Genomic DNA, 104,252 nt, shown 5'->3' with positions numbered 1-104,252 from the left:
CCTATGTGCCCTGGCCGGGAATCGAACCCGGGTCCCCCGCACGCCAGGCCGACGCTCTACCACTGAGCCAACCGGCCAGGGCCTAAATTTTTTTAATTTTTATTTTTTTATTTATTCATTTTTAGAGAGGAGAGAGAGACAGAGAGGGAGAGGAGAGAGAGACAAAGAGAGAGAGAGAGAAGGGGGGAGGAGCTGGAAGCATCAACTCCCATATGTGCCTTAATCAGGCAAGCCCAGGGTTTCGAACCGGCGACCTCAGCATTTTCAGGTCGACGCTTTATCCACTGTGCCACCACAGGTCAGGCTTTTTTTTTTTAATTTTTGTTATTTTATTTATTGATAGGTTATTTATTTATTTATTTTTTATTATTATTACTATTATTATTTTGTACTTTTCCGAAGTTGGAAACGGGGAGGCAGTCAGACAGACACCTGCATGCACCTGACCAGGATCCACCCGGCTTGCCCACCAGGGGGCTATGCTCTGCCCATCTAGGGCATCACTCTGCTGCAATCAGAGCCATTCTAGCGCCTGAGGCAGAGGCCACAGAGCCATCCTCAGCTCCCGGGCAAACCCTGCTCCAATAGAGCCCTGGCTGCAGGAGGGAAAGAGAGAGACAGAGAGGAAGGAGAGGGGGATGGGTGGAGAAGCAGATGGGCGCTTCTCTTGTGTGCCCTGGCTGGGAATCGAACCCGGGACTCCTGCACGCCAGGCTGACGTTCTACCACTGAGCAAACTGGCCAGGGCCGGTTTTTTTATTTTTTTATTTTTTACAGAGACAGTGAGTCAGAGAGAGGGATAGACAGGGACAGACAGATAGGAACGGAGGGAGATGAGAAGTATCAATCAGTAGTTTTTCGTTGCGTGTTGCAACACCTTAGTTGTTCATTGATTGCCTTCTCATATGTGCCTTGACCGCGGGCCTTCAGCAGACCGAGTAACCCCCTGCTGGAGCCAGTGACCTTGGGTTCAAGCTGGTGAGCTTTGCTCAAACCAGATGAGCCTGTGCTCAAGCTGGTGACCTCGGGGTCTCGAACCTGGGTCCTCAGCATCTTAGTCTGATGCTCTATCCACTGCGCCACCGCCTGGTCAGGCCCTGAAGAATAATCTTAAGTTAAAGTTTGGGGCCTGGATAAAACGTCGACCTGGAAATGCTGAGGTCGCCGGTTCGAAACCTTGGGCTTGCCTGGTCAAGGCACATATGGAAGTTGATGCTTCCAGCTCCTCCCCCCCTTCTCTCTCTCTGTCTCTCTCCCCCCCCTCCTCTAAAATGAATAAATAAAAAATAAATAAATAAATAAAGTTTGGGGCCTGAAGAGAACTAGATGCCTTGGGAGAAATAAATTCTGTGAAAGGGGGATTTGGGTGTGGCCCAGCTGGGACTTTCCTCTGTCAAGGACAGAGGAATTTTCCCAAGGCAGGAGAAACTTCCTCTGGAGATAAAGTTTTCTTTCTGGGGGAGTGGGTAACTCAGAGTGGTGGCTGCTGGACAGGAGGTTAGGGGCACTAATTGGGAATCTGGCTCTGAGCTATCTGCCAGGGATTGGTTTGTGGATGGAGCCAAGTTGAGCTACTGCCCTGCCCAATGTCAGAAGTGTCTTGCCACTGAGCACTGGCTATTGAATTCCATGTTATAGGTGGGTGGGGTCAGCAACCCTGCCTTTGTCATTATCAGCATCTGACTCCTGCCCTTATCACCATTCAGTCCTACACAGATGCTTAGCCTTGAAGTAGTAGCCACAGTATTCTTCAGACCCCATCTTGATGGCCATGTAGCAGATGTTTGAAACATTGTCCAGCTCCAGATGGCCTGGTCAAGGGTGGTTTCCCCTCTGTCCTGTCACAGCATCCCCCACATACCCCTTGGTTGTCCCTCCTACAGTGCGCTCCTCCCCTCTCACAGGTGGGAACATGGTCACTCCTATTTGCAGCCCATTGTCAGGCTCCTGGTAAAATGTCCACTCCCTGAGAGCAGGAACTTTGATATAGTTCCTGCTGTGTCCCTAGCCCCCCACAGGTACCAGATAAATATTTGGCAAATAATGAGGGAATGGTGTACCCTGACTTCTGAACCCTGGAAACTCACATCTCCCACCCCAAAAGTTACAGGTGGGGAACTGAGAGGCCCTAAGTTACAGGTCATCCCACATCCCTGCAGATGAGGACTGCCTGGCCACACTGGGGTCTGGCAATGTCCTGCCCTCCCTCCCTGGTGGGGACACTGCCCAGTTGCCTGCGCCCCCTGGTGGCTGAGCATGGAGCAGGCCAGGTCTGGGACAGCAAATGGAGAAACAAGCAGATGAAGACAGTGGAGATACACTTCCGGTTCCCGATGACACTTCTGAGCAGTTTTGTACTTTTCCCTTTAGGGAAGGCATGGCCAACATACGGCCCGCAGGCCGGATCCAGCCCGCATAATGAGTTTATGGGGCCCGCGATTAAATTTTTAATATTCTCCGCTACTTTAAAATCTCAGCTACTACAATCGCTTCTTAGCCTTTTGGCTAAGATCAAGTGTAGTAAAATCTCAGCTTCTCAGCCTGACCAGGCGGTGGTGCAGTGGATAGAGCGTCGGACTGGGATGCGGAGGACTCAGGTTCGAGACCCCAAAGTCGCCGGCTTGAGCGCGGGCTCATCTGGTTTGAGCAAAGCTCACCAGCTTGGACCCAAGGTCCTTGGCTCAAGCAAGGGGTTACTCGATCTGCTGAAGGCCCATGATCAAGGCACATATGAGAAAGCAATCAATGAACAACTAAGGTGTCCTACGCACAACGAAAAACTAATGACTGATGCTTCTCATCTCTCCATTCCTGTCTGTCTGTCCCTATCTATCCCTCTTTCTGACTCTCTGTTAAAAAAAAAAAATTAAAATCTCAGCTACTCAGAAGTGGAAGCATCTTTGATTATTGGAAATAGAGATATTTAAGAAGATAAGTGATACACGGAAAAGAATTCCGCATGTGATTAATCTAGGGTTAACTTCCAATAATTAGTGGAATGGATTTGCAATACTTCTTTATTTTTTTAAAAATTTTTTATTATAAAGATTTACAACTTTTGTACTTTTCTGCACTCGATATGAACTGTTTGACGTTTAGCGGCGATGTGAAATCCACATTCTTTTAGGCGGAGTTTGCCAGTGTGCACCCAAGGTCAAACAATTCGTTATTTTTGTGGTCAAGTGTACTGAATCAAGTGGCATTGTAGCATAGACAACAGCTGCAGTTGATAACTGAAAACGTATCCAGGCTGTTTGTAAAACGAAATAATTGTTTTATTTGCGATATAACCCCTTCAAGCTCATTCTACTAATTAAATATTGTTTCAACTGATTGCGATACAGTTTGGATATTTATAAGGTATGTAATTATATTTTTATCAAAATAATATTGTATATTAAATTTTTTTCACTCACTTACATTTATTCATAAACAAATTACATAATAAAATTTTGTTTACTTAAACAAATCGTTTTTGTATTTAACATTTTTTAATTTTAATATTTCATCCGGCCCGTGAAAAAAATTCTTTCTAATCTGGTCTGGAGGCAGAAACTGTTGGCCACGCCTGCTCTAGGGAGTGCTCAGAACTCTGTAGTGGCAGAACTTCTTTTTTGTTTTTTGTTTTTTTGTTTTTTTTTTTTTTACGTTTTTCTGAAGCTGGAAACAGGGAGAGACAGTCAGACAGACTCCCGCATGCGCCCGACCGGGATCCACCCGGCACGCCCACCATGGGGCGACGCTCTGCCCACCAGGGGGCGATGCTCTGCCCATCCTGGGCGTCGCCATGTTGCGACCAGAGCCACTCTAGCGCCTGGGGCAGAGGCCACAGAGCCATCCCCAGCGCCCGGGCCATCTTTGCTCCAATGGAGCCTTGGCTGCGGGAGGAGAAGAGAGAGACAGAGAGGAAAGCGCGGCGGAGGGGTGGAGAAGCAAATGGGCGCTTCTCCTATGTGCCCTGGCCGGGAATCGAACCCGGGTCCTCCGCACGCTAGGCCGACGCTCTACCGCTGAGCCAACCGGCCAGGGCCGGCAGAACTTCTTAAGGGCCACACAGACACTCACTTTGAACAGAGCACACTCAACTGCAGATGGAGCCTGAACTCCACATAGTACAGACACTAAGTACTGTACAAGAATAAGGGTTAGAAATGACACTCAGAACAAAGCTAACGCACACTGACAAAGTGGCCCATCTTCAGAGAGCTGTGTTTCAGAGAGCTTTTCAGCATACAGGACAGGAATGGGGCAAATGGACACTGATCTTTTTCTCACAAACTAAGATTGTCATGTTTTTAAAAATGACATTTGTTGTAGCAGCTGTAATGTGTCAAGAGTAACATATTTTTCATGAAGCATCAATGTAACAATCCCTTTATAACTACTTTCTGGTCCTTGAAAAAAGTATCAAAAATATCAAAGTACTAAGAAAATCAAATTTATTAATACATAGAAATGAAGCTTTCTTTCCCTTCCCAGCCAATTGTATTGTAATCTCACCATGTGAGCATGAATTTGAGAAAAAATAAAAATTTAAACTTGCCAGTAATAATACTCCCTCTTGCCTGACCAGGAGGTGGCGCAGTGGATAGAGCGTCAGACTGGGATGCAAAGGATGCAGGTTCGAGACCCCGAGGTTGCGAGCTTGAGCACGAGCTCATCTGGCTTGAGCAAAAAAAAAGCTCACCAGCTTGGACCCAAGGTTGCTGGTTCAAGCAAGGGTCACTCGTCTGCTGAAGGCCCGCGGTCAAGGCACATATGAGAAAGCAATCAATGAACAACTAAAGTGTTGCAACAAAAAACTAATGATTGATGCTTCTCTCTCCGTTCCTGTCTGTCTTTCCCTATCTATCCCTCTCTCTGACTCTGTCTCTGTAAAAAAAAAACCCACAAAAAAACTCCCCCTTCCTGTCGTCCTGGGGACCAACAGCAGCCTCCTCCTAGGGGGTGGGTGGGTGGACAGGTATGCATAGTGGGGTCTCCATGGCCCTCAGGGTCCAGCTCTCCTGTCCCAGGTGGTGTGGGCACCCCACTCTCTGACCCCAGTAGCACCTTTCTTCCTGCATTTCTAGTCCACAGCTTTGAGCTAACTGAGGCTGTACTGGGAGAAGATGCTGATGAGGTTCAAATTGAGGAAGCAATGTCAGGTGCTAAATATAATGGACCAGAGAGGCAGAACTGCCTGCCTCTCCCTGAATAGTTTTCTTTGTGGGTATATGGAAACCCAAAGCTCAAAGAGGCCAAAGGATGAAGCCAATACACAAGGATATTTTCAAGTCCCAGGCCCTGACCCTGGCCAGCTAGTTCAGTTCATTAGAGCATCATCCTGATATACCAAGGTTGCAGGTTTGATCCCCAGTTAGGGTACATACAGGGGTCAACCAATGAATGCATGAATAAGTGGAACAGATCAATCAATCTCTCCCTTCCTTCCTCTCTCTCTAAAATCAATTTAAAAATAATTCCCAGGCCCCCTAGGGCCTATCAGCTCAGGGATGCTAGTGAGGTCCAGGCTCCCCTGCAAGACAGCAGTGTCCTGTTTGTATTTCTGGGAGAAACTGGGCTACAGTGACTGGGCATGCTGATGCCTGTGGCAACTTCAACAGATGTCCACGTGGCATCTGCTAGACCTGCCTGGAGTTGGGCCATATGCTCTTCCCCTAGGCTGCCCCATGGACCCACCAACCATGTGCCAGGCCTGGGCCAGAATGTTCTGGGTGATGTTGAGCAGGGAGAATGCACCTGGTAGAGGGACATGTGGGAGGGAGCACAGAGTTTCCGAACCATTCAGTGAGGGGGTTGGACAACATCCAGGTGGGAGACTTGACTGGGGCTAGGGAAAGTGTGGCAGAGATGGCCAGAAATGGGCAAGGTGACTAGCAGATTTCTGAGGATTGAGTTGTGTGTATGTGTCAGAAATGACTAATGACATCTGTCTGGCCATCTGAGGATGCTCAGGCCAGCTGCTCTGACCATCCAGTGGCCTGTGAGGCCCACTCCTGTTTTCCCCAAGCCCCGTGGCCACCTCCTGTCATCCACTTCCCAAGTGTGTCCTCCAGACATTGAGGATTTCTCCAAACAGTATCCCTTTATGCTGACCAGTTCTTCCAGAAGTAACCTGTTTGGAATTACCAGAGAGGTCCCCAAAACTTGATGATCATAGCAGCTATTCCTTCTTCGCCATCTGGTGTTTTGTGGAAACTTCTCTGGCAACTGCTGGTTTATTAGAAGAGGTTCTGCCTCAACCAGGCATTTCAGGGCACTGTTCTGCTGCCGCCACCTGAGCTCAACTGCTCTGCCTTGGCTACAACATGCAGGTTTCTTAGCATGCAGGACCCTCGTCTGGCTCCTTCTCACCATCCTCTTTCATCTCCTGCCTCAGGACCTTCCTTTCATGTCTGATAGCTCCTGCCTGTGCCCCTCACATGTTTCCCTATGTGCACCTCTTCCATGTCATGAGCAATGGGGGCCCAGACTCAGTAACGCTTGTCAGCAGACCTCACTAGCAACAGGCTCTGTAATATTATCTGCAAGGCCTTCTTGGGGATGGCTACTAGGAGGGTTTTGACCAGAACATCCCCTCAGGTGCTAGGTTCCTGAAGCTGTATGGACAACAGGCGTGAGATGGCTGTAAAGGCTCTCTGATGGGAAAGTCAAGCACTTCTTTGTGTGGGTGGCCAGTGACAAGGTGACTTCGTGTCAACAGACACAACAGCAGCCATCACAGGACCAGCCTGCTGGTTCCACTGTGGGCTTGTGGCAGTGCTCTGGTTGAGTGAGCTCAGGACACACTTCCTACACAGGGGTTGTGAGGCTTACAGTGGGAGGAAATGACATTCAGCCAACAGGCAGAGTCCAACCCCAGTGGAAAAGCTGCCTGAGCCCAGGTTGGCAGAGATGGGGCAGGGGGGAGCCAGATTTAATTGTGGGAGTGGCAGGGCCACTGTACTGGGGTGAATCACCCACACATCCAGAGGCCAGCAGTTCGGCCTCAGGGCCATGTCCCAAAGGAGTCCTGACATGCCCCTAGTAGTAAGCACTGAAGCTACCTGGGCATCATATTGGGGTACAAAAACAAGAACGACCTGAGGGCTTGGGTGCAGCATGGGCAGCAGCCTAGCACCACCCCTGCATGTTAAAACCAAGGCACAACCCAAGAGAACAGAAAACATGTTCAAAAATGTGCAGCACACCAATAGCACTGCTCACATTCGCCACCAGAGGGAAGCAGCCACCCATCAATGGATGAAGGATGAACAAATTGTCCCCCTCACAATAGAGTATTATTCAGCACTGAAGTGTCCTGAGATACACATATGTGGTTAAAACAACTTGCCTCCCCTAGGATCTACTTTTTGAACCTTCCATCCCTATAGCTATCGACTGCCCTAGAAATTAGTATGCTGAGCCAAACCTACTTGATGGCAGTAACTAACTATAGGGCTTGTTTCCAAAGAATATTATTCAGCACTGCAAGTATATACTGAAAACCAGAAAAACAGGCTAAGTGAGGGAAGCTAGACACAAAAGGCCATGCTGTATGATACTATCTATATGAACTGTCCAGAACAGGCAAATCCAGAGACAGAAAGCAGATTAGTGGTTGCCAGGGACTGGTGGAGAGGGAATGAGAATGTCTGCTAATGGGATCAGGATCTCTTTTTGGGTGATGGGAAAGTTCTAGAAATATAAAGAGGTACTGGTTGTACACTGTGACTGTATTTAAAACCATCGAATTGTACATGTTAAACAGTGAATGGTTAATTTTGCATTTTGTTTTTTACTTCAAAAAGAAAAAAAAAACGTGAAGAAAACCCCCTCAGAACTGTGGAGGCTGGCCAAGGTGTGAGAAAGTCTGTATTGGGGGCCAGAAAAGAATAGACAGTGCTTCAGGTCTTCCGGGGGATGTGTTAGGGGTTCCCTTTCCTCCAAACAGGGCTGGGCCAGAGGAACATCAACAGACAGGAAGACTCAGGTTTTTACCAGGTCCTGTCCAGGTATGGGCTCTGCATCCTCATGCCTGATTGATTAGCAGAAGTCCCTGAAGCCCCGCTGGCTGGATGGGGTGAGCAAGAGCTTGTATGGGGTGGCACAGGAGAGGCGCAGAAGGCAGGACAAAGACGCAGCAAGTGATAGCCACTGCAAGTGATTTTACTTTGAATACAAAGAAAAGAAATGCACAAAGAAGAGGTTCTATTCTATATTTATGCCTTTTAAACAATGTTTTGAATTTATAAATTTGTTTTCCTGATTAAAAGCACCAGCTGAAGTTACAGGCTGTGAAAACCATATTACAAACCCGTTAAAAGACATTATGCCAAACATACTTATTAAAAACTCTTTAACAAAACAAAAAGACAATGCAATCACAAGCACATTCACCCTGCCAAGCAGCCCTTACCCAATTTCCTTGCCTGTGCTCTTAGTAAGTAGGATAGGGAGTGCTTGCCCCAGCAAGGAGCCTCACATGCCTGAGGGCACCAGCAGAGGGAGGCAGCTGTTTTTGAGGGAACCCAAGAGCACCTCCTGGGTCAGCACCCCAGGTCTGCAGACCCACTTCTGCTAACAGGAAGAGATGGGAAGAACACACGAGGGTCTGACCAGCTTTTAACAATTGACCTGCCAACAGCAATCCTTCTGCCACTACATGTCCTGTAAGTTGAAGAGTTTGGAATTTATCTGCTTTTTCTAAAGTTAGCTATATGACACTTGTGCAACATATCCTTGGTAGCTTGCTTGCTACCTGTCTTAAATTCTTATGATTGGATGAAAGATTGTGAAGCACTGAATGTGGACTCACAGGAAGGTACGTATGACAGTTTAATGTAATTGGTAGATGCTGTGGTAAAGGGGAGGTTTAAAAACTGTAGTTTGGCTTCCATAAAGCTAGAATGAAATATTAAATAGAGTACTGAAATTTTAATTGTAAACTTAAGAACTTATCCTTAACCTTACATATACATAGATAAGAGTGATCACTAAAAGTATTTTAACATCAAAACAGACATTAAGTTTTGAGGTTCTTGCTTCAACTGCTTTACATACAAAATGCCCTAGAAGCAAAGAAAGGCTTAAATAAATACAAACATAATGTGCAGCGTGAAGTAATGTGGGTCTGGAGAGATCAGTGTGGGATCCAGGCCAGGAGGCGCAGCTTATGGTGAGATGGGGGCTCCATCCCTTGGGTGTAGGCAAAGGCCTGGGGGGCACCCTTGATGGAGGAGGAAGACAGAATGGGGACAGTCTGTGGCTGGGTTTATACCCTCCCCCACAGGCCTCACCAGCAAGGGGTATCAGCAGAGGGGGCAGCCCGGGTAGCACAGGACAGGGCCAGGGTCTCCTGGGTGACACAGAGATGGTGGGTCATCTTAGGACAAGCCCCAGCCAGTCTGTCCCTCTGACTGGTGGCTCACTTGTGCACCTTTCACTGCCCACCAATAGGCAGGAGGGCCCTGCCTCAGGCCTGGTGAGGGCAGTGGCCCAGCACAGAGTCATCTGCTGGCAGTCCTGCTTGTGGCTAAGGCACGCCCAGGCTCAGGGCCCAAGTAGCTACCTGAGTTATCCCAGATCCCAATGTTCCTTCCATCAGACACTAAGGCTTTGAGAAGCAGCCTTCACAGTGCAAGGGTAATGAGACTCAAACCAATAAACCACCCTGACCAGCAAGACCACTTACCACACCTCTTGGTGGGGAGCCACTCCCAAGGCGCCAGAAGCTAGAGGGAGCGGTTGCTTTGACTGCCCATAATCCCACCATCACCATTGGGGCATCTCCTAGACCTACACTATCCAAGAGGAGCACAGAACCGAGCACACTGATCCAGGCAGAATCTCCTGGGAGGTCCAGCTCAGGAAAAAGTTTCAACGCTGTCCTGAGACCCAAAGCAAGTAGGTCTCCTCCTCGTCTTCTGTCCTGAGGGCAGGGTTGGCTGAGCTCCAGACATCTGCAAACAGTCTGCAGAGGAGGCTGCTGCAGATCTGTCCCAGCCCCTTCAATCGGCACCCTGAGTTGGGCAGAGGAGGGTCCTCTCCCCTCACCCCTGCTTCCCACCCCACAATACAGACGCTGACAGGGGAAGGCGGATGGTGCAAACACAGGACTCTCAGCTCTGAGAATCACCACATTCACGCACACACATGCACACCTGTGTCTATAACATGTGCACACACACACCTGTATCTAGAGCACATGCACACACATACACGTGTCTATAGGACACACACACATGCATACCCATGTCTACAGCATGTGCACCCCCATGGCCAGACAGTGATCCAGTCAAGGTGCAGATGTCTGGAAGGTGAGTTCCTGGGTTCTCCAGGGCCCCTGACCAGAGGCCCAAGCTATCAGAAGGATGGACGCTGGAGAGAAAGGCTAGCTGGGAAAAGCACTGTAGCAGGACGTGCATTTTTGTCCCTGCTGTGTGTCATCACTTCTTCCTTCCAATTTTGAGCCAGAAACTGGTGTCTTGCCTGAACTCTGAAAGCTACCATAAGAGCAGAGAAAACGCTCCAGCCTGGCACAGAAGCCTAGGCGATGGAAGCCATGTGGCAATGCCCCAACAGTGCTGCCTACCCCGGCACGCCCTGTCCAGACACGGTCCCAGGAAGGCGTGACCCAGACGTGTAGCAGGACTGGCAGTTCAAGTCTACTTTAAAGGATGGCTCTAAAAAGTCAGCTCCAACATCCCACTTGCAAGGCTCAACAACTGGGGTCCTGGTTCGCAGCAGTAATGCTGACCCGACCTTCCTAGGAGGATGGAAATCGGCCCTGCACACTCCCCCAGGAGTTGGAAGCTCTGGAGACAGCTGGGAAAGAAGCCTGGGGACACCATGCCAGCACGCCTCAGAGGAAAGCGCAAGTGCTGTCAGGGTGGAAGTCACGGACACACGAGGCCCCACGGAGGCCTTGAGAAGCTGGGTGGTGGCCTCACAGGAGGCTGGCCAGGCTGGTGTTGGGTCCATTCTGAGCTTGGAACTGCACAGGCGGCGGGCCATCTGTCCACTGCAGGAGGAAAGAGAGAACACACAGGTAAGGTCCTTCCTAGGGAGGAACTGGGTGCACTGAGCCAAGTGTCTGCACTTACAATGCTGCCCTCCTTAGGCCGGTCACCCAGCCAGGGTCCTCTGAGTTTCATACCAGAGACAGATGGATACTGGGAAGGACCCTGCCTCATTTGCCCAGGTGACTGGTGCCATTTCCCACATCTGAGGGGCTCCTGAGACTAGATTGAGTTAGGGATTGCTGGAGCGGAGAAATGACTGCCAAGTATATACTTCCTTCTTAGGAAGCGTGCCCCACAACTAGAGGACTGCAGACCAGGTGAACCAGCCCTGAGGAGCCAACCAGCATCCCATTCTGTCTCCCCCCACCTCGCGCCTATACCGTGATAAGGTTATGCTCAGGGAGGCTGCAGGCCTCAATATGGTCCTGGAGCAGCTGCTGTGAGAAGTTCTGGTGCATCTGGGCAGCTTCGTGGGCATCTATGGCATTTCCGCAGGCCTTGTTCAAGTCTGAGGGTAAGACACACATGAGGTAAGCCTGTCTTGCCCTGCCATTGCCCCCATGACCTCCCACTGGGTGTAGGTAAAGCCGTAAGGTCAAACCCAGGCTCCACCAGTGGGTTCCTATGCACCTGGAAAGTCACCTGCCTTGAGCCCTGTCTAAGGGTCAGCCAAGCAGCTCTCATGGTACTCGCCTGAGTTCCTGGACAAGCAGTGGACCCATAGGAGCTTACTATAGCAGGGCAAAGGGCAACAACACCCAGTTCTGAAGCAGAAGGACTGAACAAGCCCACAAAGCCCACTACAGATGAGCGCAGCCTGCCCTCCACCTCCGCCTCTGCCTCAGGGCAGGTTTCTGTAAATGAGGGAGCAGCAATAACAGCACTGCCACCTAATGAGCATATGCACACACACACACCTGTATCTAGAGCACATGCACACACACATACACGTGTCTACAGCACACACACACCTGTCCTGTACTTAAGAGCATCCTGGCCAGTCCTGTCTGATAGAATGAGGCTGAACATCAGGGCTCACAGCCCAAGTCTTCACCCAGATGCCAAGAGTCAGCCTCACAGACCCCAGAGAGACTAAATCAGACCCTGTGTTGAGCTAATGCCCTGACCGGGTCCAGTGCCTACTGCCCTCAAATGGCCTCCCGAGAGCCTGAGAATGTGCTAGAATTGAGGTTTTAGCTTGTAAAAGCCAGTCTGAGAAAAGGCCAAAGAGGGCTTACTTTGTATTTCTGATCTCTAGGAGGGGCCAGCTGTCGTACTCACCTCTCAGCAAGGCTGATGACCACAGTTGCACCGACATGTCTGGGATCTTGCTGGCCAACTGCATGGCAGGCACCACCATGTTGTTACTTTCCTGTTGATCAAGGGCAGCCAGGGAGTCGTGGAGGCACCAGGGACAGCTCAGGCCCAACCTGCGATACCTAGTCCAGGCTATACCCTCTTCCTGCTGCCAGGCAAATTCCTACTCCTACTTCAGAGCCCATCTTACACACCCTTCTGAGAAAGTACTCCTCGACCACCTTGGGGAAAAATAAACTACCTCTACTCCTTGGCTCTATGTGGGGCACATCTGCCACAGCAACTTTGCCTTGTCATTCTAACCAGGAAGTAAGTAGGCATTGATAGTAGTCAGCTCCGGACCCAGATCAGGAATCAACTAGAAAGGCACATTCTAGGGTCCCAGAGCCAGGGAGGAGGCAGCAGTCTGCCCAGTGGGAGTGATGAGGGCTGAATGGACAAAGGAGGGAAGAGCCTGTTCCCATGGGAGGCCATGTGGGACTGTGGGATGCCAGGACACTGTGATAACCCTCCAACCCTGACTCTGTGACTGTACAGCCCTGCCTTCCTACCCCAATTCCCAGGATGAGTTGAGAAGCCACCAGAAGCCATAAACACCGATACCCAACACTACGGTGACAGGCAGCACTGCTTTGCCCTCATTCAGCCCATGGACCATGAGCCCTACTGGCGGAATGCTGGGTTCAGGGTGACACTGGGAGAATTCCCTATATAGAAGCCTAGGAAACACTTGTGATATAGTTGAGACTTACAAATCCTCAAAACCAACTTCCAAGGCTTGGTTTCAGCAGCCAGGGCTGTGTGGGAATGCCTCCTTAGAGACACAAAAGACCAATAACTTCACACTCTTGGGACTGGCACCTCAAAGGTGAACTCCAGGTGGATGTCAAAGTTTTTCAAGACTGAACCAAGCTCTTCCAAGACGTCAGGGCTTGGCCTTTGTCTGGAAGCCACCTGAGGGAGCATCTCCTGGGCAGGCTTTCCTATGCCAGCTTAGGACTGCCCCACAGAATCTGGAGTTAAAGATTTGTATGTCCTCAGTGAGGCTGCTTGCAAACTCACAATGCCCACGGACACTCTTTAGCCTAGCTGGCCCAGAGTGGGGTTGGCTATGTCCAATAGTATCTCCCCTAGACCTGGAATTGCTGAGGCCAGGCCTGGGTCTGAGGGCTCTTGGAAGCCAATGTTACCTTATACAGGTTCAGGCATATAGGGAGAGTGCAGGTTCCCAAGCTCTGTAAGATGATCCAGAGCTGTAATTAAAGAGCTTGCCTTGCCCACCCTGCCCTGCTCAAGGCGGCTTCCGGAGACTTCTAGATAAAGAGAGCTGTGTGAACTTAATCTCCTCATTTGGAAATGGGGTAATCACAGCCAACACAATGAGACACAGCCACACAGCTCACACTCAGTGGAGCCTCATGCTATCCCTAGATACACACCAAGGCCACTGTCCTGACTATGCCCCGAGGCTGAGGGGCAGGGTGACAGAATGTTAAAGGGGCAGAACTTCACTCAAAAGGGAGAACCTGGAGCTCATCCTTTTTCTTTGAGGTTGGTGACATCCCTAGCCATGACCACCAGGCCCTGAACAGTAAGGCCTATTTGCCTTGGCAAATGCTTGTCACATAGTTGTGGGGAGATAGGCCTGCCACACATTTAAAAAGCTCATTCTCACAGAGCCCTGGGGTTTGGTCAGGTGAAACTTCACAGGCCAAGACACCTGACCTGTGTCATCTGTCCTGGGTAAACAGCTCAGGTAAGGTTGGTTACACTACAGAATAGATGCTGCTGCAAAATTCTTGCGCCCATTAAAAAAAGTTCTAATATAATGATGTAGGGAAAGATAAAGTATAAAACTATACAACACCCTAAAAAACAAAACCTATGTGTAGGCAGGGGCAGGCAGTGGAAAGAGTCAGAAGACAGAAGACACGAAATGATTTTCAACTTTGCTTCTCAGAACTTCTACAATAAACATGCCATATTTTATAATATGAAAAAACATTTTCTTTAAAAACATTAATGGTGCCTGGCCTGTGGTGGTGCAGTGGATAAAGCATCAATCTGGAATACTGAGGTTGCTGGTTTGAAATCCTGGGCCTGCCCAGTCAAGGTACATAAAACAAGCAATCAATAAACAACTAAGTAGAGCAACTATGAGTTGATACTTCTTGCTCCCCCTCCTCCGTAAAATCAATAAAATCTTCTTTTTTGTGTGTGTGTGTGTGGCAGAGACAGAGTCAGAGAGAGGGACAGATAGGAACAGACAGACAGAAAGGGAGAGAGATGAGAAACATCAATTCTTCGTTGCAGCTCTTTAGTTGTTCATTGATTGATTTCTCGTATGTGCCTTGACCAGAGGACTACAGCAGATCGAGTGACCCCTTGCTCGAGTGAGCGACCTTGGGCTTAGGCTGGTGAGCCTTGCTCAAACCAGATGAGCCCGTGCTCAAGCTGGCGACCTCGGGGTCTCGAACCTGGGTCCTCCACATCCCAGTCTGATGCTCTATCCACTGCACCACCGCCTGGTCAGGCAAATCAATAAAATCTTTAAAAAACAAAAACAAAAAGCATTAAAATACTGTGATGTCAATGGCTGACAACGCACAATGGATGGGAGACTCAGAGCTGGCCACTCTCACTGGGACCAACCACAGAGGCCTCTCTAGGTGAAGGTGGGAACAGTATGACATGAGGAAACCATGTGTGCTGGGCAGAAACAAAACCCAAGGGACTCTGGCTGATAAGATATCTTTCTATCCTAGGTAATAACACACAGAAAAGAAAGGAAACCTGCCTCAGCCCTGCCGGCTCCAAGCAGCCCCACCAAACACTGAGTCGGTCTGCCCCACTGATCTATCCTCCAGGGATCAAGAGTTCCCTGGTCCTGTCCCCCAAGCTGTATGAGCCAGGGCACCCCTGCTTTCCACAAAGCCTCATGAAGCCAAGGGGGCCAGAGGGGGGGGGGTCACTGAGACAAGATCATCCAGGGGCACAGGATGCAAAGTGTTGTTTGGTTCCCCCTACCCCAAACACCACGCTGGCCCCCTGCAATTGGCTCAGCCCTGGGTACTCACCCTGTGGTTCCCCAACACGTAGAAAATGTGGCCTAGAAGCACCAGAGAGCAGGCTGTGAGCCGGTTCAAGTCCTCTGCATTGGACATCTTCAGAGTTTCTCGCAGAAATCGCCTACAAGGGAACAGAGGCCCTGTTGGAGTGCCTTTGTGGGAAGAAGAGACAGCAGTGGCCTCTCAGCCCTGAGCAGAGCCTGCCTGGCAGGGGTACAGAGGGCCTGAGCATATGCTGTCAGGGGAGAAAACCACCTGAAGGGTCAGCCCAGGTTGCCCGCCCTCTTAGCACTCACTTGGCCTCGTTGTAGCGTCCCTGGAAGAAGGAGAAAAGCCCACGCACGTAGAAAGCCGCTGCTCGAAGACAGTGAGAGCTACGAGGAGAGTGAAGTGTCACAACTTGGTGGGGTTTTCATAAATGTAGCAGGCTTATAAAAGGGGAGTGGGTGGTGGCGGTGATAGGTATTGGGGTAACAGGGCAGCCAGGGGCCCCACAGGTGATGGCACCACCATAGAGAGCAGAGAATACATAAGACAGGTAGTAAAGTGGGACCTACCTGACAGGGAAGCTGTGGTCTGGATTGATCCTCTCCAACAAGCTGTATAGCTGCAAAGGAAACATCAGTTGGGATCATTCTGCATTTCTAAACATGAGTTCGGCCCCAAATATGCTAGTAAATTAACCAGGTCTCTGCAACTTCCTGCCTGACAGCATCAAGCCCTCAACCCGAACCCTATGGCTAGGCAACCTGCTGGCAGAGGGGGCAGGATCTTCTAGAGCAGGTGAGGGAACTACAGGACACTGCATGTGCTGCTCACTTCTCACACCCCCATGGGAATCACAGCCTCCAGTGGGAGTCTGGTGCAGGATCCTGTACTCTCAGCCTGCCCTGCCCTGTGCCAGGTGAGGGGTTTGAGATGCAAGGGCAACTAACAAGTCCTGGCCTTTCTATGGTCCAAGTGGTCTGGCCTAGAGGAGCAAGATGAGCCTACATGGGCCTGGGGGCTGGAGGCACAGTAGGGTTTATCTGGAGGTGCAAGAACCTGGGAGACTCTGACAAGAAGCACCACAACTGACATTTTAGGTCTTCTCTGGCTGCTTTTTGGAGATCAGGTTGAAGACAAGGTGGCTCCTGGTGCCCGTAAGGCCCCTCCAGGAGGCAGACCAGGGGTGAGCGTGAGGGGCAAAGACATAGGGAAACTGAGTTCCCCCCAGAATCACCAAGCATGACCCATGGAGCTCACGTGTGGCCCTCAGATGACTCTGCCCTGCTGTTTCCTGACTGCCAAGAGGCCAAGGCTGGGCTTTCTGCTCCCAGTAGCACGAAGCAACCGAACCAACCCAGACTTTGGGAGGTTAGCTAAACCTTTTATAGACAAGAGATGATGGAAGCCTGAACTAAAATGAAGGTTGTGGGAAGAAAGAAGTGGCTGAATCTGATACATTCCAAAATAAGAATGCCAGGACTGAGGTGGGTTGCAGGGGAACCTAGTGTGAGGGCACATGACTTTGAGGACAAGCCCTATGCTCCTCAACCCCATAATCCGTGTCTGGAGAGTCAGGCAGATGACTGCCTGAGTGAGCCGCAAGGCCTCACTCTTATTCTATGACAGACAGCTCAGGGTCAAAGAAACTGAATTTGCTCTGGGAGATTTGACAAAGCTTGGCTTGTTTTCAACAAGGAGAAGTGTTCACTGGCCAGAGAACATTTCTGTCTCAGACATTCTGCTCCAGCCACACTGCACTCTGAGGACAGACACGCTGAGACTGCTCAGATAGCTGCTGCCCAGGACAACCGCCACCCCAGTCCCTGAATAAAAGTTGAAAGAAAGGATACCAAATATGAAGCATGTCACCTACTACCTCTTGGTGTCTATTTCCTTCCCGTATATACACACTCGCCAGGTTGGTCACAATGAAGGCCCACAGCTCCTGGTGATTGGTGAGCTGAAATGGGGACACAGTGTGTTAGGAGCCGCTCATGGCATGGGAGCCACCCAAATGCTCCCTGGTGACTACTATGGAACTTCCTACTCTCTTTATTTCAGAACACTCCCCCACCCCCCAACCCCCTGCCACAAGCCTGTGTCCTAAACTCAAGAACAGTATAGTAATTAGTTCTTTCCAGTATAAAACCATCACCTATTCTAAGAAATTTAGGAAACAGAAAAAAGGAAACCAGCTGCTGACCCTATCTTCAGAATACAATACATTTTGGTCTATTTTCTGCTTTTTTCTCAGGACCGAGACCTGGGCAGCCACTTCCTCCACACCACGATGACCCTGGGACCCTGTGAGCGCTAGTATGGCAGAGCTACATGCTGGTCCTGGAAGGCCAGAAATGCTACTGATGGCCAGTGGTGGACATACTCTTGTCCCCAGTTCTTGGAAACTGAGAATAGCCAAGAGAGGGACTGATCTGAGTGGCCCAAGTATCACCCAGACTCTGGTTCCCAGCAGGGTTGAGCAGGCATAGCTGTGCAAAAGGCTGAAGGTACCAGGAAAATGCAGACCCCACCTGCAGGAGGTCCAGAAGGACTCTGATACAGCAAAAATGCTCCGGTTAGTTTGTTGTGGGACCACAGAGGGATCAGACCCTGTTTGGAGTCAGGGTTGGGTCCAAGTTCTAGCTGCACTCTTCCCTGCCATTCCCTCTTGGCTAATGGGGGATTTTCTGGATCACACAATCAGAATAGGAGCACCTACTTGTGGGAAGTGAGATGAGGAGGAAGGGGCCAAGAGACCCTCACAGGCTCTGTGGGGTGGGTGGGGGTGGGTCCTGGTAGCCTGAGCTGACTGGGGCAGAGTGGACATGGAAGGCCATGGGAATCAACACTGTGTTTGTTCTTCATGCTCTGGTGTGCTGCCTGTACCCCCAGCCATGCAGAACATCCTGGAGGAGCAGCAACGCCACCTGAGCCCAACCCTGGGAGTGAAGAGGTCTAGAGACTGGCACAAGGGGCAGAGTGGAGCTCCTCATTTGACAGTCAGGGCACACAAGACACCCCCAGTGACCTCACCTGAGTCACAGAGCCGCCCCCACACCCCAACATTTCTGCTTGGGGTCTCCCCAGGACCACCAGGAGGAAGGTGTTGCTGAGCTCCTTTTTCTGGGAACACGTCAGGGCCAAGGTGAGGATGTGCTTGTCTGGTCCTGGAGCGATGTGGGCAGAGCTGAGATCTGCTACTGGGCTGTTGACTCCTGGGCCTGTTGACTCCACGATGATGTGGCACCAGTCACATCTGAAGCCAGGACATGCCCTAGCAGAGCTTCCTCAAACCCTGGTAGCACCAGGTGGCCTTTGCCCCAGAGCATCCAGGTCACAGGGCTGGTGCAGGGTCAGGGCACACCCAGCTTCGTGTCCCAGCTCTGTCATGCATGGGGCAGCTTTGGGGAGCTCCTGAACCCCACCGAGTGACTGCGTCTTCAGCTATGAAACGAGCCACCACCAGCCTGGAGGGCTATTGGGAGGGCTGGGAATCAGGAATGAAAAGTGGCTGAACAGGCTGTGGCACCAATGGGTGCCAGATTCTCCCTTGTGGCTGCCCTTCGGTTTAGCAGGGGAAGACCCATCCCAGGCTGTTCTGGAGCCCCCTCAACCACAGCTATCCCTTGTCAGGCTGTGCTGCCAGCACTGGCTTTGTTCCCATCTGAGAAGCACAGGACCTGCTAGAGAAAGCCCTGAATAAACAGTGCATAACTCACAGCTAGCATCAGACTGAATGCTGTGGAGTCAACCCCTGACAAGTTTTATATGGCTGTCATCCTCATTACAGCCCAAGCCTGACTCCTTACTAAGAAACACTGCCTGGCCCTGGCTGGTTGGTTCAGTCGTAGAGTGTCGGCCCGGCGTATAGATGTCCCAGGTTCGATTTCCCAGTCAGGGCACACAGGAGAAGTGACCATCTGCTTCTCCACCCCTCCCCCTCCTCTCTCTCTCTCTCTTCCTCTCTCACAGCCATGGCTTGACTGCTTCGGTGCATCAGCCCTGGGATGCTGAGGATGGCTCTGTGGAGCCTCCATCTCAGGCATTAAAAATAGCTCAGTTGCAAGTATGGCCCCAGATGGGCAGAGCATTGGCTGCAGATGGGGGTTGCCAGGTGGATCCTGGTTGGGACACATGCAGGAGTCTGTCTATCTCCCCTCCTCTCACTTGAAAAGAAGAAAATTAAAAAGAAAAGAAACACTGCCCACCCCACGCAATGAGGAGGCCCGGCACCTTACCCGCAAGGCTGTGGTGAACTGAGCTTCTGCGTTGTCCATGCAGTTAACAGAGACACAGTACAGGCCCTGGAAGGAAGAGGCACTGAGCACTCAAGACCCTGCCACTTGTCTAGGGCGGCATGGCTACACCTGCATGAGCCTGACCAGTGACTCTGAGCCAGCTACACCTGAGCTTTTGCTCTGGTAAGGAGGCAGAAAGATGGCATGCCGAGTTATTCCCTTCTCCTGGGACCTAAGTCAACTTGGACTCAAGGTGCGTTTCAGAATGAAGTCCACTGAGAATGTTCCTGATTCTGCCTGTGGTGACGGTCATGGGGTTACTTAATGGAATGGGGCTGGGGGGTATCCCTGCATACTCACCAGCAGCGTGTGCAGCTGTGCTGCATGGTTGGAGAAGAGCCGAGGCGACTGCTGGCATAGCTGGCAGACCTGGGAGATCTACAGGAAGAGCATATCCAATGTCATGTGACCTATAACTCGGGACCCTGTGCCCACATTCTGCCTACCCTAACTTGGGTACAAATTTCTGGCAGATGTACCCATTGTGGGGGCAAAGGGCAGCCCTGACTTCCCTGAAGATAGTAATCCTTGTCTGTGAGCAGTCTTATCCTCCCTTTCTAATGTGTCTCAGCTATCAGCACTTTTGCCCTGCTTAAAGCCCCATGTCCTTTCAGGAAGGTGGGCAGGAGTTACATGGGGCAGAGAGGGGATTGCCATTAGGGGACCCCAAGTCACCAGGCTTCATATTCCTTGGGCACGTGAGTTTTTAGGGAAAGGCCCATTGATTTCTCTGATCGTCTGATCAACTGTGTACTCATGCAGGGTCACCAACTGCCAAGTTACAATGAAATGACACATACGAATGTCTTGCTGACCTGTACTAGGCAAATTTACTTTCTCCCACGTGGTGACTTCCGAGACCCAGTCAACTCCAAACCTGTTCCCTGACCCACCCACTCCATGTGTGTGCGTTCCCCTGTACCCTCACCTCCTGTAGTGCGGTGGCTTTGTGTCCTGTGACGAGCCTGCACATGATGATGTGCTCAAGCAGGATCACTTGGAAGGAGGATAGGATGGGGCTGCAGTCGAGCACTGGCAGTGAGAGGAAGATGAGCACTTGGGGTGCAGCTGGAGAAGCCGAGAAGCCGAGCCCTGGTCCAGCCTCCCACCACATGGACCTGTCAGCTACCAGGTCTGAGCCTACTTGCTGTGCTAAGCACCAGGCCAGCACCCAGCCTGTCACTTCGCTCATGCCCACTGCACCCATGAGTGAGGGGTTCATCTCCCTGTCCAGGTAGGAAGACAGGATCATAGCAGTTTCTGAGGATGAGTGTTCTAAGAGTAAGAAATCCCCGGAGAGAACTATTTTCCACCCTGTCCCACCACAACCCCATTGCATGCTCAAGAACTGTCCAGACATGGTAGGTTCTAGAAATTGTTGATGTTACCAAGGAGATTGAGACTGTGTGACCACCTCAGGCATCAGTGGGGAGACCTAGTCCTTGGCTTCCCCAAGAGGCTAATCTCATGTTGGAACTAGACAGCATAGACCTTTTCCAACTTGGCCAGAAGGAATGAACTGTAAACCCCAAGGTCTTTGTTTCCCTGGCCGATGGCTCCTCCTACAGTAGTGCTGATGAAGGGCACAGGGACTGGGTGAGGTAACCAGAGCTCTGGGTTTCTGCTAGTCAAAGGTCTCTAGTCCCAAAGGATGGATTAGTCAAGCGTCATGGAAGAACCCACAACCTGCAGGGCATTGGCTGTCAGTCAGCAAGAGATAAATTCAGATCCCATCCTCACACTGAGCACAATCCATGTCAGAATGCTGATAATAGCCGCCAGCCCGTCTCAACTGAGTCTGTTGTCTCAGCAGGCTCAGGTGGGATCTGGCTAACCATTACAGCTGTCTTGTGTAGTTCGGTGGACAGGAGAAAGATGACACAAAACCCCTAGCCAGGGATCAAAGGTCAAGCCCAGGCCTGGCCTGCTTTGCCTTGACCCCAGGTTGCCCTCATTTGCCAATGACAGTCCTAGGGGCAGAGACTCACAGGGGCGCACTTGGCACTGTGGCCCTTCAGGATTCTTTATACCCAGCACAAGGCAGTAGCTGGGCCACTCACCAAGACGTACAGTGGCCATGTGACCCACCCAGCCTGACTTACTCTTGAGCTTCTCCAGCTGCATGAGTGCCTTGTCTGTGTACTTCTGTGCCTTCTCCAGGTAGCCAGCCTGCATGGAGTGCATCACGGTCACCTGGCGACAAGACCAGATGGTGGTGGTCACTGGAGCCCTCTTCTCCCTCACCTGACCCCTAGCCTTAGTGCTGGTGACCTACCAGGTAAACAAGCACACACATGTGCTCCTTAGGCAGCCAGTGGAAGAGGTCAGCAGGGTTGCTGGGCAAGATCTCATCATCATGTAGCGTGGAGATGGTCTGAATGCACTGCTGCAGCTGCTTCAGGCATGGCTTCACGCTCTTCACCTGAAGCGGGGAGGTAGCACTGCACACATGAGCACCTGTCTGCTCCCAATGGGTGCCAGCTCGCCAGCACCCCTCCATCCCAGAAGCTCCCACCACACCCATCACCTGCAAGAAGCCTGCCCCCAATGGGCCAGCAGGCTCTTAGGGTAGGAAGCATAGTCAGGAGGGTCATTTGTGGGACCAAGGCTCAGCCACTGCCGAGTGCAGGGCTCAACACCAAGGACCAGGAAAGGCCTGACTAAAGACCATGCATGAGCTACATTTCCTTCCTCTTGCAGTGATCCTGAAAGGGCAATATAGGGCTAGAACTGCTAGCAGTCATCCTCGGGGGCAGGAATTGGCCTCCTGGACCCAGGAGTCCTATATGTACCATGCCTCATACAAACTGGCCTCGGGAAATTGGGAAGCCCTGTCCCAAGACCCCAGAGGATACGTCCAGAGGACCCCATTAGCCTGCTCTGTGTTCCTTTGCATTGAGTGTGGCACTTGGCCCAACAAGCAAATGTGGGCACAAGTGGGGGAACCGAGGCAGCCCCTTACCAATGAGAGGCCTGTGTAGCACTTTCTAGGGCTCCACCCGTGGCCTCCTGCAACCGAGGCCGATCCTATGGTTAGTCACTGGGATAGGGTGGGGTAGGTGGATGGGACAGCACCCCTAAATGTGAGATATTCACCCATAGGGAGTATAACCTCTCCTCAACTACATGGGGATTATGGAGTCAAGTCTCAGACACAGCTGATTCCATCAGTCCCTACTCAAACCAAACAAAGCTCTCATCAGCTAGGGGTGGTGGACAGACACTGCTTGAATACCTGCTGTGTCAGGCACATTGCCAGAATCCTCACGGTTAATTAGCATGAAAATGTGTGAAGCCATGACTACTTCCACCATGAGGACAGGTCACTCTCAGAGCACCCTCTGTCCTTGGGCACAGCATCCATGCCAGAGCACAAAAGGGTATGTGGGGGAGCTAAGCCCTGAATGAGAAGCACTTTGTGGTGAGGTATAGAAGGCAACAACAGGGTGAGTGTCTCAGCCCGAGTCCCCACCACAGCCTGCCTGCTCTCCAGCAGACCTATTGTGGGCGGCACTACGCACCTGTCCTGCATCTAGGTAGTGTGTCACCTGGAGCACCAGGAAGAAGACGCGTAAAGACTCCTTCTGGATGGGGTTTCCTTGCCAGTTCTCGACAATCTGTCCACAGAGAGTCAGCAGTGGGTGGACTTCCTGCAACTTGCGCTCCATTAGCAGCAGCTGGGAAGGGAGAGGCATAGGCACTGAGGACCCCTCCCAGTGCACAGGGCCACTGTCTGCTTGCCCACCCACTGGGGGACTGCTGGAACCATGCAGGGAGGGAGAAAAGCTGGGCTGAAACCTGCATCCAGGCTGCTCCTTCCTCAGCACAAATCGCACAACCTGGAATCTGAGTTTCACCTCTGAACCCAGCTGGAGCACAGGGGCCTCACTCTTGTGGCAGCCTGCAGTGCTTAAGGGTCTGAGTGCCCAAAGGGCTGTAGCACAGTGAGCAGGAGCCCTGCCTCCTGTCCGCCACACCAGCACCATTCTGCTCAGCCTCAACTTACCATCCCTTTGCTGAGCAGGAACAGCGCCCTGGAAAAGAGAGAGAGGAAGTCAGTCTGTGAGGCCCAGGTGCTTCCGGATAACTGCCACCAAAAAGCAACCTTGGGGGATGGTTAAGCAGATAGCAGTGGCTCCCAGCAGCCCCCAAATGAGGCTGGTTTTATTTATGAGACTGCTCTACTTTGTCCTATTTGATCTTTCCTTATGTTTTTCGCCTAACATAAACACACGTGTGGCTCAAAAGGCAGAAGACAGACAGATGCTTAGAAGCACAGAGAGGCAGCGTACAGGACAGCATGCTTGTCCCAATCTCACTGTCGCTGACATAACATTAGTGGACAGGATAGGGTGTGGGAAAAGTGGGCTGGCCTGGGCATGGGAAAATTCATGCCTCACTGTGGACCCTCCGTGCCTCCCCTTCCTTACCTGTGATTGGCCAAGCCCCCTCTCGTTTTCCTGAGTGTTAAGGGGGCAAACTTGGGAGCCCTGGACATGTCAACAACCTCACCTTCTGCTGTCTCCATGCACAATCATATGCAAGGCTAAATTTCTATTGTCTCTCTTAAACTTTTGGCACTTTCTAAGTGTGTGTGCACTGCTGTTATCACTGACAAAAATAATAAATAAGCATGTTAAAAAGTTGAGGAAATAGCCAAAGCATTGGTGTAGGAAGCTAGGGAGGTGGTCACTGCCTTCAGGAATAGTTATGGTCATGCAGAGCTCACAAGCCTCTGTTAGTTCAATGTTTCAGTCTCTGTACCACCAGCCTCGGTAAAGTCCATATGCTGTGGTTGATACTCCATCAAGTGGGCGCTGTTCTCCATGTTTTACAGGTGAAGAGACTAAGGTGGGGAGGTCAGTCATACAGCCTGCAATATGTCTGTGCTCCAAGCCACCAAGCCACCAAGCCCTTCCCTATTATTACCTCATGGTGTGGATACTTTAAGTCTACCTGCCTGCTGTTCAACCACTGAAACTTAGGGCTTGGAACTTCACATCAACATTCTCATATTGTCACATAGAAAGCACTCATTCGGAGGCCCTACATCAATGGTCAGAGGTTTTGGGCCAGGTAACCTGCAGGTCCTGTGCCTTGGTGGCACCCACCTAAGCCACACATCCATGGTAGCACAAAAGCCTGTCTGGGGGCACTCATGCATGACATGCAGTGTGTGGATGTCCCTGTGCCCTGCAAAGTGTGTCACTGTAGACAAAGTGTCAGCTGCAACAGAAGGGAATTAGGAAGGCCCAGGAATGTGAGATCAGATTGTGACAGCTGCCATCTCAGGACAGGGTAGATGAGGGATGAGGACAGCCTATGAAAAGTTATGTGGTTCCACATGAACACTTACAAGTCAGAGGTCAGAGAACAGAGTAGGGGACCATTCTGTCCCAGTAACTCCATGGGATAAGCTCAGCTATGTGAGACAGAACTTCCCAGAACCCTAATACACACAATGGAGTAAGAACACTGCTGCCTAGAGTCTACCTAGAACATGGATTCTTCTTTTCAGGGGACAAAAGAGACTAAAGGTCTCCACAGAGGATGCACAGTGAGGCTCCTATGACCCCAGCCCCCCAACCCCAGGGCACAAGTCTCCAGATGATCTCAGCAGTTTCATGCATAACATGAACCTATGTCCCTTCTTACACAAACAACTGCTTACTCTGCTTACTGTGTCTTTTGTCATATCTCCGGCGTCCAGAGAGTGACATGAGTTACCTTAGCTGCTGCCAAGTATGCTGGGCATATACTCTGCAGGTACCACTCTCAAATCTACACCACAAAGGAGATCAGCCCAGCAAATTCCATGAGCACTTTTAATTTCAAGATATTAGATATGTGTAAATGCAGATTGTGCTGATAATGCCAGCTGCCCCTACCCTCGCAGTCAACTCTACAACTTCATGAATTGATAGGGCGAACTGATGGGATAAAAAGCATCTCAGTGGTGCTTTAATTTGTACATCTTTTACTTTGTCTGCAAGTGACCACTGTCTCAACTGAAATGCCAATTCTATTTGTTGCCCAGGAACAAATGGCTGAGCTCTTTCTAAATAAGAGGTGAAGGGATGTAGGAAGAAGGTGCCTACCGTGTGTACTCGGATCCCACCACCCGTGCGTACTCTGCTCCCACACCTAGGAGATCACAGGCCGACACCAGGTCCTTTTCAAGAGTGTGAAGTTGCTAAAAAGGAAAGAACAATAATCCTTGCTTCCAAACCTTTTGCTTTATAGTACTTGGTACCTGACCTTAATGTTTCATTGGTGACTTAAGTTTTTTTTTTGTTTTTTTACTTTTTTATTTTTATTTATTTATTTTTACAGTGACAGAGAGAGAGTCAGAGAGATAGACAGGGACAGACAGGAACAGAGAGATGAGAAGCATCAATCATCAGTTTTTCATTGCGCATTGCAACACCTTAATTATTCACTGATTACCTTCTCATACGTGCCTTGACCGCGGGCCTTCAGCAAACCAAGTAACCCCTTGCTCGAGCCAGCGACCTTGGGCTCAAGCTGGTGAGCTTTTGCTCAAACCAGATGAGCCCTTGCTCTAGCTGGTGACCTCGGGGTCTCAAACCTGGGTCTTCCGCGTCCCAATCCGACGCTCTATCCACTGTGCCACCGCCTGGTCAGGCTCATGGCTACTTAAAGGGAACTTTCCCCCATCAACAAAATTGCCCCAGTGTTAGTTTTGAGTTAAATTAACCAAATCATGTTATCAATATTGATTGCCTTGGGCACAAAACCCTACTCTGCCTACAGTTATGTATATCATTTTAATAGTGTATAGAGCCAGCAGTTAACACTCACAGGCATAGACCTCCAAGGCTATACAAGTATGCCTCTGATCTTTGCAGATCACCTTCAGGAGCTGGTCACTAGGGAGGAGCCAGATGCACCCCAAACAAGGAGAGATTCCTTCAGGGGCAAGTGTCTGCAGGAGTTTCAAATCCAGAAACTTTAGCAAGCTAAAAGGAAGGGACACTTATGGGGCCTCAGTTGAACCTGGGCTTCCAAGTGCATGGAACATCCTCCAACACTGTAACCTGAAGCAGGTGCCTCATCGCCTAGCTCAGGCATGGCCAACATACGACTCGCGGGCTGGATCCGGCCTGCGTAATGAGTTTATGGGGTCCACGATTAAATTTTTTTTTTTTTTAAAACAGAGACAGAGAGAGAGAGAGTCAGAGGGAGGGATAGACAGGGACAGAGGTGAGAAGCATCAGTCAGTCATTAGTTTTTCGTTGCGCGTTGTGACACCTTAGTTGTTCATTGATTGCTTTCTCATTTGTGCCTTGACTGCGGGCCTTCAGCAGACCGAGTGACCCCTTGCTCGAGCCAGCGACCTTGGGCTCAAGCTGGTGAGCTTTTTGCTCAAACCAGATAAGCCCGCGCTCAAGCTGGTGATCTCGGGGTCTTGAACCTGGGTCTTCCTCATCCCAGTCCGACGCTCTATCCACTGCGCCACCTCCTGGTTAGGCTGCGATTAAATTTTTAATATTCTCTGCTACTTTAAAATCTCAGCTACTCAGAAGCGGAAGCATCTTTGATTACTGGAAATAGAGATATTTAAGATAGTGATATAAAGAAAAGAATTCCGCGTGTGACTAATCTAGGGTTAACTTCCAATAATTGGTCGAATGGATTCGCGATACTTATTTTTTAAAAGAATTCCATTATAAAGATTTACAACTTTTGTACTCGTCTGAACTGTTTGACGTTTAGCGGCGATGTGAAACCAACATTCTTTTAGGCAGAGTTTGCCAGTGCGCACCCAAGGTCAAACAATTCGTTATTTTTGTGGTCAAGTGTGCTGAATCAAGTGGCATTGTAGCATAGACAACAGCTGCAGCTGATAACTGAAAACGTGTCCAGGCTGTTTGTAAAACGAAATAATTGTTTCATTTGTGATATAACCCCTTCAAGCTCATGCTATTAAATATTGTTTCAACTGATTGCGATAGTTTGGATATTTATACAGTAATTATATTTTTATTATTAGAATATATCTTTATTAAAATAAGTATATTAAATTTTTTTCACTCACATTTATTCATAAACAAATTACATAATAAAAATTTGTTTACTTAAACAAATCGTTTTTGTATTTAATACGGGGGCAAAAACTGTTGGCCGCGCCTGGCCTAGCCCATTTCCTGCCAACGGGCAAAGCACGCACAGGAGGATTAAAGGAGTCAGTGCTGTGTGGGATAGCAGCAGGCTAGGGGGAAGAGCCCAAGGAAGCTGGCTGGATGAACTCTTTCCAGAAGGAACCCCAAACCACATCCTTCTAGGATAAAGGGCTCCTATGGAGGGAGGGCAAGGAGCAATTCCAGCCAAGGGCCCACAGCCTGCACACACAGACAGGTGATGGCAGTGTGTCATGAAAGGTAGGCAAGAGGCCGTATAGAGGGCAGGCTGGGTGGGGGACAGGAGAGGTTGGAGGCTGGCAGTGAGAGGGAGATATGGAGTAGTACCCAGGGCAGAAGAGGCACCCCTCACCGTGGAGCCTACCCACCTCAGAGCCTTTAAGGCCCAGTCCAAAGTGGCCTCTACCTGAGCATCTCAGCACTGAGACCAGGGCACTATTATGTCTGGGGAGCTGAAAGGTTAGAGAGCACCACACCATAGCCCAGGTGAGGTTGCGCCCCAGCAGCCCTGCAAGGGCCTGACTTGGGCAGGCATTCACTGCCCAATAGGCAGCACCCTAGAAATCTCAGCACAGCTCTTAAAAAATATGGTGGGCTTCTGGCAAGAAATGCTTCCCAAATTTAAATGAATACAGGCCAATGGGAGCACCAGGAGGGAGGGGAATGAAAAGATAAGGCTCTCTGAGTCAGCCCCTGGGGAGGTGGGCATTCCCACCAATCACCACTGATGCTGAACAAAAGACCTGTGCTCCCTGTACCACTGAGGACAGAGGATGGAGGGGACTTGCAAGTAGGCTCAAGAATGGTACCTACGTCCCTATTCTCTTGGTGCAACAGCTTGAGAGGGGCCTGTGTGTCCTGGAGTCTGCCTTTATTTGTACTTAGGCCAGTATGCCCTAAGGTCACAGCCCCATTTAGCACTGATGTGTCTTGGTCAGGCCCACAGTACTCACAGCAAGCTGGAAGAGCAGGCGGCAGTGCCAGTATGGGGTCTGCTGTGAGATCTGGATTGCTTTCCGCAGCAGTGGCTTTGCTGCATCGACAGAATTCTGAAAGGAAACAGTCACTTTGGAGAGGAAAAGAAACAAGCTGGCAGGCAGGCTGGATTCCTTATGCAGCAGCTGGGCTGCCAGAAGATCACTCCCATTCACACTCACCAAGGATTTGTATGTTGCATATTTACTTTATTAAAAGAAAAAAAAGACATTTTATTGGACTTATTATTAGCTTTGAGGTTTTTGCACTGATCTTTTTTTTTTTTTTTTAACAGGGTCAGAGAGTCAGAGACAGGGATAGATAGGGACAGAGACAGGAACGGAGAGAGATGAGAAGCATCAAACATCAGTTTTTCATTGTGACACCTTAGTTGTTCATTGACTGCTTTCTTATATGTGCCTTGACCGTGGGTCTTCAGCAGACCAAGTAACCCCTTGCTCGAGCCAGCGACCTTGGGTCCAAGCTGGTGAGCTTTTTCGCTCAAGCTAGATGAACCCACGCTCAAGCTGGCGACCTCGGGGTTTCAAACCTGGGTCCTTCGCATCCCAGTCCAATGCTCTATCCACTCTGCCCCACCTGGTCAGGCCTGCACTGATCTTAAAATAACTCACTCAACTAAATTGAAAGAAGCTTTAGTTCCAAATCCTGACCAGTCAAATTGGATGACAACAGCCACCTTTCTTGTTCTACAAGAGAGACGGGCCAGGGGTGTGAAGCATGTACTCCCTGCTACCCAGGGAGCCTCACAGGCTGCTGCTCAAAGGGGGCAAAGGATTTCAGCTACACCTGAAATCAGGAACCAGATTAAAAAGACAAACTATATGGACTTGTTAAGGAACTAATCATCTTTAACCTAGGAACAAGGCTCTTTTCCAAGTCTCTGGAAAGTCTTAGAAAAATATTCTATTGGCCCTTGTGAGCCACTGATCACTCATAGCTATCCCATGCCAGGGGGCGGGAGGTAGAAAGGTAATGGGAAGCTAAAAGCCAGGAGGAAGTTAGTCTACTCCTAAAAGCAACAATTTGTCACTGTGCCTTTACTACAGAAACAGGGAATTTGCTTTTAAAAAATTTCATAATTCTTACCTTTTTTTTTTTTTTTTTGAGAAAAAGAGAGAGAGAGAAGAAGGGGAGGGAGGAAGAGAAATGAGAAGCATCAACTCGTACTTGTGGCACTTTAGTTGTTCACTGATTGCTTCTCATTCGTGCCTTGATGGGGTGAGTGGGGAAGGACGACTCTAGCCAAGTCAGCAACCCCTTGCTCAAGCCAGCGACCTTGGGCTTTAAGCCAGTAATCTTTGGGCTCAAGCCAGTGACCATGGGATCATGTGAGAGACCTCACACTCAAGCTAGCGACCCCATGCTCAAGCTGGTGAGCCCATGCCCAGGCCAGCGACCTCATCGTTTCGAACCTGTGACCTCAGCATCTCAGGTCGACACCTTATCCACTGCACCACCAGTCAGGCAGATTCTTACCTCTTGACAGTATAATTCAGATAAAAGACTTGCTGCTTCAAATTTAACATCTTCAAACTGTGGGAGCTAGTGAAATCCAGTTAAGGAAGTACAGATGCTGCAAAAAGGTCAGTTTAAAAAAAACAAAATGTGGGGTTCTTACACTGCGGAAGTTTGCCAGTCAGATGCGTTCCCACCTGCTCTGAAACCCCAAGTTCACAATGCCCCCAGCAATCCCTGAGCTTGCTGTTGGCCAGGTGTGCAGATGGATGCTGGGGCTTGAAGAGGAGCATGGTGGCAACCATGGAGAGGCCACTGGTCTGAAGAGGCAGGTACAGCTAAGCAGGGATTCTCTAGGTGGTCTGTGGGGCAAGACCTAAACTCACAGAGTATATCATAGCAGGAATTCAGTTTATAACATACTCTTTGGATTTAAACAGAGCATTTCTTAAAGTAACAGTATCAAGAAAAGGATACTTGTTGTGATATCAACCACTGAAAGAGAAAGAAAAAAGTATTAATGCTCAACCAAATGCATGGCATATGATTATCAGCTCCACTCTGGGGTTTATACAAATTGTCCTATCACAAAGACTGCACGTGTTCAGGTAAGTGGGAAGGTGACCTAGGGATCATTTTCCCTCTAATCCAGCAACCAGAACACGCCTGGGGAAGAGGGAACAAGTATTTGCTCCCTTATTGACAGGAACTTCCTGAATTTGAAAGCTCCTGAGTCTGAATCAGAGCCCCTCCCACTAGGGCCACAATGCTTCAGATGCAGGAGGACAGAGGGGCCCCCTTGTGCCACTCATTGTAGTACCCTGACAACAAATCATGACATGAGGAAATTACAACTGTGAGTGGGTCTGGGGGTGTCAGTCCTTCCTAGATAACTGACATTTAAAAGATATTGGATGGCCCTGGCTGGTTGGCTCAGTGGTAGAGCGTCGGCCTAGTGTGTGGAAGTCCCAGGTTGGATTCCCAGTCAGGGCACACAGGAGAAGCGCCCATCTGCTTCTCCACCCTTCCCCCTCTCCTTCCTCCTAGTCTTTCTCTTCCCCTCCCGCAGCCAAGGCTCCATGGGAGCAAAGTTGGCCTGGGCGCTGAGGACGGCTCCATGGCTACTGTCTCAGGCGCTAGAATGGCTCTGGTTGCAGCAGAGCATCGCCCCATGGTGGGCATGCCAGGTGGATCCTGGTCAGCCACATGCAAGCGTCTATCTGCCGCCCCCCCTTCTCACTTTGGAAAAGTACAAAAAATACACACACACAAAAGTGATCCAGTTTGCAAAAGCAAATGGAAATTATGCTGCTGAACATAAGTTTGATCCTCTTCCAACTGAGAAATCAATCTGAGACTGGCTATAGGAAGAAGAAACCCTACTGAAAACACCACAGCAGAAGGTCATAAGAGGCAAGTCAGCAAAACGGCCTGATTTAGAGAGGGAATTGAAGATATGGATTGAAGAGCAAAGGGCAATTGGAATTCCTGTGTCCATAAAGATGATTCAGCATGAAGCAAGAATTGCCGATGAAAAAGAAGTTACTGATTTCAAAGGAGGACACAATTGGTGCTTCAGGTTCATGAAATGAAATGGACTAAGCATGCGTACATGCACCAGACTTGCCCAAAAGATGCCTGAAAGCTATGAGCAGAAGGTCCATGAATTTCATCACTTTGTCATTCAATGTCGAAAGACACATTAGTTTGAGATGGGACAGATTGCAAATATGGACGAAGTCCCCCTTCAATTTGATATCCCAAGTAACAGAACTGTTGATAAGAATGGGGTGAAAACTGTTAACTGTGAAGACAAGTGGACATAAAAAGAGCCATTATACAGTTGTTCTAGCTTGTTGTGCAGACGGAACCAAGCTGCCTTCTATGCTGATTTTCAAACACAAAACAATGCCAAAAGAAGACGTTCCTCGAGGAGTGATTGTCCACGTTCAGGACAAGAGTTGGATGGATCAGGATGGGATGAAGATCTGGTATGAGAAAGTTTGGAGAAGAAGACCAGGTGGGCTCTTACACAAACTTGTCCTATTGGTGCTTGATCAGTTCAGGGCACACGTAAAAAAAAAAAACACAAAGAAGATTGCTACAGAGCAATAAACCAAACTTGTCAGTCATACTTGGAAGCTTGACATTCCAGCTCCAACCACTTGATGTCAGCATTAACAAACCCTTCCAAGCTGCCATGCTCTCATGCATGGCATGAGAACCAATGAATGAAGTCTTCTGGGGACAATTTGATACCAGCAAGAACAGTGAAGAAACCAACTATAGGAGAAGTTTGTACCTGGGTGAAAAGACCCTGGGATAATATCAAGATTCAGATTGTTGTCAAGTTATTCAAGAAGTGTGGCATTTCGGCCCTGGCCGGTTGGCTCAGCGGTAGAGCGTCGGCCTGGCGTGCGGGGGACCTGGGTTCGATTCCCGGCCAAGGCACATAGGAGAAGCGCCCATTTGCTTCTCCACCCCCCCCCTTCCTCTCTGTCTCTCTCTTCCCCTCCCGCAGCCAAGGCTCCATTGGAGCAAAGATGGCCCAGGCGCTGGGGATGGCTCCTTGGCCTCTGCCCCAGGCGCTGGAGTGGCTCTGGTCGCAGCTGAGCGACACCCCAGAGGGGCAGAGCATCGCCCCCTGGTGGGCAGAGCGTCGCCCCTGGTGGGCGTGCCAGGTGGATCCCGGTCGGGCACATGCGGGAGTCTGTCTGACTGTCTCTCCCCGTTTCCAGCTTCGGAAAAATATATATTAAAAAAAAAAAAAAAAGAAGTGTGGCATTTCAAATGCTATACATGGAACTGAGGACGAGGCAAATATGAAGACAGTGATTTGTCATCAGATACAGATGAGAACAAGCTATTGGATAGGAATTTTGACAGTGATGAAGAGTTGTATGAATTGTATGATGAATAAAACTTGAGCCTGACCAGGCAGTAGTATAGTGGATAGAGCATTGAACTGGGACGCAGAGAACCCAGGTTCAAAATCCCGAGGTCGCCAGCTTGAGTGCGGGCTCATCTGATTTGAGCAAGGCTCACCAGCTTGACCAACCAAGGTCACTGGCTTGAGCAAGGGGTCACTCTGTCTGCTGTAGCCCCCCAGTCAAGGTATATATGAGAAAGCAATCAATGAACAACTAAGGTGCTGCAACAAAGAATTGATTCTTCTCGTCTCTTTCTCCCTTCCTGTCTGTCCTTCTTTGTCCCTCAGTCTCTGTCACAAAAAAACAAAAACAAAAACAACAAATTTGAGTTCAATAACTTTATGTAATGCATTTTTATTCAAATTATCAGCCTCAAAATTAAGGTGCGTCTTATACCTGGGGAAATACAGTAACTCCTAAATAGCATCAGATAGCTCCCTTCAAACATCATTGCTTTGTGTACAGTCATCAGCACCAGTGACATCTTGAACCATCCCCTACAATGTAGCTTCTAGCTACAGAATTGGCCCAGTGTCAGGGCAAGCCAGTCACTTCCTCAGATGTCAGTCAGACACCAAATGACTCTGCTTTGATACCTTTTTAACACTTGCAACATGAAATCACAAATCAGAAATATACAGACCTCAGAAATATGACAATATACATAGTACCAAGAAATATAGTATCAAGGTTGCTAACTTACCCAAACTTGCTACCTCATTTGTAGTTTTTACTTTGTAACATTAAAATATAGCCTGACCAGGTGGTGGTGGCCCAGTGGAAAGAATGTGGACTGGGATGCTGAATGATAGATATGTGTATTCCAAACTGCCCTCTTGATGTTCCGCTTATCTGTCAGACCTCACCTTTACTGGACTATTGCCCCTGAGACAGCGGAATTCCAAAAAGCTGACAAGCCGCCCCAAGGAGGGGCTCCGGACACACCAGGACTTTTGATTCAACACCCACATGCTCGAAGCCCCCCAAGGAGGAGCATTCTGGACATACCAGGACTTTTGCCTCAGTATCCCCTCAGGCTCTCCCAAACACTATATAACTCGCCCCTAGTCTGTAACCAGCGCTCTTCTCCCCAAGAGAAGTGCCCAGCAGGGTTCCTTTCTTCCTTTCAATAAAGCCTGTTACTCTGGTCTTTCGGACTCCCATAGATTCCAACATTTGGTGCCGAAACCCGGGACAGAGTACTAACTGCCTGGACAATCCCTCTTTGCTGTCCAAACTTACAACAGGGAAGCAATGGGCAGCGGCAGCTCGTCCCGGGCTTACTCCCTGATTCTGTTTGGACGTGTGATTGTAGGTCGATTGGCCAGCAGTCTAACTCTGTCCTGAACCCCTGCTGGGCCAGAAAAGTAAGGAGTTTCTCCCTTCTCCTTCCCCAGTTGGCCTCTAAATTTCTAAAAACACCCCTTCCTGGTCGGACGGTTTTCTCTGACATGCCTCACGTTTTGAGGGGTTTGACTTTCAGTCTCAGTGGACTGCACAGAAGACTAGGCGCCTAGCCAAACCTCTCCACTCTCTCAGACTTCTAGTTCTCGGAGCTCCCTGACAGGTGGTGACCACCTCTATCAGGGATGACTCCCCCACATGGAGACTCTCTCCTCTTGGGACAGTGACAAAAGGCGGGGACGCCCCCTCTTGCTCACCTGTCTCCACTATGGGCTCTTCAGAGTCTAAGCCTTTCGACCAGAACCCTCTAGGATGTCTCATAAAAAACCTCACCAAACTCAGTCTCTCAGACCTCAAACCGAAGAAATTAATCTTCTTCTGTAACACAGCATGGCCTCAGTACAGACTAGACAATGACTCCCACTGGCCTGAAAACGGGACATTCGATTACAACATCCTAAGAGATCTTGACAATTTCTGCCACCGGACGGGGAGGGCATCAGAAATTCCTTATGTACAGGGTTTGTTCTCCCTTCTCTCCTGTCCTTAATTTCTGTGCCTTCTGTTCTACATGCAGGTCGTTTTTGGCCAAAGAAACCTCACCTCATTCATCTGCAATACCACACTCTCTCTTTCTCCTCTCCTGCTGGCCAGGGGCCCCTCCCTTCTCCACAGTGTTCTTAAACCCCTCCTCCCTCCTTACAGATGGACAGCTCTGTCCTTTTTTCTTCTTTGACCCATTCCCCCACCCCACCGGCTTCGGCTTTTTTTCTTCTTCAACGCATCCTTACCCCTCCTCAGAGACTGACTATGCCTTCCAATACAACCTCGTCCTCTCCCCTATCCTCAGAACTCTAAATCCTTTTGACTCCGACCACGTGGCGCCACACCAATACTTTAATCTCCTCCTCCTCCTGCTGCAGATTCTGACCCTCCTTCTTTCCATCCAGCTGCTCACACTGTCCATCCGTCTGCTTTCTCTCTTCCTCCCCTCTATGCTGGCAACTCCCTGCCATCTCGAAAAACTTAAAAAGCAGAATTGTATTAAGCTATGTGAATAAGTAATCTGTCTTGTCTCTTTGTTAGAAAATATCTCTAGTATAATTTGAATTGGAACAAGTAAAGCGCGCTAATTTAAATTCCTTAATTCATAACGCGTTCTATCTGAAGTCTTTGTTTAATGTGTAACTGTGTCTGTTTCTAAGGCCTTAAACCAATAATTACCCACCTCTTAAACCAGGTTTACTCATCCCCACAGAATCTCCCTGCAATACCCCCACCCTTCCTGTTCAAAAACCCTCAGGGGCTTATCGTTTTGTACAAGCCTTATACCTAATCTATGAGGCAGTAATTCCCCTCCATCCAGTAGTCCCTAATCTCTATAAATTACTGTCACACATTTTCTCAAACACCATTCACTTCAGGGTTCTAGACCTCAAGAATGCCTTCTTTACCATTCCTCTACAACCTGACTCTTACTGTTTGCCTTTACCTGGACACTAATGTAGCCCAGCACTTATACGGATTGTCTTACCCCAGGGGTTCAGAAACAGCCCACACCTGTTTGGGCAGGCACTAGCTCAGGATTTAACAGCATGCAATCTCAAAACTAGTCTTCTCTTACAATATGTAGATGATCTACTCCTCTGCAGCCCCTCCCTGCCTGCCTCAAGGAGACACACCGCTACCCTTCTTAACTTCCTCACTATGAAGTGATATCGTGTCTTCTCTGCTAAGGCTCAACTTTATTCTCAGTCCCTAGTCTATCTAGGCATCGCCTTAACCCCCACAACCTGAAGTCTCACCCTAGATCAAACTCAGACCCTCCACAGTCTCCAACCACCTACCACCACAGATCAAATCTTTTCTCTCCTCAGTCTAATAGGCTTCTTTAAACACTGAATTCCCAATTTTGCTCTTAGTCAAGTCCCTCAGTGAGATCTTCTGAGCATGGCTTTTAAGGTCTATAATGACCAAGGAAGTAACAGAAAAGGTGAATAAGGCCCAAAAGAAGTCAAGAAATACCAGATTTTGGCTTCAGTGCCCTAAAGGGCTTCATAGAATTCCATCAGGGCCCTACTTCAAGAGTGGAAAAAAGGTCATTGAACTGAAGCCTGCCAGGCTTCCTGGCCCCATCAAGGGACACACCTCTGCTGTGGAAAGAGGGACATGAGAAGGTAAGCTGCCCCCTTGCTCCATGGAGGGAGGGTTCAGTCTCTTCTAGCCCTGCTCCAGCTACCTATGACCTACCTTGCCCAGCATGCTGGGAATTGCCACTGAAGGCCCAAGGACATCGTTCAGGAGCCTAAGGTATTTCTTCCAAATAGCAGATAATCTAATCTCATTTCTTGTAAACACAAGGGCCATCTACTATGCCTCGCTTGAATATTTAAGTTTTATTTATCCCTCAAAGATCTCTACTGTGGGTACTGACAGTCTGAGTTTGTTACTTTATTTAATGTATAGTATCTCCTTTGTTCCTCTTAACTCAATGCCCCATGCCTATTATAGGCTGGGACCTGCTAATTCCAGCTAGAAGCAGTGGTCACTAGGACTTAAACTCTAACTGCAAAGTGTAGAAATGTAACTACCCTTTCCCTAAGTACTTACAGGATTTATAGGTTCCTCAGCAAACTGTTCAAAGACTGTCCAAGAGGCACTTCCAGCATTAAATCACCCAAGGACTTTCACATGGATAGGTCCACACACCGTGATTCTGACAACTCCCACTGCTGCTAAAATAGAAAAACAGCATGCCTTACTCCAACCACAAACCTGAAGCTGGTTGGTCTACGTATGGCAAATATATGAAAAAACTAAGGACTCTTTTAATCAGGCTTTGGGAAAAGGGAAACTAGGATAAAAAGAAAGTCAGCTTGTCACTAGAGGTTAAAAATTTTTAAATCAAAGCCCTGGCCGGTTGGCTCAGCGGTAGAGCGTCGGCCTAGCGTGCGGAGGACCCGGGTTCGATTCCTGGCCAGGGCACACAGGAGAAGCGCCCATTTGCTTCTCCACCCCTCCGCCGCACTTTCCTCTCTGTCTCTCTCTTCCCCTCCCGCAGCCAAGGCTCCATTGGAGCAAAGATGGCCCGGGCGCTGGGGATGGCTCTGTGGCCTCTGCCCCAGGCGCTAGAGTGGCTCTGGTCGCAATATGGCGACGCCCAGGATGGGCAGAGCATCGCCCCCTGGTGGGCAGAGCGTCGCCCCATGGTGGGCGTGCCGGGTGGATCCCGGTCGGGCGCATGCGGGAGTCTGTCTGACTGTCTCTCCCCGTTTCCAGCTTCAGAAAAATGAAAAAAAAAAAAAAAAAAAAAAAAAAAAAATTTTTAAATCAAGAGTTCTGACTAGAAAGGAATTGTATGGTTTTGATAATAGAAGGTATAAGGTATGGAAATACTCTTGAAAGAAAAAGGAAAAGCTAGTTGTTATGAAGGCCAGTTATTTCTGGATAAGAAAGTGCATGAAAGCTGAAGGTTTATGTAAGTTGTAGAAGGTTTGTGCAGGTTGTAGGAGATTTGTACTGAGAAAAAAGAATTTGTACAGTCAGAAAACTGGTTTTCAAAGAATGTTTAATCAGTCATCTTAGCTAACAATCCTCTACTCTCCCCACTTACTGGGACGACTCTTTCCTCCACCCTGACCATCTGGAGCTCAGAAACAGAAAAACACAACCGACCCCTTGTCCTTATTCTTTATTCACCTCTCAGCCTGCCTCACCCAATCAGGTTCTTTCTACTCGTGTGGGACCACGAGTATATGTATCAATATCTCCCTACTAATTGAACAGAAACCTATACCCTAATCTATCTCACCCCAAATATCAACCTAATCACCCCACCCATGAGCCTCTTTCAATTCCTAGTACACTAACCGTCAATCTAAGGACCAAACGAGCTATATAAGTAATTTCTCTTCTTGTTGCTTTAAAAATTTCTATAAAAGTAGGTCTAGGGCAGCAGTTCTCAACCTGTGGTCTCAACCCCACCGGGGTCACGACCCACAGCTTGAGAACCGCTGGTCTAGGGACAGGGGGACCAGCCACTTCCCTGTCTTATTTCTACTCTCTCTCTCTCTCTCTGAAGCCTAGCGAATTTGTATACATGGACTCAGTGGTTTCACACAAACTGGGCGTCTTGACTATTACCTTTCATTGGTCCACTCACTCTCCTATTTATTTTTCTAACTTTTAGACCCTGCCTTTTACGTTTGTTTCCTAGTTTCTTACAGAACCACATGCAGACCTTCGCGAATCAGAAACTTGGAAAAATCTACCTAACCCTACACACCAACCCTGAAACCTGCCCTCGTGAAACAGAAAAATCTGAAACCCTGTATCAGCAAACCTCCTAAATCCTATCTTTCAACCCTTACAGGTGCCCTAACCCTAAAGCTCTCCCATATCCCTGAAGAACTAGGAGAATGAATAGCATTCACCTCTTAATGCTTTTCAGTCTTTTTACCCTTCACATAGTAAGAGGACAAGACCACTGGGTCTTCTTGGCTGAAGAAGAGCCTACAAACGAACATGAAACATTTCTTTTAACTCAAGCTAACTGCTCTCTCCAGGGCTGCCAGGAAAGAATATCTCTAACTTTACCATGGAAGAACTTCCACCCCCGCTATACAACCCTCCTTATCTCTGCATTCCTAATCTCCAAATACTTGCCCCCTTCTTTATCAAGTTCCTACAGGCCCGGATGAGAGAAATCTCTATCTAGGATTACCTACAATCAAATGCTCCTACACTCCTATTCCCCAATACCCCAAGGAGAACTTCACGAGGGAAATATCAAATAGGTAGGGACGACAGCAGGAAGAAGCCGCCCCTCAGTCCGAGAAGTTCCCTCCTGAATGTTCTCCAAACCCGCTTTCCTTTCAATATTCAGTCCTTCTAAAAACTTACACCAACAGGTTCCCCATCTCTACAAATCTCCACATCCTCCCATTCGAGAGGAACCAGACCAGCATGTCTCATGAGGCTAATCCAGGAGACCATGTATCACCATGTCACTCTGTCCACTCAGCTCTCGCAGCAAGCAACAATTATTACCTCGCAAAATTTTTTTTACTTCCTCACTCAGGTTTTCGGAGACATCACCTGGTTCAGACCTTACAGCATGGAAATTGATGACCTCCTTAACTGGATGAGGGACTTGGCTTGGCAAGGTTCCCTTCTTGAGTTCTCTCCAGAAGAAGCAATAATTTTCCAATTTTTTCCCCTCATCACCCCTCACCATATATTATAAAATTAATAACTGCCTTTCTTTTATATGTAACCACAGAGTTGAGAAATGACAGATATGTGTATTCCAAACTGCCCTCTTGATGTTCCGCTTATCTGTCAGACCTCACCCTTACTGGACTATCGCCCCTGAGACAGAAGAATTCCAGAAAGCTGACAAGCCACCCCAAGGAGGGGCTCCGGACACACCAGGACTTTTGATTCAACACCCACATGCTCGAAGCCCCCCAAGGAGGAGCATTCTGGACATACAGGACTTTTGCCTCAGTATCCCCTCAGGCTCTTCCAAACACTATGTAACTTACCCCTTGTCTGTAACTGGTGCTCTTCTCCCCAAGAGAAGTGTCCGCAGGGTTCCTTTCTTCCTTTCAATAAAGCCTGTTACTCTGGTCTTTCGGACTCCTATGGATTCCAACACTGAGGACCCAGTTTTGAGGCTATGAGTTGCCAGCTTGAGCATGGCCTCATCTGGCCTGAGCAAGGGGTCGCTCAGTCTGCTGTAGCCCCCGATTAGGGCACATATGAGAAAGCAATCAATGAACAACTAAGGTGCCACCATGAAGAACTGATGTTTCTCATCTCCTTTCCTGTCTGTCTGTCCATCCCTATCTGTCCCTCTCTCTCTCTGTCTCTGTCACAAAAAATAAAGTTCTATTTAAAATTTTTTTTATATATATATATATATATGGCTATGTTTCCTTCCTCTTGATGGAAAAGTATTCAAAGTGAAAGGCCTTGAAATGGGGGGAGAACTGCAGACACAGGGCAGGATGTGAACAACCCTACCAGAAGTCCCTGGATGCCACGGACCAGCGGGACTCTTAATAACAGTGTGGAATTAAGGAAGCATACTCATCAAGAAAAAATGGGACCGGGAGGCCTCTTCCAATGCTGATGGCAATATCCGAGTGCCTCATAGCCCCAGTTTGCTTTATTATATAGCCATATGCAAATCAAAGAAGTCCTTGATACAAAGTTACACATCCAAGGCTAAGACAGGAACTCTCCCAAGGCATAACCAGGATGCATTAGTGAAATCGACCAACATCTGAAAACAGAGTCAGAGGAAGGGCATTGTAAATCCAGCAACCTAAGGAAGCAAGTGAAGTGGGTGAAAATTCTCAGCATAACAGCCAAATATGGAGATGGAGGGGGGAGAATTTAGCCTTTTGCTAAGCCTCCAATCTACAATGGCTTTCTGCCATTTATGGTCCACAACACCTGGGGTCACCTTGGGGCTCTCAGGAAAAGCATGGGTCACTGTAGGGCCAGCATGCATCCTGAAGGGGGGTAAGGCCTCACTCAGATCAACACGTCTCTCATGCTTGGAGGATTCAATCCAGGGCTAAGAGTATTTCAAGGCTTTGCACCTTGAAACCAAGGTAACTTTTTTGAAAAAGATCATTGTTAAAAAAATGTATTTATTTACTTACTTATTTTAGAGGGAGATGAAAGAAGAGAAATATCAATTTCTTATTCCACTTATTTACGCATTCATTGGTTGTTTCTTATATGCATCCTGACTGAGGATTAAACCTGTTACCTTAGAGTATTGGGACAACAACGCTCTAACCAACAGAGCTATCCAGCCAAGGATAAATAAAGATCATGTTTTAAATGAGCAGAATGTGTAGAAATAGTTATCAACTGCAACTCCTTTGGGATAGGAACATAGCACTTAGAAGCCAGCCTTGCCTCTTTCTGCCTTATGACCGTATCTACGAGCATTCCCCTGTAAGAGGCAAGTCGGAAATGGTCTCTACCTTGTGGGTTATTGAGGATCCAATGAGAAAGTGTCCCAAGAAGCATGAATGCATGGCCTGGCATGTAGAAGGCACCAACAGTATTATGGTAATTCCCAGGCAGGAACCAGACAAATAGGGGTTAGAGAAGAGACAGAGGACGAGTTGGTGGAACTGTGAAGAGATGGTTCCTAAACAGATTTCAAATCCTGAAGTTCGAGGAAACTGAGAATAAGACCAAAGAAAATGGAAATGAAAACAGGAGACAGCACACATCACTCTTCCATGAAAATGCTTAACTCTGTAAATGCAGCTTCTGCACAAGGTTCTGCTCCTGGTTAATGGGGCATGGAATTGAGCAGGAAACAGTCATGATCCCGAAGGACAACAGATCTGCTCCAGCTGTGCCTGATAATGAAAGGTTCACCACCAAGCCCTTTCATGCCTTAAAAAGATAAAGGCATTTAATTACTTCCTGGGAAGGTAAACCAAAAACTGTCAGGCTAAACCTAGAAGCAGAACAACCATCTGGACAACAGAGTTTGGAGTTGCTCTCTAAGGCAGATGAGCAAAACCACCACTAAAAAGAAGCTCTGTTCCAAAAGCAAGGAGAAAATAAATGCAGCTTTGACATGGATACTGCAGTCAAGAGAGATGACTGCACATAAGATGACTGCCTGGATTATGACAAATAACAAAGAATTATTCCAGAGAAGTAGCATTTATCTTTGTGGCCCTTAAATCAGGAAAGTCTAAAATAACGATGTACTTTTTGGGCCAAAGGATAAAGAGAAATGTGATAAAAAGTAAGAAAGTGCTTGACCAGGCGGTGGCGCAGTGGATAGAACGTCGGACTGGGATGCCGAGGACCCAGGTTTGAGACCCCGAGGTCGCCAGTTTGAGCGCGGGCTCATTTGGTTTGAGCAAAAGCTCACCAGCTTGGACCCAAGGTCGCTGGCTCGAGCAAGGGGTTACTCGGTCTGCTGTAGGCCCACGGTCAAGGCATGTATGAGAAAGCAATCAATGAACAACTAAGGTGTCGCAATGCGTAATGAAAAACTAATGATTGATGCTTCTCATCTCTCTGTTCCTGTCTGTCTCTCCCTGTCTATCTCTCTCTTTGACTCTGTCTCTGTTAAAAAAAAAAAAAGTTAAGGGGAATATGCAAATTACTGAAATGGAACTGTCTGCTTGAAAGGCAGTATGCAAATAAGGAAGACTGAAAATTCACACAAGAATAGATGTGTAGCAAGAGAAAAGACAATAATGAGAAAATGAAATGTAAAGGCACACAACCTGACAGAAACTGTAGAAACAGCGTCACAAATTCTCTAGCCAAGAGATATCTGAGTAAAGCGACATCCTTTATAATCATGAACTATTTACTGAAGGACTCTCAGCCCAGCCAAGAATTCTAACAACACATCCACATCGCTGCCAAAACCATAATCAAAGAAGGAAGGCTCTCAGGTAAAGGGTCCTGTCATACAGCATAATAGCTACAGGATCTGCTGACCAGATCCTGGATATGAAGCCGCCAGCAGGGGCTCTAAGGGTATGCAGAGAGGCAGGTGCCACTGACACAATGGTTTCAACCTCAATAAAGCTGCTGAGGAAAGGGAGAAGCGCCCTCCATGCCTCTGACAGGAATGAATCACTTAACAGATGATTCAATCAAAGTTGGCAGAATTAACAAAGCAGATGGGTAAGTATATTATACATTCCTTCTATAATGCTTACAAATGCAGTTGAGGAAGCAGCTAGAAACTGACATTAGCCTGACCTGTGGTGGCGCAGTGGATAAAGCGTCAACCTGGAAATGCTGAGGTTGCCAGTTTGAAACCCTGGGCTTGCCTGGTAAAGGCACATATGGGAGTTGATGCTTCCAGCCCCTCCCCCTTCTCTCTCTCCCTCTCTCTGTCCTCTCTAAAAATGAGTAAAATAAAATAAATTAAAAAAAAAAAAGAAACTGACATTAGCATAAGAGAATAAATAACATTAAAAAATATGATTACTAATGAGGTTAGGGTCTTTCAGAGAAAGCAAAAGATGATGAAAATAACAGGGAAGCTGAATGTAGTACTAAGTTTAAAGGCCAATTAAAAGTTTTATCTAGGCTCTGGCCAGGTGGCTCATAGATAAAATGTCAACCCCGCGCACCAGTGTCACAGGTTCAATCCACAGTCATAAGAGGAACATCAACGAGTGTACAACTAAATGGAACTAAGTGGAAAAACGAGTCAATGCTTCTCTCTCTCTCCCCCATCTCTCTTTCTCAAATCGATGGGCAAAAAATTTTTTTTTAAGTTATAAAAAGTTTTATCTAGGCCCGTGATTGCAAACCTATGACACGCGTAGCCATTTTCAGTGACACACGGCCAGAGAGGTATGGGGCTGCAAGCCGAGAAGGACATTTTATCCAGGTGCAGGAGCCGAGGATAAAACATTTGCTGTAGTAGCCTGACCAGGCAGTGGTGCAGTGGATAGAGCGTCAGACTGGGATGCCGAGGACTCAGGTTCGAGACCCTGAGGTTGCCAGCTTGAACGTGGGCTCATCTGGTTTGAGCAAAAGCTTACCAACTTGGACCCAAGGTTGCTGGCTCGAGCAAGGGGTTACTCGGTCTGCTGAAGGCCCACGGTCAAGGCACATATGAAAAAGCAATCAATGAACAACTAAGGTGTCGCAATGCGCAATGAAAAACTAATGATTGATGCTTCTCATCTCTCCATTCCTGTCTGTCTGTCCCTGTCTATCCCTCTCTCTGTCTGTTAAAAATAAATAAATTAATTAATTTAAAAAACAAACAAACAAACAAAAAAATAACATTTGCTGTAGTGTAGACACACTGTGCCGGAGCTCTGTTGGCCAAAATAACAGACCTCCAGTACAGAGCCTCTAGTTCTAGGATGTAGGGTTAGGCCACTAGAGGATCTTTGACCTCACTTCCGGCAGGCGGTGCAGGGAGCAGCAGAATGCCGCAGGGGGCACATCTCTGGGGGCCCTGTGATCACCATTACCAGCAACCACATAACCACAGCAACCATCATCCAATCTACTGTTCTGGGGTGTCGTGGATTTCTAATTGACCATCATTACTGAGATAAGCAAGGGGGAGGCTGGGAGAGGCGAGGGCCTGTGCTGGGTGCCTTTTCCAGCCATTAGAAATAGTGGCAGCCATCTTAATTTACATAAGATGCAACTTGCAGAATTTCAAGACAGCATCTAGTCTCAGGTGTTTGTCGACTTCAGGTCAAAACTTGAGAATCTGGAAAGGTGCTGCTTGGTGAATCAAGAGGAGTGCCACTACGAACAGGAAATTTGGAGTGCCTGGAACCGATTACCAGACACTTTTAGCACCCTGAAAAATAATAGCAATGGCTTTACTCACAATTTTTCCCTCTATGTACTTTTGTGAGTCCTTATTCTCAGCGTTAAATAGTATCAAAACCAACAAAAGAAACAGATTGACAGATGAAGTTAGTAGCATTTGCTTGGGCTTGAAGTGTACAAAATACCAACCTTCAATGGAAGCTTTAGCCAATGAAATTCAGCAACAAAAAATGTCACTAATAGGCAGGTTAGTTAAAGAATTCCCCTTCCCCCTCACTTATCTTAGTTCACGGCACCCCACACAAGTTAAATAATACCAAGATCAACAAAAGAAACTGACTGACAGATGAACAAAGAAGTCACTAAGCAGGTAAGTTAAATAATTAATTTTTGGTTTATTAAATAGTTATATATTATAATTATTTATTTTTGTTATTTAAACTATAAATATCACAAAATTATGGGTTTTTTTCTCAAAGTGACATACCACCCTAGTTGTGCTCAGTTTTTTGGAGAATTTTGACACACCAAGCTCAAAAGATTCCCATCACTGACCTAGGCCCTGGACCAGGTAGCTAAGTTGGTTGGAGCATCCTCCCAACAAGCCAAGATGTGGGTTCAATCCCTGGTACATATAAGAGGCAACCAAAAATGGCCATGAATAAGTAAAAAAAAATGAGTCTAATAAACTGATGTCTCCTTTCTCTGTTTCTTTCTCTTCCTCTCTAAAAATCAATTAAATAATATATACTGTTCACAAAAATTAGGAGTATTTCAAAAAATGAATATGACGTTATAACATATCCCTTAAAATTTTTGTGAGCAGTATAAATTTTACCTATAGCCTTTATAAATTAGTTCAGAAAAAAACAGCAGGGGTAATGATCAAGAAAAAAATTGGCACAAAATATATTATCTTTTTTTTTTTTTTTTTTTGGCCAGAGAAAAAAGAGAGACAGTAAGGGAAAGAGATGAGAAACATCAACTCATAGTTGCAGCACCTTAGTTACTCACTGATTGCTCTCTCTCTCACATGTGTCTTGACTGGGGGCTCCAGCCAAGCCAGTGGCCCCTCAAGCCAGTGACCTCTGGGCTGAAGCTAGCGACCATAGGTCATGACTACGAGTTCACACTCAAGCCAGTGATCTTGGGGTTTTGAACCTGGGTCCTTAGCATCCCAGGCTGATGTCTATCCACTGCGCCACTACCTGGTCAAACCATTTACCTTACTTAAAACACTCTTTTGTGGCCCTGGCTGGTGGCTTAGTGGATAGAGCATCTCCCTAGTATATGGATGTCCTGGGTTCGATTCCTGGTCAGGGCACAAAAAAGAACTGACCATCGGCTTCTCCTACTTTCCCTCTACTCCTTTTCTCCCTTTTCCCCTCCCACAGCCAGTGGCTTGATTGGTTTGGTTTGAGCATGGCTCTGGGCACAGAGGATAGTTTCGTTGGAATGTATCAGCCTCAGACACTAAAAATAGCTTAGTTGATTAGAGCATAGGCCCATCATGGGGTTGCTGGGTGGATCTTGGTGGGGGAGCTTATGGGAGTCATCTCACCTAAAAAAAGTAAAAATTAAAAAATAGAAAATTTTTCTGTTATTCTGGGTTAACTTTCTGAAAAGAAATTGGAAGTCCTGGCCAGATAGCTCAGTTGATTAAAGCATCATCCCAATATGCAAACGTTGTGGGTTTGATCCCTGGTCAAGACACATATCGTAACAGATCAATGCTCCCGTCTCTCTCTCTCTCTCTCTCTTAAATCAATAAATAAATTTAAATATTAAAAAAAAGAAAAAGAAATTGGAACTTGCTCTTCAGGACTAGAAACTAGCAAACCACTTCTAAAAGAAGAACACAGTATGATTCTTTATTGGTGATGCTGGGAAAGGGAAAAAGAAAAGTTGACAGCTGCCTGATTTGGGGAAAAGGCACAACTGATAAAAAAAAATTAAAGAAAGCATGCTTGCATTGCAACAGAAACAACTACAGAAAAAAAGAAAAACAGAGAACTGCATTTTAATTCAAATCTAAACAAATTCCCAACTGGGGATGCACTGACAGAAAGAAAGGGATTTCCAGGTATAATAACATCAGTGTAAGCTACGGAGGGGAATCTGTGGCTCCCTGGAAGACCCCACAAGATTAAAGTTTTATAAAGTCAAGGAAAGTCACTTCACAAGTGTAAAGGTTTAAAATTATGGGTCCAGAAGCCAAGTGGCTACAAGGAAGTAATATGAGGCATGGCTGCTTCCCTTCCACAGCACCAAAGGGACCAAAATGCAAAGATATACACAGTGACTATGAACCACTACTAGAAACAATGGCTCCTGAGACAAGGAAAGGAAGGTGGCAGAATTTGCTGTTTATTGAAAGGGGAGAACTTCAGAAAAGGGGCATACTCACTGGGCCCAGACCATAGGAGTCACAGCCACCAGCCACCCCATACCCAAGGAAGCCTAGAGCTTCATTTGATCTCAGCCTCATCACTGCCCAAGAGAGACCCTGACACAAACTAGTCATGGACCACTGAGAGCTCTGGCATTCCTTACCCAAGGAATCTGATACCCAAGCAGCTCTCCAAGTTCACTTCTTCCACCCCATATAAGGCACTTTTTAAAAAAAGATTTAATATTTTTAATTTAGAAAGAAGAGAGAAAGGCAAAGAGGGTGGGAGGAGCTTCTCATATGTGCTTTGACTGGGCAAGCCAGGCATTTCTAACCAGTGACCCAGGTCAACGCTTTATTAATTGCACCATTACAGGTCAGACATCATTTAAGCCTTTGCTCAAAAGAAGACTCCCTTGCTACCTCTGGCAAACAAAGCTCCCTGTCAACTCCATCCCTTTTCTCTGGTCTATATTTTTTCATGGTTCTTCTATCACTGCCTAACCTTTTATTACATAGTCATTATTTGTCTCCTTCACTAAAACATAAGCTTACGTGGGTAGGGGCTGTTTTAGTTATTGTGGATCCCCAACACCTAGAAGTGGGTTTGTCCCCTAGCGTAAGCTGAATAAATATGTGCCAAATGACTGAAAGAATAAAACTTCAAGCCTGACCTGTGGTGACACAGTGGGTAAAGTGTCAACCTGGAATGCTGAGGTTGCCGGTTTGTAACCCTCGGCTTGCCTGGTCAAGGCACATGCTAGAACAGCGGTTCTCAACCTGTAGGTCGCAACCCCGGTGGGTCGAAAGACCAAAACACAGGGGTCGCCTAAAGCCATCGGAAAATACATATTTATTATACAATACTAGAAGGAACTACTAGGAGTTGATGCTTCCTGCTCCTCTCCTACCTCCTTTCTCTCTCTCCTCTACTTAAAATCAATAAGTAAAGCCTGACCTGTGGTGGTGCAGTGGAGAAAGCATCGACCTGGAACACTGAGGTCACTGGTTCAAAACCCTGGGCTTGCCTGGTCAAGGCACATATAGGAGTTGATGCTTCCTGCTCTTCCCCCACTTCTCTCTTTCTCTCTCTCCTCTCTCTAAAAATGAATAAAATCTAAAAAAAAAAAAAATGTCAAATCTTTAAAAAGAGAAAAAGAATAAAACTTCACAAAAACAGTAACAACTTACTATCTCAGCATGGAATCTGGGGATCTTGAGCCCCAGATCCCAATTTTGTTAATAAGTTGTTGTGTGGCTTTGGTCAAATCACTTTACCTCTCTGGGCCCTTACTTCCTCACTCCTGAAACAAGAAAGTTTCTCCAGCAAGAACTAAAGTCCTCCTCGGACTCTTTCCAGTATGCAAAACAAAGACTTGGTATCCTCCCAAAGGCAACTTGTAACCAGCCATAGGTGGGTTCAGATTTACCATTTATCAATCAACTTTAAATACTCCCAAGTTGATTCTATTCAATAAGTCTCTCCTTTGATCAGAATACAAATAAATGACAAAGGTATGGTCTGACAGTTCAGTGTTACGGTGAGAAGAAAAACTCCATAGCCACATTCTTGTAAGCACTAATATCTCACAGGTCAAGATGGGGGGCGGGGGAGAGGGGGCGCCTGCCCTCTGAAGGGGATGGACTAACGGATGGTGGGAGGGTGATAAGTCACCAAGTGAATACAGAAAAGGCAAGAGCTGGGAAAGCCCCTCCCTCAACCCCCACCACTGAACAACTAGCCCTAGAATCCAGCCCCCGCCCCCCACTGTTCCGCCTCCCTACAGGACCGCAAAGGACTAATTCTAGACTCTAGGCCTCTGCCTCCCACCTATGACTCCCCGCATCACTTACAGAGACATAGTACCCTCCAGACACTTTATCAGACTTCCAGGTTCAGGGAGGGTAATGCTTTTCTAGGTTTCTGAGAGACCAAACTTCAGATTCCCAAGGGATGTCTAGACTGTCACCTCGACCCTCCAGTATCCCGAGTCACTCGGAGCGTTCAGCCTGCTGTTTCTGGGACTAAGCCCTGAAAGACCCATGGGCGATCTGCGGACGTCTCTACTGGCGCCAAAAGGTCACCTTCTCCTGAAAACCTGAAGAATTTGGGGACCCTGTTCGCTTTTCAGAAGAGCGGGGTCCTGGACCCTGTCTGTCACCAGATACGACGAATAATGACATACGAAGCAAGGCTCTCAGGTCCCCCGAGAGGCTGGCGGCTTCGGGGTCCTGCCGCTCATGCGGAAGTCGCACCCCAGGTCTCTGAGGAGCGGCCCGGGCGGCCCTTGCCCGCCGTAGTAGCGGCCCGTCGGCTCAGGTACCACAAGGAGCCCGTGCTACTCCCTCGCGGCCTGGCCCGGCCCGGCCCGCGCTCACCGCTTTCTCCAGGTGGCTTCGCGCCAGCTCGCTGTTCTTGGTGTGGTGATAGAGCACCGAGCCGAGCTGCAGGTGCGTGCGGGCCTCGATGCGCTGCGGAGGCTTGAAGGGAAACACTGCCTGCAGGCAGTGCACACACAGGCGGATCTTGGGCGGGCTGGACGTGCGGAAATGTTCCGCGAAGCCCAGAAGAGCCAGATACCATGACTCGGCGGCCTCGGCCTGCGCCGCCTGGGCCGCGGCCACCTGAGCCGCTGCCGCCGCCTGAGCCGCCATTTTGGCCTCCACAACAACAAGCCGTCGCCACAGGGAGGCGGAAGTAGATGCACGGGCACTCCTCTCGTCTCTCGCGAGAGCTTCTGTACGAAGCATCCTGGAACATGTAGTTTGTATTTGAAGTGGCTGCAACTCCTGAAAAGTATGAAAAAAGAGGACGCCTTCTGAATCGCTAGACTGAGACCAGAAATTGCCTATAGGCCGATGCTTGCGTTCCTGCGAGAAAGACCCCAAGTGTTGCCGCAGTGGTAGAGCGTCGCTGGCCAACACGGACTACATCTCCCTTTAGGCCATGCGCACTATAACATGCCTTCTCAGGTGGCGCCGGAGCATTGTGGGATTGGATGAGTCTCAAGATGGACAATCGGGATGTTTCAGGTAACAGCCCCCGCCTCCCTTCAAACTCCCGCGTGGGTAAATCAGACTACGTGTCGCCGCTTTGCCCTCCGCCGGGCCTGTCCCAGCCCATTGGTCTCTCGCCTCAGCCTTTGGGCGGCCCAAGCGGCGGGCTCCGCACCTCCCGGTCTACCGAGATCCTAGACCTAGTTACCGCTCCCCACCCTAGGTCTGGTTTGCTGAGTGCGCCTGGCTTCCGTAAAGGTGGACACTGGATCCTCCCTGCGGCCACTTTCCAAAGAAACCACCCTTAGGGCCCCTCCGAGCTCCGCTCCCCGAAACAGCGGCAACCTTGGGCTGCCCTGCGCCTCTCTTTTTGTAGCAGTTGCCGTCTGGTCTGTGTGCTACTTTCTGGGAAAGCTGCTTTTCCGAACTACTCTCAGACACCCCTGGGTCTTTCTGAGTCTTCACTTTACCACAAGCCTTGCCCTTCCCTCTCTTACAACCCTAGCCACTCTACTGGATGCATTCACCCATTGAACACATACTCAACTGTGTTTGTTATCAAGCACTATGCTGGGCGCTGGGGATGCAGTGGTAACCAAAACAGGGCCCTGCCTTCCTGAAGGTTACTTTCTACTTGGGTGTCAGACAATGAACCAAGAGGAAATATTTACAGAGAGAAAGAGTTGTGATGTGAGAGAGTAGAGCTAGAGGCAGCTGATTTGGGGTGTTCAAGAAAGGCCTTTTCGAGCATAAGACATTTGGAATGAGGAGAAGGTCTGGGTGGCAGAACCTTCTATGCAGAGGGGAGGATGGCAAGTGCAAAGGCCTTGGGGTGGGACTGGCTTGCCATTTTGAAGAATGTCACGGATGTGGAAGGGGCCCATCTCTTGAACTTGTCTTTCAGAATTTGTGTTTTATTCAGAATCCCATGGGGAAACTTGGAGGTGTCTTCACCTCCACAGCTATAGCCCATGTCTAACACCACCATCTTTTGCTTGGAGCCAGAGACCTCCTTGTTTGTCTCCTTGCTGCTTCTGTCCTCTTTCCAACCAGTAGCCAGAGTGATCATAATAATTACAATACCTATTTGATATTGTCAGCTTAATACTCCCTGACATCTCCCAAAACCTTAAATTAAAAACCAGCCTTCCTTTCTTGCACCCTCATTTCTGGAACTATTCGCTCAGGCCACACTGGACCCTCACTGGTCCTTGGATGCACTAGGCTTCATCCAGCCTTTGGTTTTTGCATCTCCCCCTTACTCTGCCTAGATTGTTCCCTATGTGGCTTTTCAGGAGGCTGACTGTTTATCTATATGGTTTTAGCTTTATCGTTCCTTCTAGTTGTTACTTTCTGGATTCTCTAGTTATAGGTGCTCCTCTGTTACTCTTCCACACTCTTTTTTGGTTTCTAGCATACAGTTCATAGCACAATTTTTTTTTTTTAAGTTTATACCTTTTTTTTATATACCATTTAATTTATTGACTTTACAGAGCGAGGAGACGTGGGGGAGGGGTGAGAAGCATAAACTCATAGTTGCTTCACTTGAGTTGTTCATTGCTTGCTTGTTGTATGTGCCTTGACCAGGCAAGCCCAGGGTTTCGAACCAGCGACCTCAGCGTTCCAGGTCAAGGCTCTATCCATTGCACCACCACAGGTCAGGCTCATAGCACAATTTTGTAGCTACTTTTTTGTTACAAGTCTATTCTCTGGCATTCCACATGGGCAGAGACCCTCTCTTGTTTTAGCACCTAGCACAGCACCTGATACATAGCTCTGTAAATAAATGAATGCATGTATGTATGTTGCTCTGAATATCAGTTGCTGTGTGCAGTAGCTGCGGGGCATGTTGGTGAAACAAAGGTGATTTCTGATGTGCTTCCTTTCCCTCCGCAGGAAAGGCTAACCGGTGGTTTGGGGTTGCTGCTCCCAAGTCTGGAAAAATGAACATGAACATCCTTCACCAGGAAGAGCTCATTGCCCAGAAGAAACGAGAAATTGAAGCCAGAATGGAGCAGAAAGCCAAGCAGAATCAAGTGGCTAGCCCTCAGCCCCTGCATCTTGGCGAGTAAGTGCCCCTCTGAGGCTGAATTGGGGTCTTAGAGGGTCATGGGCTGAGGGTTTTTTGTTTGTTTATTCTTTTGTTTTTTTAAATGTTTATTTTATTGACTTTAGAGAGAGGAAGGGAGAGAATGAGAGACAGAAACATCCATCTTTTCCTGTATGTGCCCTGACCAGGGATCGAACCGGCAACGTCTGTGCTTCAGGATGATGTTCTTTTTTTTTTTTTTACAGAGAGAGAGAGTCAGAGAGAGGGATAGACAAGAATGGAGAGATGAGAAGCATCAATCATTAGTTTTTCGTTACGCATTGCAACACCTTAGTTGTTCATTGATTGCTTTCTCATACGTGCCTTGACCGCGGGCCTTCAGCAGACTGAGTAACCCCTTGCTCGAGCCAGCGACCTTGGGTCCAAGCTGGTGAGCTTTTACTCAAACCAGATGAACCCGCGCTCAAGCTGGCAACCTCAGGGTTTCGAACCTGGGTCCTCTGCATCCCAGTTCGACACTCTATCCACTGTGCCACCACCTGGTCAGGCTGTTTTGTTTTGTTTTGGAGAGAGAGAGAGAGACAAGAAGAATCAAGTGGTAGTTGCATCACTTTAGTTCATTGATTGCTTCTCATATGTGCCTTGACTGGGCGGTGCCAACTAAGCAAATGACCCCTTGCTCAAGCCAGTGACCTTTGGACTCAAGCCATTGACTATGGGATCATGTCCATGACCCCAGAGTAAGCGGGTGACCCCATGCTCAAGCTGGTGAGTCTGCACTCAAGCCATATGAGCCCACGCTCAAGCCAGCAACCTCAGGGTTTTGAACCTGGGACCTTAGAATACCAGGTCGATGCTCTATCCACTGTACCACTACCGGTCAGGTTAGAGGGTTTTGCTTATAATAGAAGTCATGGTAAATCTGCCCTGGGCCACAGCCTGATGGTGCAAGGAGTAATACAGATTCTCTCTTTCAGGAGGTTTATTGGGGCAGGAGAGACAGAGGAGTAGGTGGGAGCCCAAAGGATGGCCTTCCAAACTCTTTCACTCACCAGTTACTGCTGACAATCTGTAGGCCAGGGGTCAGAGATGTAGCACAGAGCAAAAACCTAGACTTCACCTCTGCCCTTATGAGGCTCATAGTCTACTAGTGAAGGGGGTACCAGATCTATCTCCAGAGCTGCTGGTAGGTAGTATGAGGCAGTGTGTTTCCACTATAGGGGCACAGAAGAGACTGCATCCTAAAGGCCCAAGCAGAGCCCATTGAGGAAACAGGGAAGGAGAAGGCAGGAAGAGAAGAAAGCCCTCTTGTGTATCAGGCAGACAGAGCTGCTACACCAAAAGGAGTATTCCAGAGCCAGATAGAAGGTAGCTCAAGGAAGGTTTATTCCCACCTATCCTGAGAAGCACTGGGTACCCAAGAGTTTTGAGCGGGGGTGGTGTGATCAGGGTGATAAGATCGAAGAATTTCTGGCTAGAGATAATCAGTGGGAACCCTGTCTATCCTATGTGGTCTGAGGTGTGGATCATGTTAACTCTCCACAAAGTTCTGTCCCAACTCACACCTTTTCTAAGAGTCTGTGCCTTCTCCGTGAGGCAGGATTGAGACCCTATTCCTGTTGGAACCCAGGGCCTAGCATTTCCAGGGCACCTAGGAACAAGGGGATTGGATGTTGAGAGATCTGTCAGTGGCTGGGTTCTCATCTGTAGGGTTTTATGGAAAGACTCGAACCTAGATGGGAAAGGCCTTATAGGATTGATTCCAAGAGTGTCTCCTTGAGTCTGCTGGACCAGAGCTCAAGGATCAGGCAACTGAAAGGGAACATCAGGTGGGTCGGTATATAGTATAGGTACTACGCAAACAAGTTGTAAAAGCATAGAACACCGATGTTTAGATTTTCTTGCTGAAGAAAGAAGAAACATTCAAGTTGCCTCAAAACAACTATTTTGGGTTTTTTTCTTTTTAATTTTTTACAGGGACAGAGAGAGAGTCAGAGAGAGGGATAGACAGGGGCAGACAGACAGGAATGGAGAGAGATGAGAAGCATCTATCATCTGTTTTTCGTTGCGACACCTTAGTTGTTCATTGATTGCTTTCTCATATGTGCCATGACCGCGGGCCTTCAGCAGACTGAGTAACCCCTTGCTCGAGCCAGCGACCTTGGTTCCAAGCTGGTGAGCTTTTTGCTCAAGCCAGATGAGCCTGTGCTCAAGCTGGCGACCTCGGGGTCTTGAACCTGGGTCCTCAGCATCCCAGTCCGACCCTCTATCCACTGTGCCACCGCCTGGTCAGGCTCAAAACAACTGTTTTGATAATATTCCCTTCCCACATCTTTGCTTTGTTTTACAAAGTTCTGATCAATTTTGTGTGATGTTCCCCGCCCTTTTTATTTACTTTTTAAAATTATTTTATTTTTATTGATTTTAAAGAGGAAGTAAGGGGGGGAGAGATAAATATGTATTTGTTATTCTACCTATTTACACCTTCTTTGGTTGGTCCTTTTATGTGCCCTGACCAGCGATCAAACCCGCAACCTTGGGGTATCAGAAGGCTGCTCTAACCCACTGATTTTCAACTGCTGGTCCACAGACCGGTGCCTGTCCGCCAGAAATTTGATGACAGTGCACAAAAGAGTTACCGGTCCTGGTGTTACATCTTTTGAGAACCAGCACAATCATACAACACCATGGTGGTTAACTCTTTCACACAATCATACAATATCAGCAGCTCCATTCCTTCAAGCATCAGCCCTGGGCGCTGAGGATAGCTCTGTCAGTCCAAGCTCATTGGTATCAGGTGCTGAGGATAGCTTGGTTGATTCAAGCATTGGCCCCAGACTGGGATTGCTAGGGGGATGCAGGAGTCTGTCTCACTTTCTCTCCTACTCTCACTTAAAAAAACAAATTCTAGCCTGACCAGTGGTTCCCCAGTGGATAGAGCATCAACCTGGGACACTGAGGTCCCATATTTGAAACCCCGAGGTTGCTTGCTTGAGCACAGGCTCATCTAGCTTGAGTGCAGGTTCACCAGCTTAAGCACAGGGTCTCCAGCTTGAGTGTGGGATCATCAACATGATCCTGTGGTCATTGGCTTAAAGCCTAAATTCACTGGCTTGAGCCCAAGGCTGCTGGCTTGAGCAAGAAGTCACTGGTTCGGCTAGAGCCCCCTAGTTAAGACATGTATGAGAAGCAATCAGTGAACAACTTAAGTGCTGAAACTACGAGTTGATGCTTCCCTCTCCCCTCCTATTTGTCTCTCAAAAAAAAAAAATTGCTGGGGGTGGGCTGCATTTTCTCTATTCATCAAGAGCCAGCCTTTTAAACATCTGTATAATACCCCTACCATTTGTTTTGGGTGATTTCCAAATGGTATTTATTTGCTGGCTCACTATTGCCCTGAAAAAAAATTTTTTTTTGACAGAGACAGAGAGAGGACAGATGGGAACAGACAGGAAGAGAGAGAGAGAAAAGCATCAATTCTTTGTTGAGGCACCTTAGTTCATTAATTGCTTTCTCATATGTGCCTTGACTGGGGAGCTACTGCAGAGTGTGACCACTTGCTCAAGCCAGTGATCTTGGCTCAAGCAGGTGACCTCAGGGTTCCCAACCTGGGTCCTCTGCGTCCCAGTCCAGTGCTCTGTCCACTGCGCCACCACCTGGTCAGGCTATAATCTTTTCTTGTCTTTCATTATCCCTTTTTCCTAAGGGAGGTACACACAGTGTGAGGGCATAAACAGGGTCACCAGAAGGCCCTGCTTGTTAAATGCCAAGTCTGAATCTTCTCTCTCATATAAAATAACTTTTTTTTGTATTTTTCTGAAGTTAGAAGCAAAGAAGCAGTCAGACAGACTCCCGCATGTGCTCGACCAGGCTCCACCTGGCGTGCCCACCAGAGGGCGATGCTCTGACCATCTAGAGCATTACTCCATTGCAGCAGGAGCCATTCTAGCACCTAAGGTGAAGGCCATGGAGCTGTCCTCAGCGCCTGGGCCAACTTTGCTCCATTGGAGCCTTGGCTGCAGGAGAGGAAGAGAGAGAGAGAGAGGAAGGAGAGGGGGAAGGGTGGAGAAGCAGATGGGCACTGCTCCTGTGTGCCCTGACCAGGAATCGAACCTGGGACTTCCACACACCGGGTCGATGCTCTGTTGCTGAGCCAACTAGCCAGGGCCTTTAAAAAAAAATCTTTAACACGCCCTGGCCGGTTTGCTCAGTGGTAGAGCGTCAGCCTGGCGTGCAGGAGTCCCGGGTTTGATTCCTGGCCAGGGCACACAGGAGAAGTGCCCATCTGCTTCTCAACCCCTGCCCCTCTCCTTCCTCTCTGTCTCTCTCTTCCCCTCCTGCAGCCAAGGCTCCACTGGAGCAAAGTTGGCCCAGGCGCTGGGGATGGCTCTATGGCCTCTGCCTCAGGCGCTAGAATGGCTCTGGTTGCAACAGAGCATCGCCCCCTGGTGGGCATGCCGGGTGGATCCCGGTCAGGCGCATGCGGGAGTCTGTCTGATTGCCTCCCTGTTTCCAACTTCGGAAAAATACAAAAAAAAAGTCTATCAATATCTTATAAATGTGGTAGAAATTATAGATAATAGAGGAGAGGAAAATGGGGAAAACTCAAAATTAGTCATGACACTGCAACCCAAACAAGTGCTGATTGCATTTTGGTAGATCTTTCTAACAATTTTTAGTTCAATTATATTTTGACATAAGTACAACCACACTGTAAATATTAACATCATGCCTTTTTGTTTTTCATTTAGTGTTGTACTTAACTGCTTTACCTCTAAAAATTTAACTCTTCAGGGCTGCTCTATTTGCCTTATGGATGTCCCATAATTTATTTAACCCATGCCTCTTGTTTTTTTTTTGTTGTTTTTTTTGTTTTTGTTTGTTTTGTTTTTTGTATTTTTCTGAAGCTGGAAATGGGGAGGCAGTCAGACAGACTCCCGCATGCGCCCCACTGGGATCCACCTGGCACGCCCACCAGGGGGCGATGCTCTGCCCATCCAGGGCATGGCTCTGTTGCAACCAGAGCCAGTCTAGCGCCTGAGGCAGAGGCCATGGAGCCACCCCAGCGCCTGGGCCATCTTTGCTCCAATGGAGCCTTGGCTGCGGGAAGGGAAGAGAGAGACAGAGAAGGAGAGGGGGAGGGGTGGAGAAGCAGATGGGCGCTTCTCCTGTGTGCCCTGGCCGGGAATTGAACCCGGGACTTCCGCACGCCAGGCCAACGCTCTACCACTGAGCCAACCGGCCAGGGCCTCCTCTTGTTTTTTTTTTAATGGTTTATTAGAACAGAGTTCTCATAAAACTGAATTCTAAAGGAAAAAAACCAGACCTGTGGCCTCCCTGAGCTTTTACAAACTAAATAGGATGTGTCCATATGCTGGATTGTTATTTGGCTTTGAGAGGCAGTATGTATGAAGACTTTGAGATTGGGACAGGATGGTATGTTGTAATAGAAAATGGAAGAAGTAGGACAATTTTATGATCACAGCTTTATTTCCTTCTACTTATAATTTAGTAGGGCAAACCAAAGAAATCCACCAAAGAGTTAATAGTGGTTATTGTGAGATGGGAAGACTTGGGTTTTTCCCTTTGCTTTCTGTATTTCTCTCTAACCACATTCTCATTTGCTCAGAATGAGCCTCTCTTTTATGATAGGAAAAAATAGATTTGAATTAAATATTCAGGCCTTGGGTTTGCTTTTAAAAAGAGATTTAAAAAAAATTTTAAGTTATTACTTGCAAAAAGTAAAGAAATAATAATTTTAAAAATAATAAAAATAGCCTGAACAGGTAGTGGCATAGTGGATAGAGCGTCGGACTGGGATGCGGAAGGACCCAGGTTCGAGACTCCGAGGTCGCCAGCTTGCGTGCGTGCTCATCTGGCTTAAGCAAAAAGCTCACCAGCTTGGACCCAAGGTCGCTGGCTCCAGCAAGGGGTTACTGAGTCTGCTGAAGGCCCGCGGTCATGGCACATATGAGAAAGCAATCAATGAACAACTAAGGTGTCGCCACGAAAAACTGATGATTTATGTTTCTCATCTCTCTCCATTCCTGTCTGTCCCTATCTATCCCTCTCTTTGACTCTCTCTCTGTCCCTGTAAAAAAAAAAAAAAAAAATTAAAAAAATAAAAATCTCCCACCAAGATATTGCTTCGGGTGTTTTTCTCTGTGTGTGTAATCCTCACAGAAGTGCTGGCCAACCCAGACCCAGAGCTGAAGTCACACGTGGTACAGACACATACACGTGCCCTGCTTTGGAGAATTCTAAAGTCTAGCTGGGAAAACACATGGGAGCCAGTAACAACCCAGATAATTAGTTTACAACCGGACTAGGAGCTGTGTAGGAAGAGAGCCAGAGGAGGCCATTTGGACTGGGAAGATCAGTATTCAGGTAGAGTTGACATCAGTATATGTAGCATTACTAGAACAAGATTATTTCTACCTTACTACTCTGAAGGTTGCTCTTTGCACTCAGTAGTCCCTACACGTCTTTTGAGGGTGGTTTTGGGCTCTACCAGGTAAGAACTCAGATGAGTGTGGAGCCAGGACAGGCAAGACATGCGCTAGCCCCTCCACTCAACATTCACCGTCTCTCTTCTGTCTTGGGTCTAGAATTGCAAATGCACAGAATTCTTCCATTTCCAACAAGTTTGCCAATGACGGCAGCTTCTTGCAGCAGTTTCTGAAGTTGCAGAAGGCGCAGACTAGCACAGGTGAGTGCAGTCTCCCCGTTTCATCTCCTGCACAGGTAGGACATTAGTTCATGCTGTCCACTCTCTCCCGCTGGGGATCTCTGGCTTCCTCAAAATAGCAGGCCCTGCCTCAGACTTGTTCCTTTTATCCTGAGTTCTTTGAGCACCCCCATTCCACTCATCCCTACACTAAACACCCAGGGGAGATCATGGATCCTGATCTCAAGATGCTTACCCTATAGGAGCAGAGACAATTCAGGTTTCAGTTCAGGGTCATGGGAGCTGGGACTAAGCAGGCCCAGAGCTGTGGGACCATGGCTGCGGTCAGAGCAGCAGCTCAGGTGTGAGGGATGGGAGTCCCCATTCATAGGTGGGGAGCTACCTGGCCCACAGGAGCCCAATGAAACATGCCAGATATGAGAATCACTGCCCTTAGGGAGTCCACTGATAACTATGGTGGTGCAATTTACCAGTCAGAGCTCATTTTTCCCTGTAAGAAACATACTAGAGAAACAGCTGACATTTGACCTTTTTCAGGTTTTCTAGAAAACAACTAAAACATGGTGTAACTCAAGGCTAAATTCACCTACAGGGAGGGAGAACAGGCTGCCCTTCATTGTAGGGGCATAGTTCATGAGCTATGTTTGAAAAGCCCTGAATGTGCTTGTTCCAGCCTACCAGTGACAACCAGAGGGAAAGGTTATAAAGTGGGTGTGGGATTCAGTTCTTGTTTGGAAGAAGCTGGTGGGTCCTTGGGCTGTCAATGTAGGTGTTCATGATACCTCTGCTCAGAGCTGCGGCTTGCAGAGCCCTCAGCTGGATAATCAAAAAGTCATGTCTTGCTGAACCTCGATGTCCTCATTTGTAAAATGGGGGTGGTGTCTTCTCTGAGTACCTACCACTTGCCAGGAATGATGCTGGAAACTGAGGACCCAGCCCCCAGAGACTGATGGTTCTCGGGTTAGGTGGAAAGACAGGGAAAGGTACACTGTATAGCTGGAGCATAGGTACCCTTCCTTCTCTCTCAAGATGCCCCCCCCAGCGTGCCCAGTGCTCCACCTCGAGTACTCCCTCGTGCTGGGAAGAGGCCTCCCCTCATCAGCAGCCCGGTGAGCCAGGTGAAGAACTATGTGCACGCCAAGCAGCTGCCCCTAGCCAGCCGCCCAAGTGTCTTCCAGTCTCCCGATGAGGATGAGGAGGAGGACTATGAGCAGTGGCTGGAGATCAAAGGTAAGTTGTGAGGGCTACTGCCCTCCTTCCACCACAGCTCCAGGGTCGATCCATGGTTAGCAGGAAAAGCATGGCTAGGAGTGTGGTGTACTTCAGTCAGGTGAGGCCCTCTGGGGTGGGGTGGGGGTGGGTGAAAAAGGGTGTGGGGAGGGGCTTCATCCTGGGGGCCGTGGGACCTATCAGCCACTCTGGGGGCTGGTCTCCAGCCAGAACAGGGGCATTCTCCCCCCCCCCCCATTTATTTATTTATTTATTTTTACAGAGACAGAGAGAGAGTCAGAGAGGGGGATAGACAGGGACAGACAGACAGGAACGGAGAGATGAGAAGCATCAATCATTAGTTTTTCATTGCGCATTGCGACCCCTTAGTTGTTCATTGATTGCTTTCTCATATGTGCCTTGACTGCGGGCCTTCAGCAGACCAAGTAACCCCTTGCTTGAGCCAGCGACCTTGGGTCCAAGCTGGTGAGCTTTTGCTCAAACCAGATGAACCCGCGCTCAAGCTGGCGACCTCGGGGTCTCAAACCTGGGTCCTCTGCATCCCAGTCCAACGCTCTATCCACTGCGCCACCGCCTGGTCAGGCCAGGGGCATTGTTGGTAAGCATTCATTTGCATCCTCCTCCCAACACAAAAAACGAGGAAGACCTTTAGTGGCTCCCCAGTTTGGGTACATGTCCATTGAGCCCTCTGAGGCCCAGAAGCCTGTTTATTAATATAGTTACCTGTCCCTGCCAGTTGGGCCAGAGGTATGAGCCTGCAGGTTAGAGTTCACTCTTCTACCCAGGGAAGGATGATTATTGTCCTTGGGTGAACCAGTCCAGGCTCTGAGGTGTAGGGGGGCAGAGGGTGGCAGTGGTGGCACTCCTAGTGCTTCTAGCTTTGTCTACGATCAAAACAAGGCCACAGTGCCACCTGAGCCATATGGAGTCTTAGGCCATTTCTGCCAAGGCTGGTGGCACAGCCATGTCACCCTGACTGTGCATATAGACTGAAGTGACTGTATGTTCAGCCATGACAGCCTCTAAACCCCTTGTTCTGGATGAGGGTGCCAGCTTCAGGTCATACATCAACCTTGAGTCCTGGAGCATTAGAACAGAACCGGGAAGGGTGGTTTTGAGGAGTCAGATAGGTACCCTGGCAGCTCCAACCATAATGCTGCCATGAACCACTGCTTTCCAAGGGGCAGTGGGTGTCTCAAGGCCCTTGAGACCTGTTACGGTCTGCTGTTAATGAGATCTCAGAAGAACACCTGTGCTTGTAAATGGCAACCAGGTCAGAGTTATTGTCAGGCACCCAGGAGGAGGGTGAGGTCACATGTTGCACTCCCCTCCCCCCAGCTTCCTGGCAGCCCAAGCAACAAGGGGAATAAGATTAGCCACAGGCTCAGTGTCTGGCTCCATTGCCAAGAAGGGCAAATGTTCCTAGGCACTGAAAGCAAGAACTCTCTCCTAGGAGTTCTCTCTTTTTCTTAAGTGATTTTTCTTTTTATTTTGGGGGGGGGGGGAGTTCTCGTAAAAGGGACATGACTGTATAGTGGCTGACAGATGGCCTCAGAAACAGGCAAGTGAAAGAGACAAGCAAGTTTCACGTGGCTCAAAGGGAAAGCTAATACAAATAAAAAATGTGTTTTTATAGCTCTGTTCACTGAAAGAACCTGAGGTAATGACTAAGCTTGTTGCAGTGAGCATTCCTAGCACCCAGATGGTGGTCTGAAAACACTTTCTTATTCACGGAAACCAGGACTTCTTGGAGAAATGGCTGGCTCTAGGTCTGGGCAGGAAGTATATGAGATGACCTGGAGCACCCTGTTCCAGCAGATAGCAAGGAAGCCATCAAGACACCTAGGGTTATGTCCAAAGGCCTCAGGAGCCAGCTTGAAGAGGCTCCACCAATCATAGAGGGGACAATTGAACCTCTATAATGACATTAATTGCAGTGGATTGAAACCCACCCAATGTGTTTAAATCAGAGTTTGTAATGATATTTTGAAAGAATTTGTCATCTTTGAAGGATGGAAGGGAACCAATTTGTTATACTGGATACTGGTAAATAAAGAAAAGACTTAAACATTCCAAAAAAAAAAAAAAAAAGGGGAGGCTGGCTATATTTTCCGACATCTGCCTTCCAGCCTGTGCATCAGCTTGGCCTCTGGGAGGCTCACATTCTCTCCTGCCCAGTGTGTCTCGTGAAGACTGTTTAGACCAACTCCCCTCTCGTCACGGTGCTTTGTGCGTGGACCCAGGACGCCTGACAGCCTCCTGCATTTCACCCTCTTTTCCCCCTACCCCTCTGTCCTTGTGGTCCATAGAGAGAGTGTGCCTGTTGACTGTGGGGTGTGTGAGTTGAACCCCAGTACTGACAGCCTCCTTAAAGTTTCACCCCCAGAGGGAGTCGAGACTCGGAAAGTGATAGAGAAATTGGCCCGCTTTGTGGCAGAAGGAGGCCCCGAGTTAGAAAAAGTAGCTATGGAGAACTACAAGGATAACCCGGCATTTTCGTAAGTATTTCTGGGAGGGGAAGGCCACTGCTACTTAATGTTGCCACACAGTAGTACATGCAGATATTCTTGTAAAGCCCTCATGTTGACTGGCTGGGACTGGGTGCTTGCTTGCACGGGCCAGACACTGTTCCAAGCACTTTCTAACTCACATCAAAGGTTGCAAGAGGCACCAGTGTGGTGCAAAGACTTACTTTGGGACCCTGTCAAGGTGTCTCCGCTTGTCAGCTTGCTTTTGCATAACATGTCTTCAGAAGCTGCACAAGTTTACCCGTCCTCATCGCTCATCTTCCTTTCTCTGTTTTGCAAAACTCCTCTTCAGGTTTTTGCATGATAAGAATAGCAGGGAATTCCTCTACTACAGAAAGAAGGTGGCTGAGATAAGAAAGGAAGCACAAAAGTTGCAGACAAGCTCTCAGAAAGGTAGGTGGGTGGAGCGGGTGGGAGATTTTGGGCAAATTGTGCCCCGTGTGGAATTGGGGTTTTTGGAGGGTGGTGTGACATGGGGTAGTACTGACACCCTAGGTTTGTGCCCTCCCTGGCAGCCAGGGTCAAGCTGGGGCTGCCGCCACCCTCCCTGCATATGCTCTGAGGAGTGGGGAGGGGAGGGGTCTGTGAGGCAAGGTCAAGGTTGTGTTCAGTCCTGTAACACAAAGGGGGCAGAGGGAAGGTATGCTAGCTTGTTGGTTCATGGTCATTTTAACCAGCATTAATGAGCGCCTACCACCCTTAGAGACAAATGTAGTGCCTGACAGTTGGGGCGGGGGCCCAGGTGGGCTGGGGAACAGAATGATCAGCTGGTAAGATCCTGATGGAATGAGTGTAGGGATGGGGAAGAGGCTGACTGGTCTCCAGCTGTGATAAAAACCCCAGCCAAGTGTTGGCGGGTGGTAGAGATTAATGTTTAGGCCTGAGATGGGCCACAGAGGTTGGTCCATCATGTGTCCTGCAGGCCTTTGCCCTGACCTCCCCAGGAGGAGGGCCACTTTCATCTTCCCATGTGACCTGACGGCAGCCCCCCACAGAAAGACCAAAGTGGGGGCTCCCATCTCCCCTCTGGCGCTGACACAGAATTTCCCTCACTTTCTCCTCCCATGTGCTAGCATGTGTCCAAGGTCTCCCAACATCTCTGGGTGGGAATGGGCAGGGGGCGGGGACTCAAAATATGTTGTAATATTATTCTGTTGTTTTGTCCCAGTGCAATAATCTGATTCCCATTTGCCTGTTTTTCTTTGCATTGTTCCTAAAATAAACCCCTCTTGTTGCCCTTGGGGTTCTTAGCAGAAATTAGGCTGTTGGGTGTGGTGAGTTGAGCTCAGTACTGACAGCCTGCTTAAAGTTTCACCCCCAGAGGATGAAGAGGTTAAGAACCTTGCAGAAAAGTTGGCCAGGTTCATAGCAGATGGGGGTCCTGAGGTGGAAACCATCGCCCTTCAGAACAATCGTGAGAACCAGGCATTCAGGTAAGGGGGGACCCACCAGGGAAGAGACCACTTACCCTGGTCACAAGCCCCTCCACCCCCTGCTAAGGGCTTGGCATAGCCCTGAGACAGTCTAGGGTTCTGTGGTGAAAAGCTGGAGGGCTGGGACTCAACTCGAGGAGTTTCTGACCCCAAAGTCTAGCCTTGCCACTCCCCAAGTGCACGAGTACCCTGAGTCATCTCTGAGGCAGGTGTGCAGGCCTTTGGGGCCTTGTGTTTTTCCAGGTGCCTCATTGAGAAAGTCTCCAGTATTTGCCAAGCTCCATTTGTAGTAGAGACAGTGGCCCCAGCCTGGGGACAGGCCAGACCCTCCAACAGAACCTCACAGAATGTTCTTAGGGTCTCATCTTTTCAACAAGGGGAATAACAAGAAAGCAGGAATGTGGTACCGCATGCTCTGAGGAATGAGAACCTCTAGCCTATGTGCAGGTTCCACAGAGGGGATGAACAAGCAGCCTGGCACCCCTGCTGTCCCCAGCCACAAAGTCACACCCCAGCCTTTCAGGCTAGATTTTTTCACCCACTTATTCTTTCAATGCGATAGGTCTTTAGCACCTGCCTTTTGCTTGGAGAGGCTGGGACGGGGAACGACAGTTGCCATTGCAGGCAGAACTGGCAGAGGCTTTGTGAGGCAGATGCCTAACCAAGTGTGTGGTGATGCACCTGGACATTTTTGGCCATGAGTAACTTAAGTCCCCACTCAGTCAGTGAGGAGATATGTTGGTTACTGTAACAAAAAGTTCAGGAGTGCCCTGGCTCGATAGCTCAGTTGGTTAGAGCATTGTCCCGAAGTGCAGAGGTGGCCAGTTTGATCTCCAGTCAAGGCACGTGTAAGAGCAGATCGATATTCCTGCCTCTGTTTCCCTCTTCATACCTCCCTTTCTCTAAAATCAATACAATAAACATTAAAAAAAACAACAGTGCAGGTGAAGCAGCAACCTGGACTGGTTGATTCAGAAGCTCTAGACACTATCAGGGACTCAGGAAGAAGGAAGGGGAGTGGATGCTGGCCGAGCAGCCAGTTGTGTCTCCTACGTATGAGCCAGCAGGAGCTAGATGTAGCACAGCGGAGGGAGTCCAGAAGGACCGCCACACAGGAGTGAAGCGGCTGAAATGGCAGGCACTGTGCCAGCATAGCTTGGGGTAAAAGGTGAGCACTGGCATGCAGTGCAGACAAGCTGTTGAACCAGGCAGGGCCAGGTCCCAGTAGGCTGAGGTGTTCATTGAGAGCCTTTGGAGGCACTGACTGTGCTTCCAGGATCACTGGCCACAGTTATGGAGAGTAATTGGTCATTCCAGGTTGAAGGTTGTGGCAGAGGAGGGTTGGGAACGGCTGCTAATGAGTTCAGGTGTCACTTGTGGGGACTGTGGCTTCTTTGGGTCAGGAGCTCCAAGGACCTAGGATCTCCTTAGGATGTTGTGATACCAGCCACCACTCCGTACCAAGCAAACCAGTGTCTAGTTACAGGTCTACGTTAAACACTGCACCTTTTAAAAAATTTACCTAAGTTTGTTTAAACAGGAACTTAATTTACTGCTATTTATAAGTGAAACTTTGAACATTTCTCAGGCAAAGCAAGTGAGGTTACGGAATTCTGTGCAAGTCCTCGAGCCCAGGCGGCTATCCCGGGCAAGATGGTCGGTCCAGAGCTCAGCAAATAAGGCTCAGACTTTTCTCAAGGGGTCAAGAAATACTATCAGTGCAGGTGTCCCCAGGCCCTCCATGTGGCTGTCACCCCTAATTGGGCTATCACTGGCGTATGCCCAGCTTATTAGGAATAGCTCTGTGTTTGTGTGTGTGTGTGTGTGGGGGGGGTAGGGTCTCTAGGGTGAGGATGGAGCCTGGGGCACCCAGCAGAGAACTGGCTGAAGGGCTGAAGACAAGCTGCTGAAGGATCACAGTTAGTACTCCACACACCAGGGAGGAACGAATGGGAGATGACTGAGTATCAGACCTGGTCAGGGCATGCAAGTTCATACCAAGGCACTGTTTATTCTTCATGTGGGGTCAGGTGTGGGGCAGTTCCTCTCTTCCCCAAATCAAACAGCCACCTTGTGTACTTGCTGCTCTAGCCCTTCCCTGCCTCCTGATTCCCCATGTAGGCCAGGCACACCCCAGTGACTGTGTTTTGGAAAACAATCTATACCAGTTATCCCACTTTGGAGATGCTGTCCCCAGAAATAATATTAAATACAGCATCATCCACGTGAAACATAGGGCAGACATTCAATGTCCAACCTTGTGGGCTAACCTCCTGTAACTGCATCTCGTCACCTGTGTGAGCCTGTTCTTCACAACAGTCTAGTGTGCTGGCTTCTCACAAGTGAGGAAACTGAGGCAAGGAGGTGGGTCAGTGGAACTGCCTTTGCCAACATATTTCATTGCATTCTAATGAGAAAGCCTTATGTTTTGGGGTTAAAAAGAAAAATCAGGATACAGGCCCTGGCCGGTTGGCTCAGCGGTAGAGCGTCGGCCTGGCGTGCAGGGGACCTGGGTTCGATTCCCGGCCAGGGCACATAGGAGAAGCACCCATTTGCTTCTCCACCCCCCCCCTCCTTCCTCTCTGTCTCTCTCTTCCCCTCCCGCAGCCGAGGCTCCATTGGAGCAAAGATGGCCCGGGTGCTGGGGATGGCTCCTTGGCCTCTGCCCCAGGCGCTGGAGTGGCTCTGGTCTCGGCAGAGCGACGCCCTGGAGGGGCAGAGCGTCGCCCCTGTTGGGCGTGCCGCGTGGATCCCGGTCGGGCGCATGCGGGAGTCTGTCTGACTGTCTCTCCCCGTTTCCAGCTTCAGAAAAATACCAAAAAAAAAAAAAAAAAAAATCAGGATACATAGCCTGGCTTGTGGTGGCACAGTGGATAAAGCATCAACCTGGAATGCTGAGGTCGCCAGTTCAAAACTCTGGGCTTGTGCCTGACCAGATGGTGGTGCAGTGGATAGAGCATTGGACTGGGATGCGGAGGACCCAGATTTAAGACCCTGAGGTCATCAGCTTGAGCGCGGACTCATCTGGTTTGAGCAAGGCTCACCAGCTTGGACCCAAGGTCACTGGCTTGAGCAAGGGGTTACTCGGTCTGCTGTGCCCCCCCCCCCTCGTCAAGGCACATATGAGAAAGCAACCAATGAACAACTAAAGTGCCACAATGAGAAGCTGATAATTGATGCTTCTCATCTCTTTCTGTTCCTGTCTGTCTGTCCCTAATCTATCCCTCTCTCTGACTCTCTCTCTGTCTCTGTAAAAAACAACAACAAAAAACCCTGGGCTTGCCTGGTCAAGGCTCATACAACAATCAATCAATGAACAGCTAAGTAAAGTAACTATGAGTTCATACTTCTCACTCCCCAACCCCTCTCCTCTCTGTAAAATCAGTAAATAAAATATTTTTTAAAAATTAGGAAATAGAAATTAGAACCACAGCTCTGTTCAAATAAATCTGCACTGAAAAAAAAGAGTAGAAGAAAAGATACTGAAGTATTAACTTTGGTTAAAGGGGAAGGAGGAGGATCACTTGTGTCAGAGGAATGATCTCCTAAAATCTATGTTCTGAGTATTCATTCCTACTTCCTCCTTAACCCCTGAGCACCCCTGATCTTTTACTGATTTGGCAGTTATGCCTTTTTCAGAATATCATATAATTGTAATCATAGTATGTAGCCTTTTTAGATTGGCTTTCACTTAGTAATATACATTTAAGTTTCCTCCATGTCTTTTCATGGCTTCATAGCTCATTTCTTTTTAGCACTGAATAATATTCCATTTTCTGGATGTACCACAGTTTATCCATTCACGTAGGACATCTTGGTTGCTTCCAAGTTTGGGCAGTTATGAAGAAAGCTACTATAAACATTCATGGTCAAGGTTTTTGTGTGGGCATACATTTTTATCTCTTTAGAGTAAATACCAAAGAGTGTGATTGCTAGATAGTATGGAATATTTAGTTTTGTAAGAAAGCACCTACCTGACTTCCTAAGTGGCTGTGCCATGTACATTCTCCCAGCAGTGGATGAAAGTTTCTGTTGCTCCATATCCTCACCAGCATTGGTCAGTATTCTAGATTTTGGCCATTGCAATAGGTGTAGAGTATCTTGTTGTTTTAATTTATATTTCCCTGATTGTATATAATGTGGAGCAGCTTTTCTTGTTGGCTTTCTGGTTTGTTTGTTTGTTTGTTTGTTTGTTTTTTTAACTGTGGAGCATCTTTTCATATGTTTATTTGCTATATGTAAATCTTTGGTGAGGTATGGCCCTTTCGGAGCATCAGCCCAGCATATGACATCCCAGGTTTGATCCATAATCAGGGCACAAAGGAGAAGACACCATCTGTTTCTCCCCCCTCCCACTCCTTCTCTTCCTCTCCCTCTCCCACAGCCAAGGGCTCGATTGGTTCAAGCATCAGTCCAGGAACTGAGGATAGCTCCATTGGTCTGAGCACATCAGCCTCAGGCACTAAAAATAGCTTGGTACTCTAGCATCAGCCCCAGACAGCTGGATGGATCCCAGTAGGGGTGCATGCAAGAGTCTATCTCTCCTCTCACCTAAAAAAATAAAAATCTTTGGTGAGGTATATGTTAACGTCATTGTTCATTTTTAAATTGGGTTTGTTATTGTTGAGTTTTAAGAGTTGGCATATTTTGGCCTGACCAGGTGATAGCACAGCAGGTAAAGCATTGGACTGGGATGCTGAGGACCCAGGCTCGAGACCCTGAGGTTGCCAGCTTGAGCACAGGCTCATCTCCTTTGAGCAAGGCTCACCAGCTTGGACCCAAGGTCTCTGGCTCCAGCAAGGGGTCACTTGGTCTGCTATAGTCCCCAGTCAAGGCACATATGAGAAAGCAATCAATGAACAACTAAGGTGCCACAACAAAGAATTGATGCTTCTCATCTCTCTCCTTTCCTGTTTGTCCTTATCTGAACCTCTCTCTGACTATCTCTCTCTGTCACAATAAATAGATAGATAGATAGATAGATAGATAGATAGATAGATAGATAGATAGAGTTGGCATATTTTGGATAACAGTCCTTAACACAGACGTGTCTTCTGAATATTTTCTCCTATTCTGTGGCTTTTATTCTCATTCTCTTGACATTGTCTTTCACAGAGCAGAAGTTGTTTTATTTTGGGGGTTGTTTTGTTTTTTGTGGGGTTTTTTTTGTTTTTTTTGTGTGTGTGTTTTTTTTTTGTGAGAGAGACAAACAGGAAGGGATCACAGAGAAGAAATTTTTAATTTTAATGAAATCTAGCTTATCAGTTTCTTTTTCTTGGATTGTGCCTTTGATACTATATCTAAAAAGTCATTGCCGTACCCAGGTCATCTAGGTGTTCTTCTATGTTATCTTCTAGAAACTTTGTATTTTTGTGTTTTACATGTAGGTCTGTGATCCACTTTTTTTGAGAGAGAGTCAGAGAGAGAGACAGATAGGGACAGACAGACAGGAACGGAGAGAGATGAGAAGTATCAATTCTTTGTTGCAATTCCTTAGTTGTTCATTGATTGCTTTCTCGTATGTGCCTTGACTGGGGGGGCTACAGCAAAGCGAGTGACCCCTTGCTCAAGCCAGTGACCTTGGGCTCAAGCCAGCGACCATGAGTCATGTCTGTGATAACCACGCTCAAGCCAGTAACCCTATGCTCAAGCTGGTGAGCCCACGCTCAAGCCAGTGACCTTGGGGTCTCAAACCTGGATCTTCCACGTCCAGTCTGATGTTCTATTCACTGCACCACCGCCTGGTCAGGTGGTCTGTGATCCACTTTTCTTTTTTTTTTTTTTTTAAATTTTATTTTTAATGGGGCGACATCAATAAATCAGGATACATATATTCAAAGATAACAACTCCAGGTTATCTTGTCGTTCACTTATGTTGCATACCCATCACCCAAAGTCAGATTGTCCTCTGTCACCTTCTATCTAGTGATCCACTTTTAATTAATTTTTGTGTAAAGAGTGTGAGATCTGTGTATAGATTTTTTTTTTTTTGGCATAAGGGTGTCAAGTTCCAGCACCGTTTATTGAAAAAACCGACTTTGCTCCATTGTGTTACCTTTGTTTCTTTGCAAAAGGTCAGTTGACTATGATTATGTGGGGCTATTTCTGGGTCCTTTATTTTGTTCTAGTGATCAGTCTATCTCTTCCTTCATTAATAACATACTGCCTTGATACTGTAGCTTTACAGTGGGCCTTAAAGTCAGACAGTGTCAGTCTTCCATTTGTTCTTCAATATTAGGTTGGCTATTCTGGGTCTTTTTTATCTATATATAAATTTTAGAATTACTTTGTCATTATCTACAAAACTTGCTGGCATTTTGATCAGAATTTGGTTAAATCTAGAAATCAAGTTGGGAAAAATTTACATCTTGACAGTATAGAGTCTTCCTATCCATGAATATGGAACATCTCTCCATTTATTTAGTTCTTTGAATTCTTTTTTTTTTTAATTTTTTAAAGACTTTATTCATTTTAGAGAGGAGAGAGAAAGAGAGAGAAAAAAGGAGGGAGGAGCAGGAAGCATCAACTTCCATATGTGCCTTGACAAGAAAAGCCCAGGGTTTTGAACCGGCAACCTCAGTGTTTCAGGTCAATGCTTTATCCACTGCACCACCATAGGTCAGGCTCTTTTAATTCTTTTATCAGAGTTTTGTAGGTTTATTTATATAGATCTTATACATATTTTGTTAGACTTATGCCTAAATATTTCGTGCGTGCGTGCGTGCGTGTGTGTGTGTGTGTGTGTGTGTGTGTGTATGTATCAGGTGAGAGACAGGTAGGGAGGCAGACAGACTCCCACATGCACCCCAACCGGGATCCACCTGGCAACCCCCCTCTAGGGCTGATGCTCTGCCCATCTGGGGCTTCTGCTCCGTTGCTCAGCAACAAAGCTATTTTAACATCTGAGGCGAGGCCATGGAGCCATCCTCAGCACCCAGGGCCAGTCTGTTCATTTGAGCTATGGCTGCAGGAGGAGACGAGAGAGTAAGAGAGAGAAGGAGAGGGAGATGGGTGGAGAAGCAGCGGATGATCACTTCTCCTGTGTGCCCTGACCAGTCATATTTTTAGATACTGATGTAAATGAAAATGATACTGTGTTTTTAACTTCAAAGTTTACTTATTCATTGCTGGTATACAGGAAGGTGACTGACTTCTGTATATTAACCTTGTACCTTACAACCTTCCTGTGTAATAGCTTACTAGTTTTTAGGATTTTTTTCTGTATGTATGTATGTCTATTTGTGTATTTTTCCCCCTTTTTTCTTTTCTTTAGGTGAGAGGAGGGGAGATAGTGAGGCAGACTCCCGGATGTGCCCTGACCGGGATCCACCTGTCAACTCCGTCTTAGGCTGATGCTTGAGTACCGAGCTATTTTTAGCGCCTGAGGCTGATGAGTTCGGACCAACTAAGCTATCTTCAGGGCCACGCTCAAACCAGTCGAGCCACTGGCTGCGGGAGGGGAAGAGGAAGAGAAGGGAGAGGGGAGGCAGGAGAAGCAGATGATCACTTCTCCTGTGTGCCCTAAGAATTGAACCCGGGACATCTATATGCCAGACCAACTCTCTATTCACTGAGCCATTGGCCAGGGCTGCGTGTATTATTTTCTATGTAGACTATCATGTCATTTGCAAATAAAGACAATTTTATTTCTTCCTTCTCAGTATACCAATTTCTTTTTTTTCAGTGAGAGAGAAAGAAAGGAACAGACAGGGACAGACAGGTTGGAAGGGAGAGAGATGAGAAGCATCAATTCTTCATTGCGGTATCTCAGTTGTTCATTGATTGCTTTCTCATATGTGCCTTAACTAGGGGATGCCAGCAGAGCGAGTGATCCCTTGCTCAAGTCAGCGACCTTGGACTTCAAGCCAGTGACCTTTGGGCTCAAGCCAGCGACCATGGGGTCATGTCTATGATCCCACACTCAAACTGGTGAACCCACACTTCAAGCCGGATGAGCCCATGCTCAAGCCAGAGACCTTGGGGGTTTTTTTGTTTTGTTTTGTTTTTTATTTATTTTATTTTATTTTACAGAGACAGAGAGTGAGTCAAAGAGAGGGATAGACAGGGACAGACAGACAGGAACAGAGAGAGATGAGAAGCATCAATCATTAGTTTTTCATTGTGCGTTGCAACACCTTAGTTGTTCATTGATTGCTCTCATATGTGCCTTGACTGCGGGCCTTCAGCAGACTGAGTAACCCCTTGCTGGAGCCAGTGACCTTGGATTCAAGCTGGTGGAATTTTGTTCAAACCAGATGAGCCCGCACTCAAGCTGGCAACCTCAGGGTCTCGAACCTGGGTTCTCAGCATCCCAGTCCGCCACTATATATACTGTGCCACCGCCTGGTCAGGCTACCAATTTCTTTATCTTTTACATTTGCTAGGACTTCCAGTACAGTGTTGGAAAGCATTGGTGACCTGGGATATTCTTGCCTTGTTCCTGTTCTTACTGGGAGAGTTTTTAAGCTGCTCACTGTTTATTTTAAGTATGTTAGCTGTGGGTGATTTTGTAGATACTCTTTATCAAGTTGGGGAAGGTCCTGAGTTTTTATCACAATTGGGGGTGTTAGATTTTATCAAATGCATTTTTCTGTAGCTATTGATATGATTGTGTGATTTTTTTTTTAGCCTATTGATGTGATGGATTATATTATTTGATTTTCTTTTTTTTTTTTTTTTTTATAGAGACAGAGTCAGAGTGAGGGATAGACAGGGACAGACAGACAGGAACAGAGAAATGAGAAGCATCAATCATTAGTTTTTCATTGTACATTGCAATATCTTAGTTGTTCATTGGTTGCTTTCTCATATGTGCCTTGACCACGGGCCTTCAGCAGACCGAGTAACCCCTCGCTTGAGCCAGCGACCTTGAGTCCAAGCCGGTGAGCTTTTCGCTCAAACCAGATGAGCCTGCACTCAAGCTAGCAACCTCGGGGTCTCAAACCTGGGTCCTCAGCATCCCAGTCCGACGCTCTATCCACTGCGCCACCGCCTGGTCAGGCAATTATTATTTGATTTTCAAATGTTGAACCAGCCTTACATACCTGGCATGCATCCCACTTGGTCATGCTGTATAATTTTTTTAATACATTGGTAGGTTTGATCTGATAATATTATGTTGAGGATTTTGGCATCTATGTTTATGAAAGATGTTAGTCTGTAGTTTTTTTGTAATTCTTTGTCTAGTTTTGGTGATAGGGTAATTGAATGAGTTAGGCAGTATTCTTTCTGCTTTTATCTTCTTAAAGGGACTGTAGAGAATTGGTATCATTTCTTCCTTAAATGTTCAGTAGAATTCACCATTGAAGTTCTGGGCAGGGTACTTTCTGTTTTAGAAGGTAATTAATTACTGATTCAATTTCTTCAATTGAAATAGAGCTGTTCTTATTGTCTTTTTCTTGTGTGAGTTTGGCAAATTGTGGAATTGGTTTATTTCATGTGGGTAATCGGATTTGTTGGCATACAGTTGTTTGTAGTAATTCTTTATTATCCTTTTAATGACCATAGGATCTGTAGGATCTGTAGTGATGTCTCTTTATTTCCATTGTTAGTAATATGTGTCCTTTTTTTTTGTAGCCTGACTAGAGGCTTAATAATTTTATTGATCTTTGTTTTCTTTAATTTTTACAAATATCCCTTACTGAGTTTTCTGAAGAGTATACTTGCTTGTACCATGACCCAAGAGTACAAAGAAGATGCTGCCATCTCCTTATCCCTCCATTCTACCTTAGGTACCAATGTTAGCAGGGCTGGAAGTCCTTCCACCCTCTTCTGGCTCTCTGTATAGACACATAGAAATAGTTTGTGAGGTTTCTTTCTGTTATCTTTGTTACAAAAGAAATTTTATAGCATTCTTGAGCCTGCATGCTGGTTTTTTAGTAGCACAACACTGTACCATGACAATCCCTTCAGTTTTGTGATTGCAGGTTTAGCACCTTTTTGTTGAGGGCCATGTAACCTGTGATATACACAAGTTTTATTACATGAACTGGGCTGTGACTCTTTTCTCTGGTGAGGACCCTGGAGGTGGGACTGTGGGCTCAGGACATGAATAGTCTAAAAGATGCCAGGCAGGTGCAGAGAGACCTCCAGGCTCTGCCAGCTCTGAACCCAGTGCCATCTAGCTTGCAGTGGGAGGACTCCCCCTTAGGGGACTGAGAGGACCAGTGGCTTCCAGAAAGACGGGGTTTTTGCCCTTGGGTTGGAAGCCAGGTCTCTGTTTGTTCCAATGTTTGTTGTCTTTGTTTTGGGTCTGTTTGCTGCTGACACCTCTCACGATGCATCAGAAAAACACAGATGTTCTGAGCAGTGGAGTTTGGGGCAAATCCTGCCCTCTCTGACACCAGGTGTCTCTTGTACCTCAGGATTTCTTGGTTTGAAGTTAGTGCTCCTTTAGGACAGAGGGAAGAGCTTCACAGAGCTCGGAGCTAGTCTGAGGGAGCTCATTCCTTTTCCTTAGAAGCAGGGGATCAATGACAATGTGACAGGTGTCCAATAAAGATGGAGAGGGGATTGGTATGACCCTCAATATCATGACAGGCCATGGCATGTCACATTGTTCCTCAGAGCCAGCAGCCACTGAGGCCTGGCAGGGCAGGAGATCATGGTGGAGACTTTGACATGACCCTGGCTGACCTGTGGGTGCCTACGCAAGGCCCACACTAGTCCTGCCCCAGCTGACAGTGTGCTCCCCAATTTTCCTTTGCAGCTTTCTGTATGAACCTAGCAGCCAGGGGTACAAGTACTACCGCCAGAAGTTAGAGGAGTTCCGGAAAGCAAGGGCAGGCCCCACAGGCACCCAAATGGTGCCTGACCTCTGCCTGCAGCGCAAACCCCCTCCTGAGGCCCCATCAGGGTCTGTGCTCCCCATTGCTGCCTGCCCCACTTCTTCTGCCCCCTCGCCTGCTGTCACCCCAGCTCCAGCTGCCCATGGAAAGGCAGCCACTACAGCCACTGTGAAGAGGAAGCGAAAGAGCCGATGGGGGCCTGAGGAAGACAAGGTGGAACTCCCACCTGCTGAGCTGGTGCAGAGGGATGTGGATACCACCCCGTCGCCTCTGTCAGGTAGGCTTTATCTCAAGGTCTGACATCATGTTTTCAGATATCATATGTGTTTTAGTAGGTGTCAGGACTTCCTCCCCTTCTGTGGCTGAATAATAGCATTCCAGTGTGTGAATGTACCACACTTTGTTCATTTTTCATCTGTCGATGGACAGTTGGGTTGTTTATACCTTTCAGCAATTGCAACTAGTGCTGCTATGAACTTACATGTACAAGTACTATTTGGAGCCCTGATTTCAGTTCTCCTGTCTGTATACCTAGGAGTTGAATTCTTGGGTCATATGGTGATTCTACACTTAACCTTTTTTTTTTCTGTGACCTCAGCATTACAGGTCGTCACTTTATCAATACTGCACTACCACAGGTCAGGACAGGCTGGAATTGTTGTTTTTTTTTTTTTTAATTTATTATTATTTTTTTATATATAAAATTTTGTATTTTTCTGAAGCTGGAAACGGGGAGAGACAGTCAGACAGACTCCCCGCATGCGCCCGACTGGGATCCACCCGGCACACCCACCAGGGGCGACGCTCTGCCCACCAGGGGGCGATGCTCTGCCCCTCCGGGGCGTCACTCTGTCGCAACCAGAGCCACTCTAGCGCCTGGGGCAGAGGCCAAGGAGCCATCCTCAGCGCCCAGGCCATCTTTGCTCCGATGGAGCCTTGGCTGCGGGAGGGGAAGAGAGAGACAGAGAGGAAGGAGGGGGGGGGGGTGGAGAAGCAGATGGGCGCTTCTCCTATGTGCCCTGGCCGGGAATCGAACCCGGATCCCCCGCACGCCAGGCTGACGTTCTACCGCTGAGCCAACTGGCTGGGGCCTATTTATTTATTTTTTATTATTTTTTTACAGAGACAGAGAGAGAGTCAGAGTGAGGGATAGACAGAAACAGACAGGAACGGAGAGATGAGAAGCATCAATCATTAGTTGCGCATTGCAACACCTTAGTTGTTCATTGATTGCTTTCTCATATGTGCCTTGACCGTGGGCCTTCAGCAGACCGAGTAACCCCCTGCTCAAGCCAGTGACCTTGGGTCCAAACTGGTGAGCTTTGTTCAAACCAGATGAGCCCGTGTTCAAGCTGGCGACCTCGGGGTCTCGAACCTGGGTCTTCCGCATCCCAGTCTGACGCTCTATCCACTGCGCCACCCCCTGGTCAGGCTAGAATTGTTTTTTTAATTTCACTTTGGTTTATGGTGGAGACATGCTAGTGTATAGAAATACAACTGATTTTTGTGTTATATATCTTTAAACTTTGCTGAATTTATCAGCTCTCACAGTGTTTTTATAGATTCTTTAGGGATTTCTTCATATAAGGTCATGTCATCTGCAAATACTGACAGTTTTACTTCTTCCTTTGTAATTTCACTGCCTCATTTATTTTTCTTGCCTAATTGTCCTGGCTGGTACTTGCAGTGCTGTGTTGAATGGAAGTGGCAAAAGTGGGTATCCTTGCCCTGTTCTTAATCTTAGGTGGAAAGGTTTCTGTCTCTCATCGTTGAGTCTCTGTATTGTACCTTATTTGACTTGAAGTCTATTTTACGTGATTCTAGCATAGCTTTCCCAGCTCTCTTTTGATTACTATTTACATGGAATTTTTTTCCATCCTTTCACTTTTAACCTCTTTGTGTCTTTGTAACTGAAGTTACAAGTTCTTGTAGATGGCATATAGGTAGATTCTATTTCTCCCTTAAACTTTAAAGTACTTGCATTTACTCTTATCATAGAAAGCCCTCTCAACTGAGCCCCCACGTATTTCAAAGCCCCACATACCTTCGAGGAGATATTGAGGTGCAGTCCTTGGGTTATAAAGCACCTGCAGTTGGTTTTGCTGGTGAAGCCCAGCCATGGGGAGCTGGAGTACCCAACTCTATTTTCCCGGAGGAGTCTCCTCATCCACTCTGCCTGGCTTCTCTCCCAGAAGCTACTGCCTGAGGGCTAGTTGTTACTACCACCCAGGTGAGCCATCAAGCATCTTCACATGGATAAGTGCTGCTAGAGTCCAGCTCAGCTCCAAAGCTGATGCCAAACAAAATGTCAGTTGCTATGAGGACAGTTGGCTACCTCCCCAGAAGGAACTAGCAGAGCCACACAGCTGAGTCTCACACCAGAATTAGAACCTGTATATGTCTACTCTGGGTATCTGTCCACCACAGGGCTTACTTCCAAAAGCCATTGTGTGTGAATTTGCACATTTATCTCTGTTCTCCTGTCTCTGGCTCTATAACGTCCTGCGCCATTTCATCCATTAGCTGAGGCCTTGACCTCTTGAATCTGGTGTTGGTGTCTGCAACATGGGGGTATAGGGCCTGCCTGGAGAGGGCACGTGGGAATGAAACTGGGTACACATGATGGTGCAAGGCATGACTCGCATAGTCCTCATGTGACACAGAGACTCACCGTACTGACGTGAGGGCCCTGCTGTGTGCTCCAGGTGCCTTAGGTGTCATCAACAAGTAGATTTCGCACTACATGAGCAGGGCCAGCCCCACACCCACTTGTCCATCATTGATTGACCTGTGTCTTATCTCCAGTTCAGGACCTCAAGGGACTAGGCTATGAGAAGGGGAAGCCTGTGGGTCTAGTGGGTGTCACGGAGCTGTCAGATGCCCAGAAGAAACAGTTGAAGGAGCAGCAGGAGGTAAGGCCAGAGGGTGGGGCAGGCTCCACAGCTGATGATGATAGATTGCCACCACCCTGACCTGTCGTACATTGGTTACATGGTCAGCAGAGAGGCTCCTGGGCAGGCAGGTTCCCCATCAACAGCATGCCAACTCCCAAGGGCCCTCCCTAGCCTGCAGCTGGGTCCAGAGCTCGTGCTGCCTCATGCTGGCCTGTTCTCCCTCAAGGCCAGTGCTCCATAGCTATTCCACATAGTGCCTGTGGGTTGGTCCCATTCAATAGTCTTAAATTTTCCATCTAGTTCCCTCTAGCATCCAGTCCAGGACAGATCTGGCTAGCACTGGGAGCCCTGAATGATGTGATGGTCAGCTCAGCCTCTTTGCTGATTCCCTGGGGAACTAGAGGCATTGGCCTTTCAGTTCTTGGGGTGCCTCACCCTGGCCACCTCCTTCAGGCCAGCAGCCTTGTTATATCACCCTTCCCAGGGACCAGTAGCCCAAGTTGTCCTCATTTAGTCCATGATGATGGTGCACAGCTCTAGGCGAGGCACAGAGGGACCTCTCTCACAGGGATTTGTGGAATCAGTACTTGCTCCAGGCGCTGCTCACAGGCCTGCCCTAGGGAGGGAGCCCTGGCATGCACAGGGGAAGTCAGGGTCCTTGCCATGCACATGTGGTACAGGCCCTGCTCAGAGTATGTACTGTCCACAGATGCAGCAGATGTATGACATGATCATGCAGCACAAGCGTGCAATGCAGGACATGCAGCTGCTGTGGGAGAAGGCACTGCAGCAGCACCAGCATGGCTACGACAGCGATGAGGAGGTGGATAGCGAGCTGGGTACCTGGGAACACCAGCTACGGCGCATGGAGATGGAAAAGACTCGGGGTACGCCAAGGCACCAGGCTGGGACAGGTGTGGGAGGGAGCTGGATGGTGCAGGAAGCCCCACTTGTCTGTTTGCTTATAAGGCCTTGGGCATAAGACTTGTCCTCTCTGTGCCTCAGTTTCCTCAGGAGTCAAAGGAGTGGTGTAGGGCTGCCCTGGGAGATCAGGATGCAGGTCAGGGTCTCCACCAGCTGCCTCCCTCCCCCATTGTAGCTCTCCCCTTCTTTCTTTTACCTTTTCTGTCTCTCTGGTCAGAGTGGGCTGAGCAGCTGACAAAGATGGGCCGGGGCAAGCACTTCATCGGAGATTTCCTGCCACCAGATGAGCTAGAGAAGTTCATGGAGACCTTCAAGGCCCTAAAGGTGAGCAAGGAGTCCCCAGGTATCAGCCCTGCTTTGGGACTGTCCCTCAAGTGGCCTCCTCACACACAGGAGGAAGCAGGCCCTATTTCACAGGCGGCATCTGTTTATGGCAGAGGTCATCTATTGGAGAATTCACAAATAGCTCAGCTGCCACCTTAAAAAACATTTCCTGCCCTGGCCGGTTGGCTCAGCGGTAGAGCGTCGGCCTAGCGTGCGGAGGACCCGGGTTCGATTCCCGACCAGGGCACATAGGAGAAGCGCCCATTTGCTTCTCCACCCCTCCGCCGCGCCTTCCTCTCTGTCTCTCTCTTCCCCTTCCGCAGCCAAGGCTCCATTGGAGCAAAGATGGCCCGGGCGCTGGGGATGGCTCTGTGGCCTCTGCCCCAGGCGCTAGAGTGGCTCTGGTCGTAATATGGCGACGCCCAGGATGGTCGCAACATGGCGACGCCCAGGATGGGCAGAGCATCGCCCCCTGGTGGGCAGAGCGTCGCCCCATGGTGGGCGTGCCGGGTGGATCCCGGTCGGGCGCATGCGGGAGTCTGTCTGACTGTCTCTCCCTGTTTCCAGCTTCAGAAAAGAAAATGCAAAAAAAATAAATAAATAAATAAATAAATAAATAAATAAATAAATAAAAACATTTCCTGGTACTTCAGGAAATCCTGTTTCCAGTGGAGCCAATTAAGCGCAATGTGCTAGCAAAGAATTTCTCAGGCACAAATCCCCACGGACTGGGCTTTTCAGAATGAGAGTTCAACATTCCTCCCGTGCACATGGAGAGATAGCTGATGGGCACAAAGCCTCATCACCTAGTTGACCACAGCTTTTTCACACTGTGTGACAAATCACCCTCGGAACATGGGCTTTTCTTTGCATGTGACTCATTCATTTCTCTTGCCTGTGGTAGGGAGGTCTGTGTTACCGTCACCCTGTCTTTTTGACTTGTTTGCCAGGGAGTGCTAGTGTGATCATGGGAACCCTGAGGAGGAAGAGCTTAGTCTGAGGTGGGGGGCAAATAGGCACATGGTCTGAGCCAGTGGCCAATGAGGCCATGGGTGGTGTGCTTTGGGCCCGGGGGATGACAACTGCCTATCCCTGTAGGAGGGCCGTGAGCCTGACTACTCGGAGTATAAGGAATTCAAGCTGACAGTGGAGAACATTGGCTACCAGATGTTGATGAAGATGGGCTGGAAGGAGGGTGACGGGCTCGGTTCAGAGGGCCAGGGCATCAAGAATCCAGTCAACAAGTGAGTGTGGCCCTTGATGCTGGGTGGGGGTGGGGAGTCCCAAGCAGAGACAGAGGTCCAGAACCAGGGTCCAGTCCTATCCCTGGGCCAGAGTCCAGCCTAGCTGTACACTTTGGTGGCTATCCCAGCTTAGTCTCTTCCCTCCTCCTGCAGGGCTGTGTGTGTCCCATGCAAATGTTCCCCAGCCTAGTACAGTCTGCATGGCCCCCAGAGCCCTACTTTGAGCTGCTGCTGCTGCTGAGCCTAAGCAGACAGGCAGGCTAGGCCTTCCTGCCCCAGTTCATGCCCAACATCTGTTCTCCTGTTGGCACCAGCCTGCTTCCCTGTTCACATCCTCTGTTGTCCCCTGCAGGGGTACAACCACAGTGGATGGTGCTGGCTTTGGCATTGATCGGCCAGCAGAGCTTTCTAAGGAGGATGACGAATATGAGGCCTTCCGCAAGAGGATGATGCTGGCCTACCGCTTCCGGCCCAACCCCTTGGTAAGTGCATCCTTATCCTCCACATTGCTCTGGCTGGGCTCCTGGGTCCTCACTGTCCACGGTAGTGGGGTCGCAGTGCTGGTAACAGAAGTGTCCCTTTTCCAGTCCAGGTAGACCAGGTCTCACCCACAACCCCCGCCACCACTTTATCTGCATTTGAGCCCTTTCTTCCTCCCTAAAGCTTGTCCCATCTTTAGGATGTAAACTCAGCTGCACCTCAAGGTTCTGGATGGGAGGAACTGCCATCTGTCTTTGCATTAACCTGCTCCCCTTTTATCTTTTGCCTCCTGCAGAACAATCCCAGACGGCCTTACTATTGAGTATTTTGGAGAAACACAAATATGTACTTTCCAGACGACCAACCAAACGTTCTTGAACTGAGGGATGTTCAGACTGCATTTCTACCCAACCTTCTTGTCTTGAGTGTCGTGCTATGTATTAAAGTCCCAGTGCTTGCTCACTGTGGGAGCCTGGTCGTGCCATCACCAGAAACCCCTCCTGTTCCTCAGCAGCTGGGCTGGGTAGGGCAGATGAGGATGAGATGCTATGTGAGCGCTCTGCAGCACCCAAGGAATCCCAGAGCACCACCTGGACCTTTGCCTGCCTGCTGGGTCTTCATCCCCCATTAGCCTGGGTTGGAGTTGATGGGAAAGCCGCACCTGGGCTAGGGTGGCAGAGCCCTCCCAGCCTAGCACTGCTTTGTAGGAGGGAATTGGGGAGGCGATCTCCAGGTAGGGCCCAGCCCTCCCCAAGCACACCTATGCTTCTTACTCCCCAGCAGGTGGCCTCCCCTGCCAGTGATGGCTGCAGCCCAGGCCACCCCAGCCACCTTGGGTCCTATCGGTGTGGTGTATGCATGTTCCTGGGGCTCATATCATGCTAAGACATCACACATCTCCTGGAGGATGGGAGGAGGGTGGGTGGCCTGGGTCAAGGTGTGTGCTGAGATTCACCCGTGACTCTAGAGCCAGCACCTCACATTTATACAGAAACATTCGGGAATGTTGTCCAGCAGCCGCCATGCTTGACGTATCAGAGCCTGGGAATTTGAGGGGCCCACAGCTCACCCATCTGTCTTGCTCAACCCCTGTGGATTCATGGGCTCAACTGGAGCTAGTCAGGCTCCTGGGCCAGCCTGCATTCACACAGTCAATTCAGCAAACACTGAGCACCAACAGTGAATCAGATGGGAATGTGGCAGCGAACCCCTAGAAATCTGAGACTGATCAGTGCTTCCAGGAGGAAATAGGAGCTGTGATGCGGCTGGCCTGGGCAGAGTTAATGGGGGCTTCAGGGAATGGGAGGGTTTCAGCAGCAGAGTATATGCTGGGTAACATGTCACCATCCCCTTTCCATGGGTGCTGTGCCCAGGCAGGTAAAGAGGTGGTCCATGCCAGGGTCCTGAGCACAGAGGAGTAGTGAGCAGCCAAAGATTCCAGCAATTGGGACCCCTGGCCTTGGTCACAAGCACCCCACTGTAGTGCAGGTCAAGGTCACTGCTCCATTGAATTCTTGATGACTAGGAGGCTGGTCAGATTCGGCCCATGGACTTGACCCCCATGCATGCATGGGGAGAGATGGAAGAGGAGGCCTCCAAAGCTGTGTGTGTGTGTGCAGGTGCCTCCTGGACACGGGATGTGAGACGAATCACAAGCTGGACTAAATACCCCTGGCCTTGCAGGTGATGGAGAGCTTCCTGAAGGAGAGACAGTGGGACTGCTTTCAGGGATAAGGAAATACAACACTCCATCTTATGAACAGGAAAGAGGCCAGAGTTGGGAAGGTCAAGAAAACAGGCTGGAGCTTCAGGTCAGCCCAGAGGGAACTGAAGTTCACCCCATGGGCAATGGGCACCTGGGGAAGGCCAAAAGAGCATGTCACCCAGGTTCAGGCAGAGGTAGGACCCAGCTAGCACAAGGCCAAAGGGCTACATGAAAGGTTAGGTTCAATCTTCCCCCAACTCCAGGTGTGCCCCCACCACCACCCCTGGGGGAAGGAATCCAGTGGGCACTGCTCACCATTTCTAGCAATCATAAGTACCCCATGAGTGAGTCTGAGGCTGGTTGGAGGGAGTGACAAAGACTTCACCACCCTGCAGCCCCCTCCCAGTCTATCACCCCCTATATATCTGCTCCTAGACCCAGCACATCCTCCAAGCTGTTCAGAACCCTCCTGTGGCTCCCCACCTCCCAGCACCAGGCCTGAGCTCTTCTACTTGCCAGTAACACTTCTGGAACTCACCAAACTGGCTCCATCCCCACCTAATCTCAGCCAGCTCCTTGGACCCCCTCTGGCCCCGCACATGTAAGTAGTATTCCCTCTACCGCTCAGCTACCCACAAGGTGTCCAGGATATATGGTAGGATCTCAGAGCACAGAATCACAGAGCCCTTCATGTGACCCTAACCCATGAGATGGCCCCCAAGCTGTCAAAGCTTCACACTTGGACATGTGTTGAAATGTCTGTGGCTCCCGAGTGAAAATTGAAATCCAAGGGCATTGAAAGGAACTGCACCCAGGGGGTTAGGTTGGTTCCTTCTTCAGCACGCAGGGACCATGCCCTCTTGTCTTGAGGGGAGGGAGGTGGGGAATCGACACTGGGATGATGGTGCCTTAGGATGAAGAAAGCAGAAAGGCAAAACAGGTCAGGAGAATGAATTTCCTCAATGAAGTTGCTGGCCCGGGATCTTCAGGACACGAGTGTTGTATTCTAGCCTTTAATAGTTAGGGAAACTGAAGCTGAGCGGTGGAGATGACCACTGAGGATTGCTAGGAATCCCGCCAAATTGTCGAGGGGGAGAGGCCTTGGAAGCCACTGGAGCGTGCGGGGCGGGGCGGGGCCGAGGACACTGCGACAAGACCAGGGCACAGCTGGGAGTGACCTTTGCGCGGGGCGGGGCGGGACTGGGCCGGGTCCCTGGCAACCTCCTGCCCAGACGCGCTGCTACAGAGGAGCTGAGTGAGAGTCCTGGAGGTCGCGTGGGGCCGAGCCGGGGTCCAGGCACCGCTGCTATGGACATCCCGCCACTGGCGGGCAAGATCGCGGCTCTGTCACTTGGCGCCTTCCCTGTATCCTTCGCACTCAACCATGTCTCAGTGCTCTCGCAGTGCGTGCGGAGGGGGGTAGGGAGGAGGGGGAGCTGGGGAGGCATGGGACTGCGGGCTGCGCTGGAGGTGCGGAAGGGACTTGGCTCCCGTAGGGCTTGGCTCCCAACGAGCTTTGCGACCCCAGCTGTTTTGCTCTGGGGTTTGGGGGCTGGGTCAGAACCCCCCAACCGGAAGTTCTCTTCTAATTGGCCCCAAGGCTGTGTGCTGAGGGTGGGGACACCCCTAGGACGTTTGGGGGGGAGAAGAGAGGTTCAGAAGCAGAGTCCCCCCACCCCACCTCACCCTTGACAGAGCAGGGTTTGGGAGGTTTCTTTGGTCTTCCCAGGGTGTGCTCAGCACAGGCTCCAAAGTCACCACGGGTCAAAGTATTGCCCCAGATAAGGCCCTGGTGACCCGGCTTTTGCTACACCTGCTTTGCCACCCCTACCAGGTAGTCCCTCCATCTCCTGTTTAAGGCCTGAGACTTTCTTTTGCTCAGTGCTGGCTCACCCTGTCCCTAACCTCAGTTTCCCCTGTACATGCCTCCAACTCCCCTGTCCCTGTCTCCTAACCTTAGATCCCAGCCCTATGATCCAGCCACTGAGTACTGAGCATCGGCAAAACCCCTCACACTCCTAAACCCAGCTCAACCCAAGACTCGGGGTAGAGGGAGTCTTGATTGTGGGGTTGGCTTCTTGGGTACAAATTTATGGCTCCATGTCCCTGGACCTCAAGTGTTCCAGGTTGCCTCTGGGATCCCCATTTCTTCACTGTGTAATGAACACAATCCTAGATTTCATCCCATAGTTACAGTTAAGGATTATGAATTGTGTGAAGACTCTAGTATGGTCCCATCTGACTACTATGATTGACATTGTGGGTCAGGTAGGGCTAAGAATGGGGATCCTAGTGGTTAGAGAGGTTCCAGAGAAGGTACAGACCTGGAGAGCATGGGAAAGGGAGGATAATGTGTGACCTTAGATAGATCTCCTGCCTTCTCTGGGCCTTGCCAAGTGTTGGGGGCTGCCCAGAGACCTAGCTTCTATGGTTTATGCAAATGATGTCCTGTCTTATCAGGTTGATGGGGACAGATCAGGATAGGGTTAGTGTGGACTTTAGCCAGGAGGAGTCAGGAGTTTCACACAGGGAGGTGTACAGAGCTGAGCACTAAAGACCATCTGGCAGGTGGGGGTGCTGGGTCTAGCCACAGAGGGGTTTAGTGTTGTTGAACAACAGATTAAGCAAACTGAGTCAAACATATCAGCAAGTGATGGGATCAATTCTACAGTCAGAAGGGGTTGATGTCCCTCAATACCTGACCCAAGTTGGGCAATGATCTTTTCTGAGCAGTCAGAGAAGGCCTCCTGGAGGAGAAGCCATGTAGATGGGCCATGAAGGATGAGGGGAAGTTGCCAAGTGGAAAAGAAACTTCTGGAAGGAGTTTCCAAAAGGAGCAAACAATCAGGGCAAGAACCTGGTAATGAGAAAAGGTAGTTTAAGGGAAAGGCATTTCTGAATGGACAGATACTTTAGCCTCACCACCTGGAGCTTCCCAGAGTCTGTTCTTGCCCTCACCAGGGTAGAGTGGGTCTCAGCACTGGGTCTGGCTTCCCTGACTTGGTTTTCCTCTTCACAGCCCCCTTGGCGTGACCCTGATGAGCGTCCTGATCCTAGGTCTGCTCTTAGTGGCTATATATAGCTTGTCCCGTGAGGAGATCTATGACCCACTCTATGCTGGTAAGTCAGTGGGAAGATCTTAGGGCAGAGAACTGTGAGCAATGGCTTCTCACTGGGTACCCTTGAAGGGCCTCCTCCATCAGATTGGGGGCCCTTGAAGGGTTTCAATTAGATTGGAGACCCTCAAAGATACTGGAGAACTCCCATTTCTGGGGAACCTCAGAGGCCTTCCCATTCAGACTTGGAGCTCCTGAGTGGGAATTGTCTTCCTATCACTCTGAAGTCTCCTGTAGGCAGAGACAGTGCTTCTCCCAGCCTGGGTTCATATGACCTGTGGAGAGGGGACTGGGAGCAGTTAGGCACAGAAACATTGAATAGATCTGAGTTCCTGCTGCAGTCTCTGGTCCCACACATACCCAGGCCTGCTGTGAACACTCTCCCCACAGTGTTTGCAGTCTTTGCCTTCACCTCGGTAGTGGACCTCCTTATTGCTCTCCAGGAAGATGGCTACATGGTGGGCTTCATGGAGTTTTATACCAAGGAGGTACGTAGAGGTCAAGGGTGTGGTATGCTCCCTGCCTGGCTGCATGTTTGAGCCCTGCACCTGCCCCCCCCCCCCCCAGGGTGAGCCATACCTGCGCACTGCTCACGGAATCTTCATCTGCTATTGGGACGGCATCGTTCACTGCCTCCTATACCTGGCCATGACTGGCGCCATCCGCAGAAGGTGCGAGGGATGGGCAGGGTGGTGTCTGGACCCTGAGAATCAGGTCAAGTTTTTAGGTGGGGTCTCAGACTGGGTGGAGCTAGAAGTGTGTTTAGGAAAAATCTGGAAGCTTCTCTAGGGATCCAGCCAGATGTGGCCAGGAGAAAGTTCTGGGAATGTCACAGGTGACAATGGTGGCTGGCTCTTTTCTCTTGTATACCCTGCACTTAGGCAGCCACTTCTGTCCTTGGACAGAGGGTCAGACTATTCATTCCCTCATTCAACTTCCTGTTGTCCCTTTTATCCTGGGAAAAACTGGGAAGGAGCCAGGGCTGGAGATCCCAGGGTGCACCCCGAGCCCTGGCCAGTGCTCTGAGACTGGGGAGAGTAATCTACTGGCCATCCCTTCATCCCTCACCCAGGAAGAGGTACCGGACCCTTGGACTGTACTGGTTGGGGTCCTTTGTCATGAGCATCTTGGTGTTTCTCCCAGGAAACATCCTTGGTAAGGACTTGGCTTTGAGAAACCCTGCCTCCCCAGGCTGGGTCACTGCCCTACACCTGGAAGCTCCCACAGGGTCCTCCCATTTCTTCCCTAGGGTCTGCTGAGGGCCCTACAAGCTCATTCATGTACCACCTAAGCCAGTAGCCTGCCTGCCTCTCCCCATTTCCCCTTGGAGGGATGTTTCTAAGGGGAGCCAAGAACAGATAGAGTGTAGGAGTGGTGTCCAGAGGGTAAATTGAGGCAGGCCAATCTGAACAACATGGACATCATTTTGTGGGCACTGGGGGACCAGATGTGTTAAAGGTTGAGCAAGTAGAGAAAGAAAAACAATAAAAATTTAAAAAGCAGAAAAGCTTAAGCAAGTATGGCATGTGTGAATCATGACCTCCATCCAGGGGATCTGGCATGGTGCAGCTAAAGGGCCCAGCCAGGCCTGGGAGATCCTCACTGAGTTTCACTCATTTCTCCTACCATGACAGGAAAATACAGCTCAGAAATCAGGCCTGCCTTCTTCCTCACCATCTTATACGTCCTGGTCCCATGCTGGGCTGGCTTGAGAGTCTTCAAACAGTCCCAGGCACCAACCTGTTGCACCTCCAACGTGGTTAGTACCTTGCCCCCAGGCAGGCCTGTGCTCACTTACCTCAGTGTCCCCCATGTGAGTTGTTTCTGGTCAAAAACATTATCTCCTTGCAAGGATCTCCTTGGTCATTAGGAAAGAAGGGATGAGCCTTTATGAAATGCCTGTTGGAGAGCAAACTTCTCACATTGTCTCTCTTGCATGTGGTAGGTACAGGAGGAGCAAAGAAAAGGCCTTCTGCAGCGCCCAGTTGATCTGGCCCTCATCATATACCTCATTCTTGCTGGGTTCTTCACCCTCTTCCGGGGCCTTGTGAGTCTGGCTAGCCTACCCCTCTCCTGCCTTCAGCCTTCCTCCCCAACCTTCCCTTCCCACATATGTTCCTTCACTCAGTGCAAAAGTGTCATTACTCTCCCATCTGATCATTAAGGAAGTTCTTCATTGAGTTGACCTGAGTATATCATCACATAGCCCCATTCTTTGTAGCCTTCTCGCCAGCTCCAATATCTGTGGAGAGAACCAAGGCTGGGAGAGGCCAGAGTGAGGCATATGGGCCCTGCCCGGGAAGATGGGGAAGGCTTCCTGAGGGAGGGATGTTTAAAGCAGCTTGTTGGTTTGTCTCTTGACCCCAGGTGGTGCTTGACTGCCCCACAGATGCCTGCTTTGTCTATATCTATCAGTATGAACCATACCTGCGGGACCCTGTGGCCTACCCAAAAGTGCAGGTGAGAGGGCGAGTAGGATGAGAGGAACATGATCCTACAGTGTGTAGGGGTCCACTGGGCCTCTTTGAAGCAGGTGCCAGAAACACAATCAAATTGGCAAAAGCACAAATGGAATTATTGTACTACCAAAGAAGTATAGACATTGTCTCAGGTATGGCTGAATCTATGAGCTCAAGGGGAGTTCTGTCTCTGGGCTCTGCTTTCTTTGCATGGGCTCCACTCCTAGATGGTCCCTTTGTAGGATGACAAGGAGAGCCTTGGGCAGCTCCAGGCTTCCTTCCTTCCTACTTAGCTACCTCAGAGGCATGTGAGCCCATATTTCCTCAGAGCTTAAGCACAAGTCTCAGGCAGTCTCTGATTGGACAAGTTTGAATCACATGCCCATCATGTAGCTGATCACTGTGGCCAGGAATAAGGTGGGTGGGCTCTGTGTATGTGGGGGGTGGGGGTGGAGCAAGGGGGATGCCCAAAGGAAATAGAGATGCAGGTTGCACAGGATAGGACTACAGAGAGCCTCCATCCTGGGTGGGGTTTGAGGCTGACCAGATCCTTCCTGGGGCCCCTACCTGAGGGGTCTCAGGAGACTCTTCTGGGAAACTGTTCCTCCCACCGGCTGTGTGCCCCCTAGATGCTGGTTTACATGTTCTATGCATTGCCCTTCTATGGCCTGGCTGCCTATGCCCTTATCTTCCCTGGCTGTTCCTGGCTGCCTGACTGGGCCTTGGTGTTTGCTGGAGCCATCGGCCAGGTAAGGTGGGGTGATGTGGGGTGGAGGCAAATGCATAAGGAAGAAACTTTTTGCTTACCTATCAACCACTTTTGTGCTCTTCCTGGGAAGGGTGATGCTGGGCCTCTAAGAAGCCCCAGCCCCAGCACAGTACCCCAGGATTCCCTACCCTGGAGGAGAAAGGGCCAGACACAGACCCCCAACTTCATGGGGTCAGAACTAGAGAGAGAAGACAGAGGCTGAGATGGATCCCAGAGGGGACAGATTTCTTAGAAGAGAGAGCACAGGAACTGGGCTTAGACATATAGGCATGAGTTCGACAGGCAGGGAAGGGCATTCCAGGAATGGGAACAGCATAAGGAAAGACACAGGGAGTCAATGATTTAGTAGAGCCATAACAAGGGTAAAAGGCAGAGGCAAGAGAAATTGGCAGCTAGATGGTGAGATGGAGAGCCATGAAAGGTATTTGAACAGTAGAGGACCCAGTCAGAGCTTGGGGTCTGTTTGGGGTTTCTGATGGGATATGGTAAAGTCTGGGCCCAGGTCAGAGCAGTAGGGACCAGGAAGACATCTATGGATTATTATCAATAGGATTTGTATCAAGGGCAGCTGCCTGGAGCGGGGAAGAGCTGGACGCAGGTCAGAAATATGGGTGTAAGGTCCAACAGACAGAGTGAACATGATTCTGGTTAGTCAGCTGAGGAGAGGTTCACAGACAGATGTACAATGACAGACAGAACCTGTGGGGACAGGGATATTTAGAGAAAGACAGACAGATTGGAAAAGGGAGACATGTAGGTCAGCAGAGCCAGAGAGATGGAGACAGGGACCCTCTGGGCTCCCCAGGGTAGGATGTTGGTGATGCTGGAACTGGTTTTCTCCCAGCCCCTGACATCCATCCTCCTTGTGTGGCCACCAGGCACAATTCTCACACATGGGTGCCTCCATGCACCTGCGCACACCCTTCACCTATCGTGTGCCGGAGGACACCTGGGCCTGTTTCTTCATGTGCAACCTGCTGTATGCGTTGGGCCCCCACCTGCTGGCGTACCGTTGCCTGCTGTGGCCGGCCTTCTTCCTGCGCCTTCCCCCTGGCTCCCCGGCCTCCCACCAGAAGCAGCACTGAGGGGGCCTCTTGACTTCCCAGGACTCCATTAAACATACCCAGCCAGCCCTGACCTAAGAAAGCTGGATTGCGTATTTTAGAGGCAGAAGGTACATCCCTGGTTTCTTTGTTCCTGGCTATGGTGGTTTCAAGGCTTCCTGGTGGGACAAGAGACCCAAAGGCCAGGTGTTTGGTAAGAGAGGGCCACAGCCATGCTCAGCTGTCACTGTTCCACAACTCCTATGGATTCTTCTACTCCCTTGTAGAATCTACCCCATTATCTCCAGAGATCCTTTTACTAAAATCCCTTTTGATGCCTACAGTGTTGCTACCTCAGTGTTTCAGGGGGGCAGGGGTGGGAGACTGTCTTCTCAGACCCCGCAAAGGCCCGCCATCACTGCCAGTGTGTCTGTTGGGAGTTGAAGGTGCCAGGTATCAGGAGTCTGCCTCTGGTGGATGTGCACAGCTCTACTTTCCAGATGGGGAAAACAGAAGAGGGGAAAGCATGGAGAGGATCAGAACCTGCCTGAAGCCACAATCAGAAGAGTCCAAAGTCCTATCTCTGCCAATAAATTATAATAATTAATAGTGTGGCACTGTTATTTAGCACCTGCTGTTTACCATGCCAAGGGCTAACCTCATATGCTCTATGCTAGATCCCACCCCATATTCCAGATGGGGAAACTGAGCCTGCAGGAGATGATGGTCCTGGTCTGAGTTTACACTTCCTGGATGCAGCTAAACTAGAAAGAGCCCTGGCAACTTCAACCACAGAGCCCATAATCCTGACTCTACTGTCTGGTTGGCTCATACTTTGGGGAAACCTGAGGAGGCAGCCAAGGGGTTGGGGGAAGAGCTCATTGTTTCCTGGTTTGATTATTGAACCTGGTTGAAGGGCTGTGTTCCCGGGTGACAGGTCCAGAGTCAGGTCAGGGGCTTGATCAGACTCCCCTGCTCCTCACCCTTACCAACACTTATTAGACACCTATTATATGCCTAGCATTGGATCTTCACCAAAGAATCAGTATTCCATTTCCCAGAAGAGGCAACAGGTTCAGAGAAACCAAGCTCTCTTCCAAGGCCCCACAATGGGTGAAGGCATAGTTGAATCTAGATCTGTTGCTGCATGAGTGGGTGATTGTTGTGAGGGCCTCACTACACAGAGTGAGCACCTTTTCAGTGCCAGAGCCCAGGACAATGGGATGGTCACCCAGTGACAAACAGGAAAACAGACCTGCAGGCCAAGCCCCTTCCCAGGTTATTCAGCCCCCTGCCCATGCCAGGCATCTAAGATGGAAGATTCCCTCCTCCGTTTTAAAGATGGCTAAACTGCCTGACCTGTGGTGGCGCAGTGGATAAAGCGTCGACCTGGAAATGCTGAGGTCGCCGGTTCAAAACCCTGGGCTTGCCTGGTCAAGGCACATATGGGAGTTGATGCTTCCAGCTCCTCCCCCTTCTCTCTCTCCTCTCTCTCCCTCTCTCTCTCCTCTCTAAAAATGAATAAACAAAATTAAAAAAAAAAAAAACTTGTAATTTAAAAAAAAAAAAAAAAAGATAGCTAAACTGAGGCCCAGAGAGGTTCCTCTGTGGGCAGCACGGGCTGGGACCTGGCTCTGCACTCACTATCCACTGCGATCCTTCCTTCCTCTCCCGGTTTCCTCTCCACGGAGTGTGCACCTCTGCTTTCCCTTTAACACCCCCCCACACACACACACCACCGCCACCTTGTCCGCCTCCCTCCTCCCCTTGCAGGCAGTCCCCGGGATTGCGCCGCCTGCTGACACCTGCCCAGTCCTTCCTGAGTGTGCCAAGAGCGCAGTCCTGGAGTGCAGAGGCCGCTGGGCGGGGGCCATACGGGCAGCATGGTGAGTGGGGCCGAAGCGTGGGTCCGGATAGGTCCTTCTCTAGGATTCTCTCTGTCTCTATGTCCCTCCTTTTTTCTATCTCCAGTCTCTCTCCCGCTCCATCGCTCCCATCCCTTCTGTCCCTCACCTTCCTTCTCGAATTCTCTGCTTCCCCTTCTCTATTCCTCTCAGTCTCTATTTTTCTCTCCCTCTTTTTTCCTGGTTTCTTTTCTCTCCCTCTCCGAGTCTCTGTCTCTCCCTCTTGCTCTCTCCTCTCTTCTTTTTCAGTCTCCGTTGCTCCCTCTGCATTTCTGTTTCTCTCCGTCTTTTCTTCCTCTTCTGTCTTTCTCCTTCCTTGCTCTCCTGTCTTCATCTCTCCCTGCTTTTCTCTGTGTCTCTTTCCCTTTTCTTGTTCTTTCTTTGTGTCTCTCCCTCTCTCAACAACTCCTCCGCATCCACCCGCAAACCCTGCTCCGACCCGGTTTGCTGCAGTCTCCTGGCGCACACATAACCTTGCCACTGCTCCAGCTGTTCTCCTCCTGCCTTTCTCGCCCTGGGCCAGAGAGACATGGGGGCAGGGCTCTAAGCCACCTAAGTAGGGGTTAGGGGATCGGGCAAGACTAAGGGAGGGTGAGTTCAGGGACGTGGGCTTTGAGCAAGGGCGACGATGTGAGGTCTCAGGAGAGGGAATGAGAAGTGGGGGAGGGTTTGCCAGCCTTCTTGGGGGCGTCCTCTGGGACCCTAGCCGAGAAAGAGGTCTGGGCACGTGAGAAGTTTTCCCCGCAGAGAAGAAAGGCCACCGGGCTAGTCCTCCTAAAGGCAAAGGCCACGAGGTTGGACTGAGCGCTCGGTGCCCCCAGGTGTGGGCCCTTGGCCCCGGCGCACTCTGGGCAGCAGCCTGGGGAGTCTTGCTGCTGGTGGCCCCTGCAGGGGCACAGCGCGGCGGGAAGAAGGTCGTGCATGTGCTTGGTGAGTCCGTGAGCCCTGAATAAGTGTACCGGGGTGCATGGAAGGGGGGATAGGGGAGGGCATTGGGCGTCCCTGATGGCCACAGGCCCCGCATCTCCTCGCCCTCCCAGTTCCCTCCCTGAGCACCTTTACCCATCTGATTTAACCCACCCAAGTTTAATGACCACATCCCCTTCCAGGGTCCCCTTCCCCAGGTTCCCCACCTTGCCCCTGGTGCCTCTTCTTAATTTTCCTTGGTTGCCCACAGAGGGCGAGTCGGGCTCCGTGGTGGTGCAGACAGCACCAGGGCAGGTGGTCAGCCACCGGGGTGGCACCATCGTCTTGCCCTGCCGTTACTACTATGAGGCAGCTGCCCACAGTCATGATGGCGTCCGTCTCAAGTGGACAAAGGTGGTGGAGCCGCTGGCCTTTACTGATGTCTTCGTGGCGCTGGGCCGCCAGCACCGGGCGTTTGGCAGCTACCGAGGGCGGGCCGAGCTGCAGGGCGATGGTCCTGGGGACGCCTCCTTGGTTCTCCGAAATGTCACACTGCAAGATTATGGGCGCTATGAGTGCGAGGTCACCAATGAACTAGAGGATGACACTGGCATGGTCAAGCTGGACTTAGAAGGTGACCAGCCTGTGGGCAGGATGAGATGCATTTCTAAGGGAGGGTTGAAGGAGGGCATTGAAAGGAAAAGAAATCAAATCATTGGCCTGAAGGAATTTCGAGGCTTGGTAGGGTAGGTTTAATTCAGGGATACTGCAATGTCTAGAAGGAGGTTGCTGATGGCATCTGGTAAGTAAAGTCCAAGGATACTGTGAAATAGACCACAAAGCACAGGAAAGTCCTCCACAGCAAAGAATGATCCAGTCCAAAATGCCAATAACGAGGATGTTGAAAAACCCTAGAGTAGGATTCAGGAAAAGTGAACTCCAGGCACTCACATCATGTCAGGAATCCCTCCCTCAGCTCTGCTTCCCTGAGTGGGCTTCCTCTTACAAGTTTCCCCTAATAGAAAAAAAATTTTGGCCTGACCAGGCAGTGGCACAGTGGATAGAGTGTCGGACTGGGATGTGGAGGACCCAGGTTCTAGGCCCCAAGGTCGCCAGCTTGAGCACGGGCTCATCTGGTTTAAGCAAGGCTCACCAGCTTGAGCCCAAGATCGCTGGCTTGAGCAAGGGGTCACTCGGTCTGCTGAAGGCCCATGGTTAAGGCACGTATGAGAAAGCAATCAATGAACAACTAAGGTGCTGCAACGAAGAATTGATGCTTCTCATCTCCCTTCCTGTCGCTCTCTCTCTCTCTGTCACAAAAAAAGAAAAAGAAAAAACAAACAAACTTGTATCAGATTTTCACTCTCTCACTTTACCGATTTTCTAGGAGTGCTAGCTAGAATCTCAGAATTGTCCCTCATTGGGCCAACCTTTTGAGTCATGTGAGCCAGTCACTGTGGCTGAGAGATGGAATGATTTGATTCGCTGACTATGGAGCTGGGAGGCGAGGTTTCTTTTAGAATTTCCTTCCACCTGGTTTGCCTTCTTTAGTCATTTAGAACAGTGGTCCCCAACCTTTTTTGGGCCACGGACTGGTTTAATGTCAGAAAATATTTTCATGAACCGGCCTTTAGGGTGGGACGGATAAATGTATCACGTGACCGAGACAAGCATCAAGAGTGAGTCTTAGATGGATGTAACAGAGGGAATCTGGTCATTTAAAAAAAATAAAATATCATTCAGACTTAAATATAAATAAAACGGAAATAATGTAAGTTATTTATTCTTTCTCTGCAGACCGGTACCAAATGGCCCACAGACTGGTACCGGTCCACGGCCCGGGGGTTGGGGACCACTGATTTAGAAGATGCTTGGAAAGATTTTAGGGTCTTCACTTGCCGAACTTACCAACAATAGCAATGAACCCAATAATGGCAGCAATTCTCCTTTATTGGGTATTTTCTTTGTGCCAGGTGCTTGGTCAAAGGGCTCTCTGGAATCTCTCTCTTTTTTTTTATTCAGTGAGAGGAGGGGAGGCAGAGACAGACTCACATATGCCCCACCATGATCCACCTGGCAAGCCCACTAGGGGGTAATGCTCTGCCCATCTGGGACGTTGCTCCTTTGCTCAGCAACCATGCTCTTCTCTGTCTGAGGCCAAGGCTATGGAGCCATCCTCAGCACCCAGGTCCAACTCATTCCAATTGAGCCATGGCAGCAGGAGGGGAAAAGAGAGAGAGAAAAGTGAGGGGGCGGGGGGTGGAAAAGCAAACAGACACCTCTCCTGTGTGCCCTGACTAGGGATCGAACCTGGAATATCCACATGCCAGGCATACACTCTACCACCAAGCCAACCTGCCAGGGCCTGGAATCTCTTATTTAATTTCCCCAAAATCCCTGGGGGTGATTCAACTAGCTCAGAGAAGTTAGAGCCTTGCCCAAGGCACATGCTAGTGAGTAGCAGGGCCAGGACTTGAACCCCAGTCTCTCAGGTTCCAGGTCTTTTCCCTGGCTCCTGTTTGCCTCCTTCCTGCATCTGCTGAGAGTACTCAACTCACCCCCCATGCCCTGCCCTTCAAACACAGACACAGAGAACACTTGTGAACAGAGTTGACTGTGAGTCTGATGAGGGATGAGTTATAACAACTGACAGTGGAAGGAACACCAACAGGTACTTCCCTGGACAATGCTGGGGAATCAAAGGGAGATTTTCCCAGAGTCAATCTTTCAGGAGCTCCCAGTGTGGGAAACCAGACTGGACATGGATATTTCCAGCTTTGTGGTCTCAGAGCTTGACCATAGGGAAGGTCTCAGTGTTTGGAGAATGGCAGAAGCATATAGGACTGAATGGAGCAGGGTTGTGGGAGCTGGGTTTTGAAGGATAAATAGGAGTTGAGCAGGTGGAAAGAACAAGAATAAAAGTCTCCAGCGGTGGAAAGGGAGTAGAAACGATTACTATATTAAGGAGAAGGGTCGCCTGACCTGTGGTGGCGCAGTGGATAAAACATCGACCTGGAAAGCTGAGGTCGCCAGTTCGAAACCCTATACATATGGGAGTTGATGCTTCCTGCTCCTCCCCTCCCTCTCTCCCCCCTTTTCTAAAATGAATAAATAAAATCTTTTAAAAAAAGGAGGAGGGTCAAGGGAGCTAAGCTTAAGGTAAAAGGAGTCATAAGCTGTGTGAGCTGGAAAAAAGCATGATGGTGTCTGAGATCAACCAGAGTGAGGGAAGATCTAGTTGAAGAGACACAGAGCACTCCAGATGTCAGGTGGGTGGGTGGATGGCTGGGGGTCTGAGCTGACCCCCGTGTGTCCTCGCAGGCGTGGTCTTCCCTTACCACCCCCGTGGAGGCCGCTACAAGATGACCTTCACGGAGGCGCATCGCGCATGCGCTGCGCAGGACGGCATCCTGGCTTCGGCCGAGCAGCTGCACGCGGCTTGGCGTGACGGCCTGGACTGGTGCAACGCGGGCTGGCTGCGCGATGGCTCGGTTCAGTATCCTGTGAACCAGCCCCGGGAGCCCTGCGGAGGCCTGGACGGGGTCGGGAGTACCCGGGATGATGGAGGTGCCTCCGGGGGCGTGCGCAACTACGGCTACCGCCATAACGCGGAGGAACGCTACGACGCCTTCTGCTTCACATCCAACCTCGCGGGTGCGTAGGCCTCGCACCTGGGAACGCAGGCCCCGCACCTGGGAGTACGCGCCCCCGCCCCGCAACAAGCCTCTTCCGGGTCCCCCTCCATCTCAATCTCTCTTGACTTACCCACCCCACCCCCAGTTTCTCCTTCCCAGCCCTTACCCTCTGGGGGCCAGACCAAGAGTTTCCCTTGCCCAGGACCATCACGGCGCGCAAATCAACACTGGCCAGGCCGAGCCTGGGTTCCCTGGCTGCAGGGGAAAGGAGGCTCTTTAATCTTGAGGCTGGGGTCCTGGGTGCAGGCGGGGGGGGGGGGGGGGTATTCTGAATCCAGAGGTTAAGTCCTGGGAGCGGCCCTAACCTCTTCCCCAATCTCCCGCAGGGCGCGTGTTCTTCCTGAAGACGCTAAGGCCCCTGCCCTTCTCTGGAGCAGCGCGCGTATGCGCGGCGCGTGGCGCAGCCGTGGCAAAGGTGGGGCAGCTGTTCGCCGCGTGGAAGCTACAACTACTGGACCGTTGTACCGCAGGCTGGCTGGCCGACGGGAGCGCGCGCTACCCCATCGTAAACCCGCGCGCGCGCTGCGGCGGCCACCGGCCCGGCGTGCGCAGCCTGGGCTTCCCAGACGCCACGCGCAGGCTCTTTGGCGTCTACTGTTACCGCGCGCCCGGAGCGCCTGACCCTGCACCCGGCGGCTGGGGCTGGGGCTGGGCCGGAGGCGGCGGCTGGGCCGGAGGCGCACGCGACCCCGCTGCCTGGACCCCGCTGAGAGTCTAAACGCGGGGCGCAGACGGCTGAGGGGCTTGACGACTGTTGGAGTGCCCTGCTATCCGCTGGAGACGGACCACGCCCCCTGCGGCACTCCGCAGGCTGACTAGGCTCCTATAGTCCTTGAACATTGACCACACCCCTAGAGACTGTCCAGTCCCGGAAGACAAGTCTCCTGGAGCACCCTGGACACTGATCAAGCCCCTGTTTCTTGGACAGTGGATTTCCCCTTCTCTCCCGACTTTCTCCAGGAGACTGGGCACATCCCCTGAGCACCCCTGGAGGCCAGCAGACCTTGAGGTCTCCTGAAGACGAATCCCCCAAGGTCACCTGGACACAGACAGAACCACCCCTGTGGTCACCTGGAGGCTGGACCCCCGGGATTACCTGGAGACTGGCCTCTTCATCTCCCTGGAGACTTAAGACTTAATGGTCACTTGGCAACTGAACTATCCTCCCATCACCTATAGAGAAACTAGGAACTGCAGTTTGACAGGTGACAGCGCCCCCATAGTCACATGGAAACTGTGGGCTCCTGTCCTCTCCACAGTGGTAATTGGAGATTGGGTACTCCCATTCTTCCTCCTTTACCGGGAGTCCCCTGAAATTTCCATGGTAACAGACCAAGTCCCCAGGTCACAGTGGAGAACAGCCCCATATCTCCAGATTTAGGAGAGATCACCCTTTGTCACTGCTAAGACACATTGACACACCCCAGCTGGCTCGCATGACTGGCAACCATACCCCACCCTCAGGTATCTTTTTGGAAGAGCAAGTCCACTCCCACCTGACCACTATTTTCCTGGCTGTAGTTAAAGAGACAATTCCCAGGACCCAGGGACCCATAAGATCCATGTTACAAGCTATGGAAGCAAGCCATCTCACTTCCCATTGTCACTAAGGTGACCAAGCCCAGCTTTTCCCTGTCACCTAGAGTCACACAGCCCTTCCCTCATCAGTTACAGAGATAGTGCCTCCCTCCTCTAGCTGGAACCATACATACCACACCATTCCCTGTCTCACCAGAGACCCACCCCAGAGACCTACAACTTCACTTCCCTTGTCCCCACCCTGACCAACAGCCAACTATCCAGAGAGTAAACCAACATTCAGTTCTCCAGGTCTCACCATGGAAACAGGCTGCCCTTTCCCCAGGCCCAGCCTAGCTCCTAGCCACCCTCCAACTTCCTCAGCTATTGCCATGGAGACCAAACTGGTTTCTGAGGTAACAGAACACCTGTCTCCCTAGGCTTTTCCTTTTCAGCAGGGCCCCACCCACCAGGCTGTCACACAGACTGTTAAAGTCATCCCCATGACAACAGACCCCCCCCCCAACTCTCAGGAACTTCTCACCATGGGCAGGAACTGCACCCTATAGGGCTTGATGGCAGCCCCTTCACTAGGTGGGCTCAACCTCAGGCAGCATTCCCCAGACAGAGCTGGACTTCTGGAGCTGCTGGGCACCCTCTGTTTGCATGATAACTATATCCCAGACAGCAGCTATGCATGACACACCCCTGTGACACCCAGGTGTTTTCATCACCTCTGTAGAGATGAGTAAACAGGCCTTGGCTCTTTGAGCTGTGCAAGCACTGGGCTCCCTTGTTCTTCTGAGATCCCATCCCCATTTTCACTAAGATCTTCTCTCCCTTCCCTAATCCCCCCTCCACCATTTTCCTCCTTAGAAATCCACGAGAGATGGAATGTTCTTAAACATCAAAATCCACTCTGAGCTCAATGTTTTAATGAGAGATTCTTGCCAAGAAGTCGGGATCCTACCAAACTCCCCAGTGTTGAGAGCCACCCAGCCATGGAAAATCACAATTCCACAGTCTTGACTGGAGTAGCACTGGGGACCTTCCTGGAACCCTCTTTACTGTCCCATCCATCTCAAGAAAACACATCAGTGTGTTGGGAACCAGTATGGCTTGAGCTCTAATCCTGCTTGTGACAAAGTGACAAAACCCCTGACCCTATTTCCTCCTCTGTACTAAGGCTGTTCTAAGGTCCCAGTGAGTGTAAAGTGTACAGCAGGGGCTTAATAAAAAAAATTTTAATGAATGAGAAAAAGAGGCAGCCAGTGAATAATTACTTCAAAATGCAGTTATGGTGGACAAAATATTTCCAGGCAGGGGGTTCATGGTGATGATTCAGTCAGAAGTCTTGCCTCACTCCTCAGAACCACATCCTACACCTTAGTCTCCTCTCCCTTTCCTTGTCCTCCCCCAACTGTCCTATGAGCTATCCGCTATGGGTCTGGCCGTTCTTGGCCATGTCCTGATTGGGTCACTGACAAACTCAGTGGTTCCTCTCAATACCCAGGCATAAAGTGTATGAAACTGAATTAGAAATTCCTGTTCCAGAGAAGTTGCACATTTTCCTGTGGAGTAGGTGGGGGTGGGCGTGAGGGAGTGTGGGCTGAGGAGTATTGGAAGTTTCCAGGATGCAAACAAAGGAAAAAGAAAGTGGAAAGTTCTGGTTTGGTTGTAGAAGTGGGATGGTCAATGTACCTGCTCATCCTTCAACACCAGATTTGACAAAGCTTTTAGACTCAAACCTCTAAATGCAGGGTTCCTCTGAATGTAGGGTTCAGCTTCTTGGTTAGACTGCCTTGGGCTCCAGCTTGGCCTTTGCTTCCTCAAATAGGGGAATAGTAAGGGACATGTTTCCAGAGATGCGTGTGCATGGAATTTTTCATCCCGCTTTTTCCCTTCTGGCATCCCCCCCCCCCCCCCCCCCCCCCGCCATTCCAGCTTCTTGGTTTCCAGAGAGTATATAACTTTCCCTCTTATTCCTTGAGATGTGGAGGAGATGACTCCATCTCCTTCCAGCTCGGCCAATGAGTGATGTGGCCCATTCCCTGGGCAGCCCTGATTGGTCCAGGGATGGACATAGACCCATTCAGACCAATGAGATGCACCCTGGGATTTTGATGGATGATTGGGTGGAGGGAACCTTCCTTTCGCTGGGATCACTGCACTGTTGGAGTGAATGTCTCCAGGGTCTACCAGGAAAAAGAGCTAAGGGCTGGCAACTAGGGTATAATCTTTCCTGAAACCAGGTATTCAGGAAAACCTCTCTCTAGTCTCTCTCTTGTCCTCTTACCACCCAGTTTACTGCCTAGAAACATATGAAATTTCTTACCTGTCCTCCTCTTCCAAAGATGTTTTATGTTCAGTCAAGCGAACATGCATATATATTTCTTTTCCTCACTTTTGCGCAAATGATAGTGGACAACATATACTGTCATATTGTAAAATTTATAACACGTAAATTCACCATTGTAAATGTATTAAATGTTTTAAAGTGTTCCATTCAATGGCATTTAGCACATTTACAGTGTTGTGCAACCGTCTAGTTCTAAGATTTTTCATCACTCCAAAAGAAAACCCCACCCTCATTAAGCAATTGATTTCCATTCTTTCCCTTTCCCGCACTCTCACCGCTGCCCTGGCAAATGGTAATCTGTTTTCTGTATCTATGGATTTGCTTAGTCTTGATATTTCTTATAAGTGAAATCATATATGTCTTTTTTTTTTTTTTTTTTTTACAGAGACAGAGAGAGAGAGTCAGAGAGAGGGATGGACAGGGACAGACAGACAGGAACGGAGAGATGAGAAGCATCAATCATTAGTTTTTCATTCCACATTGCGACACCTTAGTTGTTCATTGATTGCTTTCTCATATGTGCCTTGACCGTGGGCCTTCAGCAGACTGAGTAACCCCTTGCTTGAGTCAGTGACCCTGGGCCCAAGCTGGTGAGCTTTTTGCTCAAACCAGATGAGCACGCGCTCAAGCTGGCGACCTTGGAGTCTCGAACCTGGGTCCTCAGCATCCCAGTCCAACGCTCTATCCACTGCGCCACTGCCTGGTCAGGCATATATGTCTTTTTTCTGTTTATTTTATTTTATTTTTTTAGTGAGAGGGAGGTGTGGGATAGACAGAGACAGACAGACAGGAACTAAGATAGATGAGAAGCATCAACTTGCAGTTGCAGCATTTTATTTAGTTCATTGATTGCTTTCTCATACGTACCTTGACCTGGATGGCTGGGCTCCAGCCAAGCCAGTGACCTTGGGCTCAAGCCAGCAACCATAAGGTCATGTCTATGACTCCACGCTCAAGCTGGCAACCCTGCACTTAAGCTGGTGAGTCCGTGCTCAAACCAGATGAGCCCACACTCAAGCTGGTGACCTCAGGGTTTCAAACCTGGGTCCTCAACATCCCAAGTTGATGCTCTTTCCATTGAGCCACCAACCTGGTCAGGCACAATATGTCCTTTTGTGTCTGGCTTCTCTCACTCAGCATAATGCATGTGTGTATTTTTTAAAGATTTTATTTATTGATTTTTAGAGAAAGGAGAGAGAGAGAATGGGAAAGGAGGAGTGGGAAGCATCAACTCATAGTTGCTTCTTATATGTGCCTTGACCAGGCAAGCCCAAGGTTTCAAATCAGCAACTTCAGCATTCCAGGTTGATGCTTTACCCATTGCACCACCACAGGTGAGGCTCAGCATAATGTTTTTGAGGTTTATCCATGTTGTAGCTTGTGTTAGTGCTTCCTTCCATTTTATGGCTAACACTCCCTGGTGTGTGTGTGTGTGTGTGTGTGTGTGTGTGTGTGTGTGTGTGTGTGTATACCACATTTTGTTTACTAATTTATCAGTTGATGGACATTTTCCACTTTTTTTTTTTTTTTTTTTTTGTATTTTTCCGAAGCTGGAAACCAGGAGAGACAGTCAGACAGACTCCTGCATGTGCCCCACCGGGATCCACCCGGCACGCCCACCAGGGGGCGACGCTCTGCCCCTCCGGGGTGTCGCTCTGTTGTGACCAGAGCCACTCTAGCGCCTGGGGCAGAGGCCAAGGAGCCATCCCCAGCGCCCGGGCCATCTTTGCTCCAATGGAGCCTGGCTGCGGGAGGGGAAGAGAGAGACAGAGAGGCAGGAGAGGGGGAGGGGTGGAGAAGCAGATGGGCGCTTCTCCTGTGTGCCTTGGCCAGTAATCGAACCCGGGACCCCTTGCACGCCAGGCCGACACTCTACCACTGAGCAAACCGGCCAGGGCCCATTTCCACCTTTTAGCAATTGTGAATAATGATACTGTAAATGTTTGTGTGCCATATGTACTTTATGTAACTCTTAATAATGTTTTTTGCTTGTTTTTTTTTTTTTTTTTGTATTTTTCTGAAGTTGGAAATGGGAAAGCAGTAAGACAGACTCCCACATGCGCCCGACCGGGGTCCACCCGGCACACCCACCAGGGGGCGATGCTCTGCCCCTCTGGGGCGTCGCTCTATTGCAACCAGAGCCATTATAGCGCCTGAGGCAGAGGCCACAGAGCCATCCTCAGCGCCCGGGCTAACTTTGCTCCAATGGAGCCTTGGCTGCACGAGAGGAAGAGAGAGACAGAGGGGAAAGAGAGGGGGAGGGGTGGAGAAGCAGATGGGCACTTCTCCTGTGTGCCCTGAGTCCCGGGAATCAAACCCGGGACTCCTGCACGCCAGGCTGACGCTCTACCACTGAGCCAACCAGCCAGGGCCTTGCTTGTTTGTTTTTAGTGATCAAGTGAGAGACAGGAAGGGAGGGAGATGAGAAGCATCAACTCATATTCGAAACACTTTTTATTCATTGATTGCTTCATATATATGCCTTGACTGGGGAGCTCCAGCCAGAGTCATATCTATGGTCCCACACTCAAGCTGGTGACCCCACACGCAAGTTGGTGAGTCTGCTCTCAAGCCAGATAAGCCCATGCTTAAGCTGGCAACCTCAAGGTTTCAAATCTGGGACCTCAGCATCCCAGGTCGACGCTCTATCCACTGTACCACCACCAATCAGGCAATAATGTATTTTTGAGATAGTTTCCATCAGCATATAAAGATTTCATCCCCCATTCTGCCCTGGCCAGGTAGCTCAGTTAGTTAGATCATTGTCCTGATATATGAAGGTTGTGGGTTGATTCCCAGTCAGGGCACATACAGGAGTCAACCAATGAGTGCATAAATAAATGGAACAACAAAGTGATGTTACTCTCTCTATCTCCCTTCCTCTTCCTCTTGAAAGTCAAATTTAAAAATATATATAAAAGAAGATCCTCCAGACATTCTTTTGGTGGTCAGCAGAGTTTTCATTGTTCGGATGAACCAAACAATGTAGCCAATCTCCTAATGGTGGACACTTAAATAGTTTTCATGTTTTGCTGTTAGTAATAGGCGTCTACATCATGTCACACAAGTACGACTGGAGGATGCTATCAGTTGATTGGTCAAGGGGTCAAAACTTGCCATTTTGATAGTGATCTCCACCTCTTCTTAGAGGTAGGGCCAAGTTATATTCCACGAGTAACAGATATACTTGCTATTTCCACACATTCTCACCAGCATTGTGTTATCACTTTTTACCTTAGCCAGTGTGATAGGTGAAAATTGTGGTTGTCACTTGCAATTCTCTTATGTTTGAAACTGAATATCCTCCACTTTGACCCTAGGTGCAGGTGGTTGAATAAATCATAAACCATTCTCAGTCTAGCTATATTGTCATCATTTGTCTATGCAAGGCTTCCTCTCTTGTTAAAATTATTTATCCCTCCCCTTTTTTTAGACAGACAGACAGGCAGACAGGAAAGAAGAAAGATTAGAAGCTTCCATTTTTTGCTGCTGCACCTTAGCTGCTCATCAACTGATCTCTCATGTGCCTTGATCAGGGGAGCTCCAGCTGAGCCAGTGACCCCTTACCCAAGTCAGCAACCTTGGGCTCAAGCCAGTGACCTTCAGCTTCAAGCCAGTGACCTTTTGGTTCAAGCCAGAGACCTTTGGGCTAAGCCAGAGACCATAGGGTCATGTCCATGATCCCACACTCGAGCAAACAACCCTGGGGTCTTGGACCCGGCTTTCCAGCATCCTAGGCCGATGCTCTATCTACTGTGCTACCACCTGGTCAGGCTATTTATTCTCTTTTTAAAATATACTTTTCTTTGTTTATCTTGTTGTTCATACAAAATGTGTATTACTTTTTTTAACATATGTTGTTGTCTAAGAGC

The 104,252-nt window shown here is 49.1% G+C and overlaps 4 protein-coding genes across 7 annotated transcripts; 3 read left to right on the top strand and 1 right to left on the bottom strand.

Annotated features, from left to right (window-relative positions):
• Positions 1 to 10,797: 10,797 nt before the first annotated feature.
• MAU2 (MAU2 sister chromatid cohesion factor) lies at positions 10,798 to 50,017 on the bottom strand. Of its 4 annotated transcripts, none has more exons than XM_066350827.1 (19): positions 49,707 to 50,017; positions 30,768 to 30,785; positions 30,312 to 30,377; positions 28,793 to 28,888; positions 25,776 to 25,870; positions 23,684 to 23,711; positions 23,199 to 23,354; positions 21,953 to 22,099; positions 21,780 to 21,870; positions 20,606 to 20,709; positions 19,978 to 20,055; positions 19,618 to 19,683; positions 17,253 to 17,339; positions 15,949 to 15,998; positions 15,688 to 15,765; positions 15,401 to 15,512; positions 12,288 to 12,378; positions 11,387 to 11,514; positions 10,798 to 11,005 (listed from the first exon to the last, which is right to left on the bottom strand). In XM_066350827.1, the coding sequence occupies exons 1-19, from the start codon at positions 49,980 to 49,982 to the stop codon at positions 10,931 to 10,933; spliced, it is 1,842 nt and encodes a 613-aa protein (XP_066206924.1). In that variant the 5' UTR covers positions 49,983 to 50,017; the 3' UTR covers positions 10,798 to 10,930. The 4 variants fall into 4 exon arrangements, 3 of the variants coding, with proteins under 3 accessions (XP_066206924.1, XP_066206905.1, XP_066206914.1); XM_066350808.1 differs by having other exon boundaries at positions 17,256 to 17,339; positions 49,707 to 49,998; XR_010747183.1 differs by lacking the exon at positions 10,798 to 11,005 and having other exon boundaries at positions 11,457 to 11,514; positions 17,249 to 17,339; positions 49,707 to 49,998.
• Positions 50,018 to 50,319: 302 nt separating this feature from the next.
• Positions 50,320 to 81,368, top strand: SUGP1 (SURP and G-patch domain containing 1). Its single transcript, XM_066350796.1, has 14 exons — positions 50,320 to 50,360; positions 52,221 to 52,392; positions 58,983 to 59,083; positions 60,092 to 60,292; positions 62,667 to 62,790; positions 63,113 to 63,213; positions 64,130 to 64,253; positions 74,962 to 75,317; positions 77,846 to 77,952; positions 78,644 to 78,821; positions 79,076 to 79,182; positions 80,281 to 80,426; positions 80,779 to 80,908; positions 81,202 to 81,368. The coding sequence occupies exons 1-14, from the start codon at positions 50,327 to 50,329 to the stop codon at positions 81,226 to 81,228; spliced, it is 1,908 nt and encodes a 635-aa protein (XP_066206893.1). The 5' UTR covers positions 50,320 to 50,326; the 3' UTR covers positions 81,229 to 81,368.
• Positions 81,369 to 83,795: 2,427 nt separating this feature from the next.
• On the top strand, positions 83,796 to 90,339 carry TM6SF2 (transmembrane 6 superfamily member 2). Its single transcript, XM_066350786.1, has 10 exons — positions 83,796 to 84,014; positions 85,631 to 85,731; positions 86,118 to 86,215; positions 86,295 to 86,398; positions 86,800 to 86,882; positions 87,362 to 87,486; positions 87,673 to 87,774; positions 88,095 to 88,187; positions 88,816 to 88,935; positions 89,834 to 90,339. The coding sequence occupies exons 1-10, from the start codon at positions 83,920 to 83,922 to the stop codon at positions 90,038 to 90,040; spliced, it is 1,128 nt and encodes a 375-aa protein (XP_066206883.1). The 5' UTR covers positions 83,796 to 83,919; the 3' UTR covers positions 90,041 to 90,339.
• Positions 90,340 to 91,802: 1,463 nt separating this feature from the next.
• Positions 91,803 to 99,272, top strand: HAPLN4 (hyaluronan and proteoglycan link protein 4). The gene is made up of 5 exons (XM_066350770.1): positions 91,803 to 91,884; positions 92,724 to 92,832; positions 93,080 to 93,442; positions 96,130 to 96,462; positions 96,830 to 99,272. Exons 1-5 carry the CDS (start codon positions 91,882 to 91,884, stop codon positions 97,219 to 97,221), a joined length of 1,200 nt encoding a protein of 399 aa, XP_066206867.1. The 5' UTR covers positions 91,803 to 91,881; the 3' UTR covers positions 97,222 to 99,272.
• The last annotated feature ends 4,980 nt before the right edge of the window (positions 99,273 to 104,252 follow it).

This window comes from Saccopteryx leptura, chromosome 1 (assembly GCF_036850995.1).
Source record: "Saccopteryx leptura isolate mSacLep1 chromosome 1, mSacLep1_pri_phased_curated, whole genome shotgun sequence".
Taxonomy (NCBI): Eukaryota; Metazoa; Chordata; class Mammalia; order Chiroptera; family Emballonuridae; genus Saccopteryx; species Saccopteryx leptura.
This window is presented reverse-complemented; position numbering and strand designations above follow the sequence as displayed.

Coding starts and splice junctions, on each gene's coding strand:
- SUGP1 (XM_066350796.1), top strand. CDS start 50,327: ATGAGTCTCAAGATGGACAATCGGGATGTTTCAG. Junction 62,791..63,112: donor AAGGATAACCCGGCATTTTC/GTAAGTATTTCT, acceptor ACTCCTCTTCAG/GTTTTTGCATGATAAGAATA. Junction 64,254..74,961: donor CGTGAGAACCAGGCATTCAG/GTAAGGGGGGAC, acceptor TTTCCTTTGCAG/CTTTCTGTATGAACCTAGCA.
- HAPLN4 (XM_066350770.1), top strand. Junction 92,833..93,079: donor GAAGGTCGTGCATGTGCTTG/GTGAGTCCGTGA, acceptor GGTTGCCCACAG/AGGGCGAGTCGGGCTCCGTG. Junction 96,463..96,829: donor CTTCACATCCAACCTCGCGG/GTGCGTAGGCCT, acceptor AATCTCCCGCAG/GGCGCGTGTTCTTCCTGAAG.
- TM6SF2 (XM_066350786.1), top strand. CDS start 83,920: ATGGACATCCCGCCACTGGCGGGCAAGATCGCGGCTCTGTCACTTGGC. Junction 85,732..86,117: donor CTATGACCCACTCTATGCTG/GTAAGTCAGTGG, acceptor CTCTCCCCACAG/TGTTTGCAGTCTTTGCCTTC. Junction 87,487..87,672: donor CCTGTTGCACCTCCAACGTG/GTTAGTACCTTG, acceptor TGCATGTGGTAG/GTACAGGAGGAGCAAAGAAA.
- MAU2 (XM_066350827.1), bottom strand. CDS start 49,982: ATGGCGGCTCAGGCGGCGGCAGCGGCTCAGGTGGCCGCGGCCCAGGCG. Junction 23,355..23,683: donor TCCTGCTCAGCAAAGGGATG/GTAAGTTGAGGC, acceptor CTCCCTTCCCAG/CTGCTGCTAATGGAGCGCAA. Junction 21,871..21,952: donor TGTGTGTGCTTGTTTACCTG/GTAGGTCACCAG, acceptor TCTTGTCGCCAG/GTGACCGTGATGCACTCCAT.